Below are 142675 nucleotides of genomic sequence, written 5' to 3'. Positions count from 1 at the left end.
TACTCCTCAACATCTTATTCCGTATCTCTTTTTTTCTGTTCTTTTTTCACTTCTTTTATGTTCCTTTCACATCGCTGAGGATTGTTTAGTTGGAAGCGTGAAATAATTTTTTTACTGGTCGACACTTTAATGAGGAACGAATGCTGCAACTGACATCCTGCTGACTGACAGATATTATACAGTTCCGCCGCGTATACGCGTACTAATGAAAAAAAAGCATTCCTCGGACTGCGTCATGCTTCTGAACGCCAGCCGGTCGCCGGTGCGCGCGTTTAGGTTTCTTCTAATTTCCAACGTTCGCGCAGCTTCATTTCCGCGCGGTGCCGTCTGCGGACGATTGCGTACTGCCGCAGGGGTTTCGCTCGTCGACGGCGACTTAATTGGAAATACTTGAATGGCATCCCTCGATCGGCCCTCGGGATGCCTCTAGGCGATCGCGCGTAAATTTAGCGCGCGAGCGACGATTTCGGCTCGTCCAGGGTTTGTTGTCGTCGTATGCCGAGTTCTTTTCGTGCTCTTTTCGAGCTCCGCTTCCTCGCTCGGCTTCCTCGATCTCAGACGCAAATATAGAAATGCCATTGCAGGGTTCAGTCGAATATGTGAACATTGCTATGCGTTTGCATTCGCATATGTTACTTTTTTTATCGCAGTATTGGTCAAAAATTGATATTTAACTGTCATAGGCCGAGTTTACACCGTGCTTCGTTTGCCACCTGACCTGTACTCTGACCTAAAGTAAGCTTCCAAGTAAACGTTTACATCGTTTAGACCTATAATATTTTATAAGTGAAAAAGAAACCTCACCCAACCCAGATTAAGTCGCTTCCCAATTTTAGGTCAAATATAGGGTATTGATAGCGGCCTAAAATGCACGGTGTAAATGAGGCCATAATCTTTCCTTTTTAATCCATCGATAATTTTTCTCATACATGGGTGTACATGGATAATTTGGTGAGGTATTGATGAGAGGTATCGTGTTCCACGGGATGTGGTTAAAAGCACACAACAGGATCTAATGCAAAACAGGACAAAACGGAATACGATATATCGCGTTTAATTTCAATTTCAACGAAGCTATAAAACGTCGTATTTATCTCCGACTTCCGCGGCTCGTTCGTTTTACGGAAAGCCACGAGTACGTTGAACAGTCTGGATTACTTCCTCATGTTTCATGATCTCACTTTTATTTCTTCCTTAACGGAACGTTATTGTCCGAGGAAGAATTCGCCGACGATCTTCCGCGTCTACGACTCCGTGAAACTGCTCGACGGTCCAAGACGTTCTCCACGCATTGTTGTATCGTCGGATCTCACTTTAGTCACGTCGTTCATCTGATCCGAATCAAGTTGTCCGTGATCGCCCGTGAGCCCGGGCCCTTGACTCACGAAATCCGCGTTCTTCAGCAGCCGGAACTCGTGGGACGCTTTTGTGCCTCGTCGGGACGATCAAGGACGAGAAAGTGAATTACTGGCTGGCTCATTTGCTCTCTCGGGCACTCTCGATCGGCCCGATGAAAGGGCATGGCGCACACCAGCGGCACTCGCTGTGTGTTCGGCCTGTTTTAAAAACTAGTCATTCAGGCTTTTGCGCACGACTGGCCATTGTCGTACGCGGAGATCGTATCGCGTCCGTAATTGACGCCCGCCGCACTGAAACCGACGTAAGGATCGTTTGAAATCCTTTTACGAAGCTAGCGGACTATGAAACCTCATTGTATCCAGTTATCCGTTTATTTTTGCGAGTGAGAGAACACTCCCAGCAGCAATTGCCAGAAGAGCAGAAAATCAGTTTGAAGAGTACGAAAGTTAGATCGACGAATGTCAGACATTACAAAAAACACGAAAAATCTCTCAAATAACTGCAGAATTAATTAAATTATCGGATTTATCCTTCGGAATAATATTCTTCTTCAATTGAAGAAGTCTCCTCGGATATCGGACGAACCCTAGAAATAAAGGAGTTACTCGCAATCGCTCGGCGGAATGACTCTTTTTGTTAGAATGATCCTTGGACGGCAAGTCTGGCACTATCCACAAGTCCAAGCGGATTAACGTGCAGGTGAGCCTCGTCTTCGACGAAGCCGCCGCGAAAACGTGGAGCAACGCACACGCGCATAGCCGGAACGGGGCTTCGGATCAAAGTCAGCGTCACCGTCATCGAATCTAGTTCTAGTACGACTATGAATAGACGACGAGGCCTCTTGGCCCAAGCGCGCGAGGCCCGTATCCCAATTAAACGGGCGCGCGATCGCCTTACAATTAGCGTCCGCCTGACGTCTCGCACCGCCTCGCAGATTTATGCCGCCCGAAAACAAAAAGATCCACAAGATCTCAGCGAAGGGCGATAAGTGTATAGCCGATAGAACCCGCTGGGATTCCGGAATTGATTCGGTGTCCATGGTAGATCCTCAACGCGATACACGTGTGTGTATCCTACACGCGTTGCATCGACGTATCGGAGCGTCCATTAAAATAACAATTTACGCAGCAGGTTAAATATTTATCACAGAATGGGATTGATCGAGGTGGATCGGATGAATTACGTCGTGGCGCCCTACGACGCAGCAGTGGGTGTTGCGCGTATGTATTCGGTTATCTTATTTTCACACGGCCGCGTCTTTATCTTATCGTTTTGGGTATCTCCTTAGAAGCAGAATAAACGGTGCAGACGCGGATGATTCGAGGCGTTCCCGATCGCCGCGTGGAAATACCTGAAAAGTCGTCGGACGAGGCGTCGTCCGACGCCGATCGGCTCGATGGAATTCCAGCATCGACGCCCGGAGCGATTCCCGTGAATCGCTCTGCTGCGAGTATCGCATAACTCGCACTGACGTCACGCACGCACGCTCAGAGTTGGCACGAATGTAAAAATAATAAAAGAAGAAAAAAAAAAGAAGAAATGGATTTTGTGAACGATGATCCTCCTCGTGAATCTTCCTGCGCGATCGTTATCGCTTCTGGTTTTGGTTCTGGTTTCATTTCCTAATGAATTGCTGAGTCACGGAGTCACGATGAATACATTAAGTAAAAGATAAAAGAAATAAATAAAAGAAAAACAAGCATAAAATTATGTGGAATCGACACTGTTCGATTTGATGACGAATGCACGTGATTTCGTGCATTCGATGAATCGTTGAATCCGATTTTGGATCTGTGAAACAACCATTAAGCTCGCAACGCGCTGTGCGTATTGCAGCTGTATTATGCAGAAGCAAAGTGCCGTTGCAATAAACAGAAGAACGAGGCGAACGTTCGCGTAAATAAATAACTAAGTAAGATCATTAAATTTCCTTTTTGGGGCCACGTTATCGGTGGATATCACGTGAGCGTGATAAAAAGATTCTGACGCCGGCGGTAATGTGCATTGTAATTAATGCGATCTGAGTTATCACCCGAAATAATAGTAAGTGAGATGATAATAACAGAAGCATCTTCTATTATTGGGGAAATGATCATCTGTAATCTCGGTTTTCTGTTCTACTGGCTGCGATGATAATTAATTTCCACGATTATCTTCAGAAATCGATATTCTGGAGATTGGAATATGATAGTTTTCGATATCTGCTTAATTATTTTTTTATTTTAACATTATAATACAATAAAATATATCCATTAGAATTCCGATTCTCGATAATTAGCTGTAATATGTATAGATAGCTGCAGATAGTTTTAATCGTGTATAATAATTATATAATATTTCGAGGCTCGCATGAAAGTTCACACACTCGCAGTGTCGGAATAATAATCAATCATTATACGTTTCATCTATGAATAATAGCTTGGTGCATTTCTGTAGCTCCAGTAAATGGTGATAAGTGTTCACACGCGACGTGGCAAAGAGGTTGCGAGTCAGCGGAAAATGCTTGGGATAATTATAGCATTTAATGTCCTACTCCGCGACGTACGTTTTCGGCAAATGAACGGCTTAACAGATACGACTAGTTGTAGATCTATGTCATCCTTTTATCGCTCCGATAAAACTAATGTGATATTAATTTAATCGGAGTTTTATATTTCGATTATAGCCGAATTAGTTTGTCTAAAAATTCGAGTAGAATCGTAAAAAGAGGAAAAATAATTTTTTATGATGTATAAAAAATGATTTTTCCTCTTTTTACGATTCTACTCGAATTTTTAGACAAACTAATTCGGCTATAATCGAAATCTTCTAATTCAATATCGAAGAAAACGTCTGTTGCTGGATGTTTCAGTTTGCATCGTCGCAATGTCGACTCTCTTCCGGTTTCAGTGATCGCGATTCCTCAACTGAATTTTCGTTTCACATCGCCGCTTATCTCCGCAGACCCACATCGGATCCCTACGACAGGCAGCGCGGCCGCCGCCCGGCATCAAGGGCTAAAAATTTTCTCGGCTTCTATTATTAGGGCGGACGCCCTCAATACCGGCATCTATATTCGGCGCGCGTGCGTGTGCGTGCACGCAGCGTCTTCATACATTCGCCTACGTACGCTAGGGGCACCAACGCACGACGGAGAGCAAACGTCGACCAGATCGACCTGGGTCACTGTAGGGGATGCCCCCCGCAGCGAATGCTTTTTTCCGATGTGGCTGTTGAATTAACGTGGTGTGTCACTTTAAATTATCATTGAAAACAATCGATGCTGAACTCAGATTAGGTTCTGGAAGATCGAGGGATGAAATTGACTCCGCGATGGCGTTCTCCAAGAATGACGCTTGCGCACAACGGAAACTTCGTTTTCAATTCTGTGGTCAGTGCAGCTTCCTCCGCGTGTCTTCCTCTCGTCTCGTTCTTGTCTCGAGTTCATGCGTGCGTTCCCCGTTTCGTTTCTGAGAAAATCGCCGTCGGTTTCCTTTGTTGCCGGCAACGGTGGTCGTTTACGGGCGAAAGTTCCCGGGATGAATAAGAACGAGAATTATACGGGACGACAATAGTCATTTCGACGATTCCATAAAAAACAGAATTTAGTATTTTTACTGTTCTATATTTTTAGAAGCCAGGTGCGTATATCCGCCTTTCCGCTCTCTGGATTATTGCGTCATATCTTTCGTATTTTATTTTTGTATTGGGACGGGGGTGAGCAATAATTTCTCTCAGAAAGGATTCCGACGCGTAGTTTGTTCATAAAATTTTATAAAACATATTGACGTGCATATGCCTTTTCCGTCGCTTTTTTCCTGATTCCGTGTAAAGGAATGATGCTAAGTAGGTCATCTTGCGTCGTTTCTTCACGACGAAGAAGATTCGATACCGACCGGAATTCCGTTTCCAATCCTGCGGTCGACGGGCTTTCCTCCTGTCATGTCTCGACATCCTCTGGATACGTTCGTAATTCGATTGTGCGTACAATTATGCAGCGGCGACTCGTTTCCGGCGGTGTCATCATCGCGATCTTTAGAAACTCGCAGAAGGAAAAAGATACAATATATTCACATATTAAAATAACGAGACATATGAAAAACGTTCGGTGTTTTTCATATTCGAATGTCTCTTCTCTCTCTGCATATTTTTTTCCCGGATTTAAGTTATATATCATAGATTCGCATCAACAATCGATGTGCATCGACATATTTTAATATTCTCCGAAAGCGAGGCTGCAGATAAGCGAGAATATATTGCATTTTCAGGTTTTACGTCAGCAACAGCCACGCCGCGATTGGCATTTTTACGCTCACGCGGGGTACAACCCGTTTCCGCAATTAGCAGAATATGCGAGTTATGATTGCATGCATGAATTGATGAATTGCCTACCGCTAGAATCGCGATCGAGATCTCGCAGATACATATTAATGACAGAATTAATTCGGGAATTTGTATTCTTACTTAAATCGACATTCCATATAATAATCCAAGTCCATCGAGCGGTTTCGAATCAATGCAGAATGCGATCGTTCCTTTGTAGGGTAAAAATAACAAGAAAACAAAATATATTTAGAATAACGCACATTTTATAAAATTTACGGATAAAATGATTATTTTTTCGAACGGAACCAAGATATAAAAATGAAAAAAGAAAGAGTACGTTCATACACGTTTCACAAAATTTTACGAGCGATCTGCCTGTCGAAATGGTTTTCAAAATTCATTTGTTTACAGGTTTATGTAAAGATTGAAAAATGTAGGACAATAACTCTCGCTTGCGTAGATCGCAACAGGTCCTGACCGATACATCGCGCCAACTTTATTGCCGTAATACTCGCGTGCCATTCAGCTACGGCGTCACATCGTCGTTGTACTACCTTCGTTACGGCACTTTCTTCATGTTTACACTAATAACGTGCAATTAACTATATTATCACATTCATTAGTAACCCCGTGCTATTATCTTCATTATCGCGATCGTCTCGATCAATCTCTCTCATCCGCCCGGTCACTTTTACTGCCTCCCTTTATTGCCCAAATTCTCGCATCGGTACTCGCGAAGTGCCTGTCGCACGCCATATCATACTCCGCTTCCGCTCAATGCAACAAAATCGGAAGATTTTTTATTCAACTTTTCCAAATTTCACACAGCAATGACAGTTTTCATCACTAATCATTGGCAACGCAGATGAACATGACCATATATGCCAACATCTCGGCGGCAAAACTTAAAGGGATCCTTTTTCCCTTCCTCCTTCTCTCTCTCTCTCTCTCTCTCTCTCTCTCTCTCTCTCTCACTCTCTCTCTTTCTCTCGGTATCGAGGTGGTCCCGATACCTACAGGTATCCCTAATCGCGCCCAGCGCGGCGTGGATGGAATAGGACCAAATCCGTGCGGCCGGCGATAGCCGGAGCATGGCGCGGCGCGGTAGCGGTCCGGTCGGTCCGGCTTTCTCGAGAAGTGCACCTTGGCACACTTACTGGCACAACCCCACGCCGCGCCACGCCGCGCCGAGCCGCGCCGTACACGGCTGCGGCAAGCCACGCGGTAAGCCGCGCGCGCGCGCGCGGCGATTCACCTACTCGCTCGCTCCTGGAAGCGCGAGTCTCTTTGTCATCCCCTCGCAGGTTGGGCTTCCCGGCTGTCGTTCTCTGCCGTGCTATCCCTTTTGTCTTCCGCGTCTCGGAGCGCGCGATAATCGAGTTCCGTGGCGTTTACCCTTGTGAAATCGAAAGGATTTTCAGAGAGAAAATCATTGACTTGGTTTATAACTAAATGGAAACGTGATTAATTTTTTTGATGACCGTGGATGAAAGAGATTCTTGTTTCTTGATCTTGGATCCTCGGGTGTATGGATTTACGATATTCTCGCGATAATTGACGCGTTGTATCGATTTGCTGGATGGCAATGGGCAGTTTTTTTTTCTTTTTTTGATAATTTAGATATCGGTGAATGGATAGGAAGAATATTGTTGTACGATGCGGCGTTTATTCTCACTGTTTCCTCTTTTTTCTTTCTTTTTGAGATTCGAGTATTAACGATTCTCTCGTGCTTGTAACGAACCGTCTCCGAAATCCTCGGATGCAATCGCGCGCGGAGAAAAATCACGGCGTTATTCCCAATAAATCATCTTTCCTCGTGTTCTTCCTCGATAACGGTGCTGCCGACTTGGTGAATGGTGTAAGGCAATCTTGCCGCTCGTTCCACGCAGTTCCCCGCGCACGCACACTCTCACGCTCGCCAGCTTCTCGTCTCGCACACATATGCATACACAGGCACACGTACACAGCTCGTACGCACACGCGTACGTCGGCCGCTTCACTTTCACGCTCTACGCCCGATCCCAACTCGCTCTCGTGCGCGTGACGCTCCACCAACACGCGTGCTCGCACGCGTGTGCCACATACGTGTGCCTGTACGTGCACGCGATGGGCTCCGCACAAATCGACCTCACTCTCGCGCGTTGCTCGGCTGCTGCTGCTGCTGGCTCCGAGAATCGCTCGGTTACATAACGGCGGAGGCAGAAGTGCACGCTCTTCTCCGCTCGCTCGCTCGCCCGCTTGCTCGCGCGAGCCCTTACTTTTCCCGGCCTCTCCTCGCCTTGTTCGAGCGAGGCTCACAGTGATGCCGGAACCTCTTTACATTTTTAAAAATTTATACGTGCAGTACAAGTATCGTTATACTTCATTTTCGCGATGCTGATCGCGTAGTTTCGAGGTTGACAGAATAACATGTTGAGACGTTTCGCAGACTATTATTTTAGTTTCTCTTCCAACTCGAATCGGGAATCATGCTGCGATATTTGGGAGTTAGTGTTGATAACTTCCCTCCACGCGTCTATACAAGTTTTTCCTTCTAGAAATTTATTTATGCACATAAATTGCGAAATTTATCGCGACGAGAATTACGCGACTCGTGCGACAGTCATGAATATGTAGTCCTGAACGTTTCATAAATTAGTTTCGCCGGAATATCTCCGTGATATCGAGACACGAGAATTCGGATCACTTTTCTGAACGATCTGCTCACGTTGAAAGATTTGACGTCGGGTATTACCACTTGAAAACCATCGGCGAACAAAGGAATATTGTTACGATCGCGCTTGATCCCGCGATCTCGTTAGCGCGAGGAAACAAGTTGCATGAGATTATTCCGGTCGCGCCTACGCACGTCATACGCTTAATCGCGAATCAATCTCGCGCGATTAAGAAGAAGCATTTACCTGTCGTTCCGTTGATTTTGTGCAGTACTCAGAAATGGAGAGCTGCATGCATGATCGTGTTCACACGTGCATTTGCGAATTTCAGATCAAACCTCTCCGACGAGAGTAACAAAAGTGGCAGTCTGAAGGCTGAAGGCCTCAATTACTATCCAACTGTTAAAAACGCATCTTTCAATTTGACAGTTCAAGTTGAAGGTGAATTGAACGTCTCGCTGGCATTGCAAGCTCATTAAATTCACACGCGAACTCATAAATGCCACTTCCGGAAGGTCTAGTGAGGGATGCTGGAAGACGAAACGGAAACTGCATACGTGTATGCAACGAGATAAGAAATGAGTTGTTTATCGGCTCGTAAGAAGGATGAGGAGAGTACATGTACATTCTCCGCGGACACACATGTAGAAAGGAAAGTTTCGTCGTCTGATCGCTAATGACACTTTAAGTGCATCCGTTGCCCATGTTTCACGGAAACCAGAGACGCGTCTATATTCATATGGATAATGGATACATGTATCTGTTGCATTCGCGTTAAAAACGCCGCACGAAAACGAAGATACGAAAGAAAAGGGAAGTTCCCCGTGTCGCATGTCTTAACGACATCTTAATTGCTCGTGTTATTAAGTTTGTCCAGAAAATCGACGGCGTTCGTATCGATGAAGCCACGACAATCCACCGAAGCGTCGCGTCTTCGATCAATTCGCCGATGCAGATAATCTCGATACGTTGCACTACAGGATCCCCCGTGAAGCCCGTTGTCGGTCAACAAAGGCGAATACGGTCTATCTTATCGTCGATATTTCACCGCGATATCGCGAAATTCGTGAGAAAAAAATGATGAAAGCCACGGGAATCCTGATGAGCAAAGCCGATCGGGTTGATTGCACCTGAATGGAGATATTCCACGAGCGTTTATGTATGTAGAGCAGCTCGTGTTCTCTCTATCGGAGAGAGAGACTTATCAATTGGAATTAATAATTGGAATAATGACTAATTCGATTTATTAGGCACGAATTACTAATATGGATACTAATATACTTTCGCGTTTATTTTACGCCTGTTTCTCGTTTAAGGATAAAGAATGAAAAATAGAGTCGACGTGACCTATCCGCGCAAGTTAATTGCAAAATACTACTTTTCACGCTCGACCCGCGAGCGTAACGGTTCCATCTGCCAAATTCAACCCCGGAAATCGATGATTAATTATACCGTATGGCAAAACGTGAGTCGTATGACATCTCTCTCTCTCTCTTTCTCTTTCTTTCTCTCTTTCTCTCTTTCTCGCACGTTATCTCGCCATTCGCGCGGCCAACATGGACCACTGAGTCACCCGCGTAAGAAACGAGTGCGAAAAAGCGTGATACACGCTGATGCAGATCGTCACGGTCCCCCGCGTCGGACGCGGCGCGAGAGGGGTGCACGGGGTCCGCACAGAGAGAAAGAGAGGGAGAGAGGGAGAGAGAGCAAGAGGGAGAATTAATCGGGATCCCGGTGCGGCGAGCTTAATCTAGTGAAAGTACCGGTCAAGTCACGGCTATTTTGTCAATTCGCCTTTTCTTTTCGTTCACCGCGACGTCGCATTGTACGCAACGGCGCGGTCACTCTCCCCTCCTCCCTCCCTAAACTCTCGTTTCGGTCATTTTCAGTCCGGGCTGTTTCCATGATCCTGTCGTCGGTCGGGGCCGGCTAGAGCGGTCGCGGTTTCACCGAGTTTCACTTGGCTTGAACGCGCTCCGGCCGCGGTGCCGGTCGCTTTTGGGCCACGAGCCGCTGCTTATCATTATGCAACGATTGGCCAACGGATAAAGCGAATTGGGTAATCCCCGCGCGGCGAAATCTCTATCAACCGGATTCGGATTTCTATCGCCTAAGCTCTTCGACGTCGCGCCGCTCCGCTCCGCCCCGGCCTCTTCCTCGGCACGATCTGCCTGGTCCCGCGATCGCCGTTGAATCGTATACACGCGAGACGCGATCGCGCGATCTGAAGAACTTACGGTAATGTTAGGGTTTCACGTGACATTTTACGGTATCTGGTGTTATTTTTCATTATTGATTGTTCGAATAATTAATACATATATAATCGTGTTGGATTGACGCATCATTATCCGAATGACGACTAATCATCGTCACGCGTGTGTGTTATCTGTATCCCTGTCCATTGGTTAATATTGGTGAACGTTGTTGGGATCTCGCGGGGGGTAGTCGATATACCGATAAGCGAGATAACGCGAATAGAACGGAATTAATCATACCGTTTTCGCGTAGCTTCCACCGGAGGCTCCGCTTTGTTTTCTCTTAGTCATGCACGCCATCGTCGAGTCGGTCGTGCTGCACGGACGATAAGCACAGCATCGACTATCACGCGAGAATCGCTGATAATTGTCTACCGTTTAAAAATAACGGAGTGATGTATGGCGACATTTGCGCATCGCGTTCATTCATGAGCGATTCCGCTCGCGACACGTGCGCGACGACGCGACTTGTGTCCGATAAGTCAAAGTAATCGTCATATATTTCGAATAGGCGTGCTAGATATGGACAGTGCCTGTAAAATGACAAACTAAGCTCTGTTTCCTCTCGTCGAGGAATTTTCGGAATTTATTAAATGCTGAATTTATTAAATGCTGAATGCCTCTTCTCCCCTCTTCCCCATGGCAACTTTTTGAGAAAAATGAAAGTAAAACATGCTATATTGCGAGAGATGCAGATCGATATAAATATTTTACATGCTTGTAATATTATAATTTATGTGGAACGTGATTTAGAATATATTAAATTTTATTTTCTGATATAGAATATATTAGAATATATTAAATTGATAGAAGATATATCAGGGCCTGCGGATTAAAATTTCTGAAACGCACGAAAGTGAATCATGTCGGTGTCACGTCAGATACGATGAAATCGAGATGATTCGACTTTCATCTAGTATGGTACAAATCTTTCCCAGCTACGTGTTAAATTCTCCAACGCACGATGATGAGGCAAGTGTGTTTATGGAAATACGGGATTTACGTCGAATGTTGGGAAATTTCCCGATCATCCGTTCATTAAAATGTATGGTACGACATACAATAAAGTAAATGTACGGGAAACCGCAAGCTATGTCATCTTGGTAGCTTCGATCTTCGCGCGTTGGTCATACAAGTCGCGTTAATAGCTCGGTATTTCCGTAAACGTCGACAGGATATTCGGCGTATTTCAGCCGTTAAAAATGCCTCGATACAACATCCGTTCGAATTTTTCGAAATGCCACGCTCGCGCGGACTTGATCCAGTCGATATTTACTTTGAAAAATAAGGCGTCAGCAAATCTGCGCGTGCATACAGGCGCGATGTCAGCTTTTTTAAGGGGTCAGACCGGTGTGATCGACCGAAAAAAATAGGTAATATTTAAACGTGAATTGTCGGAGAAATAGAAAAGCTAGAGACTTGCGGTTTGGCACTTTACTTAAGTACATCATAAAGGTATGAAATGTGCAAAATAAAAAAAAATTAGTTGGAATATTGTTTATTAACATATTAAGAAAAGTTGATTTTTTAAACATAGGTAATCGGTGTCGACGATTCCGCCATATTGGATGGTCTGAAATAAAAGAAAAAATAATATTATTAGAATATATTGTATTCTCTAAGCATTGATCGAGATTTTTTCAAAAGTTTTTGAAATGTGACTGAACAAAAATTTTTGAATTTTTGGGTCGTGTTTTTGCACCAAAATTGTTAATTCGTTTGTTGATATTTTGCAAACTAACAATGATATTGCAAAAATCCTCGGTCAATGCTTAGAGAAAACTATAAGGATAATAACAAATCAAAAATCAAGTCAATCCGATAAGTATATCCCGAGAAACCTTCGACACCGTTTTGAAAAACATGGTTTTGAGAAAAACGCATTTAAAGTTTTACAACATAGTCTTTCATTTATACAGTGCAAACTATTTTGTTCTTACCGCTAATCTGCCATGCCAGCTTCATAATAAGTATCTTCCGCATCGTCGCTTCCTGCTTTGCTCTGCCATTTTTAAATACGGCCCTCTTTTGATGCCTCGAACGTCCGTGCTTCAGCGGTCAAAATTCTCTCTTCGTCCAAGGCTTCACAAATGCTTGCCGTAATCGGTCCGATTATTGTATTCATAGTATTCATCATCAAAAGAATACTTGAATAGCCCTGATTAAATATGCTGCTGGCAATATTGACAGCAATTTTAAATGTCGTTTTTGGAGCAAAAGTCCAAATTAAAGCGTTCAAGCTTTCATTAGAATTTTGGATGTAACCACCCAAACAGCGCTCAAATTATCTTTACTGAAAAGTGGGGGCACATAATACCAACATTTTGACCTGCTAGGCCTGTTGTCTAACCTGCCTAACTTGTTAGGGTGCGCTCGGCCTATTCTGTGCGGCCGGCGCGCAGGTACACGAGTCCGCTATAGGCTCTGGAACTCGTAAACTAATTCGAGTTTATACTTAAAACCTTTTGTCCCTTATTCTACAAGCTTCAAACTATTTTTTACAGAAAAAAATTTTTTTTTCGAATTTTTGAAAATTTTACACCGGTCTGACCCCTTAATGCTCTCGACACGCGCGTGTACGCACAGCCGTTTAAAGGACGAAAATGCGGCCGATACTCGCGCAACCGTTCGATGCCGTTTCCTCGGATTTTGCAGGCCGCGGTCGCAGTTTCCGCCATTAGTCACGGGACGATTCTGCGGTTGCGATTCTACGCGAATGCTGCATCGTAATCACGCGTTTCGTCGAAAACTGGCTGCTCGTCTGCGCTCGGTCCCGGCCGCGTCGTAGATCGCGCGAGACCGCGTTTATTAATATCTCACGCGGTAATATCGCGGTGATCGGTGGTCGACTTTTCGTCATCACGCTGCATGCATCGCATCAGTTTTCTTTTTTTTTTCTTTTTTCTTACAATGTGAGGAAGAGATTATGGATTCACCGTCCGTATAACGTTAAAGCATCGAGCGTGGCACGTGCACCTATGCTTATCCATCAATCTTTTTCTTTTCCGTCCGATCGCGCGGAATGAATTTATGGGAATTTGTTATTAGCAATCGAGCGTTCGTAGTTGCATAAATTTCCGCCGAACGCGGGAATCGTTGCAACCTTGTGCAACAGCCATCATCCTTCTGCACGCGCGCGTGTAGATCTTATTAAAATATCGTCAGTTCCGCGTAACGCGCGCGTGGAATTTTCGGAATTATTTCCGCAGACCGCGATATCACAGACTGATCTCCTTCCGGTCCGGAGAAAAGGAAACGAAAAAAGACGTTGCGTCGCGTCTCGTTACATCACGGAAGATCGACGCGGATCTATTTCGGGATCGGCGCGATAACGCGGCTGTTCCGCTTCCCGGCGACAATTTTTCCGGTCACCGTCGCCGTTATCGCTGGCCGAAAGTGCAGTAAACTGTTGCCGTCGTTTTCGCGGAAAAAGGAATGACTCGTGCACACGCTTGTCGTCGCTAATCTGCTGTCGGGACGGCTTTAAAACGTGTTTGTCGAGCTATCGTTGCGCCGCGCGCAACAGGTGAACAACTACCGGCGCGCCGTCGCTCTTGAGGAGTCAGTGTACCCGGCGGGAGGATATATGTACGGGAGATAAGGATAATCGTTCCGTAAAGATAATCGACGCATGCATTTTCCAGCACGCCATTCGAAAGGAAAAACTCGCCTGATATCCTCGAAACCGCCGCTACTCCGCAGCATTCCCGATTGATGTAACGCGACGAAGCAATAAAAGAGAATATTTCTCTTTTTTTTATTTGAATGCGTATATGTATTTGATCGAAAATACGAAGCGCGAACGTTACGTAAGGGTGAATGGAAAAAATGTGTCAGCGATCGACGGTGCAATAAAACGGTAGCCTGGTGCAATAAAACGTCTGTAATTTTTACCCCGTGTAATATTCCATAACACAGCAATCACATTGTAATAATATTTCGTCGTGATACGTCGAGCTTGGCTGTTTATATTAGTGCGACTTTTAATAATTAACGCTCCTCCGATACACTCAGCGTGTATAAATTCCGTAATATGCGTGTGGATAAGGATGCGCGCACATCAATTTCGTGTAGTAATCTTTCGCGCGTTGACACGGGGAGACGTTTCAGAAAACGCTCGTTAAAGCGAAGACGAGAGAAGCGGATAGGATAAAATGCAATTATCGCGCGGCCGACAGAAACAGCCTCTCTCTCGAGTAAAGCACGCGCTTTATCGCGCGACGCGAATCGTAGACGTATTAATACACTCAATTACTGTGAGCCGATAGTCATCGCGGTCAGCCATCGTACTGTCCGAATTACGATTAACGACTCGACGATCGATAATGATGCTAAACCGCAACGGAGCCGATGGTGAATCAACATGTTAATCGTGCGTCGAATGCATATTCTATTGGGTTGGCAAATAAGTTGGTTCGGTTTTTTAAGGTGGAATAAAATACAATTTTTTTTATACACAAAATAAATTTTAATCAATTATATATTGACCATTGTTATTGATGACTTCTTGCCATCTTTCCACCAACTTCATTATGCCGCGTTCGTAAAACATCTGAGGCTTATCGGCGAGAAACCAATCCAGGTGTCTTTTGACGTTCTCTTCATCCTTGAAGAATTTTCCGTTCAAAGAGTTCTGCAACGACCGGAATAAATGATAATCGGAAGGGGCCAGGTCCGGTGAATACGCAGGATGAGGCAAAACATCCCAGCCAAGACTGAGTAATTTGTTCCGAGTTGTCAATGATGTGTGAGGTCTGGCGTTATCGTGGTGGAAGACAACACCTTTTCGATTATCAATTCTGGACGTTTTTTGCGGAGTGCTTGGTCCAATTTTGTTAACTGCGAGCAGTATGTGGTTGAATCAATCGTTTTGCTTGACGGTAACAGCTCGTAGTAAATGACACCTTTGAAATCCCACCATACGGAGAGCATGATCTTCTTCGGATGCAATCCTGCCTTCCAGGTTGTTTGTGGTGGCTCGCTGCTGTGTCCCCATGATCTTTTCCGCGTTACATTCTCATAGACGACCCATTTTTCATCTCCTGTCACTAACCGCTTCAAAAATGGATCGTTTTCTTGACGTTTCCGCAGCAAATCGCAGATGGATATGCGAGTTGCCAAGTTGGCCTCGGTTAATTCATGCGGCACCCATACATTGAGCCGAGAACGTATCCCAGTTGGCGCAAATTGTTTTCTACGCTTGTATGAGATATATTAAGTGCTGTAGCAATCTCTCGCACCGATTGGGATGGATTTTTATCGATGATAGCTTTGACATTACTTGAATCAATCTCGATCGGGCGACCGGAGCGAGGCGCATCATTGACGTCGAAATCTCCAGAACGGAATTTGGCGAACCACTTTTGACATACGCGTTCTGTTAAGGCATCATCTCCATAAACACGGCATATCTTTTTATGAGCCTTTGCAGCTCGTTTGCTCTTCTTGAAATAATAGAGCAAAATATGACGATAATGCACGTTATTTACTTCCATTTTTACAGCTACGCAGCACACACAATATTGATGTTAGTCAAACCAAAATTTACAGAAAGGTTATGTGAAACATGTACTTTCAAATGCACTCTGAAGTTGCGCGATAGTGTCGAGAAAAACAAGAGTGAATTGGAAAGAAGTTGCACCGAAGCAAAAACCGAACGAACTTATTTGCCAACCTAATATATCTTCGATATACCATCGTTTCTTCGATAATCGTAGCACGTTTCTACCTTTTTTTTATTATGCATTTGCGCGTTTTTTCTTTTATTGTACGTGCATACGCGTGTGTATGCAAAGTCGTTTTATATGTTGAATATGAATGGATCTTTTACCGTACCGATGCGTACTGTACTGCAGCGCGTTGTGAGGAACCAGTTCGCGCGACAGTTACGCGCGAGATATATCACGGCGTAATTATGTGTACGCGATGTGTGAATGGGACGTATCGAGAACGATCCGAGGCCTCGATCGAGCGAGCGAGCGAGCGAACGGTTGACGCTGATCGTAAATTATGCTGAGAAAGTAATTGTATGATAATTGTCGCCGGTAATTGCTGCCGGGCAATTGTATATTATCTCAATGCGACATACTATGTCGTGGAAACGTTGTGATAAGGCATCGAAAACTGATATCGCGCCGAACATATCGTGCGTTCAAGTGGTATGGCGGTTTTTGTCCGCGTCATTACGCGATATGCATATTAATCGATGAATTGTTTGCAATGCTTTGGGCTCAGTTTCCAATTGACAGATCCGCATGCTCGATTCCGCGTGAAGCGAAAGTCGGAACGTCAATGATCTCCAAGTTACCAGCGAGCTGCAGAATCATCTTCGCAGGCTAAAGAGTCAAGTCGTGATCAACAACGACCTTATCGTCCGCTTAAATTCAAGTGCGTTTTACTTTTCCAGAATCTGAATTATGCGCTCGATCATGCGAGAGGAGGATGTATCATTATTCATTACTAAAGATTCATCACTGAATGCCTGCTTAGGAATTTTTTTCCGAACAGATGCTCGGCTCGCGACTCGAGATGACGATCAAGGCAGTTAAGTACTCGTCTTCATCCTCGCAGTGACGTCACCGACGGATTCAGAATTTTGCGATGGTGTGAGGGATTACGCTTGTAAAGTAATTATCGTTAGCTACGGTTAAATTACGGACACGTAAGGAGAGGCACGTGGGCCACAGTACGTGGGCACGCGCTTGAATCGTTGCGTCTTCGCCGAGCCGCACGATTAATTCGTCCACGTTGGGCACACTCTCGGACACACGATGTTATCCGCGGAGATTCGACCGTCTTGATAACACGTGGCGTGTTATCAAGAGGCAAAACGCGCGTTGGCGCAGGGCTTCTTATCGCACCTCGACTCGAATCGTAACGCCGATACATTTCTTCTAAATGCGTTTATCACGTGTTTACTTTGATATTCGTTGAAGCGCGTGCACAGCGATTCGTTGCGATTATTTTTTCTGTTTTTTGTATTCGCAAAATTGTGTTGATAAACAGCTAAATTAACGTGCTTTATCGCGTTTGAAAGATTCGCGTGAGGATACTCGTGAAGAGATTAATACCCGTTGAAATCGTTTTCTTTTTTTGTTGGAAAAACATATGATATTCTTAAATTATTATACATATTTTTCAAGAATCTCGATGAAAAGCTTTCCGAATAAAGAAACTCCAGTCGATGGCTCGACAGTTACGCGAAGATTTAATCAATCTTCCACGCGTGCATTCTTGAAACACAGAATTAATATTACATCTAGAAGAATCTACATAAGGTCAAGATGAAAGCTGAGAGTAAATGAAAAAACGAGTAATTTCCTGTGATTTTATTTTAAATTACATTATTATTAAACAAATATTCATCAAGCACTCTCTCGAGTCGATCACAGAATTTTGCTCGCAGTTTGATCGCACTTGTTTTTTTTTCAAGCATGGTTTTTTTTTATTAACCGACACGCATAGGAGAGATCACACGGCCGAGTGTCACGATCGTGAAAGTGTTATCGCTGTCCGGCGAAGCGGACAGGTGATCAACGCCGCTGTCCGGTCATCAACGATTACGTGGGTCAATGAACTCCGCTGCACCTACAGTACAGAGCTCTTAATATTTCGATGAGTCATTTTCGGCACATGCAGTTTCTTTCTTTATCAAGCTGACACCACATATGCGCGGCCCCGAGGACGCGCTATCGATTTTCTGCATCGTGACACCTCGTGCTTCCGCGCACGTTTGCTTACGAGGATTGATTTTAATCCTTCAGCACGATAGCATTCTCCGTGAAAAGCTAAAACGCGCTGCTATTCATTTCCAAACTGTATTCCAGCTAGAAATAACAGAATAATCAAATATTACATTTTAATAATTGAAGGAGGATTAAACATTTAATCATCAACGTTAAATGCCTATTGTTGAAGTATGTTAAAACGAGCAACCTTCGTTCAAATATCTCGTGATAATATTTTCAGCAGGAGAAAAACGATAGAACGAAATATAATAGAACGAAATAGTATAAGAAGTTGCGAAGAGGAGCAGCAGCAGCAGTAGCAGCACCGGAAATGCAACGCGGTGCAAGAAAAATCGATGAGAGGGAGACGAGAGAACGCAGCGGCAAGAACGAGAGAGACGGAGGGAGAGGACTGAGAGTGAAAGGCAGCAGGAGAGAAAGAGAAAGAAAGCGTGCAGGTGTACGAGAGAGACCGATGCGCAATGCGAGCTATGTGCGTACACGTAATGCAGTTTGCGATGCACATTGTGCGACCTTGCGAGCCGCATTGGTGCACGCGCGCGCGCTCGGGTGCGTGCGAATAACGGCCTCTGCGTGCGTGTACGCACCGTGCGTTACATCGCGCTCGCGAGCTCGCCGGGATGCCGCTGGAATCGCACGCAATGCGTAACTTGGCGTAATGTTAATGCAAACTCGACCGCGAGAGACACGCACGAAATAGTGTGCATCGAAAATCGCAGAACGCAAAATATCGGGCACTTTGATACAAAAGCGCGCGTCAAATCATCCAGATAAAGTATCGCAAAAATATCAGCGAGATAAAAGTTAAGAGTCAGCGGACGCCGACCGATCGAGGACGGTTGCGTATCGGTCGAAGAGCGATTAAATGCCCGCGCGATTGATTCACCGGGTCCTCAAGAAAGACGAATGTCCTGGCCACATTCGGCGGATCATTCAACTTGGGCGGATTATCGCAATCTAACTGGCGCGATTGCGGCGAATTGCAAAAATTGCATTTGTTCTTCAGCGGACGATTATCGATCTGGGTTATCGGAGTCTTGTCGCAGCCGATCTCCGTTTTCTCTGAACTCTCTTAATTGTGTGGTAACTGGCGTGTTCCTCATTCGCAATTCCTTCCTCTCCGGCTGAATAGAATTTTATTATCGCGGCGTGGCGATATCTCTCGAATTTACGTCTATAAATCTTTCGATAATAACTTGCGATATGTGTCTTCCTGCGTTCCCGAGTTTTCCTCGTAGAGCACGCTGTAAGAAAAAATTAATTTCTTTCCCGTCTATCTAATTTTTCCTTTTATTTTTCTTTTACAGTGCTCGATGCGTCTTCTTGTATCGTTTTCTTTATCTGTTTCGCTTTTTCTTTTTCGCGCACGATACCGCGATAGTATCCTTTGCGAGTGATATGCTGAATATTTCCAGCCGTGGCGAACTTAATAATTAAGTCTTCGACGATAATGATAATCGATATACGGAGCGCGGGGTTAAACAAGTGATACGACGTGATGCTTTGCTTTTCGACTTTTTATCGAAAACTGTCAGTCCAAGCATCGCCGGAGCATCTCGGAGCAAGTCGCGTTTTATTTGGGATTAAAATCGATATCCGTCTAGAACTTTAGCATCGTCGTATGTATTGCTTTTTGTTCACTTAGAAATTGGATGGTAATGAGCTGATTATGCTTTGCGTCTGACAACATAATTACGAACGTTTCAAATATCAGCACAATTACTTTTATCATTCGCATTTAGTTTCCGCGTGAATATGTATGATTATTGCTATTTTCATCAATATGTATTTTTATGCGCATTTAAAGAAGAGTTAAGTACTTATCATACGTTTACTAAATGTTTCAGCGCATCGAAGTTTATTATTTGCATCGAGAATAAACTGTAGTTAATTAATGCTTACTTGTCAACATATCGTTTACAGGCATCGGTTACAGCAAATTAAGCAAAAGTACTGGATGTCTAATATAACACGTGTGTGCAATGTCTCCCGAACTATCGACTTGCGATTTCAGCCCAAGACAGATCTTACGGAAAACAGAAACTTGAGGCGCGCTTAGTGACGAAGGAATCAGTCGTTCATTTCTGCGATTGTGAATGATCTGATTGCCGAGCGTGTTCGTTTTACATCATTCCGATGATGTAGCCTGGAGCGGCGGCAAGATCATCTCTGACCTTCCGAACTTCAACTTACGCCGCGTAATTCGTAGCAGATAAGTTTACGATCCATACGTACTCACGCGTTTATTGAGATATCGCGATTCTCTCTCTTTCCGAGAACGAGAGGAATTATTGGATCTAAAGAAATAATCTCTTGTTCGTGTATTGTGCATCGAGGCCGGAAAACGCTTTTGGAGTAGCCCCGCTTCGGAGTCTTAATTATTAGCGATAAGCCGGGCACGTTCTTGAGTATCGACGCGGGGCAACGTGGACGCTTTTATCGTCCCCCCTCCGATAATAGTATCTGTCGTACGAGAACGAAGGGAATGTCTCGATTGAATGGAAATAACATCTCGTGGGTCGAACTGCTCGGAATATTTTGGGAATCTTCCGAATACGCAAAGCGCGCGCGAAGAAATCGCGAGCCACGAGCAAACGACGGAAAGTTTGCCACGGGAATCACGCGATGCACCGACGAATCGTGGACAGACCGCTTGATAAATAATTTATTTTGCCTCGATTTGCGTACGATTTTTTTCAATCAAGATGAATGATTGATGATGAATTTTTCATAAACAGGTGAGCGTCAAGAAATAAATAAGCACCACATCTGCTCAGAGAGTTTGTTTTATTTTATTCGGCCGTGACAAGTACAACGCGACGTTCGTATAAATCCTCCAGGCGTTTCTGGGTTACCGTTTTCGATACGTGTGCAAGTTTGCCGAGGTCGTGACAATATCGTGCCGCAAATTGGCAGCAATGCATTAAATAGAAGTGATCGTACGTGCGAGGAAATTGGCTTGGTGGCATAGCTCGGGCTCGCGAACGAAGTGCAAAGTTGCAGCATTGCACTCGATCTGAGAAGTGTACGATTCAAGTGTATCGTTCTCTTTTTTTTCCCTTTTCCTTCTTTTTTTCGTTTTCGTTTTCTTTTGAGAAAACGTGTCATTATAATGACGTCAATGGCTGTCTATATCCATATGTGAGAAATATTTCCCGGCAAAAAGTTCCTGCGTGAGCACGAGATCGAAGTCCCGCGTCGACGACAGAAAAAAACGATCCCGATACGAGACGGATTCAGAATTCTCTTTTACAGAGATAAGATGGTCAATTGGAAATTATATTTGATACGTTACGTAATTGCGCGCGCGTAAATTATAATGAGAGAGAGAAAGAGAGTGGCGCGAAGGTGAAGGACAGGTCGTTTGTTAGTTCACGCACCGACTATCCGTCTGTCGACTCGTTTTCCCTGATAGATAGATAATTTGAACGAAGCACCGACCGAATTATTTGACCGAGATAAAGTTAAATAAGTAGAGTATACAGACCGAAAGCGGTTCGGTGCGCGACGCACCACTTACATGATAAATGCGTGCACGCGAGTGCTCCTTATCGTCTTCGTTCCTCTCTGTCTCTGTTTCTCTTCGTCTCTGTCGGTCAACGTCTCTCTCTCGTACGTTCTTACGGTTCACGAAGCTCGTCATTTCTCTCTGTCTCGCGCGAACGGCTCTAATCCCGGCCGCTGCGCAGTAATTAAAATTCATGCAACGGATTCGTGATAGGAAAAACCGTATGTCAACCCGCGTTTCGCGGAGAACTTCGAGATGTGTCGGGACGCGTCATCAATTTGGCGGAATCCTTGAAAGACCGCGAGAGATCAATCGGAACAATCGATGCTGGGATACGTGACCGTGTGATAAGTTCACTCTCTTGTGCGCAAAATGAAAAATTGATCTAAAAATCATATATCTTGTTCGATCACTCGCGATTATGTGCGACGAGCGTGTAGCGTAAAAAAGTGACTCTCCATTAATTACACGAGAGTCCTAGTTAAGTCGCGTATGATTATTATGGGGAAAAGTGTCAGATTCTTCAATGAAATCGTGTAATTATGAAATTCGGGGAAAATTTCCACCGCGATGATTAATCTCTGTGCAAATATCTCGCGACATTCTCGGTTAATGTGCGGATGAAAGTACCATAGTTGATCTGGCTGCAAATGAAAGTGCGAGGAAGGCCACCGAGCAATTTGCCGGCTCGCGGCGCAAATGGATGCTCCAGCGCGCGGAAATTGCGGCATTGCACGTACAGACACAGGCTGATCGTAGGAAGAAGATACGGGACAAAAGACACGAAAGTGAGACAGTGAACGGTCGGCCAACAGGAAAAGCAATCGGAGAATGCGGCATCGTCGCATATCATCGCGATGATCTCATTCAATCTGTACGTCAAATGCGGTTTTATCCGTTTATTGTCGAAGAAAGTGTCGTCTGACTCGTTAATACTGCGACTCCTGATTAGCACAGAGGGAAAGAGAAGATATCCGTAAATCTTGCTTGATTAAGCAAATCCTGAAACTTCACATTTACGACTTGAACGTCTAGCGATTGGGCAGGATTTTCAGCCTTCGGCTTTATCGCTTCAGCTTCTCTCAGGCGGAAGAAGCACAAAATAAAATCAATTTTAATATCCAAATTCAATCGATTTCAGGAGTCCCGATTCGGGACACTCCAAAATCAATCGTATATCCAAAATAATTCGTATCTTTTTGAATTTCTATTCTCAGCATCATCGGTATCATCATTTTCGAACAATTAGCCGAATACCGACACCGATATCGGCGCAATAACGCTTGCTTCTTGTAAGAATAAGGAGTCTCGATCTCACGTTTCGAGTTCCAAGCACGATTAGGCGGCATGATATCCGGGCCTCACGATGGGCCTCGGTGCGGGATGCGAAGGCCCGTTATCAGGCAGTAGACAAACGGAGAAAGGGAAGAACCATGTCGGGACGGCCGCGAAGGCTGCGCCCGTCCGTCCTGTCAGCCCGCGCGTGCTTGCTCTCCTACGCGCGCCTCATTCCCTCGTATCTAATGCTGACCCACTTCTTGTACCCGCCGCGAGGAGAACCGCGGGGACCCGGGGAAAGGATGAGCCGAAACTATTCTTCGCTCTCTAGCGCGGGCAACCTTCGTTTCTCGTCTCGCGTCGTTTAACGATCGTGGAGTCGTGCGAGTGGCAGACAAAAAGAAAAAGCTCACATCTTTTGCCGGTTTTGTCCGCTTCTACATCCGAGTAGCAGTCCCACTCGCTCTGGAGGAGTCTGCTCAAGACTCAACAAAGGAGTATCTATGGTATCGAGCGTAGAGAGAACGAACCAAGTGAAACTGGGGGTGATTCTTCTTGTTTGAGAAACATGCGAGTTGATTTTAAATTGATTTCCAATTTTGTAGAAAGAAAAGAAGTTTCTCTTTTTTCTGCCTTTTTATTTTCTCTCTTTTGTCTTGCAGGTCAGTTTGAATGATATAGGAGATTCGCTTTCGTCGCGTTTAACGAATTGTTTTAAGAATAATGTAATAACAGCCGCTTCAGCAAATTCCCGAATCGGCGGCGACGGATCAGCAATTAAAGGCGAGATTATTTGCTTTTGGCGACCCCGTTCCTAACGAAGGCTCCGAAAAAGGTGTCCTTCTCCTCGCGTTATACTTTTACGAAGCTTTTCGAGAGCGATGATAGTGCTCTGTTTGCTGAACAAATAAGGCAAATAACCCAAATAAAAGGCGGGCGAAACGGAGCGGTGCTCCAAGGCCGTGGATACGTGTTTTAAAATTATGCTCGTTGCTTTAATGCATCGCTCAACCGTTGATTCCGGTAGTTTCTGATCGTATCCGGAGATTCTAACGCACCTGCTCTCCGTCAGTCAAGTCGAACCATTTTTGCTGAAAAAAATGCTTGAAATATTGTGAACATTTATATCATATTTTACGTACTGTCAGAAAAATAAAAGTATTAAATAATATTAGATACAAACTCTTTGATATTTATATTAATTAAAAATTATTAATATTTAATATCATTACTTTATTAATTTCATTGGAACATCGAGCGTCATTATCCTCGTTCAAAATAATTTTACGTACTTTGTATAATTGCGTGATTCGTCCGGTGAGTTGAATCAACCTATCGAGTCCGCGAGAGATACAAATTGCTTCAACTGTCACAATCAAGCGAGGAAAAAGCCTCCCCGAGACCGGCGCTCGCCGGTGCAATGTGCCGTGACTTCATCTTGCCCGATTTACAAAACATCAGTTACCATCACGTACCTATTACTGTTCATGCGTGATAAAAGCGACAGAACACCTGACATTATTGGCACATGTGCCGGTGTGGCTCCTTCTGCGAGCTTGATGGTTACATTGTGTAATATGCCTTTTCCTTTCCTGCCGACGATACGGAGTGATATTTAGCGTGATGTAATGCAGGCACAATTTTCGTGCGACATCCCCTTTTTTGTGTCTTCAACCTCTCGCAATCCAGTTTTTCATCGCGTGTATATTTGTGTGTGTGTGTGTGTGTGTGTGTGTGTGTGTGTGTGTGTGTGTGTGTGTGTGTGTAATTACAATTATTCTTCTTTATAAATCACATTAAATTCTTTGGTGGTCAAATTGAACAATACATTATTGTTATAAAATCGCATTCGTCATTACAAATCACAATAATCGACGACAAATGACAACAAAGTTTTCCGCACGAAAAGAAAGAAATTTCGTCATCAGCTAGCGATCTTATAATACAATAACACAGTGAATAACGGAAAACTCCTCGAGAGGAAACCTGTTCGCCGGCTATGATTTTTCGTTGAACCAACCGGCGACCGGAAGCACTCATTGGAGAGTCACTGTTGCTACAAGCGACTGCTATACGAAGCGACGTGCATTAGTATTCCCCCGAGACTTCCCCGGCGTAAGAAGGCAGGCAGTGTGTGTATGCGCGCCTGCATGCGTGCGCGTGTACATGTGCGTACACGTTAGATGCAAACGCCTAGGTGCGGAGTACCTACGTCGTACACACGTGGCTCGAGCAGCGAGAACTGAATGTACGTCGTCACTTGAACCTTGATCCCTTGGTACTAGTTTCGCGGCGCATGAATAAAAACTTGTGCGCACACGTGTCCCGAACTGCCGATCTTTTTAAACCTCGACCGAAAGAGGGTCGCTCTCGTCTATCCGAATTCCTTCGATTTTCCCGTAAAATCGCGTGATTCCGCGATTTCCTTGCACGAGCCGCACGCCGATCGGTCGAAGTTTATCAGCGAGGAAGATCCCGAACTGCAGCTTTGAGCTTACTACGATCTCCAATTTCAGAATTAAGTGTCAGAATTAATAATTACAGACGGGTGATAGATAACGCGCTGCTTTATTGCGATTGCGGAAGTGTTATATTATCTGATGACTGATAACTCTCTGGGGAGCTAATTATCAGTATAATATAAATAATATAAATAATATAAATAATTCATCACAAATACATTATTTCATTTGACTGATACATTGGAGAAAACGATATTTATTAATATTCTATATTATACACGAATCTTGTATTCTTAGAAATCCGAATCAGATCCTTCCGATTTTATCCGAGGCTCTTTTTCGTGCATCTCTTATTCCGGTGGCACGCGGTGGCTCTTGTGTTTTATCCGACGCAGTTGAGCTCGTATAGTGCAGATACGATCGCGGTTACTACGCCGTTGAGTGTACAAATCGGTGAAACTGAGAGTAAAAGGTAACGCGAAGCCACGCCGGCTTTTGCACGCTACCGAGAGAGGAAGACAGGATGATCCAGGCCACTGAAAAAGGAAAGTGGCCGGCTACCGCGTCTGCCATCGTGAGTAGGACTCCTCCGGCGTTCATTATGCAATAATTATTATGATCGCGTCGCTATCGCCGCCGTCGTCGTCATCGTCGTCATCGTCGTCGTTGCTCGTCATTATCGCGAGTCAATTGTAGGCCCGGCTGCCGTATCGGTACTATCGCGTAACCCGACCTATCCTTTTGATTATGAATAATTGCGCGTGCGGCTTCGCGATCGCGCGCGATTAACACCACCGACACGGATCTCGGCGAGCGGTAATGACAGACCGGGCCGACCCGGCTTGTCTCTCTTTCTCTTCACTTCCGTGCGGCACGATTATCCACTGCGAATCGCTTATTGGCGCTTAGAGACACCCTCACGTCAGGATTAAGCCACCACTGAACGCCTAATGTGACTCTGGAGTAGCGCGGTCTCTTTAGAATTGAATGTGTGATTATTCATGCTTTAGGATTAATGTTAATGCACCTACACGCTGCGTGATCTGTTGTTGGCAGTATAGTTTATACCTTGATGCATGAAAACCGCGACGAACTTTGCGCAGGGAACTGTGATTTGTGCAATTGATACGATCAACTTTGATCGATAAAATCTCCATTTTCACCATTTTTTAATGGAATTGCAGTGAGGATTTGATATCTGGGAGATTTTATATCGTCTAAAGTTTTCAGTAAATCGTAAGAGAGCAAGATAGAGATCCTAGTATGGACCTTGGGGACCGATTTGAATTTCCAGACGGCAGTCGAAGTGCCAGGATCTGAAGAATCTAACTTCAAGGCCGACGCTTTATAAAGCGCCACCGAGAAAATGTCATTTACTTTGCTTGTTTTTTCTATCGACTTTACAATCTTTTATATTTATTTTTTCTTGCCATTATATGAAGTAGCAGTTAGTGCAAGCCGGTTTTTTTCCATCACACCGATAGAGATTTTCCGATACGAGTGAGGTTTGCCGAACTTGAAACGCTTATCAGTCGTGAGCATTCTTGATACGGTTGCGCGAAATTGTTATCGCATCATCGGCGGCGTCATTCTCGGGATGTATTCCACTAGCGATTAACGTCACCGGAACTCACAGTCGACAAACATGCACGATAAGCAGGGGGATTTACTTTGATATGCGTGTATTACGCGTTAATTTGTATAATAATAAATTTTTCGCGACGTAGCTTGTGAATCAACTAAATATTTTTCTGCAGAGCACAGAGAGAAAACCCTGATTCTTTAAGATGCTAGCACCGCAAACAATCAATATTGTCTACCTACGCGGTTTCGGTAAATTAAAATGCGGGGAGAGGTGCAACTCGATGCAACCTCGGTCGTGCAAATTGACCGTGCATAAACTAATCGTGTAAGATTGAGAAAACGGCACGACCGCTATTTGCTGACAAGCAGCAGGGCTAAGGGAAAAAAGTGGCACGATCGTGTGTTCTGTTGGCTGGCAAAAGTGCTCGTCGAACATAGGAACAAAGGCGACGGGTCTTCGTGCCATCGTCGTGAATTCACGTAAACGGAGGATCTGGAAGCCGCCAAGGATGAGACTCTCTCTCGTCCTCGCACGTGGAATCCAGGAAGCAACGAGCCGACGATGTCACTCGAACGATGCTCATTATCGATTCTATTACGGTATATCTCACCTTCGCGTCGAGTTACCGAACCGATGAAATTAAATGAGAAAATTTGCGCCCACCTGAGCCGTCTCCTTTATGTTTTTTTTTTCTATCGGAGTCGTTAATGTGCTATCTGCATTTTTGTTCAGCTTATTTACGTGTCTCGATAGGCAAACAAGATCTGTCAATATTTTAATTCTTGCTTGTTACATATACGAGTTTATACCTAAATAAAATTACAAAGTGTACCTACTTTTTTTCATATGAAACGGCACGATGGAATATCTTATCTCGACTAAACGACTCAAGTAAGAGAACTCGTTTCTGAACGATGAAGTTTTATGTTTTTCTGCGAGCGGTGACAGGAAAGAGCGACATCGTCGCTCTTTCGTTAATCGACGGTTCGATGAACCGCGAGAGAGCACTCGTGACTGTCGCTCTTGAATAGGAAACGAGCGAGCGAGCGAGCACTCGCATTTCTCGAAACGTGATGCAAAGCTCTCGCGATGCCAGCTTAGGAAAGGTGAAAGGACGAGAAACGCGAGCATCCCGAAACGTGCGGCACGGCGTGCGCTCGCGCTCGCGCTTAATTGAAACAGCGTCAGTGACAGGGAGTCGATTACGCGAGTCGTGACTTTGCGAAAGCGGGAACGCGGCGGGCCGTTGCGGTACAGTTGCTTTAATTCTCTAATTAATTAAAGTGTCCGCGCGCGCGTGTGATGGCCCAGGCATGTACGTATCCGCGTCGCGCGTCGGCATCATCTATCTGGCGTAGCTTCCGTTCGGCTTCCTTTCGGCTGTCGAATCCTCATTTCATCGTGAGCTCTTCGAGGGGGAATCGTGTGTTTAATTAACTCACGAATGCTCGCGATAATTAAGTAATCACCGAGCCATAGTATATATAGCAAGGAATTTTTATCTTAATTAAATAATTATGCTCTTTCGTCAATCCATATGTACGTCACGGTGTGTCGCGTTCCGCAGCATTCGCATTCATTCGTTTTGGCGTGTATTATGGATTCTGCTTTCTCTCCCGGCGCGTATATGCCAGCTAGAGATACAAATTATCGCAAGTGTCGCAACTCCTCTTCTTCAAAATTTTACGAAACCTCCCTTCTCTTTCTGTACATTCCCTGGTTTATTTTAATTGCCAAAATTCATGCGCAACGTGCGCCTCGCTCTCGAAGCTCGCGAACGATTTATGTCGTGCCGTTGCGATTTGCTGAGCAAGATAGCCAGGTGGTAATGAGGTGCAGTCCGTATCTTCTTCTTTTTCTCTTTTTTCTTCTTCTTTTAGCGAAGCGTGTTACGCACCGTGGCTATCGACGCAGATTATCCTCTCGATCGTTTAACGATGCGCATAACTAAACGACATTGAACCGCGACCCGTCTCGGCCCTACTTTTACTGACCCCGTCTCATCGGCGATTTCGCAGTATCCCGTCGCGAAAATACGTCGCGGCGCTTCTCCGTCCATTCACGCGAGCGTCTGCAATAATTTATACCGCGAGCGATTCGAGCGCGCACGTGCGTGTGCGTCTCGCGAGCACGCGAGATACGCGCGAGATAATGACCACTTTTATAACTAACGACGTGTTAGTTCATTAGACAGCCTGGCCAGGTGAAAGTCTTTATTTAAAGGCCAAAAGGTCGCGTTTTCCGATCGACAAAAGAATCCGAATGATCGACGCGCCGATGTGAGTGTACATGTTTGTGCAACATTAATATCCAAAATCCGTAACGCATTTTCATCATACTTCTAGCAAGAAAGTGTGCGTTCTAATTATGAGAATTTATATATATATTTATATTTCTAAGTATTTGTACGATATATTATTGTACGAGCTGGTTTGACATGTATCGAACGTTATAATTAATTAAGCCGCCGCTTCTCTCTTCAGAGAGAGAGAGAGAAAGAGAAAAAGAAAAAAAAGAGAGAGGCAGAACTGGAAATCGTTGGAGCACTTATTTTTTGTAGCTGCTGATTCGAGCATAGGAGGAATAATTATGAAAGCGATACACATTTTAACCGCGCGCGTGTCCAGCCAGACGTAAAACAAAGCCAAACGAGCCCGTTTTCACTTTCCGCTTAAGTCGCCGCGGACGCGGACGCGCGCGTCGTAATACTCGCGCGGCCATCCGCGCGGAATGAGCGCTCCTTTATTTAACGAAAGGATATTCCGCGTGCCCGAGACATCCCGGCTATTTGGATTATTTCGCAATCGCCGAGCGGCTGCTAATTGCAGCGGCGTTACGAGACGCCGTTGTAATTGTCGGGGAGACGTTCGAATGACAAATGGATGCGGACCCGCGGCGGCGCGCTTGCGAAACGCGTGAGAAAAGCGCGAGCGAGCGAGCGCGAAAAGTGACGCCGGGAATACACGTTCGCGCGATCGCGCGCTGCGCGGTGCGGCGCAGCGCGTGAGAGAAAGGTGTCCGAGGAATGCCATTAGCATTTGGGACTACCGTGAGCATGCAGATGCGGTGCACGGTGTATGAATGGCGTCACACGCACGATAATTGAACCATGACCCGCGCGAGCGACCCTTCCGCGCTGCTCCTCCCGCTCGCGCTTCCTACCCGAGTATCAGCTGATCGTGCGAGCCACCCGGCATTAACAGCGAGAAATTTGAAATAATCATTGTTCCGGCTGATTACTGTACACGCTCAATTACCGTATCGCCGATATACCGCGTGATATATCGGATATCTCTCAGAACAGCGAGTGTTCAATAATGAAGCGTAGCGCGGAAAATAATGCCGACTAGATCGGGTTGTCGATCGGAGATAAACGATTGACATAATGGTTGACATAATGGCTAGCATAATGACCGTTGAAATTAGGAACCGGCTCGAGAAGGGGAGCCAGGCGATTAGAGAATTTTCGCGACCTATCTCCGATCTTCGCCGCGATGCAACGCTCGCGCGAGCGCATCCTGTGCGCTTTATCGAAGCGCTGAACCGAAGCGCTCGTTTCGCGCGTTTCGCGGGGAAAATGAAAATCGCGGATAATCGCGAGCCCGTATTTCACGTATTTTGCTGTGATAGCCGATAAAGTTTCCACATACAACGACGATGAAGTGCGGTGTGCTCGCTCGTGTCGGCTCGCGTGTACGTACGCGAAAGCTCTGTCGAAACGGAGCCTTAGTCATCGTCCTTTTCCGGAGGATATAGGTATATATTCGATAATACTAATCCGCGCTCTCTCGCGTAGCCGCGGCTCTTGCTTTCTTGCAGCGCAGTGACCTGATTCTTTGCATGCAACAGTAAGAGCGTTTCCAGAGAGAGGAGGAGGAGGAAGAGGCGGAGAGGAAGGAGGAGGGAGATGGAAAGAGAGAGTGGTGAGGCTTGAGAGGAAGCGAGAGGGAACGAGATAGACTCGAGAGAGCGAGAGAAAGAGAGAGGGAAAGAGTGAGAAGGAGAAACGGATGGAAGAACGAGAGAGAACGCGCGCGAGCGCGAGCGCACGCCTCGTGACACGTAATACCCGTCACGGTAATAGCGGTACGATATTATAGCACCGCTAATGTCATTCATTTGTGATTTAATGAGAGGAGTCGAGAGACCGCGGTTAGGAGGAGGAGAAGCAGGCGGAGGAGGAGAAGCAGAATCGCGCCGACAGAGGCGGAGGAGGTGCACGCGCTCTTTCGGTTCGAGCGGATCGCGCGGGTTCCCCGATCATGGAACGAAGCGATTCGATTCGCGTTGTCGGCGTAACCAGCATGGACAATGTCATTATCTCGATACTCCAATTAGGTGTCCCCGGATTTCGCAGCTTTGAGAAAACTGCAGTCGGCCGGTCAGATCGCTCGCCGCGATCGATGCAGATCGATAAGATAGGATTGGTACGCTGAGATTGTGAGACCGAGATTGCGGATTGTTTTTTTTTGTTCGCGGTACTCTGCGCCGCTGCGAAATAACGCATTAACGAGTACGAATTACTATATGATTGTCATGAATGAAAGGAATTTCGCGGTAACTTGTACAGTCGCTCAGTCTGATCATTTTCGCCACGCATAATTATCGCGTTATCACAATCGATCCAACGTTATGAAGTCAAGGAAAAAGTTATGATCGCATTCTATGGATTATGATTCGAGTACGTGCACGTAGTGATAGTTATATGAGTTACGTAGCTGAAAGTTTCATTTATTTGCTCTTTTTTAAGACTCGCAATCAGTGAAAAAAGATTTCTACCGATCGCATGCAGTAGTCGCAGACGAATCCGGTGATCTCGCCGACTGTCTGATCCGATTAGTCCGCTGTCTCTCTTCCCACTCTCTTCTATGGGTTTATCTCGGTTTTACTCGGTTAGTTACGCCTGGACTTTTAGAATTTAGATTGGCCATATGGTGCACGGAATCGTTGCGTTTTTTTCTCAGTTGGTTATTAATACCGCGCTGTCGCGTTCACCAATTAGATTAATATGTGCTTCCGAAAAGCGAGAGCGCGACGTATTCCTGGCGAATATGATTTGTTTATGCGTTATTAGAAAAATTCTTGCTTAAAATCGCTTAACAGTGGTACTCGAAAATTTTATGTCTTCGATATTCGCGTTGCATCGCGTCGTTTCTTTCTCCTCCTCCTCTCGTAGACAGGGATTTCAATGCAAAACGAGATGAATTCATAATTTATGAGGCTGATTTTAATTATCGCACAGAATCATATGTGAAGTGCGTTTTTGCAGGTTACGAACTTGTTGCATTCCTGCAGCGAGCCGTGCCACGTTTTAACGTTCACTGAGCGTTTTCCCATGCGTGCGAATCGAAGCTTTTGCGACGACATGCCGAACGATCATACCTTCATCGATTCACAGGGAGCCATACAAGTCATGCTAGATTTATGCGACGTTAACTAGGTACCGTGGCGTGGCATAATCCACTCATGAGAACACTCTCGTTAACCTTTTTACGCTGCGAGCGATGTGCATATCTTTTGGAATGTTCCCGTACTGATTATCCGGATTGCATGACAGTATATTATACTATAGAATTGCATTGCCCGCTTAATTAATTAAATTTAATTAAATTTAATTAAGGACCACGTGTGCCGCTGTGCGTATACCCCGCCGATGCACCGGTCTGACGCAGACCCGATAAGTGTGACGTCAAAAGCGACTGCGAAAAAAAGACAGAAAAAAAGTAGAAATAGAAATGTTACAACACCGGTTTGAATACACGCGCCACATAAATCTGCAGATTAGCCGGATTATAAAAACATTATATTCGCGATTATTAAATTCGAATGCGGAAAGCCGCGCGTATAATCTGTGCGCGAGATGACGCGGATGAGCCTCCCAAGCGCGCATAATCAACGCGATGCAGCTTTTTCGACGCCAATATTTTTCTTTTTTTTTTACCGGGCGCCACTCGATCGATTCTTTGATAGCGATTCTTCGGGGCTCCGAGAAGGATCCTCCGATTTCGCGATGTCGAATCTTCCGACGCGGAAGTGACTCTCGCTGGCTTTTGGACGGCATTTCCGCCTTCGTTCTGTCCCGTTGACCCGTAGGGGAATAAACGATCCGTACAAAGGCGCCGGTGTGCACGGCCTCTGGAGTGGCTGCGGTCGAGAGAAAGAGAGAGCGAGCGAGAGATCGAGTGGGTGATGCGTTTGGACGCAGCAGCCGCGACGAAAATAAATCCTTCCTCCGACTTCCTCGCGTAAACGTACACGCGTACTGCCGCGCGGACGCGCGTGCAGCCGGTTCTCGTCGAGCGCACGCGCGTCCGAAATCTCGAATGCGCTCGATCGCTTGGCGCGGCCGCGCTCCGCTCCTCGTTTCGCTGCTCCTTTGGTGTCTTTATATCTTTGCTTCATTGTGTCTATGCACAGAGCATGGACATGCGCCATCCATATATAAAAGTGGTCGTCAAAAATGAGAAGGAGGGGACGTGAAGACGGCCAATCTCTCTCTCTTTCTATTTAATGCTGCGATACTGGTCTAGAAAGAGAGAGAGTTGGCCGTCTTCACACTCTATCTCTTATATTTTTCCTGGCCACACGATTTAGATATGGATGGAGATATGGATGCAGTCCATGCTCTATATCGATGTGTCTGCGATATTTTTGTTTCATTGCGCCCGGAAGTGTGTCCAGGTTGTAGCTAATAAACATTCGACGGGCGAGTAACTGAAAGTGCGAGTTTCAGATATTGCTTTTTCCGGTGGCGAGAATTCATTTTCGCGCTGATGATGATTACGTGTTTAAGGATAGGTCGCGCGTCAAAGGGGATGATGGAAGCATCTCTGTCGCTGCTCAAATTTGAGTTTGATTGGTAGCAGGTGCAGCTGGGAGGAAGAAGGAGGAAGAGAGATAGAGAGATACGTACTTTCAGGCGCGTCCCTGACGCGTCGTACGCGTCTAATATAGCGATGCAGGCGTGGAATATATAGGTCGCACGCTAGAACGCTCTTTTATATACTCGCCACTCCGGCACTCGAGGAGATCCGCGGCGAGGATGTATGCGTGCATGCGTGCAGCCGTCGACGCTCACGCGTAGAGCAGCGCATGCATTGCGCATCGCGAGTTCGACGCGGTGCCTTCCCGTGGCTGGCGAATTAAAAGGATTATCTCGGGCTATCGCGGAGGAACGTCCGTGGGGAAGATCCGATGGATCGAATCCCCGGGTTTGCGCGATCTTTCAAGATCATTTCCTCGATCATTTCTCATCAAACGACGTCGTTTCGCGCTACGCGCGATCGAAATGTACGACGCGTGTGATAATACAACGCGCATCGCCAAAGTCCATCGATTGGAATCGACGATCGATCGCACGGGATACGCGAGACGGTGTTTCATGCCTCTCTCTCTCTCTGTCTCTATCTCCGTCTCTCTTTCTTTGTCTTTTGCTGATTTTCATTCCCGCGGAGTTCCGCACGTACGACTACGAGCCGTTACGGCCGGCATAACAATGCATGACGTAACTCTGGGGTCGAATCCTCCTTACCTCCTCCGTGCAACGATGTTACAGGAAAGTGAAACTCTCGCAAACCAGGTCACACCCACATCGTGCTCGCAGCGCTGTGCCGGCGCGATGCCGATCGACGGCAGATCCCTTTTAACGTCGCGTTAGATGCTTTTCCATCCAGCTCCAGTAGAATCGTGCATGATGGGGCCGAAAAAATTTTACGTGCACTTATATTCCAAATTGAAAACGGCGAACGCGACTGGAGGTGATCCAACATCTTCGATCCTCGATGTTCCATTTTAATTCCGGGTGTTAATATGACGTTGTGACATCATTTCCTGAGCGTCTCTGCTCTTGAGAGCCTTCTTTATAATTGATATTTGACGAATTATTAGCATTTAAATTGTCCTGTTGTGTTTTCTTCTGATAAATTTCTGAAAAACTCTCATATAACTAATAAATTTATATGAGAATTAAAGTTGAAATTTCGAGCTTAATGTAATAAATTCGATATTCTCTAAAGCTGCGATTATATGGCTGGACCAGGTTGCTCGTGAGACATTGATGCGTGAGTGTGCGTGCGATAACGATAAACCAGAGGCGCCAGAAAGATCTATAAACCTGGGCATTTACTATGTCTCGAGATAGAGTTACGATTGTACACGCGTCTGCTAAACAACAAGTCGACCCAAAATTCGGCCCTCCAAAATCCACCGAATTTTACACTTCCTACGTCGCTTTTATAATTTACTTAAAAGCACGTGGATTTTTTATCTCCAATTTCCTTGATCGATCCGGATCAAGTCGATGTGTTCTCTCAGCGACGATTCTTTTTCTATTCTCAAACAAAAAAAATTCACTTTTTCTTCTTTCTGATCTTATAATTTCTTCAACATCAAGCGAAGTATATCTACTGGATCGTCCTAGGTGTATGCGTGCAACATCTCAGCAGCTAATAGCTGATAATAAATGACATTTGTCGCGTCCCGGGGAGACATTAATAGCTGAAGTTAATAGACCTGATACGCAGTGCGACGGATGCCGGCGAAGAGGTTGCACGGTGACGTGACCAATTCGGAGGCATTTTCCCGGACGATCCCGGAACGGCGAGCAGTGACGACGCTCTCGTTTCACGGGCTCAATGTTAGCAGCTGGACCAGCTAGTGGAGAGGTTCTTGGGATGCAACCGGGAGCGGAGATCACTCGTGCAGCTCCCTTTCCGCGCCGCGCGAATGCAAGCTCTCGCCCGCTCGCCCGCCCGTTCTCGTTCGCGCGTGCGAGAGGACGCGGGCGCGCGTGGGTGCGGGGCGGTCTTGGCAGAGCTGGCCCTAACCCATATACCGTCGCAGCCAGAATAGAGATCGGGCGATCACGAGCGAGCGGATAGGAGAGGATAGAAACGCAGGTAACTCTATAAACACGGTCGGGAAAGCCGGAGTATCGAATTGCTGGCGGTGCGCCTTCATCGGGTCCGCTTTTTCCCCCCCGAGGTCTCGCTCGAGCGAAACTGCTGGCGAAACGGCGATTAGCGCGTGTGAAACGCCGATCCATCCCCTGCCGCCGTTTGATTTTGAACGAATCGCAACTTCAAGGTTAGGCTTGATTCACTCGATGTTAATTTCGTGCGAGAAGGTGCTTGGATGTGAACAATTGCTTGGACCGAATGTGCATCCAAGTGCGGTCTCGCAAGACTGTTGGTTTAAATGCGTGGAAAAGTCCCGAGCAATTTTAAGGAATTTTAGATTTTTATTTCAGTATTGCTAGCACATTATCTAATAGGTATTTATTTAATAATTATAAATATTGGTTTCCTTGTATCTCTTGTTTGAACGGAATTTCGCATGCTGTTTTCGAAATATGACGTCCGCGTAAGAGAAGCTGAAATGGACTTGATGCAAGTGGCACTTGATGCTCATGGAGTAGAGTGTATGATAATATAGCGCAAATTAGTAATGTAGCTGCCTTTTATTTCTCTCTCTCTCTCTCTTATAATCCGAATTGGCACCACACTACGTTCGCTGAAAATGGAATAAAGAATCAGTTGATAATAGGAGCATAGTTAAGAAAGCATATGACGTACACAATTGATAACAGAAAAGTCTCAATAACAAGATGACAGGTACAAAGCTGTAAAAGAAGAAAGTATGTAAAATTACCATCAATTAAGGATTGATTTAATGAAATTTAATTTCATAGGTAACTAGGCGAAACGTGGAGTACCGAGTTTAGTCAATATAAGGAATTAAGCGAAACTACTGAAATGCTGATAATGAATACTAGTGGCAGATATTGTATCACATACAGGCTAATCCCGATCTCGTATATTCAGCGTTCGATGAAATAAAAGATCGGCAAACAGGAGGCTCGCCGGTAATATTCGCGATGAAAAATGTGGTCGTTGCATCAGTCAAATTAATTGATCACATAAAGCACACGAGATGATCCGAAATATTATGCGAAACGACGCGTGATAATTGAATCAACATTTCGATTTAATCGATCAGTAATGAGCGACTGCGATAACGTATAAATTGAAATCGAGATTAAGGCGACTGAGTAGGTGTAATTACTTAAGAGGCGGTAATGAGAAAGCGCATGACAGAGACGAAATTTCAATTAAATCGAATTTGACAGGCGGCCACGAAAACACGCGAGAGCGAGACGAGTCGCTCTGGCAAATCGTTCGTGATTCGTGAATCTCGACGTTTCCTGGTCAATAAATTTCGTTGGGAACAACGTTGTGATTCATTGGCTAGCAAGGTCGAAATGCTCGCACCGACTTATCGTCTTGGTTGTACCAGAAGTTGCTGCACGATACGGAGGAATGCACGAAAAATGGTGGTACCACGTACAAGCATTTTGGCACAGCTTGTATCTAAAACTGGAATCGTCGACGGCACGTGCACGCAGACACCTCGGCGTCAAAACTTGGCGCATTATGTCAGAGATTTAACGCGGCGACAAAGCGCCTGCAGAAGAGTCGGACATCGGGAAATATAGAAGATGAGGTAGGTTTGCTTGAGCCTGTTTTCGTACCGTTTCGAGGACAAGAAACAATCTATGCTAGCATAGAATGCAGTACGCCTTGAGACCGAAGAGGTAACATATTTTCTTGGAGAATAAAAGGAAAAAATAAAAATAAAATAAAGAATAATAACAATAAAAAAGATAATCATTAGGGAGTGGAAATAAATAGCAAGATATAGCGACTAAAAATATAAATCAACAATTTCTAATTTGCTTATTAGATTAAGAATCGGGCTAAATTACTAAATTATCGAGCTAAATATGTTAACATTATAATTTTTAATATTGTTTAGTATTAATATCGAAAATTTTCTTTGCATTCTTGAGTAATTTTCAAAGAAGATTTTCGAAAGTTTTAAAAAGAAAGATGTTCCACTTTTCCGATTATACTTGTCTATCGTCTACTGATATGATTCATTGAAGCCAAATTAGATTTCCGTATCTTTCTGATTTTTATCTAATCGATAAGAGTGAGCAGAAATACCTTGCCGTCTCTCATTTCTCTTACTCGTTATTTTATCTTATTTAGCTTTCGTTTATTTATTTGGAATTAAAAGCTCTATCGGACGTATAAAATTTCAAACTTTCAATAAAGTATAAGTGCCAAAAGTAAAAGAAATATACGATATTTTAACCCAGTTTAATTAGACTTGATCTACAACAGCTCGGCGTTTATTGGCGTTCATTTTAACATAAATCAATTAAATGTATTAGATCATTGTTATGTGAAAGCTCACCCAGCTTTCACAAAAGGTATTCAAAATATTTTGATGTGAACTTCGAAAGTTCTTTGAAGGTGTACAGTCACTTGCACATGACTGCTTATCGAAGAGTTAATTGTCTTTCAGAATTAGAATCATTCATGTTGAACAATTACTGTCGAGTAATATAAATAAATTGGTGCTTTATATTCGGTTGTAACATACTCATATATATTCATGTATTCATCCCGTTCTTTGAGTGTTTGTAGGGGAAAAAATAAAAAACTTTTCTTTATTATTTAGAAAAATTATAGACAAGAAAGTCCAGAAGTTTATTAGAAATAAAGATATAAAATTCAGAGAACAGCGGTACAGCGATAAGAGCGAACACAAAAGTCTTCACACGGCGGACGTTCAAGACTTTCTGTCTAGATCTTTTGTCTCTCTGGTTGCTATTTATCGATTTTTCGGTACATTCCTAGGTATTTTGATAATTAGTGTCGGCGAAGAAAGGAGCACTATTCTGGCGCTAATAACATGCATGCAAAGAAAAAAGTAGCTGCCATAGCTAAAAACTGCGTGTGGTAACTAAATTCAGTCGTAATATATGGACAGCTAAATTTTAGCTGTGATACCTATTTTATTAGATAAGGTTCCTCCTAATTCATTAGCTGCAAGAGTAAACATTTTGCTGTAGTTTAGAATTTTATAGCTACGGCAGCAAACAATTTTTAGCAAATCATGATTAGCTACGGTAGCACAAATTTTTCTTTCTGTGTGACCTCTTCCGTTAAGGTTGCTTATCACTATTACATGCTCTATGATGATGTTTGTTAGTTTGTCTGTTAGTTTGTTGGATCATTATTTATTCTACTAAAAAAATTTTAGTTCACAAAAAGCAAAAAAATAGATAACTTTTACATTTATCAAACTTTATAACGTATACCGTACATATAGCCTGAAAATGGCTCAAAACCGGCTTGGCAAGGAACGTGTTAATGATGAGTTGTAATATAGTTATTAAAAACGCTAAAAAAATGGAACAAACATGTGTTATAATCTAATATTATCGAATCAAATTATTATCGTATCATTCTCCCTTTCCAATAATAAGTCGTTTTAAAACGCTGCGCTTGCATCGTTCTAAATAACGTATGCGTCTCGTGCATTCTTCTGCATTCTCCTGCATCATTGTCGACTCCGATTCTTCGGAATATGTCGCGTCCCGACGAATTTCACTTTCATTCCTCGTACGCCTGGATTCTGCGTCGCGACCTGCGTGCATACACGTGCGACGTCGCGCATTGTGTCACGTAAAAACTCGATAAATTGTCCCACGGAAATCTCGTCAAATCGAACCGTGAAATCACGCGAGTTCGCTGTGCACGAGCACAGGATCAAGAATTTTTCAAGGAGTTCTGTTCTTTGGAATAATTTTCGATAGCTGATCGAGCGGCGAAAATCAGACTTGAATCGTTTCAAGTGGATGTATACAGATTTAATTCTCTAACTATAACGTATTTATATAATATAAGTATAGTATATATTGTAATATAAATAATAAGTACATTATACATGTATACATGTTACTTATATTTTATATTATACATATATGCATATTATATATATAAATTATATCATTATATACATCATTTTTTATATACTATTCACGTTTCTCCTCATGATCACAATCAATTCTCGAGCCGCTAACTTAAACGTTTCTGTTTCGTCGCATTTACGGACTTTCCGGTTCTCCATTCCGCAACTTCCGCCGATCTCATCTCATCACTGCTCGAACTCTCGATCAGTCGGATACCGATGCGCTGCAGTCTCTCGCATTGCGCAAAACTCGTTTTGCTAATCATGCCGGCGCGGACGACGCGCGCGATTCGGGACGCGGGCGAGGAGCACGTGCGACCGCGCGTACACGTGGAACGCCGTATCCTGTTCCGCGGGGCGCGTTGCAACTCGCGTCACGCTCGTCACAATGTGCAGCTAATCTATTTAATCTGACTAACAACAAACTTATCTCGTGACTCATTCGCGCCGCACGCGGTACCGCGCCGATCGTTCGCGCGCTACGCGTAAAACTCGTACGTGTGCGTACGTGCGCCGGCAAATTTTTCCGGCGGATAAATGACCGGTCACTCCATTGTCCCTCCTTTGTGTCGCGAGTCCGCAGAAATTTCCCTTTGGCAAAACTCGTTCCCGCCTCGGTCGCGCACGTGACGTCGTTCAGCTCGGTCCAGAACGCGATAACGTACGCGGTTTCTTTATCGCTTGCCGTGACACCTCCGATTGAACCTTTTCGAGCACTTGGATTAATCGCTGATCTTACGATAGCGATATCTCGCATTGTCTGTATAATTATATTTATGCTGAAAATTTTTTTTTAGTATACAGATGATTTTTTTCTCATGAAAAGAGAGGGAGCCGAGTAGCTGCATAACGCAATAGTTTTAGCATTCAATGCGGGATTTAACGGACAATCCTAAATTTTCAGAATTACGGCGAGGAGGCGTTATCTTATTTCTCGGAAGAGTAACTTCATTCATTAAAAGGCATTAAGCGCGTCAAGATTAAATTTAAAATAGGAATGCGAGTGAAAAACGTAGTAGCGATGGGAGGATTTGAGAGGTGAAGAGAGAACGGAAGAAAGAAAGGAGGCAGTTGAGAAATATGTTTCATATCAAAATATATTTGTGCATAGACAACCGTGACAGGGGTAATCTCGTACCCTAACGTCGTACGTCAGACACATACACCAAAAGGCAGGCACGCGTGCAATGTCGCATTTACACCCGCCGCGCGTACCGACACACGCGTATGATAGCGCGTGCCGCTATCACCGCGCAATTCATAAAATCGCACGCATGCGAACGAAAACACACTAATTATACTGCTGCTCGTTGTCGCATTCGGCGTTCTACATATATCGCGATCGCGAAGATGAAATGTTCCAAATTGCAACCGCACGCTTGTACGAAATGTTCAGGTAATCCGGTCCTTTCTCTCGTCAATATCTAATAAAATATGCAATTACAACAATACATCTCTGTTCCTCTCTCACATTTTTATTCTTTCTTGATACATTCGTGCACGCGGTATTGCACACGCATATTACACAGCCTCACATAACGCACGCATACATTTGCTTTTGACCGTTCTCTCGGCCTTTACGGCCGTTTCTCACACTCTTTCTCTCTCACTCACTCACTCACTCACGCATTCATTTATTTTTAAATTCTCTCTCTCTATGCATTTCTTCTAACAAAATATATTAGCATTTTATGTACATACATTTCGAATATAATAATAATAAAATTAATAAGAACTATATAATACAAGGGTATGGATGTGTATGAGTGCTCGGTTCTGTCGCTCGGCCATGCTTCATCGGACACCGCGAGCGCAGGAGCGAAATATGTATTGAGGGAAGCTGGTCGCGTCGGCCTCTCGAGCCACTTTGCAGATCGCCGTGTCTTGATTATGACGATTCTGTTTTCTTCCTTTTTATTTAGGTACTTGGTAATCGGACATAGTCTAAGTTCATTAATTTAAACGTTATCTAAAGAACCGAATATCTAAATACAACGCCGTGTTTGTATGTATATGTGTACGTGTCTCTTTCTCTCTCTTGCGCGTGGAGTGGATGTGTCGTGTATGTGTCCCGTGCATGTGTACATGCGAAACGCAGTATACAACTAAGATGAGAAAATATTCTCTCGCGTGAATCATCGGAGGTGGCGCGATTCGCTCGTCGGAGTGTCGTCGCATCGCCGCGTCGCGATTCCGCGCGTCCGAAAAGAGAGGAGGACACATGTCAGCCTGGAAATCCGGAAATGGACTACCGATCTCGCGTAATCCTCTCTTTCCTAAGTAGACGCCAAGCGAGAACGATAGAAGAAAGAACGAGGCGGATGAACGAGAGAAGAGATGAAGGTTTTCAGACTTTTTTTTCTTCGCACTGTTTGCCGATTTTCCTTCTTTCGGAGGATCCGCAACACAGTGGGCCTATCTACGCGCCACGCGATTAATTCATCGCGGTTTGCTGTTAGAAATATATATTTTTTGCTTCATTTCTTCATCTCCTCGTTCGACATGCCTTTCCATCTTCCTTTCCTGAACGAAGGGCTGTTTGTCCCGCAGGTGGAGACGCTTCTCTTCCTGCACGTGTGATCCGCCGAGTGCGTTCTCCGGCCGACGCAAGCTCGAACATCTCGCTTTTCTCGGTCGCCCGCCTACGCGACTCTCCTCCCTCTCGCTCTCGCGTCTCCCGACGTGAACGAAGGCGAGCGTATGCACGTGCGCCCGATTCGCGCGCGCTCCGAGCAGAGACATACAGAACGACGCAGAAGACGAGAGCAGAAGGCAAGAGCGAGGAGAAGAAGATACAGGAAAACGCGCGAGAGCGAGACGAAAGACGATTTCCTCGGGAGATGCGCGCAGAGAGCGTCGTCGTTCGCGGGGAGGCGCGGGGATGAAGCAGAAGACGCGACTTGGCTTCGGCCTCGCAATCGGGTCAGCCTGATAGGCTAGGGACGCGAGTCCCGGATCTATCAGCAACGTCGCCGGATGGTCGCGCGGCAACGATGCTGCTGTCGCTGCTGCTGTCGCGGTTGCCGCCGCCGCTACCGCAGTCGCTGTCGATGCTACCGCTACATGGGCCCAACAGCGTGTTGCTGGAACTGATCGAGATGCCTGGAGATCTCGCGGTGCAGCTGTTCGGGCACGACGCCGACGCTGCTAAACAGCGACCTGAGCACGTTGAGCTCTTCGGTGAGCAGTTCGATCCGCTTCTTCAGCAGATCGTTGTCTTTCACCAGCATCTTGACCTTCTCCTCGGTTTCGCGCGACCGCACCTTCGCCTTCTCGCGGCTTTTCCTCACAGCTATGTTGTTCCTCTCCCGCCGCCGCCTGTACTCGTCGCTCGCCTTGTCGACGGTCTTGCTTTGTTTCCTGGCGACGTTAGCAGCGGACGCGTGGTGTTGATGGGCCATCACTGGGCCCTTCATCGGCCCGCCCCGTGGTGGCGGCTGATGGACTGGCGCGCCGGGATGTCCACCTGGTATCGTGGACGGCGTAAGGGTAGTGAATGTCGGTCCACCGTTGGCGAACGGGCTGTTCGTCACCGGACTGTAGCCGGTGGGAGGATATTGTGGGCAGTGACGTCGATAATCCGTCGGATCGAGTGGTTCTTCCTTGATGCTGGGCGACTCCGAGCTCGAGCTGTTGCTGTCGCTGCAGCTGTTGCTGCCTTGATGATAGCTCGCCCCGCTGTGCACCGGCTGCGGCATGTAGGCGAGCGTGGTACGCGCGTAACCGCTGTTCCTGACATGTTTGACGCCGTTGTTGGTGTTTAACATGTCAAGGAGACCGTCGTTGAAATGGTTGTCGTCGATCAGATGCTGGAGATCCAACGAGATCTCCGGCGTGTTGAGATCGGTAAGCTCGCCCGCGGCCGCGCAATGTTCCGCGTACTGCTGATGCAGGGTCGCCTTGCTGGCGGACACCTTGCTCACCACCGCGCTGTTCTGCTGCTGCTGGTTGTGGTTGTGGTTGACCTGCAGCGTGGAGTTATTGTTGTTCGCTGCGGCGTTGTTGTTCTGATTGCTAGTGTTGTTGTTGAGCACCTGCGACTTCTTCAGATCGGCCGCACTCTGTGCCTGGGCCTGATGGGCCGCGGAATCGTACATGACCGGTGACTCCATCGCTCATTCGCACATCACAGATTGGAGATCCTTTCGCGACTTCACCACGACCACCTGTACCGTTCTTATGTCCGTCGATGTATCCGTCTGTTTGTCCGCACGTACGTTCCACGACTCACTACCTCTGCTCGTCCGCCTAAGTATCGCACGCTCTAATCTCCCTCTCCTTCGGCTGTCGTAGCGTGTACTACGTCGTCCGAGACGAGCCGACAGGAGGCGAGGAGAGGATACAACTGCTCTCGGTGAGGATCCAACGCCGTCACACCGTCACCGTGGCGGACAACGGACGAGCCTCGTTTCGCCGAAACCGCGCGTCGCTGGCTCTTGACACCGTTCCAAGTTACTTACTTAATGGCACCCGGACTGTATTCCGGGACCTCGAGGACGACGGTACCACGTCGGTTTCCGTCTGTCGACGACGGCGACGACGTCGTTCCCGTTTAACTTTAGTCGCCTGCTCGCGGCTGGTCGCGTGTTCCGCCTCGCGTCGACGCGCCGTTTACTGACGCCTACACGCGCGTACGTATCCGCTTCTGCACGCCCGTCTCTCTCTCTCTCTATTTCTCCTTCTCTCTCGCACTACGAAGGAATATACACACCGTCGCCGGGACCGTGATTGTACGAGGGAATGAGCACGTGAGAGGGGACCCGAAGCAACGACGAACCTCGCATGAGAGTTGGCGCGCGACTGAGCGCCTCGGCGGCATGTCGCAAGCTTTCATGTGGCACGCTCTGCGAGTCGCTCCGCACTCCATTGCGCTTGCGCCCGCTTGCCGAGTTTCCCTCCTCTCGTTCCCGCCCCGCGCGCACGCCACAATCCGACCGCGCGAGTCGGTCCTCTCTCGGAGGGACCGACCGCTGCCGCGGAGGGACCGACCGACCGCCGAAGCGCGTCCACGCCGCGCTCCTCCGCTCGCTACGACCGCTCGCTCCGTCTCTCCGCCCCTCGCCCTCCTCCGAGCCCCGTTTTCTTTCTTGCTTTTTCTCCCCCCCCTCTCTCTCTCCCTCTGTCTCTGTTACCATCTCGCTCTTGCTTTTTCCGTTCGCTATCTGCAAGCGACTATTTCTCTCTTTCTTTCTTTCTCACACACACTCTCCTTTGATTCCATTCTTTTTCTATATTTCCCTCTCAACGTCTCCGGCAGCATTTCGATTGTCTGTCGTTCCGTTTTCCCTTTGCTTCCTGTCCCTTTTTCACTCTGGTTTTATTTTCCTCGCCATCCCTCACCCCGCCGCGCGATCTCGTCACGGCTCCGCGTGACGGGAAAGATTCTCCGCTCTTGATTCTTCCGCTCGCGTACGACGACGACGCGACCAAGACGAAAGGTAGTCTTCCCCTCAATCGAGTGGACGGATTTCCCGCTCGTGCAATTAGCAAACCGCGATTCCTCAGCCACCGCATGGACGATGATTGAATCGTGAAGTAATCGGACTTGAGTCAAACTTGAGTCAAACTTGAGTCTCCGGGCTGCGTACCTATGTCATGTCCAATTACTGTCCAACCTGGTATACCTTTGGCAAAGTCGTATTTCATACCTGACACCACGTGTATCGCGCACATCCAGACTTTATTATTACGTGGCGCCAATCGCGGTACTCGGTATTTATTTTTATGTACTCTATCATAGTCGACAGTAAGTCGAGTCGTCGTTTGCACGATATTGCGCAATCGATGGTAACTGATTGAGCAGGATTTCCTGCGGGACTTTGTATTTATTTCCTCGTCGAAATTTTTGTGAGATTTTGCGATTGAGGCGATCCTCTTCTCGTTGCTTATGCAAATCAGCATCGTCCTGTGTGAACGCTATCATTGAATAAATTAGATAACAGTAATAATAATAAACCGGCTTTGCAAAGAAATTATGATCATGTTCAAACATGAAGTCACAGACTGATCTGTGATCCATAATGACGAATCGCTCTCGTCACGCGGATTCTATACTGGATTACGTCGGTAAACGAGCCGTCAGGACCAGATCTTTCTATCCTTCGGACTTTGCGGCTATTTTTATTAATGCTGACCAGCATTTTGCTTTTTTATTTATACTTAAATTTTGATGCGCTCTTTATTGACAGTCGTCGATTTCCAAAATGTTTATCCTCATTTCCGGAGAATATCCCAAAATGTCTTAATCATTTTAATCGTCCGTGCTCTGCTGACGTTATCGCCGAATCGACATTAACTTAATCTGCGCGGATAATTCTTCGATTTTTGCGGCAGACGCATCTCGCGATCGCACGTGGCGAGCGAATAGACGAATCATTGTGGCGTCATGTTTGATTGTTTATCAATGTGAATTTTTATCTCCATATCAGTGCGCGCGCGTATAGTAGTTACGCGTGCGTTGATCTAAGCGTTGAGCCAACGCACGCTGACGTGTATTAATTGCGCGGGCCGAGAGCGACGGATTTCTGCATATCAGCGAGTCGTCGTCGTCGTCAACGTCGACACTCTTGTCGATTCGCTTTCAAGGCATGAAAGAAAGAGAGAAAGAGAGGGGGGAAAAAAGCAGAAGCGGCTTTGCGCGCCGATTAACACCGAGATTAGATCGCATTAACGTCCTTTCGGCGATCGCTAATTAAGCATCTCGTGCGTTCTAATTCGCGTCTCATGTACGTGCCGCTGTACGGCATGTATTACATAACAGTCACGGATTACAAAACGGGAATAAGTAAAAGGACCCCGAATAACACGCTATCTCTTGTTCGCTCTTTTTTTCGTTCCCCTTAAGTTCGGCTGCCTCCCACTTTTCGGAGTAAAAGCAGTTTCGTTCTACGCGTGAAATCTCTTTTTTTGACGCAAGAAGGTATTAAGTGGATTAATTCCAGCCAACAAGCTAGACTACGGAGATAAAATGGTAACTATGATAGTTTCGTGTTACGTAACTTGTAAATTTGTAAAGTTGTAAATGCTCTTTTCATGTACACGATCGCGACTTATCACTGGCGTTAAAACATTATTAAAATATGTTACAACATTTACGTTGCAGCATTTAAGTCGCATTTAATTTCAACTGAAATCTCGAAGAATGTCGCGTGAAATTTGAGAATGCAATTACTGCACCCACGACGATTACATCGACTCCCTTCGCGGGGCAACCAAGGGCGTCTCTAAGGACGAGTCAAACTTAAGGGCGCGATCGTGTCGGTGGTGTCATCTGACGGGGCGTGCGCCAATCACCGCGCTTTGCTCGGCGCGACAGTCGTACGCGATCGTCCGTCATCGGAAAGACTCGAGTCCAGCCGAATTTCGCCTCGCCGTGACACCAGCAACAACAAAAAATCCGTGGCGATCGCGCTTGAAAAAGTTTTCAGCGCTGCGTATTTCTCTCGATACGTGTGATACCCTGCTCGTCCCACCCTTCAACGTCTCCGTCTCTCCAACGGGGTGCTAAGTCTCATCGGCAACACGTCGCCGTTTCGTCCAGGATTCGGCGGCCCGTCGACGACGCGAAGTAAGGATGCGACGCGTGTCCGCGTTGTGAAGTTGCCCGCAAGACGAATCGCGAGGTTCGGCCCCCGCCTTGACACGCTCTATCGGCGCGGGGCCCTCCCCGCGCGCGTGCCCTTTGACCGAAACAGCCCTTTGACGAGACGGCTCTCCGGCGAGCGGCTCTTTGACGTTCGGGACGCGCGCGTGTCGTTGTTTTGACGAGGCGCGCCACGCCGAAGGCGAAGCCTTCCGCGTGCCCTTCGCGAACTTCGCACCCGAGCCTCGTCAAGAGACGATGCGTTCCGCTTCGCGGCGAAACCTTAGTCGATAGTCGTGTTCTACTCGCCCGTTCCGTTACTTGCTCGCTCGGCTCGACCGAGACATCCTCTGGCTTAACCTATAAAGACCTCCGGGGCGCGCGGGAAATCCACCGTTTGCTCCTCCGCGTTCAGGCGACCCCAGATTCGTCTCCTCCCGATTGACTAACGTTTCTGGATGCGACTGGTTTTCGCAGACTGCCCAGGTACGCAGGAGTTATAGGGCAACCTCGGCGCGCACAATGGCGGGAGAGCAGCAGCAGTTTTTTCTCAAGTGGAACGACTTCCAGTCGAACATGGTGTCGTCGTTCAAGCACCTGCGTGACGAGAAAAGCTTCACGGATGTGACACTGGCTTGCGACGGTCAGACCTGCAAGGCCCACAAGATGGTCCTGTCCGCCTGTAGTCCTTACTTCAAATCCCTGTTAGAGGTACATTGCCACCGTCACGATTCATCGTCGTGGTCTACGGGTACCTGCTCCCGTCCGACCGAACCACTTTGACCTGCTACTGCCACTAATGTGCTGCTCGTTTCGCATGTTACAGGAGAATCCGTCCAAGCATCCGATAATAATTCTAAAGGACGTCGCATACAGCCACCTGCAAGCCATCCTGGAGTTCATGTACGCGGGGGAGGTAAACGTCTCCCAGGATCAGCTGCCGGCGTTCCTCAAAACGGCAGATCGGCTCAAGGTCAAAGGACTGGCCGAAGCGCCCGGTGCCATCAAGAGAGAAGGTTAAAGACACGCACGCGATCACGGTATGCCCCGACGCTTTCATTCGTTTGACAAATCTCGACCGAGAATCTTCATTACACGTAACTTGCCTACCTCCAAATCGTTCGACGATTCTTCATCGCGGATCAGTCCTCCTCTCTCTCCCACGCGTGATCGCGCCGGCGATTTTTCATTCGCGTCGCGCACGACCTACCGCAAAACCGGCAGCGGTATCGCGCCTGGCCGGGTGTCGCAGCATTCGTTGAGTAGCAGCATCGATTGTTCGGGGACGGTTGCACGCACGGTTCTCTTACACTGCTTGCCGCCGCACGAGAGTTCGTTGTTCAAGTCGATCGTCCGATTGTCGATCCCGTGCACCAATCTATTTTTTACTTTCGGCGCCGAAGAAATCGTTCCACGCGCTGCATGCCGCATCGCGTACACGTGAATGAAACGGAAGCCAACGAGAATTCCAATCAGGAAAAAAATCATCGTCGTCGTCTTGTGTGTGTATGTGTCTTGCATGGCATGGCAGTGTAGAGACTTAATCATCGTCGTCGTTCAGCAAGAATGCAAGTTGGGCAAATCTCTGAATTTTCCTTTGCAGGTCTTTGAAAAGCGTGTGGACTGATGAAAAAAAAGAAACAGTGTAATAATGTAAAGTGATTGCGCGAAACACATGTGAGACACAAAATGCGACACATACTACGCACACGCTACACATACACGTACCTATACACACACATACACACACGATATACTAATATAGATATATGTAAAAAGGATGAACAAGACACTGCGTGTGCACGACTCAAGGTCCTCTGGTTCATGACTTGGATCAACACACGGCGTGGCGATGTAATATATATAATGCCTTTCTCCTTAATCTCAGTTGAAACGTTAAAAAACTGTATTGTATCGTATGCGTGCATACAGATAGGAGGCGAGATGTTGATGTTTGTCTTGAACCCATTGCGCCACATTGCGTTGCGGCGGCAACAATAACAACAACAACAACAATAATAACAACTGATTATTTTTTTAAAGCGATGCGCCGCGAAGCACCGAGTGAGTCGCGATAGTTTACGATGCACGCTGATATTGCGGCGGTCTTGATGGATCAGTCGGCAGATACACGAGGATGCACCAAGCCATCCTGTATTGTACAACGCCCGTTTTTTCATGCCGATCTACCTGACTCCATAGCACACGTCCTACCTATCGGTTTCCTCTCTACTCGACAGATCTGTTCACGAAGCATCGTTGTCTCTCGCCGTCTGTTCGTCACGAAATCCTTAAAGAATCGCGGCAGCGTTCTGCCGACAGGAATCTCGTGTCTTCACAGATATTGATGCGTGCTCTTTATCTGTGGAATATCTTGATCGCAAGAAATAGATGGTAGTTGTTATGATTTCATCTTGCGCGAAATCGCGTGCGGATTTCGAAGAGTGAATCGTTGCATCATCGTCCGATCGGTTCTGTTCTGCATTCGTCGTGGATAGATCTGCAAAACACCCTTCTCCCGGCAAATCATCTGAGAAATCTGATCAAATCAGGTTTACTGGAAGTAGTAACGTGCGCGTGTCCACACTGTTAACATGTAACGTTTGCTTTTCCGTCGGTGTCCGCGATGAGAGACGAAAATGTCTCTGGATTCCGGCATGGGATGTAAAAAGGAAAAGAAAAAGAAATGCGAAATGGAATTGTTCGTAACAGCAAGCATGATATCGACCCCCGAGTACGAGTTACCTCTTCTAGTGATCATGATTTCTACTTAACCAAATACTGCCAGTATTTGTACCGGCGTATTCACAATATTACCGATATAGACCAAATTTATTTATGATAATAATATATTAATGGTTGAATGTCTTGAATCTTGAGGGAAGGTTATTGTAATATATGCGAAGTAAATTTTTGTAAAGTCGGAGCGCACAGAGTTCCTTTTCCCCCCTCCGAACAACCAGGACGCGCGGAGAAAAGAGCCCAGGAAGGAAAATCAGGAAGCATTATCGAGTCAAAGAACGATCGATTTGGTTCCGGAGAGGCGGTTCTCCACTTCCGTTGCCTGCGTAGAACTCTATACCTTGATAAGTACCTTGATCGGTTTGGTTGATCGGCAACTTTTGGTGACTCCGCGACGAGCTTTAGTCCCGTTTCAGTAATCGGTTAAACGAGTCCATACTCCACAATCCCTGATCCCGTCGTTTTCCTTGAGCGAGCTTTCCTCATCGTCTCTGCGCGAGTTCGTTCCACCCCTTTCCGGACCTCTGCTTCAATCGTACGCCGAATTAGCACGAGTAAAACTTCTACGTATGTACATCGAACATACCGATTTAGGATCGTACACGTTCACGCATCAGTCATATCCCATCGAATCGCCACGAATCGCATCGTTTCCTATCCGATCTTGCCTCAAATGTCTGCGAAGGCGAGAAGAGTTTGTTTCCACCGCAGGGCACTCACTCTTCGTAACGAACTGTTCGCCTCGAACCGACGCTGCAAAGCCGCGAATCGTGTCAAACTTGACTCCACGTGAAAGTGGACCATCGGTTCTCAAATCTGATGTTTGCGTCGACGGGATCGAGTTCCAACAATCAACGGGACCATTTACGCGCGAGCCACAAGCGTTAAGATAAATTCCACGAGCCCGAGAGAATAGCTTTCTCGTTTCCTTCGGCAGAATTCAATCGCTCGAATCCGTTTCTCGTGTCATAGAGTCTTGTGATCCTTCGCAGTTCCATCCGACAGCAACATGTGCGACATCGAGAGTTCTCAACGTTTTGCAATATTGAAGGGCAGCGTTGCGTCGAAACGCTAGAGAGACAGATGGGTTCAGTTCCTACATACAGCGATACGTTTCGCCGGGCATTCGGTGGCTGCGGGTGTGAATAGCTGTGCCGTGTACATTTTTGCGAATGCTGTAAAAATTTGGAGTACAATTAATATACTGTAGGATAGAGAGAGCCTTCTCGCATAGGAGTTCACGCTAAGTTCACGAGATCACATGTCACATAGCCCTTGTTCCTCTTTAGTTTACATTCCTCGCTCCATCTCCGATCACCGTGTCCCACGTTCTCGAAATTCCGAATTTTTATTCCTGATTGATTGGATCGCGCGATCTATTGAGAATCCCCCAACCTGCGTTTCCCATCTTTCTTTTTCGTGCTGTCCGTTCCTGCCGAAATTCGAAGAATTTTTTTCTCCTTATTACTTATTGTAATAATTGAACGTTACTTTTGCTATTATATGACTCGATGATGATTATGATATGATGATGTTGAGATATAAAATAAATTGTGTAAATATACCATTTTCGTACAATTATCTTTATTGCACCCTTTTGAGTGTCCGTTTGCACTCCTGTTCTTCGATCTTCCCTTAAATTCCTTAAACATTCCAGTGAGCTAATTGTACTTTGTAAATTAATACAACAATAAAACACGTATTCGAAAGTTGTCATACGTTCCGCGTAACGTACGATTTGCAATAGTAGAGAGCATTTCATAATGTATAAAAATATACACGATATCACATTACTGTAAAAAAAACTAAACAGTCGGACATCGTGAGGTAGAAGCGATCAGAGTCCGCACTCTTGGTGAAGAAAAATGCTTGTTTCTTCATTCGATTCAGCAAACGCGTCAAAGTAGCTTGCTCGATGAGATGACATAAGTTTCACTTTGTCTTCATTTATTTTCCGGATCCGGGCGAATCTGTCGAGTAAAATATCGAAAGTGCACGTGAATGCGTCGTGTTAAAATTGATACAAAACGTTTAACGGTGACATTCCATACTTACGTGACGCTGGGAAATTAAAGACCGGATATCTTGGCGCGAATGGCTCGTTGGCGCCGTGCACGTAATTAGACTCGTCGTCATCCTTGATGCTATCCGCTCGTTGCATACATTCCTCGTACGACGGCGGCGCTAGAAATAAAAATCGCTCATGATTGTCTAAATACGAAGAGAAATTATTCACAAAAAATAATTTGTCGAAACGTCGATTTTATAAAGAAAAAGAAAGATCTCTACTCACGTATGTCCCACTGGTTGGTCGAGGTGCTAGGTTGACTCGAAAAGCCATAAGTTCGTGGTGGATAAGGCACATTTGGTGGCAAATACTCTGGAGACTCCGGTGGTGCCATCGGCATTGGCGGTGGTGGATCGTAATCATAGTGCATTATGGGAGCTGTAGGTTGCAATGCCGTCGCTGACGGGATCGTCAAGCGTAGGGGGATGGTCCCGATCAGGATCGGATAGGTTTTGGTGATGCTGCAATGCCTGTCACAGAAAATAAATCGATTTTTTTCAGCGAATCGTCGATCAATGTGAAAATGTTGCGGATTTCGATGTCGATAGTAATTTCTGATAGTTTATTAATTAAAAAACTAACGAGAGGAGCTCGAAGTTCTTGTAACGCGCAATCAGTTTCACTTCATTGTGAAACTGATTGCGCGTTGTAAGATAAAATTGTTATTTTATCTTATATAATTTCGCTTTTTTTCTTCCTAATTATTTTGATGGTCTAAACTGTCTAAAGAACGAATACGTACATTCCTGAGACGTGAATCGTGATGCGCAAGCTGTACTTTTGGTCTATGATGTTGCAGTATTCCAATTGAGACGGCGATATTGGCGGAACTTGCAATCGTGACACGATGTCAACATGTTGGTTGAACGGTCCCATGCTCGCTTCAGATTTCACAGTTGCCTCATCCGTCTTGGTCGTGCTGTACGGTATCTTTGCATGGAATACCAAAGACTGACAAAAAGAAAAAAGTAGGAATTAAGTAAAGAAGATTATAATTAATATAATTCATATAATTAATATAATTAATATAATTCATTAATATAATTAATATAATTAATATAATTCATCGGTAGAAATTATTTCGACGAATCGAATTATATATTAGACGGACGGACTATAAGCGTTTCTATAATCGCAATAATTGCTTTACGACGTCACGATCATCACGGGAAAACCTACCCGTTGCAGCTTAAAGCAGATCTTCGTCACGCCGACACTACTGGTGTTATCAAGGTTGATCATTGTCTCTATCGATTGTCCTGGGACGAAGCCTGTCGTCGGTATTCTGATACGCAGCCTGATCGAGCCCATGTTGAAGCAGAAGCAGCACAAGCTCTCTGTCACTTCGTCGTCTAGGCCAAGCTAAGCGAAAACAGAGTTCGGTTTTCATCGATTCGTTTTCGTTCGTACACTTTTACTTTGGCTTACGATCGACATGTCAAAGTAGATAAAACATACGAGTCTGTCGACGTCACGTCGATTCTACTTACGCATTGCTGGCTGTGAGCGTTCAGATCGTAAGACGTGACCACGGTGAACGCGATTTTGCACTCGTGATTGAATCTCCATGGTCTGTCGATGACGGCCTTCGTCGTGTACCTGATGTAGCCATCCGCGTGCTCAAAGCTGCACGGTATGTTATGGGGAAGCGAGAAACTGAAGGGGTACTTCTGGAACCCCGCTGGCATTCGCACTTCATCGGCTGAAATCGATGTGGCGTTTCGTTTAATAATGTAAAGTCGAGGGACGCTTCGTCGGCGATTAAATTAGATCCGATCGTTAAATTATCGAATTACCTATTCGAAGTATATATTCGTTTACCGTTCGGAACACAGTTTTTCGATAACGCAGAGATGATCCTGCGAATATATGTTATTACCTGTGTCCCCCAGCAGGTAATAAACCAGATTAAAATACTGCTCGTTCGCTCGGTAGTGATCAACGTGGGTGTGACTGTGTCCTTGGGAATCCTTGGTAGTTCTTCTTCTCTCCCAGCTGACGTTGGCTTCCCCCTTGAATGACAATTTCAGCGCTGCAATGAGAAATATCGATGCCTTCCTTTTTATCAGACTCTTATTGGAACGACGCGTCGTGTTCAAAAAATGATACGTCTCGCTATCTCTCAGAGCAAAATTATTGAAGCAAATTCAATCATCAAAGTTCGGTCGTAGCGATCAATTTCAACTGCGTTGTTTTGCATCTAGTAAGATTAAAACAGTTTAGAAAATTAATAAATCTGAAAAATGTGTGATTTCCAAAATTTAATTTTAATTATAAAATGATATAGCGGTTGAGAAACGAATCAATCCAAAATGTTTTCGTTAAGAATATTTAGAAAGGCGATACGAGAGACACTGGGAATTTTTCTCATGACATACATAGGAAAATTTCGCAAATTATACAATGTAACGCACATCACGCGAGGCTTGGTGTCAATCGAGATCGTATCAATGGATTACGTACATAGATGCGCTACATAGAAATGCATTACATAAACTAGTCACGACGAGTATGTAAAACATAATTATAAAAAAAGGAAATGAAAAAAAGTGCGACCTGGTATTAATATAATATATTTGCGCTTGTTCTAGCGGTTTGACGTTATTCGACGAAGGACGATGTTAAACTCTTCTTCTGATAAATTTATCTTTAGACTGTTTACCGTTCTGTGGGTAGATATTGCGAGATGCATACGTTTACCTTCGACGCTCTACGAAATAAAATAATTTCTAATGAACGCGCTAGTGTCTGATTAATTTTGCGAAGATGTGTTCGTTATTACTCCAATTGTGATATCGTGATTTATTCTGAAATATCGTATTCGAAATAGCCGGTATTTTTCAAAATAATAAAAATGTATTACTCAGAATAATCGCAAAATATGATATATTTAACGGTAATTCCCTGACTTCATTATTGCAGTACACGCGGTAACGAGATAATTTCATCAAGTTTTTATTTGCGTGAACTCTTCGATCTCGGTCCAGGCGTCGTTTCTGATAATGCGGTAAATCGATAATGGACTGTTCATCCAATCGACATTTGTTACGGTCGGTTTACGCGATGTGCAATTTTTCTGATTACCCCGGATTTTAAATTTATAAAGTGACGATGCGAAATAAATATTTCATAACTTCATTCGCAGCATTGTTAGGCGAGAAACGTGAGCAGTTCGGTTCGCGTCGCGTCACGTTTCGCACATGTGACCCCAGTTTATGTTGCTAAATGACGTCATACCGACTATGTACCACAGGGCCGTTTTGTGGCTGACAGAGCCCTATTCTTCGATTGACAACGTTCGAGTTGAAGGAGAACATGAAATCAATATCTTATCTCTCCCGTCGTTAGATCAAATGCACATTGATGACACGTATGTCACTGTGCTATAGAGCCGCATAGAAATCTTCTATTTGCATGAACTGCATTTAATCGATTGTGTAATAAACGTGTTAATTCGTCCGATTAACTCGATAAACCGCCGTGTTCCGATACAATGGTAATTAAGTCTGAATTCATCGTACTGAATTAATCAACTTTCTCATTAAATCAGGTTTCTCTTACGTTCTTCATTTTTTATGAAGAACCGTCAAAGTTTCCTTAAACTCCTTCTTTTGACACGCCACTGCTCGTTCCTCTCCATATTTTAAACTAAACTCTTCGATTACTCCGACTCCTCTTTTCCGATTCGGATGTTCGTACACCACGTGCGACAATGCATCCCGATCCCCCGCAACGGCGTCCCTTTGACGGCACTGGCTTTCGCACACTGTCACACGCACGTTTTTACGTACACGCGCGCACTTGGGCGGGCGGCGGGACGCTCTCACTGGCGCCGACGCTCCTGCGTCGCGGCGCCGGCGGTGCGATCGCTCGATACTCGTAGGTCTCGATCGGCGAGAATGCACGTGCTCGTCGCCGCGCGTGGATCGCTCCTGGATTTTTACCTCTGATGGTCTTCTCCCTGGCCAGATCGACGATCACGTTGCCGGTGACGAGCTCACCGGGCGAATAAGTCGCACCCGCTCGGTCGAACTCGATGCGGAAGGTCCTCAGCGACGGCATCTGCTCCGTAAGGCGCGGCGAGATCTCGCCGCCGTGATCGAGCGCGATCGAGGCCGAGCGATCGACACGATCAGGGATGGCAGGTGGGGATCACGTGGAACGCGAATGGGTCGGCAAGACGAGACGTACGATGACGAAGGCGCGAAAGCAACCGTACGCGCCGTTGGTACCGCGTGTTCTGACTGACTCGCTGAGTCGTCGTAGTACGCCGACGTCGACGTCGACGCCGGGCGTCGCGAGCCGTGGGTGGGTTCGTTCGTATCAGCACCCCGCCGTAAGCGTCATCACGCCGCGCGTGCCGGTTGCTGCCCTTGTTGATGATAGAAGCCTCTTTGTCTCCTGATCCTCCTCGTCCAGCTAGGGATACATTGTTAGGGAATTATAGTGCGTAACATGGAATGGGGACAGTAATCGTGATGCGTGATGAGACAGGAGAGTATCAGCTCGCTGGTAGCAGCAGTATATCCTTGAAATAATGTAACGATAGTTATGAAGATTAATTACCGGATAATTATCGGAGGCATTTCTAATGTACCGGAAATTGCATGGTCGCAGAGCACGCTGTTTTCGTTAATCTGACAGAGAGAAACCTTGCTGAAACGATCAGGCTGAGGGAAGGATGAGCGTGTTCTGAACCTGCTTAAAAATTGGAATCTGATTGAATGTTTCGTACGGATGTATGTGCGTATTATTAATTGGCGCAGGCGCGAAGCCAGTTTATAATAATCGTCGTAGACGCTTTGCAGGAACTCATTCAACGATGTGTTCCCAATGAGGGGGCGTACATGAGGCATTCAAGATATTCTTGCAAAGCGTGAGAAACGTGAGTCACTGTCGAGGGTGTAATACACGTCGCACGTGACGTCGTGAATGGATAAAAATATGATTCCGTGAAACCTCGACATTTTACGGGGAACCGATGCTGCAACGCGTAATGCAGAACGACGTCAGATGCGAACAGGTCGTCACTCCGTGTCACGATGCGTCACGGTAACGCGAAGATTATCGATCAACGAGAAAGATCGCAAAGGTCGGGTAATCGGCTATACCACCCGCAAAAATAGACAGGGCAAACATAATCGAGAGATACGATCGGATGTTGCGTTATGCGTATTTGTGAGTGCTCCCAGTGGGAGTGCACTACCGCTGCCAATATTTTTATTCCTCGTCGGAAATGCCGCTGGGGAACGCGATACTTCTGCAAACGACGTATTTTTGTAATTTGTCAGGTCTGCTAATGGTCGATCGATGTCGCGCAGAAGTGCGTCGCGTGCCGTCCGCTTCCGACGGAAATACCGCTGAGCAGCACATTGCGGAATCGCAGCTGTTGCGATTGATCGATTGCCGAATAAAAACAATCGGTGCAACTGGCGCGCGATATATATGTAAATGATATAAAGAGATTCCTTTCGTGCCAAGAGACAAAGTGGCGTCTCGCATCGCGTTTTACGTTATGAGGTGGACTATATATCCACGCGCGGATCAATTAATTGAGAGCTTCTAAGAATGTTATGGTTTTAAATTATTCCTTGAAGCTTCTGAAATTATCAGCAACGCTGAAATAAACCGACGAAATTTCTGCTGGAATGATGATGACTAATGAGTATCCTTCGTATTTTACGTTGTATTTTTTTAACGGGATCTTTTTCTTATTTTTTATTACGTAATGCGAAATATATTGCAAAGCAGATGCTTGCATGGTAATCGCGTAGGAACGAATAATCGTTGAATTCGCATTGTACGAGTTCGCTATCTGGTGGCTTTTGATATTACTAGCTTCTCGTGCACTCCTCCTGTGATATGACGATGATATAAATTGGAGACGATGAAATATTGATTTTCTTATGCCAATAAAGAGTTTAACATTTGTAGGGTTCAGTCGACAAACTGGTGTATTGCGTCTTGTTCACACACACAGTGAAATTTAAGCAAAATTTTTACTTAAATAAATTATATCTATATCTCTCTCACACCTGTAATATAAGAGATGCAGATGCAAAGAAGTGGTAATTAATGATCGCGGTGATACATGCGAAAACAGGGAAACAGGTTCTCGAAAAAAATAAGATTTATTATATATATTATAAGTATAAAAATACTTTCCTCAAACAAGATCTTTTTTGCATGTTTCTTATTTAGTCTTTCTTTATTGAATTATTTGGAGAGTTAACTTGGTATCTTGTGTCTTGCTTGAAAAGTGTCTTGCTCGAGGTATAGTCTCGAGCCAGATTATCTTTCAATTTTTTTGATGAATTTCTTTCATGAATCTGCAAATAAAAGATTGACGCATTGAGTGTACGCAACTAATCCAAATAATACGAATTTAATTAATGTAATCTTACGTGAATATGACGAGGAAAAGTTGAAGACTGGATATCTAGGCGCGAATGGCTGATTCGCACCGTACACGTACTCCGACTCGCCATGTTCTTTAATGTTGTTTACTCTACTTCCGCAACATTCTTCGTATGACGGAGGTGCTAGATACAAAAAGAAATCCAATAAGTTCTCCAATTCACAATCCTGTAAATACACCTTTTAATCACGTTCGCAGAATTTTGGATTGCAGTTTGATAATGTGTAAGAAGATTCGTTTTGTTCTCCGATATAATCAAGATAAAAAGTGGAAATAGTGTCTTCGATCATATCGAAATCACTATTCGAGTGCATTACTTATGATATGAGAATCTAAAATTCATATTATGATAAAATCACATGATAATATCATAACATATTTTTATTATGATTATACAAATTGATTAAAAATAACTATGTGATAAGTGAAATCTGTCAGGCGAGCATACCGTCAAAATAATTATTCGCGGATGATGTTTTTGGAGACGCGCTTGGTCCTGCACCAAATCCCAAAGGATCCGGCTCGTTTGAGGTAGACTGAAAATCGGTTGAGGTCAAAGGTGGCGACGAAATCATAGGTGCAGATGGGTCAGGGCGCAGTGGTAAAGTCCCGATCACGATCGGGTACTCTTTGGAGATGTTCAAGTGTCTGTGACGAAGAGAATTGGAGGAGACATTAGACTCGCTCGTTCCACTTGAAGAATCATCGATCGGATTCGCTCATTAATTAATACGCGCTCATTTCGTCGCTACGTTCCACAGAGGTGTACACATACAAGCCTGAGACTTCAAGTATGATGTATAGAAAATATCGCAGTTGAATTATGCTGCAGAACTCCAGATCAGACGGTGGTATCGGCGGCACATATATTTGTAGGTTGATCACGGCGTTTTGATCAAACGGTCCCATCTTTTGCATTCCCGCCACAATTGACTTGTCCCTCTTCGTGGTTGATGAAATATGAAAGTCTCCCTTTGCGTGAAACTGTAAGAACTATTAAGACGAACGGAAACGAATTATTCATCGCATGAAAACTGAATTCCCCGATCGACTTTATCAATCAGGATTCGGTAATTGCTCGATGTCTTACGTATTATTATGTGTATGCATAAGTTTTAATCTTCCTTCTTAAAACAAATTATTTTAATATGTTCCTGCCCTTTTATAGTTTTGAAATGTTGTATGACTTGATTGTTTTGTATATATTGTAAAAATGTATGATAAAATGACTAAAATTCATGCATATATTTAATATATACCGTTAATCCTTATCTGCGTACTTACCTGTTCTAATTTAGCGCAGACCCTCTGCACTATATTGTTGTTGTTCCTCAAGCCAAGAGTCACCTCGATATATTGTCCCGGGACGAACCCGGTTGTCGGTATTGTGATCTCCACGTTCATCGTGCCGTCAAAGCAGCAGAGGGTATAGAAATTTTTACACACCTCATCGTGCAAGCTTATCTAATAAAAAGTGGATTATTGATCCTCAACGTATGATAGATTTCAAATGTTGCATGAAATTAATTTAAAAAGATTGAAGATATTATTCAACATACGTCAATCCAAGATATTGTTTCTTAAAACTACAATAAAATCATTATTGTAACTTTGTACATTTGTTGGTTTCGAAATTAAATTGAAATATTTACAAATGATGTAACACTATATAAAACTAAATGTGCAAATTTTCAGATGTCGATTTCACTTACACATCGCTCGCGATGAGCATTTAAGTCGTATATGGTGATTACGGTGAACGCAGCTTTGCACTCGTGGTCGAATCTCCATGGCCTGTCAATAATAGCTTTTATCGTATATCTGATGTAACCATATTTGTGTTCGAAGCTGCACGGTATATTTAATGGTATTTGGATATGAAAAGGATATCTGTTTAATCCTGCAGGAATATACGCCATTCCGTCTGAAATTAACGAAGACATGACGTAAAACTCCCTAAAGAAATCTTCTGCTCGTCTTCGTATCGCATACGTAACAAATTGTCTGTTTATTCTGAACTTTACATCAAATGTAAGCACGCTTTAGTGATCAATTTAGCAATCGACGTTAATTGGCAATCCACTGCACTTTTACGTATTCTCGTAAAATCTTCGACTGGCTTAATGTAGAATCGATCTTCGCAGGCGATATACAACCTTTCGATTTTGCCAACACGGGGTAGGTCACATGAAAGTACGTCTCTCTCCCAGCGTAATAAATAGTTCTAAAATGTATTCTCCCATTAGAATCTCTTTCGGGTACTTGTTCGCTCCATCTGACATAAGCTTCTCCTTTAGCCGACAAATTTAACGCTACAACATAAATATTTCCAAGAATAATTTAATATATAGGAAATAATAATAAATCTGCGTTTACCGAAAGCAAGATATGTCTAATAATTAACATGTTTAATTAATTTATAAAAGTAATTTATATTACATTGTGGACACATTATCAAAGTGTATGAGCGTGTGAATGACGTAATTCCGTAAATCTGCTCGTTTCCGACTAGAATGTTGCCACTGATATTACATGAACTGATAATTTCTACAGCCACTAAACTAATGTGTCAGGATACAAAATGCGGTAATTTTGGAATTTTTATATTATTGATACGCTAAATTAATTAATACACTAAAAAATTCACTTAAAGTTAATGAATTTTAGGTGATATTCGTTCATGCTTTAATTTTCCATATAAAAATATCTTTTTATATTTTTAGTATTTCCGTGCATATTGAAAAAAGGGAAGAAGGAGAGCAAACGCAGGCAGCGCAATTAATAAAAGAGAACGATTTCATTAATTGATCGTACTTTCATCATGATTGCGATCGACACGATCTTTCTTGATTTGAGAAGTCAATTGGATTATTTACCCCTGATAGTTTTCTGTTTAACCAAATTGACGACGATGTTGCCGCTGATGATTTCGCCAGGCGCATAAATAGCATTCGGCCGATCGAATTCGACGTAAAATGTTTGGATCGACGGCATTTCTCTTTATCTAGTATTGCACTCGTAACTGCACGCGTAAGTGCACTCGTAATAAGATCTTGCTTGTCGAATGTGATTGAAATCAATGCACGATCGATGACAGGTCACGAACTTGAGCGGCGAGCTCGGACTGAACTTGAAAACGTTAAGATAGTCTCTCTGCCTGGTCAGGATGCACAGTTGGTTGACGTCATTTCTTTGATATCGCGGTAACGTGAAACTTATCGCGGCTCTTTATAGGGAGATAAGCGAGGCAGATATAAAAACGAAGGAAGAGGCGGAGATCCGAAGAGCGATATTGATTCTGAAGAGAAGAGCTCAAGAATTGAATGTCACAGCTGTTTGCTGCAACAGTTGTTGGTTCTCTGCTAATGTGGTATGGGGAATTACCGCTCTCCCTTCGCTGGACAATTCAGTACTTATTGTTAGTGATAAAGGAAACGTGAGTCAACTTGGTAGCTGTACGATTTCCGTGGTGTGTTTCCGTGATAATCGCTTAAAGCCAATCGCTTAAAAGCAGTTGAAATATTTTCCTTGCACGTCGTGTGGTATCTGTCAACAACAAATTTACGTATTAAAAATAGCGCTATCATTATCAAGATAAAAAAAGAGCGATAGTCCAGTTTGTCTTATCGAACTAGACATTGCACATTGCACATGGTTTCATAAATTCAGAAAGTCGAAGACAGACAGGTTCGTTCGGTTCACAGTCTACAATTTACAAATCCTGAAAATGCATTTAAAGTTGCTAAACGCGATTTGTTCTTTCTTCAATCGCGACATGATCAAATTGGTAATATGAGAATAGACAGTATTGAAACGTCACGATAAATATCGAATGACAAATGTTAAACGCAATAATATCGCCACACTGTTACTGCCATTGCAGCGATATAAGTTTCCTGAGGTATCAAGTTACAAAATTAAAATAGCAACTTTTATTTTATACGGATGCTATGGACGTATTATTATTAATCAGTGATTACTGCGACGAACGAAATGTCTCTTTACTTTCGCTCTTTACTTTGTTGTACGTCTGCTGTCTGGCGGTTCCCAATATTATTAAGCTCGTTCATTTGAACGAGATCAGATGGAGCGATATGATATGCAGCCGACAATAATAATTCATCAATTTCAGTTACCATAACTGTACGAATGAATATTATAATAATTCCGCTCTTTAGAAACCTTACAACCCTTTAGAAACCTGGCGGAATACATTTTCGAAGAGAAATTTTCTAATTTCAAACTCATGCGGTTATCGCCGAGTTTTTCTAGCATGCAAATTCAATCAGGCGATTAATGCACCATAAGAAACCGCAGAGACGTCAATCTGTTTTGTCTCCGGGAGATTTGCAGCTCAAAAGTATTTGATGAGCGTGATGTCCACGCGAGCGTGTGCCTCTTCTTCCTCTTCGTACGAATATTTGATGTCCGCTTTAAACTCGATTCGAGACATTTGCCGACCTTCGCATCGCCTGTTACAGACCGAGCTGTGCTGAACGAAACGACGTTAATCACCGATGAGTCAAAGTTACGGACTGTCGAGAGGGCCAAATCAGATTCCGTCGCACTGGACCTCCGCAGAGTGCCTCACTGTAGTAGCCTTACTGATTAAAGGCCGAGCTGCGCCCGGTAAACGGGTTTGGCCCGACATCACAGGCAACTATTAAATTCCGCAACATGTGCCTGCGTACACCAAACCGTCTACCTGTTGGACATTGTTGCATCGGACTCTCCTCTCTCCCCCAGGTGTCTCTAGCTTGTGATGTCTTCGTGGTTTTCCTCGCGGCGGCGTGAGCGCAAACGCAATCTCGCTCGATACATTGTTCCGTCAAGGGGTGGAATCCCTCGCAAACAGAAAGAAGAATTAATTAATACAAAAAATCGACGCGAATTAAATTTTTTTATTTCGACGTAACATCGAAACGGATCACTACGAGCGAGCGAGCGAGCTTTCCATTATCTTCTCGCATTTTCATAATATTCTATACAAGTATCACATAATTACAGCGTTATACGTATTCCTCGTTGCGCTCTCGCTACGCCTTGCCGATGAAAATCAGCGTTATAAATAATGCCGAGCGGATCGCGATTCGAGCACCAGAGGAGCATGTGCGGAGGAAACAACAGAGCCCCAGGACCAGGAGCTAGTGCAGTAGGGGTGGTTTGCGGTGGGCGCAAGGGTGGCTTTTGGATCGCGACCCTCAGTAGCGTGCCGACCATCGCCGTGGTGGTACCTCAAGGCGCTCGACGCTTCGTTTCTCCCTCGATCTCGAAATCCAAAGGCAGATCTTCCTTCCTGTGCTGACGGTCGGATCTTTTCGATCAGCGAGGGATCAGCGAGGGCGCCGTTTCGCTCTGCTGAAGCCGTTTCTGGTCTCGGTGGAACGTCGTCGTTCGGCGTCGCGACGCGGCTGGACAATGTGACGACGTTCCACGGCGACGACGACGATCAACAGGTTAATCCCTGCTAGCTGGCTAGCTGGCGGTATCACACCGGCCAATAATCCTGTATACGCATACACTTCTGTTTACTGGCTGTCGTGCTGCTCGTCGACACGCGCCGTCATCTACGATATACCGTCATCTGCGGTACGGATACAGCGAGGAGGCTGCGTGTAACCGCTGGTTGCTGGTGATATGATAATGATATTCGGGAAATTGTTCTCAATGACTGAAAGATACATTCTTTCTGTTGGAATTTTGTAACGTCGCGTTTGGTGACGACTAGAGGGGCGGCAGGTGAGTATCAAATATCTGATTCAAGTCGAAAACGTGTAAACGTGAAAATTTGTGTTTCTGGCAAATGCTGATTCTTTCTTGGAGCGTTTCGATTTTTTAATGGTGAATTTGTCTTGCGCGAATTATTATGCAGAAGGTGTCCGGATTTGAATGATAGTTATATTATATTATATTCATTTAATAATTAAAATTGTGTCGCGCTTTTTCAATTTATTCAGGTCGATATGTGCGTTTCGCAGCCACTCGATCGTGAACTTGACACAGATGTGTTTTAACCCTGCGGTTATGGGTCATGCATTATATCACAGTAGCATCGTGCCTCATCGTGTCACAATTCAATTAATCGTGGATCGATTGAATGCGAGGGAACAATTTTCAGTTGAATTAATATCATTCTGGTTTATTTTTCACACGAGAAAAATATCTCAGAAAAATGTCAACGGAATTATTAAAATTTAACAAATAAAATTCGGATTTTTCTTCGATTATCCTTGCAAAATAAGCGGAGAAAAACTGTCCTTAGACATATTTCACGCTTTTATGCTTTAATTTCATTCACGTATATAGACAGCTATGGAGTCATAAATACGCAGTACATCACAAAATTTCATGTGCGCGTTAATGCACGGAGACAGTTTTTGTCATGATAATTATACAACTAAATTACGCTTTTCGATCTAAGTGTAACATAAATGTAATTCCGTTTCTTCTGCTCGACAGTCAAAAGGGTCTGCGACTAGAAGAACAACCACTGTGAAATGCAAACTCGTTCCCGCGGTGTCCCTTGAGGATCCTCATCAACGCGAAATTGTGACCAAGATTGAAGATCCATTAAAATGAAAAGGGTGGCCGTCGCGGTCGATCGCAAGACGATTCACGGACGTGATCGCAAGGACGACGAGGACGATGGCATCGACGAGGATCGTTCCTGCGACGTGATGATGGCGCGTGATCACTCTCGATAATCGAACGGTCGATCGTTGCGAGAAGGCGCGTTTCGACACCAGGGGACGAGCAGAAATTCATCAGCTAGAAGAACCCGCATCGGAGATGGCGACCAACAGTCCCGGACAATTGATCCACCTAAAATCTCCGAGGAGCCCGCGGCAGCTGCCGGCTCTGCCTCGCTATCAGCCGCAACCGCAGCCGCCGATCGGCGAACAGCGCAGTCCAACGAGCCACAGCCAGACCAAATCGCCTAGCACTCCCCGCGTGTTCGAGTTCCCGCCTGAATACTATCCGGAGACGCCCAACACGAACTTTGACTTCGACGAGTTCAGGCGCGCCGGCGACCTCGAGCAGCAACATGGCTCCAGGAGTCCCAGTTATTACATGCGGCCTGCTACCGTGAGTCCATTGCGCAGTCCAAAGAGCAGCGACGGCACTTGCGAGATCCTGCACTCGCCCGGTCGCAAATCGCCGATCTTCCAGTTCTGCGATCCACGCAAGTGCCTGAAACAGACAGCAAGCTATCCGGCGACCGGCACGTCGTCCACCATGATCGATCGCAGCCGATCGATGAACTCGTCCTGCGGTTCGTATGGTCGTAGAAGCCCGAAGCTTTTCGACCGGCGGCGTAACTCCTACTTCGGCCTACCGAGTCTGAAGAGTCCGATGTCGCCCACAATAGTGACACCAACGTCGCACGAGGCGACCAGTCCGAATCTTGACCGGAATTCGGAGTTGAACACGCCGAAGAGTCCTGGCAGGGAGATCGGCAGTTGCAGCAATGGTACGAGCAAGTTGCCTTCCTTGGAGGAGCCTATCAGTATACAGAAGAAGACCGCTGCAGGAGGGACCAGCGAGAGCAGAGTATCAAGAAGCATGAGGATGGCCGGGCACTTCAACAAGAGCCAGGGATGTCTGGACGAGGCGGGTCGGAGTCATCGTAAGGGTTCGGATGAGCGCTCGCGACATGGAAGGGGTGACAAAAACATGTCGCGCCGATCCACCAGCGATCTGACGGACATGGGCGACGCTGATACTGAAATCACCCTGCTGTCCAGTCCGAGAAGAAGGGGCTCCATGAAGGGCGGTCTTGGTAAGTTCTTTTTCTTCTTATTTCTCGCTTTTTCACGAACTGTTTTCCTTCTACAAAGCGGTCTTTGGGCAGCTCATGCTTTGTGCTCGTCTCCAACGTCCTTATCCTTTTGGCTGCAGACAATAGCGCGATTGCAGCAATAAACGGCAGCCGACGCTCTCGAGAGGCGCGAAACTTTCTCTCTTGTGATGAGAGTTGGTTGATTGAAAGCGCAGCAGTCTAGAAGTTGAATGAAACATTCAAGATTTATTAGACAATTGGAGAAACTGCATGATTTCACGACGCTTTAATATGTACGTTCCTTGGAATTAAGACTTTGTGTTTTACTGATGATTTACCTTCTCTCTATTTTACGTTGAACATGTTTTCAATTATTACTTGCATAATTAAAGTTCTTTTCGCTGCCAAACAATTTTCACTGTTATAGTATTTCTGTGAGCAGCGCAGTAAGGTAATGTGACGTAATTCCAAGGAAACAATTTGGATATTAATAAACTGCAAATTGCTTCGCGTTCCAACGTCTTTGTGGCGTCGTCCGGTCACAAAGGGTACTTTTCGTGCGACGTGTCGCGGTCGCGGTTAAAGGATCGTCTGGCGAGCGCGAAGGAGGTAAATCCGAAACTGAAATGGGAATTACGTAGATGAATACCGCGCGCGCGGCACGTGAATAACCCGGAACACGCGCACGCGCCCGCGCCACCATAATTGCTCCATTCTGGCGAGATGCAGCGGAATCCGCGCGCGGTCCATTGGCGAAAATCCATCGCGCGTTAATATCGATACGAAGCCATGCGACTTTGTGAGTCGCGCGTGTTAAGCGCACTCGTGCGTAATTTACACGTGTACGCACACGCGTGCGAGTCCAGATAATTGCTTCCCGGACCGAAATAAAGCCGCGGCGTGATTGAATTCTGGCCAAGGCGTGCTAAGGCGACGAGATGAACTTGGTCCATCCTTTTCGGTTCAGCCACTTTCGGTCTCCTCTAAACGAAGAAGTTCTTCCTCACTTCTGAGTTTTTCGTCTGAGTTTTTCTGCCTTTACTTTTCCTTTTTCCGTCTGCTCAAGTTCCTTTTATCGCGTCTCTCTCCGTCTCTCTCCTGTCCTTTCCCTGTCTCTGCCTCCTTACTTTTTTCCGTCTTCCATTCTTGGATCGACAAAGTGAGATGAAGAAGTCAGGGTATACCCTCGAGACTTAATCCTGCGATCCTCTTCAATCATTGGCCATTCGATTTTCATTAGGATGGCGAGAATCATCACGCCGATAAATCGTCAGCGCGACGACGCGTATATGGATTTGCTAGCTGTATCTCTTTCGCGTCGCAGTCGCAGAGATATCATTTACATAACGATCGATTGGGTCTCTATATGGTACTTTGTTCACATTTCGACTGCCGCGCAGGAGAAATTAGATCCGGACTGGATCATCAGATTGATGCTCACTGGAGCTCACTGAGAATTTTTAAATAATACAACTGTGTCTTTAGTGACACCGCGGAGATTATCGCCGAATTGAAACTTGTACGTTAACGCACTGTTCACCGTACAATCTCGAGCTCTTCATTTTACATCGGCTCATAAAGAAGCGCTATTCTCGTATTCATAGTCACCGTAAATTTATTCCCACAAGCGACTCGTAAAAGTTTAAGGCGCATTATTGCGCAACGTCGACGAGCTTTTCCTCAAAACGTCATGCACAATCGACAATGCACAATCGGCGAATGTACCGCGAGTGTGTTGGGGATTGTACGGTGGTGCATCGCGATGCGGTTTACCCTTTGACGTGCCCTTTTGAACAAAGCCTGGCGTCGCGAATTCGCTAGGTCTCTCTGGCTTTCTCGTCAAGCTTCACTCTGCTCTGTTGCATTGCAGCCTATCTGGCCTCGAGACGCGGCTCCCGTGACAGTCAGTGCTCCAACGTGTCCAACGTTACCAACGAGGATGTGGGTCCGTTAAATTTCAGTGCCCATCCGCGCGTTCGCCAACGCAGGACCTCGAATTTTCTCGAATTGCCAGGTGAGTACGCATATTGTAGTCATTCCTGTCTGCTTGCAGATAGGAATAAAATTAGAATAAAATTTTCGAACAAAAATATCCCGAATTTTTCTGATTAATTAAAAAAATTGGAAATACGCTGAATTTTACGAGTGATGTATTATATACAGGGTGAGACACCTAAAACAGGCCACCTGAATATCTCGACTGTTATTGGTGATAGAAAAAAATGTGTCAGACCAAACTTGCATGGTTTCGAGGGACACATAATTTGTTCTAAATAGTTTTTTATTAGGTGGACACGTAGAGGTCATATGAAGGTCAACTTCGTTTTTTTAAATGGTATGATATGTTTTTTCACGTACCATCTAGTAGAGCGTTTGAAGATGCGCACATTGATCTACGGGTCAAAATCATTCAAGGTCAATGAAGGCCAACTGCAAGGGAAAATAATTTACTTTATATTGCCTAGAGTTCTCTGCTATTAAAAATATCGTAAACTCAGAAATTAAAAAGTTCTAGCCCTTAGAAATTTTTTCTTTTTCCGCGAAGTTCTGAGTTGTTGTTATCATTATTTTTTATATTGCCTACAGTTCTCTGCTATTGAAAATACTATAAACTCAGAAATGAAAAAGTTCTAGTCCTTAGAAATTTTTTCTTTTTCCGCGAAGTTCTGAGTTGTTGTTATAATTATTTTTTATATTGCCTAGAGTTCTCTGCTATTGAAAATACCGTAAATTCAGAAATGAAAAAGTTCTAGCCCTTAGATATTTTTTCTTTTCCGAGAAGTTCTGAGTTGTTGATATCTATATTTTTTATATTGCCTAGAATTCTCTGCTATTGAAAATACCGTAAACTTAGAAATGAAAAAGTTCTAGCACTTAGAAATTTTAGCCTTCAGTGAGCTTGAATGATTTTGACCCGTAGATCAATGTGCGCATCTTCAAACGCTCTACTAGATGGTACGTAAAAAAACATATCATACCATTTAAAAAAACAAAGTTGACCTTCATATGACCTCTACGCGTCCTAATAAAAAATTATTTAGAACAAATTATGTGTCCCTCAAAACCATGCAAGTTTGGTCTGACACATTTTTTTCTATCACCAATATTAGCCGAGATATTCAGGTGGCCTGTTTTAGGTGCCTCACCCTGTATATTTCTCTACTAGGAAAGAAAAATTTAATAATCGCGAGTTTTAACTGTGTGTTATTGAACTGCTGAAAGGTTTCGCCGTTTTTATAACTGGGTTCCCTTGTAGGGCTTTTAATTACTTTGATTATCGGTCGGACACAATTGCTCTTTAACGCCGTGGCGTTTCGCGTCGACAAAAATGTGCGCGCTTTGATCTGCAATTTGTAATGCAAGCGTCGCTTTATATTTATATAATGCGACGTCGCAATGTTGATGCAACGTTTTTATATTATAGACACAGCTACGCCGGGATTTCGCTTGTTAATTAGCTTGCATACACGTGATGAAGCGCGTTACGTGGGCTGAAATACAAAAGGCAAACGTTTACGGGGGGAAAAGAAGTTTGCGCTTGTTGTTTTAACTAATTAAGCAGTTACTTACACATTCTTTCTTACGTTCTTAGGAAATCGCGTTCTTCTTTGAGCAGAACGTGAGAGATGTTTCTTCACGCGTGTAGTAGCTTGCAAGGCAAAGAGCTCTCCGAACGTGCTGCTCTTTCGATGTAAGAAACAGAAATCTTTCTGTGTTCTTATTTTGAGACGAACACTTGTTCTATATCGCTCTTCATTTTACATTCTTTTCTCCGTAAAAAGATTATTTAAAACGATGGAGTGTCTGAACGAACAATCACACTCCGACGTGATTTTCCGCAGTTCACAGTGCACGGGTTGGTTTTTGGGAAATGGTTCTCGCCGGCGTATCTTTTCCATAGATTCGCAGGAAGCCTTATTGAACGCGCTGATGTTGGCGGTTGCGTTTGTGGCCTGGTTAAAACTTCGAATACATAGTTCTCTCGTCCAGGCGAGGTCGGCGACAGCGAGATAAACGTTTGCTGTTACATACCGATGGATGGCTGTTTCGAACAAAGTTTGCCTCGTGATGTGAAAGCGAAAAAAAAACGCACCTCGCGCACACATCGACAAAATGGAAAAATCGTGGCGAATACCGATGATATTTCGAGTTGCACTTTCAGCGACAATGGACCTTTATCGTTCGACGTGATCGAAACCGAGCTGACCGTAAAGTTCAACGTTTGATTTTGCTTCTGAGATACATCGTGATACAACGCAGAACACTTTAGAGACCTTCTCGTGTGATAACAGCAGATTTCGAACACGCGATCCTCATATATTCGGTGCAAGCTTGATGCACGAAGCGGTTGGCTCGACCACGACGTGAACCCGACAATGGCTTTCGCTTTTGAAATTCAAATACCCAGAGTAATCCGTAGCGTCAATCATGGAGCGATATTTGTACGGTACACCGTCATCGCTGGTGTGCTGGTGTTTACGAATAATCGCGATGGATAATTGCTCCGCATAGATTCAAAACGTTTGTGGCGTGAGTATGATCAGCATGATCATAGCGACACTTTGAAGGAAGTTGCGGGCCAAGATTGATTCGGCGGATTAATTGATACGCATTACCTTTCGAAATCTCGCAGGCTGTTTTTTATTTTTTTCCTTGCAGTAAAATGGTTCGCTTTAACGATGCACTTTCGTGGAGTCTTCGTTCGTTCATTCGAGCACGTGACAGCCCGATGGCGAGATAACAATAAAATCATTGCAGCATTTGATCGAGAAGCCGCATCAGGCGCGGCTCGCTAGAAATAACGCTTTCATTTGCGCGCAAGTGGCTGAACGTATCGATTGGAGTCCGCTACTTATATTTTCTGCTGACTGCTGATAAATTCACTGTCGATACTCGCGGCGCAAATGCACTATTCGAGATTATTACTTACACTTTGCAAAAATATTGCACAAATTTACTGGCTTCCACACGCCGCGGAAATCTCGCTCGACGTCTACTTTTTTTACGTTCTTCCCGGAGGATCTCGATTTTTATTTCCGCGACTCAACGCGCGCGGTGCTTCTGTCTCGCTGCGAAATTTTCCGCGATGTTTCCCCTTATGTTGGGAGTATAAATTCGGGTGTTACGCGACTTCGAGGGAGGGAACATGGAGGAAAAGAGTATGCCGTCTACCCTTGACACACTAGCCCTATTTTCCCGTATCATTTTAAATCGCGCGGTGGAACGTGATAGTCGTGGCGCAACGTAGACGGGGAATTAATACGGTATTTATTCTCGTTTGCGCGCGACCCGAGACTCGCTTTATTGTTGTCCTCCGCGCTTTCGCATTATGTAAATGCGAGGCAACCTTAATCACCGTTTTCGCAGTAATCTTTCCCGCGCTTAATGAAGACGATAAAACGGCTCTAAGATCGGCTTCCACCCGAATCTCCTGCCGTAAATGTCAGTATGGTGCGCGTCAAATTAATAAACGCACGACGTCGGATTAACGAATGCGGCAGGCTTCCTGGTGCGCGAAACACAAGCATGTTACATAAGCTGACGTGCCTAATATGTAGGTTCGCCGAACTTACGAGCGTAATGAGTCAACGTAAATCGGTTAAGGGTGTCATGAATCAACGTGCACAGTTGGCCCATTTCCGAGTTATCCCGACGAGGAGATCTGTTTGCGTGCATCCAGCGGGCTCTTTCTCGAGAGCGACGAAACCCGCGCATCGTCGTCTCGGGAAATTTGCAGCCTCGGAAACCGCGAGGGAGAGGCACACGTCGCTAAATCCGGAAGTTTCTCGCCTCTCGCCTTTCACGGCAACGCGAGCGTCATCCTGCGCCTGCACTGTCTGCGGCGCTTTAATTAAACAACCGTCGCCAGACCTCGGAGTTCACGATGAATATTATAATATAATATCGAGTCCGATACACGTGCGCGAAGTATAAAATTAATTTTCTCGGTCAAGCTGTCGCAGATGCGCCGCGGATCGCGTATCGCGCGGTTAATTGCTTACTTCGTTAAATAACGATAGATTCGATTTCACGATCGATGCCCAACGACGACGAGTGCCTTCCGAGTCGCGCGTACACTCGGTGGATTAATATAAGCCATTAGGGCTCACCCATCCGAGAACTCCGCGAGTAATTGAAAGTTTTTTAAACTGACGTTGGTTTAATTTAATCCGAGCCGAGTTTTACGGCGAGATTACGCGCAGTTATTCGAGCGCCAGATATGTCATCCGCTCACGGACCTGTGGGATAACTCGGGAACCGCATCAAACTGTCGGATTATCCCGAAGGTATACTCGAAGTGACGAACGCTAAATGCCCTGGAAATTAATTACCCATCCGCCGTCTTTGTTCGGTACATATATGTGTATATTATATATGGATACCTCGCGCGAGCAAACGGAATGAATCTGCTACTGGCTATGCCGTGTGGAAAGTCGAAATGAACGAAGTTAGCGACAGAAATTAATTATTACTTACTTTTTTAGTATTTTTTGGAACCGTTCCATTTATTTGCAGCGGCACGCGACATTCTCGTGTTAGATAATAGTCTCAATACGTTGAGTTCTAAGAAACTTAAGAATTCGATGATTATATATGTACATATATAATACGTATGTAGTCTTCTCAATCTGAGAAAATATGTTGGATTGTAACATGTATCCGTCCCGTTTTTTTTGTGTCTTTAATAGGTTGTCACATATATTCATTTATTAAAACCAAACGGGACGATATACGTTACAACCTAACATTATTCCAAGAGTTCAGATAACAATGTCAAAAGTTAGAAGTTCGCACTTCTAGAATCCGAGGGTGTCACGCGTGGATTCTTTTATTAACGAAAAAAGAAAGAAAGCGAACGAAAAGAAGAGAGAGAGAGAGAGAGAGAGAGAGAGAAGGAAAGAGAAGACAGAGCGTACGGTATAATAAAATAATGAAATACTTGACGGAGATTTGTCGCACCTTCGCAAGAATTTTGGACAGGATCTTTTTCTTCACCCCCAGTCGTTAATCTCTTTGTCACCGCATTGAGGTCCGTTCTCTATTATTCAGCATAAACTCTCCATGAACCCTCTTCCTTTTCAGAATTGGATTTCTGCGAAACGGAATTTCAGTACGAGATGTAGTGCGCAAGTAATCCCGGTTTTCCTAATGGAACAGCGATTTTCTTTTACGGTTGATTTCATTTAAGTTTGACAGAATTAATATCGGCAGCTATCTCGTCAAGAGTCGCGCTACCAAATGGACATTTCACGAGTAAGATTACGAAAGTTTGCCCTAAAATCGATGCTAAGATTCACGCACGTTGACAGGCGAACTCCTTATCGATCCATGTTCAAATATCGCTCGAATGGAACTCGCCGGACACACGAGAGAAAACGTGATAAGTCAGCAAATTACCATTGACCTTTATTTCACGCAGTTATTCGAAACTTTTTTGTAGCATTGTATCAGAATTTATTGTTGCAGAAATTGGGCACAGAAAATTGAAGCACATTTCAGATTTTTCATTTAGATCTTATTCGGTCTTACCGAATCCGAGCGTTATTCTTGAACGTAGTAATGCGTACTTTTCAAGCTGTAATTAATTTTGCTAATTATCTAATTAATATGCAGGGTCGATGTCGCTTCGCCGGAGACGGCGAAAAATCTGTTGTAATTTCGTGCGATCAACTTATAGTAGATGCGGTTCGCGTAATTAGACGAGACTCGATGCTGAAACTTCGCGAGCGTTCCTTCTTGACTTTAACTGCGTTAAAGATTGAAGTGCCTCAGCACGCACAACACCCTGCTATGCGATTTTAAGGGGCACGGAGTTTCCATGGGCGGGGCATGCTGCGAGCATAAGTGCCGCGACTAACGTCGTGATGCAATTACGAGCTCGATATCGCGGGAGAGCGCATTAATACAATGTCAGCCCGGAAAAACGGATGCAATAGCTTGCACGCGCAACGAAAATTTTGTCTATAAATAATTTTCTTAACGGGAACACACGTATACACGTACTCGTGCCTTGACGCGATGCCAACGGCGCGCAATAAATCTGCTCGAATCGAACGAAGCGGTTCACCGTCATAAACGTGTTGCAAATGCGCTGTAAATGCCGATTTAAAGATCGCAGCTTCCAGTCCGCGCTTCCAGCAGATTAACCCGATATAGTACCCTTATTGATATTAATCGCTTTGTGCCCGACGCTGTTGCAAATCGCGCGGAAGGAACTCAAATAATTTGCTGGATAATTCGCGCGGATAACGAGTAAGGATAACGAAAGGGGATTACGAATTCTGTAAAACCAATCCGTTAAAAACCGCTAATGACCGACCGACGTTAGACTGGATCGACTCGTTGGCTGACTCGTCCATGCCGCTCGTAATGTCATTTAATTCGGCGAGCTCGGCGAACCGAGCTCGGAAACGAATGTGCTGTCGAGGTCGTTTTCGGTACGATAAGCACGATGTGGTGGTTTAATTACAACCGCAAAAGCTGGCCCGGTCCTATCGATTCGTTCCTCTCGTGAGTGCATTTATACATTCTAGTTTTCGGTCGATCAGTCGGTCTGCTCGCTGAAACAGTGGGATCACTCGAAAGTGCGATTAGTTTGTCCGATCGAGTGGCTTAAGAACGTCTTCAGAGCGGAATGGAGTTTTCGCGCGGAAGCCCGGATTACCTGGATTACCCCTGGAAAGAATGGAAACGTATATGAGACGCCATCGCGAGAGGGATGTCCAATGGAAATTGCGAAATTTGGAGGATTGTCCCTTTGCACCGCACACGAGCGATTTCCCGGTGGGATTCCGCCGAACGAAACTGTCACTTTATACGAGATTCGTATTCGCGTTGGAGGCTCAAACTGCGCGCGGGGATCTGCGAGTTTCTGGTGCTTTTGTTCGCGATTGAATTTCGCGTCTGACGACGCGCGCGTCCACCACAGCGCTGGGGGGGTTGCGCCGGATACCCTCTCTTCCCGTAACAGGGTGCCATTTAACGCAAAATCACTCGACCCACCCATCTCGAAAAACTCCCGCATGTGTGTCACGCCCAAAAACTACGCTCGATAATCGCGCGCTCGGTTAATTACGCGCGTTGTTTGCGTTTCGCGGGTAGTATCGATCAACGCGGACGACTCGCGAAATTGTTCCTCGAAAATGGGGATGAATCGCTAGGGGGTGGACTCGCGAATAACTTATTCCTCTTCGCGGTGGATATTTGTTATGATAATATTTGCGCGCGCGCGATTTATGATCGAATGCCGCCGTAATAATTCTTCTCGCATGACAAAGAAGCTGCTACCTAATCATCGTGAGCTCCAATTAACGCTTTCGAGTGACAAATTACGGCCGATGTGGGTCACCCACGTTGATCCATCTTGTCTTCGTTATCCAAAGGCGAAACGGTGATATTCTCTCTCTCTCTCTCTTTCTTTCTCTCAAAAAGAGAAATGGAGTTATTTTGTACTCCTTTCGCCCTTGGCCCTTTCTTGCATTCCTTTCTGCCATTTGTACGTGCTTACTCCCGTGCGTTTATTACTCCGTGCCCGATATTTCACATAATGGACTGTTCTTAACGGTAGCACTCTCTAATATCGCAATTAATTATGAGATCTATTATTAGGTACGAACAAGTACAAAAGTAATTTTGAAAGGAGCACTTTCCGTAATTTGTTGCATTGTAGATTAACGATATTGCTCGTAATATTTAACATTAACATAGCTTGTTCTATTTATTACAACAAACATTAATATTTTATTTTATTCGTTTCTCAAATGGACATAAGTTACATCATCAATGTCAAAATAAAATGATTGAAAATTATATTAATTATCGCTTCGTGATAAAATCGATAGCGCAATTGACTCCAAAATATGGCAAAATTATGTTAAGTTAACAACATACATTTCACATTAAAAGAATACATTGAGAGATCATTACATTCCGTTTGGTATTTGTGAAATAATTAGAAAGCGCTTAAACGGATCAGTACAACGCGCAAGATATAATTCATAAGTTTTCGATGAAGATCCAGCCTGCCACGTTTGATCAGCGATTATACGATATCCAGGCGTGCTCGTAGTTGCACGCTGAAATTATTGCCGTGCGGTATACAGACCGACGTTGAATCGATAACGGCCGGTAATGGAATTGAATATTTAACTGGACGGTATTAGTTTAGCCACCATCGATTGTCGTTTATCTGGCAATGTTATTGCAGCGTAACGCCGTCGATCCGAAAGTCGATGCTGTCACGTGCAAAATGTTCGCCGCTGCTTGCGCGAGCAACGTGAATGATCCGCCTGTAAACGCATTGCACGAGCCTGGCATTGCTAGAACGGAAAAGATTCGCGTTTAGCATCATCGCATTTTGCACCAAGTGTCGGATTTTACAACCATCTATGCAGCATGCGCTGCACGCAAAACGCGGATTAGCTGTCAACGTATGGATTTATAGGTCGATTAGCGCTGATTGTAATTCCACCGGAAGCCATAACATTTGTCATGCAAGAACAGCGGTGCGGCTATGCGCTTTCGATTTTCGATTTTCAATGGCGTTAAGGATTGGTGGAGCAATTAGGCTCATCGCGAGATCGCCTATCATTATTTTTCGTATCGAACGTGCGCGTTTATGAAATGCTATTATATTAGATATTATGAATTAAATATGATTATAAAATAAATTATTATAGATCAGATAATTTGGTCGTACTTAACCCTTTCAACTATTCTTCTAAGGAATCTATAATACACGAATAAATAGGTTTCTTGGAAAATTAAAAATCACTAGACACACACATCTTACACATTATATAATTACCAGAAATCTCGTTTATTAATCCCGAGTCTCGTCGTGTTGCATTACAGTACCGGACCACATACGGCCACGTGTGCACAGTCTACCGGAAAATGCGTACAATCCCCGGGCGAGCGATGACTTGTACAGGTTGCGTGCATTCAGCATCACTCCCAAGGGCGTCGTGAACCGGGGTGATTCCATCATCTCCAGACGCAGCAGGAGCAACACCTCCGTCAACAGCAGCAGGCAAGTTGCTAAATCGAGAGAAATCTTTCTCTGCGGTGCTAATGCATGTCCAATCTCGCGCGCTTCAGTCATCATAAACGCTGCGTGATCTGCATCGCATGTTTCACCTAAAACAAGATAATGTAATTAGTTCGACATCGTTATTGGAATCAAATTTGATCTCTATAAAAATTCTTATAAATTTCTTAGATACGAAGCCTGAACATACGTTCAGCCATATTCAGAAATTAACGTCGCTTTCGTAGGCGATTTTTATAATAATAAGCCAGATTGCTCAAAAGCTCTATTTAGATACTAATATTTTAATAATCGAATGGTAGCATAAACAAAAACTGACGACTACGGAATTTCTGCCAACATTTGATTTCACGACGATGGTGCTGCTTCACGATTTCGATCACGTTCTGCATTTTATAAGACCAATACGCGTCATGGTTCGGCAAGACGGACACGCATACTTAACTTTGCTGCGCGAATTTTCTTTCGCGAATATGGAAAGACCAAATATTGATATCAGAAACCGACTATTTCTCCTTTTCTTTCTTTCTCTAGTCCTTGTGTCAATATTCTAAGTTACGATTCTAAGCTTCAAGCGAAACGAAAGCGTTCGGAAGAGTTCCTTCTTGGCGTGAAGGAAGAAAAGGCATCTCGACGGGCAGAGAGTGGTATATTGTGACACAAACGAACTTCGAAGCGCCGACAGCGGATCGACATGGCGTAGACACAGTAATCTCAAATACGATACTGCAGGCCGCCTTCGACCGCCAAAATTTTGTTTCGCAAATATTCTTTTTCCTCCAAGTTACTGCTTTCTTCTTGCTTTTTCTCTCTCTCCCTTTGCTCGGCGCTATCAACTTGGGGAGGCGAAATGAAGGTGAGAGAAAATTCTTTGCGAATTCACATCAGGGGATCTAATCCTGCGAAACCTTGTTAGATTTCTGATTGTTTCCTTTCGCCGTCCAAAAGAAGGCGGCGGGTCAACGAAGCCTTATATATTTTAGCACGAAATGAAGTAACAGCGTGGCGTGCTTCTGCGAGTGCGTGCTTTTATTGTTCAAACTTGATTTCGTTTTCCTAATTACATTGACAGTTATTTTTGGCGTTGGATCACTGGAGATGTCGATCATTGTATGAATCGCCATCGCGAGAGATTCTCGTTGGTATCAGTACTGCTTTTTATTCTCGACGCAATTTCACGAGCAATTACGTAGTAACGAGGTATTAATTTGCACGTTTTCCGTAATCGTTTGCATCATTATAGAATCTCGACGAACTCGAGGGATGGGACAAGGATAAACGGATAAGCCATTTCTGCGATTAATTCCTAATTCTATTTAACTTTAATCGCTCCGCTTCAACCGGCGCTCGCGCGCTCCTATCAATTTACTTCTTATTTTCCGAGTACTCTCAGAGCGACGGTTCTCGCGATAAATCCCTAGCACTCAAATTTTAATGTCTTCCGCACTTAGCAAATTAAACGCGTTGCGCGAGCTCGCGGGCAGACCGCTTTACGAGGTTACGCGGAAAATTACACGTACTTTTCGCCGGTACGCCGTTTTCTCGCTCGTATCATTTTTCTTGAGGAATTGCGTTGGGAAACGGGACAGCTCGCACGAATAAAGTGCGAATAAAATTGGAAAGATCATGAACCCACCAGTGGAAGAAATCCATCCTCGCCCGAAATGGATACGCGCGATAACGCACGCGTGATGAATATGTCATCCGAGAATTTGGAACCGGAGAAACACCGCAGTTTTCTCTCGTAAAACAGATGTTGGATGTACGGATGTTGAAAACACGTGGATCGTGCCACCGAGGAGAAATTTATCCAGAGTTAACTCTCTTAATGTTCGTAAACCAAAAGGTGAGTTCCATACTATCTTCACGAAGTCACGAGTGATTAGTAACAGGAAAATTGATGAACGGACGTAAATTCGCCTGAAATTTTTATAATATATTCATTACATCCATTACATCTACATAATGAGCACGCGGAGCATCGTATCGGTTACATGAAACACGGAGTGCGGGTTGACAAGTAGACTCGGGTATTTGATTGATGGCAAGGCAGAGATGCTGAAAGTTACCACCGAAAACAACGATGTAACTGATTTATGCTTCTACTTCGGCTGAGGAAAGAGAGAAGGATCAAGTTACATATTTCATGTGGCCTTGCGTTCAGAATTGTATCTTTTCGAATTATATTCTTGAAATCTTATGCGCATTACTCTTTAATTCTGAAGCAAGAGTGCTACGAAATTCCGCGTTGCGGTAAAGAGCTTCGAGATTATTATAAATAACCGACCATAAATAGCCGAAAGGAATCTGATTCGCGCGATACGAAGAACAAAGGCATCGTGCACATGGGGCTGTATATCATGCAGGGTATCGTTTCGGCACGCCGATAAAGCCATGAAAGAATCCTGATAAAAGCCCTCCCGATAAAGTGACCTTTAAAAGAGCGAGGCTAGTGGATTCTGCGTGTTCTACCTGCATTCACAATTAGCGAAAATATTTGCTCGCCATTCTTTCCATCTTCTTGAATCGGCAGATCAATTTCGCAGGAAGAAGTTACACCTCCGTAGAATACTTTCCGAGAATTTTTCCTGAGGATTGATCTCATCTTTGTCGAATGCTTTTTCAATCGACGTACCTTGCTTCTACGTACACACTCGTCCATAAACGAGAATCCTGTTCCTATGATGTAGTATGATGGATTGGATGTGCACTCGAGAACGACGGATAGGTAGATACCTTGTTTTAGCAGGCAGCCTTCGTTCAGTTCAGAGTAGAATCATCTCTCGGAATTGAAAGGCTTATCCTATTGCGTACAAAGGACTGTCAAACAAGCGGGAGAGATCTGAAAATCGCGTTAGACGTAGAAAGAAAAATCACGATGTTCGGGAGGAAATCTTTTTTCCAAGCTTTATCTTTAATTCAGGTGTAATCTGGACTTTCTGCATCGGCTATCGGCTATAACGGAGTTGACTAAAATATACCGGGCTTTGCGAAGACCTACCCTTATTACGGTGAGTGAGTGCCATCTACGCGTCCCCGAAAATAGAACCAAAAATGAAATTCCCAGCTCTCCGCAAATATCATCTCGTTTCTGGCGTTCGTACATTCGATCACGTAAAAAATTATCTTCGGCGATATGTATATATATATATATATATATGAAAGAACGAGTCAGTGACGATTCACAATCTATTTCCCTCGCACGGGATCCCTCGAACGAACGTTGAAAGCTTGTCCCGATGATGTATGTGACCTGCTTTCGCGAGAATCCCTTTTAAGTGATCCATCTCGCTTAAATCAGCGTCGCCCCTCGCGATCGAGCGTATTAGAACAGCAGATACGATTCAAGCCAAATATGGAGCATCTTCTTGATACTCGTCTTATTCCTTTTTCTTATAATAATCGCAAATTCGCGATATTCGATTCCCGCGGCAATCTCTCTGTCTCACACGTTGGTGTACGGATCGAATAAATATAATGCAATTCGAAGGAAAATTCTTTGAAAATTTCATCATTGTGTGATCTTCACAGCAAACTTTTGTATCGGGCATAAGCCCACGCACACACACAGTGACGTGCGATCACAGATTCATGAAGCGATCGCTCATCAGATATTAATTGTGTCAACGAATACTGCTTCGTGCGCGATAAATGTTATATGGTCGAGATGGGTCTCGTTTCTATTCCGAGACGAAGAGATGGATCTTTTCCAGGACTCTAAATCAATCTCACGAGATAGAAGTCGACGTGCGACTATCGGGCGTTTTTCGTGGATCGTTCGATCCGGCTCGCGCGAGTCCGCGCGCGGATGCGACCGAAGCACTGTGAGAAATCTCCATATTCTTGCGTGCATTTGCTCCATTTGCCTGAACGATAGGATATCGAAAGCCTCGTTCTGTAACCGGCAAGATCATCGAGCGAACTCACCCGCTGGGTGAGCTCGACGGTTACCTGCCGTGAATTCTCGGGGGCGCGTGACGTTACGCCGCACTTAGCGCGGCTCTAAAACTTTCGCTCGTCACTTATTGCGCGCCAACACTGTTGAAGCCCACTGGAGAAAACAGCCACTTAATCTCCGAGGGTGCCGCCCCTGCCGACTCCTCTTTATCGCTCCGCATCCTTCCACCCTCGATATCCTTCCCTCAAAATCGTATTTCCCTCGGTCGATGCGATTCTTCCTCCCGCTGTCAAGCCATGATAGCACGTGTCAGTTGGATTTAGTATCGTGAAGAGGAGGTAGGGCTGCGACGGACGGAGGGAAAGAGAGATACAGAAAAAGGGAAGAAAGAAAGAAATGGTATCATTTACGAAAGTTGCGATACTTTAGTAGCGTGGGGTCGAAAGCCCTTGCTCTCTCCTCGAATCTTTTCAGTATTAGTGCCGGTTGGCATAAATGGCACTTTGTTGCGCTTATGATAAATCTCACGGATGGAATTGCCACGCCACGTGTCAGCTTGAAGGCCTGAGGACGTATTAGCTTAAGGAGCTGAGCTTAAAGATCCATCCCGCGCTTGTTTCTGAAGCGATATGGCACTCAACAAATTGATGTTGACGATCCTGCTTTCCGCTTCCGACGCGAAACGCTCGGGTTGAAGTCTTGAGGTATCGTTAACTCCTCCGTGTCTAATCCCTGCTCGAACGTACGCGACTCTGGAGAACATTTATTTCGCTTTGCATTAATGAGTGTGATCATTTTCTCACTGCGTACGCGCACATATATAACATTATAAATTATTATTTCGAGAATCTATTTCACGGTTGTTTGCGCTGTGATAATGGCAAGATTTCGGTTTACCTGATGCATGCTTGTATCAACACCCACCGGCCAAACGTTAATTACAATTTGCGCAATTAAAACCAAACAAGGGGATGGAGAGAGAGATAGAGAGAAGAGGGTCAACGAACAAACGCGGCGATGCTGAAGTCCTGAAAGTTTTATTACACAAAGATAAATAGCCAGCGAGGCCACGCACACGTCTTGACACGATACAGGGCGATCCACATGTTCGAGAGGCTGAACGGCGATCGTCGGTCAGGAAAAATTGTCGGGGACAGGGAAGAAAAAAGGCAGGGGCGAGCCGCTATTTGGCGGTGTACCACAGCTCGATTGGAGGCGAGCCAGAGGCTGCCGAGAGAGCGTTCCTTCGCGCGCACGTTTTCAATTTCTTCCACGCCATCCGTCTCCTCTGACTCGTCGTATTTCTTCTGGTCGCATAGCTGCGGCCGCGTGCATGCGGCTGACAGCTCGTTATTTCGGTGTAACCCTGACGAGCGAGATGCTTTGACCAGTGGACCCGAGACCGCTCGATCGTCGACATCCTCGGGGAGGTCGTATCTGACGAGTCGCCGGGATTCCATCGCCCAGCCGGATCTGAGGCTTCTTCTAGGTTCAAACTTTCAGACGATCCGCTGCCATTTCTGGCTTACGAGTGGTTTCCCTCCCGAGCAGGTGGATGATCCAGTCGTCGGGATGCGAGTCGCGATGCGACTTCCTGAGCGAATCCTGGACACACGACACACAAAGAACCCAGTCGAGCTGAATCCCGCCGCGTCCTCAGCCCCTTCCCACGTGGTGTCTTTCTCCTCTTGGAGGTATTTGCGTTGTTCTAATCGCGCTAGTCGCTGTACTCGACCGTCTCCTCGTACTCCGTTGACTGCTGGGATCTAGTGGACGAGGAGGTGACGGATTTAACCGAGGTCGACGACTCTATGACTGACTTTGTCTGTACGCTCTGCACGGCCTTGCTCGTCGAGACGGATTTCGTCGCTGACGTTACGTTCATCGATTGCTCCACGAGGCTGTTATTTGAGTCGTTCACTGAAACAACATCGAGCACAGTATTAATATTATATTAACACGAGTACGCGCGGTTCCTATGATTTTTCTATTGATCGAATTTCCGTGATTCTCGCGAGTGATCCAGCATCGAAGAGAGTGATACGTAATTCCGCGTATTATAACCGGCAGATCGCAATTCACGCGTGATTAGTTAATCCTGATTGAAGCTAATAATTGATATTACCTATATGAAAACGGGAGCGGGATATGTAGCACGCTTACTGTAAATATCAATTAATAATGAGAATTGCAGAAAACAATATGAATGCAGGATTAACGTGCGTACCGGATGGGCGACTAATAAATCTGTGGATAATTGCTGTATTATAAACGACCGTAAATAATCAATGAATAGTTAATGAGTAGTTGCGCGAGCGATGCGATGCGCAATGTTTTAACAAAGTTCGCAACGGGCAACTAATTAGACCGAATAAAATAGATAATATCGCCACGGCGGTACGTATATATTTGGCAGTCAAAGAGAATCACGTCGCTATTCGAGATCCCCTCATCTCCATGCACAAGCTTGAAACTGCGCGTCGCGTTGAATGCCAATCGAACAAAGTGCCCGTGCAATGCGACTTGTCGATCGACACTTGCTGTAATCTCGGTCCATGAAAGTTTCGTTATTCGTAAGCAAATGCGCGAGAGAACTAGCGGATACTTCGAAGCAATTGCGAACCGGTCGAATGATAATCGGAACCGCGCAGCTTCCGCAAGGTGGTCCGGAAAATCGCGGGATTCCAGACGAAAATCCAGCGAGCCACAGCGGCGAGAATCCAGAGAGCTTACCTTTGGCGACTTCCATGACGGTGTTTCCTTCTTTCGATGTAGTTCCTGAGCGGATTTGCGATTTGTGAGAGAAATGTGACGCGAGGCAGCCGGGATCGAACTCACGAATGAAGCGGGAACGTCGGAGCTTCGGGTTATTCTAAACCGCCGGCACGTCGGCGGAGAGGGAAAGGTACGCGATCACGTGGCGGCGGATGAACGCGCGGTGAGAGGAAAATGGATGAAAAACCCCGCGATGTGGAATATTCGTGGAATCCCGGTCGACGGTGCAGTGCGGTGGCTGCATAGCTGAGTCAATGCTCTTCGTTTTGCGTGATGAGAGGGTGGCGGCCGCCGACAAACCCGACAGCAGGTCGGAAATAATACTAAAAGATACGAAGCTCGATGATGCTGTGAAACGCGCGATAATGTGTGATAACAACGTCAGCATCGAAGGAAAACAGGCGCAGCCTGGTCCAATCTCCATCGCATCACTTATTGTTTTATATTGTTGACGCGAAATAATTGCTACTTTATACTGTTTGTATGATTCATACGTTACCGTATATTTTTTAAAATAAATGTTGTCTCTTCAACAATTTCGTTGCGTTGTGTGCCACGCATTTCTGCATCCTCTCTGTTGACATTTTAAATGCATGATGTACACGCAATGTGTGCGTTACCGCGAAGAGAATACGAGACAGCTGTCTGTTGCGGTTATTCGAAGACCTGTGAGATACGCTAATGTGCGCGCAGCTTTACTTGTTCTCCATACTCTTTTACACCAGGCCGTTCACCCTGATCAACGTTCATTCGAGCATATCCCGTGAAATATGCAATCCTACATCTCTTGCCGACGCTGGATTCTCTATTGTAACTTTCACTTTTCATGCTTTACCGTGGCTGGAAAAATGAATAAATAAAGGGCCTTTTCCGGAGAAAAGTTCTAAATACTAGTTTGGTGCAAATAAGTTCCATAAAATGGAAATAACAGGATATTAGGTTATAAACTAAATAATTCAGGTTACGTCTAAAATACAACTCTGTAGCGATGTTCTGAAGAATTTTATTGTTTGTTTTTCAAAGATTGCTTATTTCGCTATAAAATTAATATGTAACAAGCTAGCTACTTAGCAGTTGTGCTGCTATAAGTACGTATTTAGTTTGATTAGCTATCTAGATGCGACCCGGATTATTTAGCTAATGACCTAATAAATAATGATCTAATAAACAAAGTGCACAATAAATTTCAACTCGCGAACAGCGACGAAATATTTTCAAGATTGTCGAGCAAATACATTCGCAAATTTGTCAGAGGAATATTTGAAAACGGTATCGCGGCGACACTTTTACGAGAACGAATAGCGTGTCGTGATAGCGTGGCGCAAGTAACATTTCACGTGTCGCAAGGAAAAGTGGACAGCGATGTATCATTGCAGTAATGTTCAATTTGCGCCGGAGCATCGTTGGGAAGAACGTCGGCGAAGCTTGGTATTCCTAAATTCGGCCATTCAGTCCCGCATTTCGGCGCCAACAAACCTCGGTCTATTTTCGTACGGCCCAGGATTTGCTTGCTCTCCCGTAAAATCGTCGATACAGTAACTCCATCCTGTAGTAGCTGTTAGGAGTCACCATATTGTTGCTGATACATCGTGGAGAAGATATTTGATATCTCGTGTAGCAGCGACGAATAAATGAGGATCATGGAAAGGATACGCGTGTCCCATAATGAAGGAACCCTCACAGGAGAGATTGGCCGGGCTCTTATAAAAAGCTGACATTGAAGGGAATCGAAATTACGGCCAATTTCGACGTGGAATATTACGCAAAAGACCGCGCGTATGTTCTCTCTCCGCGAGACTTACTAGTTGCGTATAAAGCATTACCTCGACGAAATCATGTTTTAAGAGAAGAATTATTTCGCACTCGGTAATCGCGATTCTTTTCTGCCGACGTGATTGACATACTCCGCGTTTATATCATGAATTCAAATCTTATACGCGTTATTTAGCGATGTAGAAAAAGAATTTTCAAGTTACACAGCTCATTAATTTATGCTAAAAACGTGTGGAAGTTGTTTCGAACAAATTTCCATTGAGTTTTCCCTTCCTCGATCTCAGCGGAGAATGCAACGCATTCGTAATAAAGCGCGCGTCGTATTTACTCAAGTATATTTCACATGGGCTTCATTGATCACTTCGAGAATCACTTCGATAAACGAGTGCGCACTTGCAGCGGTGCGTTGTTATACTTCTCGCTGAGAGGAAAGCTCGCTGTTCCATTGAATAATGGTGAAAAGTTACGGCGTCGCCGGTCGCGGTAGAATGGAAGCCAAACCGCGTTAAACGACCATTACTGCGGCAAATCCATGCGAGAATTAAACCGTGCCCGGGGAATCCGTGGATCTAACGGTTTTGCGGCCGCCGGTTGGTACATTCACACGGTGATGATGTCGGGACTCGTTTAAAATTTAATGGCACGCGATTGTGTTGCGTAGCTTTGAACCACGCTAGACAGTTTCCAAGAGATCATATGCCGATGAGACCGCGACAAGTGTATTATGTTTGCTTTTCTAAAAATTACACGGGGAAGATACTCGCATTGCGTATTTCGGCGGACCTGTGAACACCCTGGATATAAAATTGGTTCCAAGTTTTCTCAGCGCTGAACGAGAGTTCATCCGAGAAAGTTCGCCTTTACGAACGGCGCATTATTGCGTCTCGAGGAAAAGCGCCAAGTTTAGAGTTCCTTCGACGGACGGTTTTCCATTTTTTCTCTCTTTTTTTTTCCTAACGCGCAATGAGATTATGATAAATTCGGGTTGTGCGGTGCCGCGTTGAGCTATTTTCCATTTCGAGGTGAATTTGATTTCGAGCGGGCGCAGCGTAATTTTCTATATTATTTCAGGGAGCCGCTTTTCCGCAGGCAATTGAATTCTTCTCGCTCGTCGTTTGCGCGTATTTAGTCTCTTCGACCGAGGAGAGATTCATGTTGCACGTTTGCGGTCTTCTCAATGTGGAAAATCATCAATCGGTAATTCAATAGCCGCATCCGGCGTTTAGTTGCGCGGAAAATTTCCCTGCATAACATTTCCTCCGTTAAAAAAAATTAATAAAATTAATGTTACGCGGCGCTTCTCGTCTCGAATTAATTGTCATGAAAATTTCGACGAGCTCCGAGGCGATTTCCCGGGAAATCTCAGTCATCATCCATTTAAAACTCCAAACATCATCGATTCGACATCTCTTCTTCGCTTCCGTGAAGCGATGAATGACTCAACCGTGACGCGCTACTCGCTAATCTTTTCGGCACGTTTCATGATGGCTTGGCATCGATGACTCAGACTGGTCCCGGGATCTCTGACAGAATCTCGTGTCGTGGATTTCGTCCAAAACGATGCTACGACGCAGACAGTGGATTCCAACGCCGGCTACGTTTTGGCCGGCAACGCCGAGGAATGTAATTACTCAAGGCATTATTTTGATGCGCGTACGTCCAACCGCGAATTCCCGCCCGCGCGGATCCGCTCAGGCTGACATCGTGACGTGATGAACTGCTGGATTTATCCCGGTGCGCTATCTTAGTACCCGAAGGCAGCGAAGGGATATTTATTTGCGGCGCAAAAAATGTAATTAATGCCGAGAACGCGCTGTATAAACAGTTATGCTGTGTAAACTGCCAGTTCATAAATTCTCGGAATTTTTCTTGAAGGCAGAAAAACCGGAAGTATAATTTTTCTCGGGACATCTGCGTGTAAAATTTCATCCGAGTGTAAAATTACACTCGGAACTAAATTACTTTCGAGAATTCTTACATTGATCGTAGAACTTTGTTAATTTCGATGACTTGCATGTTGCATCTTTATTATTGCATTCTACACGAGACCAGCTCGCGGAAATAATTTTACGCGCGACTTCTTCGTTGCACCATGAGAATTACTGTGTAATTGTCACGTACACTTCGTCCGGTATCACCCACAAACCTCTCGGTCCTCCATGCGAGTGTCGAGCTAAGTGGCGAGCCACAGCTTCGCTGGCGCGTTTCTCAAAATAGTCGCGACTTTGTTGGTGCTCGTTGTAAGCTCGGTTTTATTGCACCGGTCGGCTTCTGTCCGTTTTACGAGCGAGATGTAAGCCGAAAGGGAAATATTTTTAAACTCAGAAAGTGTTAAAAGGCGCGCATCCATTGTGATCGCTTCCACGAAAAGATCTTCCGGCGTTCGATCATTTATCACTGATTTCCCTTTCACGCTGGACTCGTCGTCCATCAATCGTCTTTCCCTCACGCGAACGTGACAGCCTATATTTTTTAAACTTTTATTCGTCATACGTAACTTTTCGATTTGTTGCAGAATATATCTCATTCAATATTTCTTAATCCTTCGACGCGGACAGGACTTATTTATTCTTAATCACACAACGACGAAATGTAGAGTTTAAGATTTAATTTGAAAGAAAGAAAAAGAGAGAAACTTGCTGAGAGACGTGGTTGTTCTCGTCTCGCTTAATATACCGCGCAGATTTTCCGTTCTTGTCGATGGACGCCTCTTCAAATAGACAGGATAAATATTTGTGCTTGTTTTCTCCTTTTCCTTCTCTCTTTCTCTCGCTATCTATTTTTCGCTCTTCCTCCACCTCTTCTCGTCGACATGCCCGTGCACACATAGGCACGTGTACGCCGCCACACGTGCCAAGCATAACCGCTGTCACGGCGAATTGTTCCCGGCTGAAATATACGCGGTTACGCCCGGCCAGAAAACTCTTAATGCAAGCCAAAATGCATGGGGTCAGAGTGCACGCGAATGCGCATCGAGGCGAAGGCAAAGTCGTTAATTGGGGCCATAATTAATCTGCCGAGAGGTCTCTGCGACCTCCGCGAGAAGCTGCGCTTACATCTTCCGAGGCTGCGGAAATGGTCACCGATAACAGAGACCGATCTTGCTTTAAGAGCGCATCGAACAGATCCTTTTACGTTATTAATTATATCTCACGTTGATGATGTATAACATTTTCCCTTTCACGGAGGTTTGCCATTGCGCGTCCATCTCGCCGGCTCTCTGGGCGGAAAGGGAACTGATAATGTCGCGCGAAACAACGGTGAGCAGCAATTTTTCCTGGCGCTAGCGAGTATTAACGATAGCGTATCAAAGAACTTAATCCGACACCTGTAGAGAGCGCAATTAATTTGCAATCCGAGCGCAGCGAACACTGTCGCTTTATGATGGGATTCACAAAGGTGCGCATTTTCTTTTTTCTGTTCTCTCCGCCGCGGAAAAGTGGAAGGATCGGCGAATAATGTTGTTCCCGCCGCGTTTCCGGCCTGATCGCCTCCGATCGCCGCTCCGCGGACGTTTTCCGACGATTTTTCGTTAATTCATCATAGCGATGAACTCGCGTGTTTATAGACGCGCGTCGGCCGGAACAGGCCAGATTCGTTCGATGGAACAACAGATGAAAGGTTCCGGCGTTTGATATTTTGCGAGATTTCCCGTTTCCTTTTTTTTTGTATGATCACTATATGCAGAAAAATCCATAGAAAAGGCAGTTTTTATGGTCGAGCAATTTTTTCGGCACAAGTCACTCGCGAAAGTTCAACTCACGCTTGCTTTTTGACGCGGAACGATCCATAACCGTCGCAGACCATGGGTCCTGATATTCCTGATACGAACCGTCGGTGACCCTCTCGGGTCACGGACGCTGGCGATCGTATGACCGATTCTCTCCTAGCCCAGGGGTTTCCCATAGTAATAGCCTTTTTGGGTCATACGGCCGTTACGGATCAGCGAGCTTTGCCGGGAAATGCGATGAAAGTTAGCCATCGCGCATCCCTTTATGTAGTTGCAGCATCGGGTTTTGCCACCAATTACGAATTACCACTTGAACGCTTCGTTTCTCGGGTCTGCATGATACCTGCGATCGCGTGAGCGTATCTCGCATCGAGATTATCTGAACCGACAAGAAGCCGCGCTTTAGGTTTACAATTCGCCTGGGAACTTAATCCTTCATCGTTTAGAGCGAAATTTTAGAGTCTTGAGCCTTCCGTAATGCCTCGTAGTTCGATTACGTCACACTAATATTAGTACATGGAAGTACGCGAGATAAAAGTAGTATTGAATCATTCCAGCCAAAATTGGAATTGGCATGCGTGTGCGTGCGTGTGCCGAGATAATAGCCGACAGCAGCGGTTATTTTGCAAACAAAAAAGTAAAAAAGAATATCACGTCGATCTATTTTATAAACAAAACGAACGCTCACTCAATGGCACGATCGTCCCTTTTAATTGAATTTCAAGGCCGATCGGCAGATTTTGGGGTGAATCATTTTCTGTTTTTCGCGTTGCACGATAGTAAATCCGGCGTTTCCATTTACTGGCTCCGTCCATGAAATAACCGATCCTTTTGTTTGGCTGGTCGCAACCGAAGAGACAATTCGCTATTGTGTAACGGACTAGTCATTTCTCACGGAGAAACGGATTCACCGAAATGAAGCACACGTGGGAAATCACGGGAGATTTTATTTCGCGATTCGTCCTCGCGTGCGTGATGAAATCGCGTTACTTCTGATTGTAGCGGGATTAAGAGTAAACACTCGTGTAATCCAGCCGTATCGATTATGAATGCAACCTTGTTGCCGCGAGTTCGTGTAGCAAAATAGGCATTGTGTGCAAAGCACTGCTTCATTTGGAGCCTCAAGCGAGCACGCTTTCAAGCGTTGTTTCCGAATTTCCGAGGTTTCCACTTCCGCACGTGAAACGTAGCTAATTAAGCACAGCAAATATAAATAAATTATGAAGAACACAATATATGTGCTTTCGATATCACCGCGTGACGTTGACATTTGCAATTTCACAACAGGTTCGTCTTCTTTAATATTTCGCTATTTTTTGTACGTTTCAGTTAATTGTAGCATAGCAAAACGTATCTCCGGACAAATGTTCGATCCTTCTGCCTCATTTCTCGTGTTTGTGGCGAGGGGAGCGCGGGGATATTAATGCACTTGGCGGTCTTAAAATTTAATTGCGGGAGACCGTTGATGTCGCAGCTGTGGCAAACGATCGCGCGTCGACGTGAGGCTTGATCGAGGGTTTCTTCGAGTGCGAACGGTCCCGCACCCTCGTGCTATTAGGAATTCCGGAGAGTTCTTTAGCCAGGGTCGGGCCATGACCTTTCACGTTGATGCCGTGATGGGGATACATCGATGTGAAACCGTCGGGAAGAATCGTTATTTGTGCGAAGTAACGTTGTGAAGCTTCAATCCAGCGTGAATTCGTTTAACGAGCCATTGAAGTTGCATATCGTGCTTCGATGAATTCGCGAGGCGTTTTATTGAACCAAGTGGTGCGTATTCCATTTCTATTCCAAGAAAATGGTGAATTGAAGATCAATATTATCGTCTTGAAATTATAATACAAAGAAATAAATTTCGTTCCTTTTCTTTCTCTTCCCGGGTTTCAGTAGTAATTTCCGGTGAATTTTGTGATTTCTGAGAATAATACACACACGTACACATACTCACACGTACGTAGGTACCTGCTATTAGGTGTACGTCAAAAGGAAGCTGTCGGCTATACCTCCGGACGTTGTCAGGATATTGGGAAAGGCATCGACGTGAATTTGCAAGGAAGAACGTTGTCTTCGTGCTCCACCGAAGCGAAAACGCTCAACTGTTTTTTGTTTAACGTCAATCTTCCCGCTAGCGAAATGGATTATTTCCCGACAAATCCGCGAGTTATCCAGCCTCGAAATGATTTTGCGACGAAAGTTCACGTTATTGCGATTTTGCGTTTCTTAACTTTATACAATTTGTCGTTGCGTTTGTACTACACTTATTATGGCACTATACTCCGTCCGCAGAAGCGTTGTAAATGTAGCGCGTTACTCGATCCCGCGAGCAAATCACTAAAGAGAATCACGACGAGAAAGAAAGAGAGCAAGAGAGAAGATGAAACGAGGGTGAAGTATTATGTTATATCCATTTGCCTGGAGTCGGCGAGACGAGAGAAAAGGGATGTGCCTTGTTAGCTTCCGAGGATGTCGCGGATACCTTCTGATCTGTCTGCGCGTAAATCGCGTAATTGGATATCGTCACGGCTAAAAAGTATGCTGTAAAAGCGGAAAATCTCTCGTCCAATCCGTTCCTTCCAATCCGTCGAAACTTCGCCCGACTCAATTCGCTCGTCTCTCTGTTGTGGCTGGAGAAAATGGAGCGTTCTCCTCTTCATCCTAGGTCCTTAGGTCTTTGGCAGACGTTGTCCTCATTTCGTGTCGATGGAATTCGGAAATCTGGACTTCAATAAGCGCATTGTTTCTCAGGGGAATTAGGATCCGGTTATCGCCGCTCGCGAGCGCGAGTGCGATCGCGGTAATTGAACTGCTGCGTTGCTCACGCCGCATTTTATGTATCACGCAGAAATGCAATAATTCGGAAGGTATGCATCCGATGGGAAGTAGATACAGTGTCGCAGTTACAAGACTCAATTTGGGCGCCGAGCGAGTGGCGGTTAATTAAGTAACTACTTGATATTCGAGTCCTCGGAAACTCGCTTTGCTCAAACACTGTACAACATTTTGGCAAACATTGTGTGTATGTGTATGTGCGTGTGCACGTGTAACGTAATACGTAAAACGATGGATTTTGCGGACGCGCTCCTCTCAGCGAACGGAGAAATCCTTATTCTCACTCTCACCAGAATTCAACAGAAAGAAGCAACAAAGAACATTTTCGGAGAGCTTCAATTGTACGATTTAACGATTCTTGTTAAGGTGCTATCGTCGAGGATTCTTTCTTTTCGATAAGGGATGTCCTTGCTTCTCTATTTCTGTGCTGTCGTTGGAGACGTGCACGCACGCACAATACCGTCGAAAATAATTCCATGTCGAGACCTCCTCGTCAGCCCTGGTTTTATTTCCGCATCTTTGTCCGACGTTGAACGCAATGATAAGCTCGCCCGCACGCAGCGAGATACACGTGCGCGCAGCTTTAACGAGCAAAAGCGACTCGCCGATAAACTGTATCCATGCCGTTCTTTTCATTCTTTCCTATGCAGAGCGAGTACGCTGATCAATAATGACGATCGCGACTCGATAAATCGCGTGCAAATGACAATAATCGATGAGAAATTAAAAACAAGAAATTTATGACATTTTTACCGAAATACCGCATTATTGCATTTAGAAAATTTCCATCTAATTTGCACAAAAAATCGTTACAACTTACTGTATCAGCGTCAAGCAGCAATGATAGCTATATATCGTATCGCCGACTGTTCGCTTGCGGACTGCTCGGTATCACGGGTGACATCAGTAATCCGCAAACTTATCGAAGTTGAGCTGGCTCAGCTTGTCGGCCATTAGGGGAAACGAAATCCGGTGGATTGATATTGTACGCGGCTGGCCAGTTGAAACGCGATAATTATTACAGCACGTCAAAGCCCTCGCCGGCTCGCTCCGAGCTCGAGCGTAGTGTTCGCGCAACGATATTACGCGCGCAATCTACGTGCACAGATGTGCGCGCGGATGAGCGTATTTATTACCACTCGAGCTGACTGTATATCTATCGCGAAAATAAATGGTCGCATTGCGAAAGCAGTGCGTTGGATCGTAATGTTGGAACATTCTTTTCCGAGCGAATGAATATTAATCAAAAGATCTCTTTTATCCGATTGATTTTCATCCCATCGTTCAATTCTCATATTTCTGGCGCTCGCGATTCATTTGCGTCACGTGGCGAAATTCTCAATATTTCCTCCCGCTGTATCTGCAGAAACAGCAACGTGTCGGGCGAGAGATCGCCATTTGACGGTTCCTGCTGCAGCGGGCAGGACGTCAGCAGCCCCGAGAGCGAGGTCGAAGAAAGCATCTCCAAGTACAGAGTCGTCCTGCTGGGCGATTCCGGCGTGGGAAAGACAGCCCTGGTCTCGCAGTTCATGACGAGCGAGTACATAAACACGTACGACGCCAGTCTAGGTAAGTTTGTGCACCCTCGCACGACACGACAATGCCGCGCGCGCGCAGGGGGCTTGGCAATCCCTTCGGCACAAAGTGCACGCCAGCTCGGGATTATTTTCCAGTAAAAGGATTGATTGTCCCGCAACTTCCAGATGCGCGATTCCACATATCCGGTGTGTCCTGAAAGTACGTGCTTCGGAGCAATTCGGTGTGCGGTTATCCCTCGCCTCCAGTGTTTTCTCTTTGTCGAAATCTCTCAACGCGTTCAGCCTCCAGCTTGCAATTTTTGCTTTTAATTTGTTCCCCCGATGCAGATATAGCGGGAAATATTTGGGACATTTCGCGGATTCCATCTACCGAAGATCGGCGTGAGGTTTTTCAGTTTTTCCGGTTATACCTCGCAGAAAGACAGTGTAGATGTCGAGTTTCTCGCTGATTCGCTTTCACGCGCTTTATACGCTTCCACCGTTAATTAACTTTCCCTGAATTAATTAATTAATTAGTTAATTTGAAAACTCCAGCATGCGCTCTTCCTCAAAGACAGATGGACACGCTCGCACGACCGCGATCGCGGGTTTACGCGGCCCTCCGCCCACTTCTCTCCCTCCGAGAGCGCTTCCTGAAAGGAAAGGCGGTTAATAATAAAGCGGAATGGGAAAAAACCCACTTTGTTCGTTTTTCGCAGTTTTTGCAGCCGTAGTAGCGCTTTGAAACGCGGCGAGTACGTACACCCGTGTCTGCCATGAAGAGGCCAATTCCTCTCTCCCCCGAGCAATCCCTGTGCAATAGTGACCGCGGTACGTTGCAAACGTTCTCGAACCGCGGATTTTGCAGGTGCATAACGCCGAGTTGTATATTCGCTCCTTTTTATGCAGCCGCACATGTACGAGGTACACGACGAGGAGTCTGCTTGTCACGTGAGAGAGCCTTCTTTCGCTCCACAAACTGGGGTGCGTTATTCAAGAGCTCCACACGTCATGTAGATCACGCTCGCCTGTGCTCGGATGGATTTATTTATTTATATATTTGTCGCTGCACTCGTATGTCTGTCGCCTCGTATTTCCAATCACTCGGCAAGGAATTCCCTCAAAAGAATTTCGAGAGTTTCTTGAATCTTTAATTTGTGTAGTGACTAAGCTCCACGGATTTACGGTCTTTTTAATACACTACTGTGCCGAGGTTTCTAATTTAATTTTTACACTAATTAGCTTAACGGAATCTTGTAGTTTTACTAGTTTTTAGTAGTCTAGTATTTAATACATGTGTAAGAAATGTTAACTTTGTTCCGACTTGTACTTGTAAGAGAACTCTCGCTGGGAGTTGGATTAAACCTCGTTTCCTTCGCAATTTCTCTCTCTCTCTCTACCGCTCTCTTTCTTTCTCTTACTCTTTCACATTAAATACTTTCACAAATGAAGAGCAAATTGATACGTCCTTGATTTATTTGGGCGCATTAATGTGCTCCCAGAGAAAATCTCCAAAATTTTGTCCATTGCAGTGTCATATTTTCGATTTGCCGTTAACTTTGGAAAAATTCCACGTTTGTACCGCGTTCGCCACTTCATTTGAAGCGAATCCTCTTTGTCAAATGCAGCTTACGTTCATCCCTCGTGGCTACGTTCACTTATCTCGTGTTCTCAGTACACTCCACATATTTTCTGTCATAAATAAATTCTATTCATTGTCGTCGGAACGAAGAAAAAACGCGTGCGCACGAGAGAGCGAGAAAGAAAAACAGGCAGTGATGGATTTTCTTATCCGAGGTAAGGAGAACATTAAAAAGAATGAACAAGATGAACAAGAAGAGAGCGTATCCATCGACGGGAAATTTGTCAGGCGCCCCGATGATGAACATCCCAATGAAACGGTTTTAATGCGCAAACAAATGCGGCATGCAGCGTTATAACGCTATCGCGTGCAGCTTCGTCTCGTTCACGCGCTTTCGTGTATCCAACAAAGTGAAAATCGATGCATCGGGGAATCCACTCTCACGTGAAGCTGCAGTGGCGGATTTTTTGTTTCCCCACGGCGTGGCGCGTTGTGCCGCTATCGCGGCGTCACAGAACACCAGCTTTTGGCATTTATTTATTTCCCTCACTCGTCCCGGTATCGCTCTATGTTATTTTTATCACTTCGCGATAGAAGTTTTTTGATTTATCCGTGGATTAAATTCGTACAAATAAAACAAGAACTTCAAGTCGAGAATTACCTTATAATTCATTCCGTGAATCTGCCACCTTCTTCTTTTTTCGATTTTTTTCAAATTCAATCGCGTAAATTCTGTGTAAAATGTAATTTTAATATATTTTAAACTTATCTCTCTCTCTCCTTCTCTCGTTCTTTCTCTCTGTTTCTCTCGCGCCCGCACACGGGCGCGAATAAAAATCTGTTATTTCACAGCGTATTTATCTTGAAACGTTGGCAATTTTACGCGGCGTTTTATTATTCCGCGAAGAATACATTTTTCCACAGCAAATATTGTACTTATATCGAACGTGCATACGTAAAATGTGCCGCGTCTGATCAACGAATGGCTTTTAAATTATTTATCAACATGGGCATGGCGTAGCCTCGAAAATTTCATGTGCGTCAATGTCATGCGATTAGCACGAGAATCCGGCACGCTGTCCGTATCACGTTATCCATAAAACCAGTTTGTTTGATCCGGATCCACAGCGGTGGAAAGCAATGAATGTGCATTCGTAAATGTAGCTCGTAGTACGGGATAGTTAATGGTGCATAAAGTTGCGCGCGACAAATTGCAGAGTTTGCTTAGTACATTAGCCGTGCCGAGTTAGTTTGGCCTTCCTCCTTGAAATGCGGTCCGCTTGTTTCAACTTATAATAAGTCTCCTCATGTTCCGTCTGCGATGTGTATTCGAACGTCTATGAGAGTAATCGTTTAACGCAGATGAATTTTATATCCAAGTCAAGATCACCTCGTACAATTTTACATATAAATTGGTATGGCTGATCCCTTTTTTAAATCCTTTCCCTAATCTCCTCTTTTAATTTTCTTTTCTTGATTTTAGAAGGAAATCTTGCATAAAGATTGAAGATCGAAGTTTTTATATTCAAATTTATTATTCAAATCTGTTTTCGTTACTTTATCTTCGTTGCTTTAGTTACACCTGCATATATTCATGTCGGAATATATCTCGCAAAAATTCTTGTTTTTTATTGTTATACATAATAAAGTGATCTCGTCATGCATAACGAATTGCGTTCATAAATTCATGACTGTTATGACATTTCTGTTGTATTGTGAACACAACTGCCACTTTTATTTTATTTCCTTCGGATTCGAGCATTAGAAGATCCTTATTGGAATAGTTCGTACTTGTTTCGATGCAATTTATCTCGAAAAACTATTTTTTTTTATATGATTGGCAAAACTCGCCAGCATTATGGGTAAAACGCGAAATAAAGTTCGAGTCTCAATGATTGATCTTAGCCAGGCGCAGCGACGCGACGTGTCTTTCTTCGAACTTGCGGGACATTTTCCGCGCAGAATTGATGCTACCGCGTTAAGACAAATGCATCCATTGTGTCACAGTCAGAAATAAGGGCAGACTTTTCAAAGTTTCATCTATCAGTTTTGCGGCGCGCGCGCGTTTCTGAAAGCGCAATCGCACATTTATTGGCGACTGAATGCGTTGGAACGTATCGTGTGAATCTCGTCTCGGAATCCTGAGCAGTGCTAAAAGCTCTCGATTGTTCGCTAGCGCATTCCCGATTTACCATTAAACAAAAGTGATGTCCGTTAAATGATTTAAAGACGATTAAATAACATCGATCGCACGGAAGCTGGCGTGTGCGGGATCTCGACGTTAATTACTGTTATTGACTCACGCAAAGCGCGTCTAATTGGCACGATGATATCAAATTAGCTTAACATTAACTGTGCATTTGCATCGCAAAACAAGCAGCAAATATACGTGTAACCACGCAATGAATAATAACGCCTCGACATTCGTATGCGATGGAAAATTGCAAACTCGACGTAAATGTAATTTCTTTTTATCCACTTGATATAAAGGATGAGCGAGAGAGAGAGGTGTGTTCATCGTATGAATGCTCACGCGTACGGCAATATTCAACAACATTCAGCAAAGACCTCCGCTTCTATGTTGTAGACGACGAGTTCGGCGAGAAGACCATTTCCATTTTGTTAGACGGCGTGGAATCGGAAATGGTCTTCATCGACCATCCGCATGTGGAAATGAGCGTAAGTATTCAATTACTCTCGGCGTACGAGCTCCAAATGGAAAAATACTACAAGACCAGAATTGTCGTTGTTATTCTTTATGTGAACGTTTTTTTTTTCTTAAATCTAGCTTTATCTTAAATCATCATTTCGCATTATTTTGTGTAAATGTTTGGATGATACGTATACTTTGAACGTTGCAGATCACTCACGATAAGCCCTTGCGCAAAATCAAATATGAGGCTTATGCGGGATCCTGTATTCGTTGATGCATGAATTTACCCAGCCTCGTTGGCAAGGCTTTTATATGATGCCCTATCTTTCGTAATCCACACCTACATATACATACATATACATACGTACACACGTACGTACAGATACACATAGGCAATTTTGGATGAACATTTGGTTGCCACACCGCATATTAAACTATCTGCAACCTTAATGGCTGACGGTGTTCTAAACTTCCTTTGTGCAACACAGAGTATCTCCAGCGAATCGATACGTTGTGCAGCTCGCCCAGTAACACATAAATTCGCTTATGAATACAAATGAACGAAGGGCCTGCGGTGACATTTAACGGTTTTTATCATGCAAATACTGATTGCGTCAAAGACGTCGCTCGATACAATTCTTCTCTCGCCAAAGGTGACCAATTTCGCTACATTTTTCTGCTATTTTGGTGGATTTTTCTTGTTGTATCGTTGTTCCCCAAACTATGATTCCATTATTAATTGCCGTCTTACAAGTGGAGAATGATACCAGAGGAATCAAGATGAGCCTGTCAATTATTCCGCTATTTCCGCCGTCCTTCCTCTTTCCTTTCTCCATTTTCGTTAATCTTCTTCATTTCATCGATTTTGCCAATTTCTGATCTTTTGCTAATCAAATGATGTATTTTATATAAAGCGACCAGTATAAAATTTCGACGTTGCCAAGCGTCTGTCCGCAATTGTATAATTATTAAGTAATCTTCCCTCGTAACTTTCCTCGAAATTCTGTCGTCTTCAGCGTGCTCCATTTGTATTTTTCCATCACGATGTAATTCCGAGATTATCCCTTTAAGCGAGCTCGATTTAGGTTTCGGTAGGCAATACCTTGCCGCGTCAGTAACCGTGCATCCCTCGGTGGGCAAGCGAAGGCTGTCGCGATTACATCGGTCGAAAGCCATCTTCCACCCCGACCGTGGCGGGGCTTCTTAATTATTGTTTGCGCGACAACGTAATTTGCCGGCCGGTAATTGCAACGGGACCAGGTATCACTGAAAGCGGTCACGGAGAAATCAAAGAACGGGATCTGAGGGCAAGGGGCGGCATTAATTTAATATATGCGACAACCGTGAGGGAGAGAGAGTCGGAGTTGCTCGGGGAAACACACGAGCGGGATTGCGAGAAATTTCGGGCGAAGGAAGCGCCCGGTAATTGCTTTGGGAGGGCGACTCCTTTTGGCGTTTGCTCGGCCTGTTGATGTCTTGCATAATTTCGACGCGGAATTAAAGACGAGGCTAATTCACGACATTACATATTTCGCTAGAAAGACGTAAAATGCTTTCTGAAGAATTTCATTTCCATTGCGTTATACGCGAGCTGCGACGGTTTTATGTCGATTGCTGGAAATTTCATAGGAAAAATCGTTGGCTATTTTGCTACTTTTCTTACATTGTATGAACGGGTATATTTCTGGGAGTTATTTATTATATAAGCACTCCGAATTGATGCTTGCTGGCAAATAGGATTAACGTCATCGTGAAGTTCGCGCTTGCGGAATTTTGAAATTCCTTCAAAGTAGTACTCTGACATTCAGGGTACATTAAATCGACTTCCTTGATCTGCATCACTCTCAGGATTTGTTCAGCTACTTGGCCGGGTTCGCTCAGCGTGCGATAATGCGAATTTCGTGTATCAGGCCGTAACAAGTCGACGAGCGTTGTAACTTTAATATCGCCGCTTCAAAGTTTACCGAGTTGCTTGTATTCGCACAATCTGTTGCTTCCTCGAGAAGGAGCACGATGTGGTTGTGGTAGGTAATCGTAATCGTATCGTAAATAGCGATGTCGAGCTTGTAGAAATGATTCTCGTAATTACTTAAAAGTCATAAAACGTTGTAAAAATTTGTAAATCATAATTGCAAACGCGCTTGAGTTTCAAATGAATTACTGCCGCATCTACGAACCGACGACGAACAGAGTTTAACGTAGCCGTAACAATCGCATTGCCATTAAAGTTACGCAAATTCTCAACAAAACATGGCTTCTACTTCGTCTGCTTGTCCACGTGCACTATCGCGGCTCGTCCCACTATATCTCGATTATGGAGTTTTGTTTGATCAGAAAGTTTTAACGCGGCCAGACCTCAGAGCTCGCACGTGCATTTTCCACGACCTTTTATTCCCCGTCCCGACGAAGAATCGTGCAAGATGAATATATTGTCAAAGTTATAATGCTGTTTGCCTCTCCCGCCTGTAATCGCAATCTCCCGGGTTGTTTCACACACATTGTGTCACGGATGATAGAGCTGACTGATAATTTATCGCGATGGACCACAGCCAGTGTTTGACCGCTTTGAACACTTTTCCACAGAGTGACCTAAAAAGAGCAACATCATGAAATATATATATATGTATATTTGATTTAATTGGTATGGTGTTCCTTACAAATATATATACATACATAAGAGGATTATAACATAAAGGTGGATGTGTAAGAGGGAAGCTTTCCTCTTCCGCTCCCACTCGGAACTCCAGGATTAGGACCCTTCTTGCTATATTTAGTGTACAACACCTGCCTAATATAATACCATACTCTCTTTTGTGTATGTGTGCTATATAATTATTTTCTGTGTACTTACTTTTGCAATAAATTCTTCTGGTTATGTGATTATCTCGTTGTGCGAGCGACATTAATGGAAATAAAGAGAATCTTCGGATACTCTCCAGGTTGAAAACTCCTTGTCGACGTACGAACCGCACGCCTGCATCGTGGTATACTCGATCATTTCACGTACCAGCTTTCAAGTGGCCGAGGAGACATTGAACTACCTATGGCAAGAACATTACACTCGAGAGCGGACGGTCATCGTCGTCGGCAACAAGTCCGATCTCGCCAGAAGCCGGACGATTTCCGCAAACGGTAATACACTGCGAATAAGAGACTGGTATACGTGGGTGATTTGTACTTGTGTTCTTTTTGCGCTCTTATCCTCTCGCGTTATTTTCTCGTTGCTGTAACCTCCAGTCTGGAAAATAAAAGAGCAAGAATTTAGTTTGTAGAAAATAACTTATTTGTACATGAAAGATTTCCGCGAAGAATTCACGATTATTATTTCTAATAAAAAATAGTGATACGCAAAGTATCTTGTCATTGTAGTTTAACCACACACACACATATATATATATTCCTCCAATTTATCGATTCAAGTCTCGATTGTATTTAACTATTTTGAAATTCGCGAGACATAATTGAATTTATATCCTCATTAGTAATTTTCGTGTGCGATTTCAATCAATCGCTCTCTGCGATCTGTTAAAGAGGGAAAACAGCTGGCCACGTCACGCGAGTGCAAGTTCATCGAGACGTCAAGCGGACTGAAGCACAAGGTGGATGAGCTTCTGGTCGGCGTCCTGAAGCAGATTCGTCTCAGGGAGAGCCGCGACAAGAAGCTACGCCGTCAGGGCAGCAAGAGCAAGCTGCTGTCGAAATTGCACAGCAGCAAGACTGTGCTGAACCTGAATCTCGCCCGCGAGATCCTCAACAAGATCTGCCTGCATGACAACAAGAGCAAGAGCTGTGAGAACCTGCACGTGCTGTGAGATAGCGCGAAAGCGCGGAAGGCAGGCGGGCGGAGGATCCTCTCGGGAGGATCGCGAAAGGACTCCTCGTGCGATCTCACGAACGAGGAAGTGCGCGAACGGTGATCGAGATCGAATCAGCTGCGTCCCGCTGCGAGAGGCTGCGTCGCGTGACATTTCGCGTTTTTCCGCGTTTCATTCTATTTTCCGTTCTACGTTCCACGCAGACCTTTCCGTAGAAAGTCACGCTGACTCGGCCGAGACCTTTTCCGCCGCCTTCGGATCATCACGAGTTTTACGAGCAATGGCTGATTACGCGTTCTGATGAGTTGTTACCACCCACGTACATACATCCCATGTTCGCCGTCCCGACTTTCGTCCCCGTGCGACGCGCCCTCCTCTCGCAGCGCCAGACATTATCCAACGCGTTATTCTTGTTGGGGTGATTTAAAACACGTACAAGAGAGCTCGGGTGCCTCCTGGTTTCCTTTTAATTTCGCGAATTGGATGTCGAAGCGAGACGACGAGCGAGAAGGAAGCAAGCACAAGCGCGTCCCTTTGTCGTCTCGCGAGGAAGAATGGATCAAAACTTTGAAAGGCTGAAGTAATTTATATAATCACGGAGGCACGTCGATATCTACTAACAGCAAAATTTCCTTTAATTCGCTACGATAATAAAACTTTTACGTTGTAATAAGACAATTATCACGTTATTATCACGTAATTACATTAGTACTTTTATACTTTGCTTTCGTAACAAAGTTACGAGATTCTGATGTAAAATTGTCGATCGTTCTCCGGCGACGCTCGAGCTAATTTTCTTCCCGAAATTGAATAATATTCCTGGCTTATGCGTGAGATCGAAATTTTGGGAGTAAACTGTAAATTAAAGTCTTTAAGCTCCTGCAAAACATGGCCGATCGACGCGTTATCCCCCGTGAAAGCGACGGGAAAAAGACCATACACAGGTAGATACCTCCGATTAAAGGATTAAAGGGACTCTCACGAACGAGTTCAACCCTCCGCGCCTCCGCGTCTACCTTCCTCCCTCATTTTCTCCTCTCGTACACGTTTTTCATACGATCGAAAATCCAAGGGAGAAAGAGAGAGAAGCAGAGAGCGTCAGGTAAGAATAGCGGAACCGTCATTGTGCATAATAACGGCTATACCGTGTGCATGTGCGTACGTCTGTATGCGTGTTTACGTGAAATTAGAATTTAAGATTAACGCTCTCGATCACAGGACCTCATCCGTTTTGGGCGCGAAACGAATGGCGGCGCCATTCAGGTAACCCTGACGCGCGTCGTCTGTCTGCAATGCAACGATTTGATTATTTATTAGAGCCTAATGAGCGCACGTGCGCCCGGTCTCACGCGTTCCTCCACAATTCGGGCCCACGATGCTCGCCAGTGTAAACGGTTCCTCGGTAATTGTGTTTCACGGACAAAGCCGGCTCTCTGAACTGTTCGATCGCTCAGGCATTCCCCAATTTTCCGAAACACACATACCTAGCAAACGAGACCGATGGGAGATTAATAGGATGAAAGATCAATTTTTTCTCAAAAATTCGGGAAACTTATTTTGTAGAAACAGATTAGCGGATTTCTATCCAGAATGTACGAATTGATGTCTAGCTGAACCGTTGATTAGTCTGGATCACTAATTATAAAATTGTCTCGTTTTTATAGACGCGAAATAATTACCGGAGGTTTACGCAATAAATTACGGGCAACAGTATTTTAATTAATAATCGTAAAGGCATAAAGGTTCGCTGGCTCGTGTACAGGCGTTAATATTCTTATCCACGTTTAGTGTATGTTCTAACAACGATCGTGAGCACACTACCATGACAAACTCTTGTGCAATTCTTTCAAGACGTCTGTACGCGCGTTACCATGATGTGTCGAGTGTCGTGGATCGCAAAACTAGCAGCGCGGAATAGAAACGAAAAGAATAAAGGTCCGAGTTTGAATAATGGCAAGCGATATTTCCGTTCGACGATGTTCTCCGTTGGGCAAACGTAAGTGTTTAACTTGAAAATATCGCTTGCCGTTACTCGTACTCACTCGAGCGTCTGGATTATTCGTTCGAATTGGCACTAGCCTGCGACGATACTCGGCTCCAAGTGTACGATCATATTAAATGTCTCTCGTAAAAAAAGAACAAGGCGAACAAATCCGTTAACGCATCGCAAGGTAATTTTTACAGAGATAAAGAAGTACTCGCGCGCTAAGCGTAATAATCCGTCGTAATCGATTACGTAATTAAACCCGGCAGGACGGAAGAATGAAAGAGAGGGTGTACTTCATTTTCCGGTCGGCGGAATTACGCGGTCGCGCGAGATAAATTCCATGTATGTTCGATCCAACCCACACGTATATATTGTACATCATCCACGCTGGACGCAGGATTCGTTCGGTACTCGTGACGCTGGTCGTCTCTTTTCACTTTGTAAAATGTAATCCGCAGTATAATATACGACGTAGTGTCTCTCGTAGTGTGATGCATGATGTATGTGTGTGTGTGCGTCTTGCTGTGTGAGATAACACTCGTCGATGCGATGAGCTTGGTGGAGAACAATGTTAAGAGCCGCGCTTAACACTTTCGCTCGCTGTCTTGTAATTTACCGCGGTCCCTTAAATTTTCATTCGCTGCTGTACACATGTGTTACACAGTTACTGCGACCCAGATACGAACGGCTAAAACAGCTGGGATTAGTTAGCCGAAGTTGTAACATTGTTGGCGCAACGCATCCAAAGTGCCGCTCGTTACCTTGCGATAACGTTGGTTTAATCGTGTTCTTCGATTATCGTAACTTGCGAGATTCTTGCGCAGATATCTCGCAAGATGCAAAAGAGAGAAAATATTTTCACCTCAAATATCTCGTTTTTTACGTTTTTCTAATTTCATGATTTTTTCTCTCAGTCGTCAGTGCAAGGATGAGTTGAATGAAAAAACTAATCTGATCTATCTTTCTTTCTATCTTTCCTCGCGAAGGCTTGATTACTCGAGTAAGCGTATACGTGATTAATTAATTAGTGACAATCTTTATGACGCTTCGCAACAGTGAAAGAGTTGAATGTCGCTCTTCTCGAGTCTCACTGATGTTAATGTGTACAAATGCAATCTAGTCGAATTCTATATATTATATTATACACGTACATTCTTCTCCTTTGTTTCACTTTTATTTTTCGTATCTTTCGATAACTGATAAGAGTTATGTCTATTGCAAAGTGTGTGTAAAACGAAGGGAACAGCAAATTCCTGTCGTTAAAATCGCGAAGAGATTGCTCTCATTTAGATAAACGCACTAGCATTGGACACTTTCTTTCATCACCGACTCGAGTCTGAGGAAGGTGGTCGATATTTCCGTTTTTCTGATACGTTCCAGTTTGATGCAATAATCAAACTATCCAGGCCCATCGATTGATAAAATTCATTTAGCACTGGTTGCACTTTTGAAATTGTTTTCCAAGCGATTCGCAACTGCAAATCTTCTCAATCAAAAATTATAAAATTTACCTGTAGTGTTTCTTTAGGACACGAATCTGCGGATTTGGAATCAGAGCGATATAGTCGCATTTTCCACTTTCCTCTCGATGCGTGATTTCGCTATCGTTTGCCACGCTTGTTGACGGAGAACAATGCATTCAAGTAGACGCGGCCTAAAGTCGTAATAGAAACGTCTTGGAGATCGACGCGTCTCCGACGCGCGAGCACCCATTACCTAAATATACGTATGTATACTTATAATACACACACATGCATATATAATATATATAAAATATACGTACATAGTCGTCGTCGTGCGATTATCATTGCCGGTGCGCAAATGTTATTTCAAGATAAGAGTATAATCCGTAATTGCGACGCGATAATGCGCCATACACGATAACGCGTCGCGCGTTTATAGAATGATGTCACACATATCGCCGCTCCTTTATCCGAGAGAGCCTCCTCAGGTTCGGAACACAGAAAAGTCCGGAAGTGATCCAAGTCCGCGACGTAAGTGTACGTGTTGTGACGAATTGATGGTGTGCAGCTTCCATTCTGGGGCTTTAGGTGTCTGTTCTGCCTGTCGTGTGAAACCCTCCCTTTCGAATGCGAACCTAATGGTCCCAGGACCATGGGGGTGGGTCGATCACGTCTGCAGGGGTATCGACTTTGCGCGTCCTCGTCTTTGAAAATATCGTGGAAACGTAATCTTGCGGTTTTCCCATAACGCAAACACCGCGTAAACAGGGGCGGGATCTCTTGAAAGCGGGAATAAACGACACGTGCGAGTGGCATTTTCTGTGAAATATCAAATACATTTCTCTCTCCTTCTTCTTCGTGCCCGCTTCGAAAATTTCCATTCCGGTGCGCGCCCGGCCCCTTGCCCGTTAATTGACGCTAAATTAATCTCCCGCGCGAGACTCCTTTGATTATTTCGCTGAACAACAAAACGCGCGGCTCGCAGTTTCAATTCCCGTGTTCGCATGTATGTACACGATTTTTGGCAGATCGCGCGGCAGATTTTCGGAAACGAATTAATCTCGCGAATGGAAAACTATCTATTGTAGTATGGTATCCGTCGTAAACCGAATGAGAAAGGCAGAGAAAGAGGGCGAGGGAGCGGGAGGCAGCTCGATTGGAGCGATTTATAAGCCGGTATAAAAGCGTGGCGTCACAGGGGCAGGGGAGTTTTCAATTTCCGATTGAATTTGAAAACACATACAGTGTGCGCGCGTTCTTGCGAAATATGACGACCTCTTTCGAAGAGCCGCGCGGAAGACTGCGGATCGATGTGACTCGATAATGTCGCCGCACGTATCATTCGTCACTCCACGAGAACTATGACTGTAAGCGTACCTCAGCGTCACCTCCGCCAAAGCTGGTCTATTTTTATATATAAATATATATAAGTATATCTATATATAAATATATAATATATATTATACAATATATAGACACATGCTCGTTCTCTCTACCTTCGTCGTAATTCATTAATCACGGCGTTAATTTTTACTTCGTAAGGGCAATTCTGTGAAGAGTACTTTTATTTCGTGCGCGCGAGGGAATTATTATATATAGGAGGTTATTTTATAGTATTAATTAAAAAATCGCAAATATGATTGCTTTTGTCGTTTGATTTCCGGAAACGCGACTGACGCGTACAAATTATGAAATAATTTTAGTATTCGATGAGAGAGTTCCCTACACTCTTTCTCTCTCTCTCTCTCTATTTCTCGCCAAACGTGCAAATTAATTTTTTTAATGAAATTTCAAAATTATAGAGCGCGGTCGCACAGCTTTGTGGGAATCTTGTTATGTATTCACGTTGCGTGTTATTGATGTTAAGCCGCTCGGTATAAAATTTGAGATATACATTGGCTTGTATCGGGAATTTTCTCCGCTAACGAGCCACCTTCGCGTCCATATGACAATCAAATTATTGTTTTATCATTCGTGCTATACTATGTATCTGTAATCGCATCTAAATGTTTATGTCGAAATAAAAGTAATATGTGACATAGCACAATCGTTTCTTTCACGCGCTATCCCTCGCATATAAACGTACATTCCGCTTGCTTCGCTTCATTATCACACTGTAGTTTATAAATAGATCGATGTAGCCGAGCACTCTTTTCTGTAAAATTAAGTATTGGGTCATTAAGTATGAAACTTTACAAATAGAACATAAACTTTTGCATTTTTTGGCACATGGACATGATTTATTTTCAATCGAAGTATGCGCCCATGTTATCTACACACTTCTGCCATTTTAGTGGTAGTTGGTCTATGCCTCTACTATAGAAGCCAGGAGTACGGGAATCGATGAAGTCGCGGAAGGCTGATTCGACTGCCTGTTGAGAATTGAAGAATTTTCCCACCAAGAAGTTGTCCAAATTCTGGAAGAAGTGATAGTCGGTAGGTGATAGATCTGGTGAATATGGTGGATGACGGAGAGTTTCCAATTCCAACTCTTGTAGCTTTGCCACGGTCAGTCGTGCAGTGTGCGGTCGAGCATTATCATGCAACAGGATTGGCATTGACCGATTGACCAATTTCGGTTGTTTAATAGCAAGTTGTTGCATCATTTCGTCCAGTTGCTTGCAATATACTTCAGCCGTTATCGATGTACGAGGTTTCATAAAGTTGTAGTAGATAACACCTGACCTGGACCACCAAACAGTCACCATAAGCTTCTTCTGTGTAATGTTGGGTTTCGCGTGATGTCTCGGTGGTTCATCAGCGTTCAACCACTGATGTGAGCGTTTACGATTGTCGTAGAGTATCCACTTTTCATCGCAGGTTACAATTCGATTCAAAAAAGATTCATTTTTGTGACGGGAAAGCAAAGAAAGGGAAGCCTCTAGACGTTGCGCCTGCTGCGCATCGGTCAATTCGTGCGGGACCCATTTGTCCAACTTCTTCATCTTACCAATTGCAGCTAAATGAACCAATATGGTGGGTATGGAAACATTGAATATCGATGCCAATTCACGTGTACTTTGAGATGGATCGGACTCTACTACGGCTCTCAAGTGATCATTATCCACCTTCGTCTTTAGTCTTCCACGTGGCTCATTAGCGAGGCTGAAATCTCCATCTCTGAAGTTTTTGAACCAATTGCCCACCGTTGCTTTAGTAGTTGAACCTTCACCAAATACAGCGTTGATATTACGAGCTGTCTCCGACACTGTGGTTCCACGGCGGAACTCATATTCATAAATCACGCGAATTTTGGACTTTTCCATAGTTCTATAAAAAAGAATCCACCAATAAAACTAATGAAGATATTTGAACAAACAAATATGACATTTGAAGAGCGAACATACATCTATCACACTAACCTAACCTGATACTGACGTCTGGCGCCAAATTTGTGATAACAAATGTTAAAGATGGCGCTTTTACATTTGTAAAGTTTCATACTTAATGACCCAATAAATTAATTCTGAATAAATAGTAAAATTAATTCTGTAAAATTCTCTAAGATTCCCATTCAAGCAACTGAGAGACATTCAAAATCAATGTCTCTTGAATATCAGCAATTGCAAATCGATTGCAAATATCGAACTTTCTGTTAAGCTGAAAATGAATTATTTCTATCCTGTACATTGCTATTTAAAAATACGTTGGCGTCAGTATTTGAAGAGAAATGATCTTCCACGACGTTATGTGCATTTTAAATTATTCCGATATCATCAGTTTTCGCGAAGTATTTAAGTATTTAAAATAATTTTCCCTCGCTATTGTACATGCAAAGTGTCGCTTCCCGATACTGCCCTCTGCTATATTGATCCACCGTTTGAATACCGCCTGATTGCGGGGGCCGCATCACTGGGGCCGGTAAAACAGGATGGCTGCTGTCAAAATGGCCGAGTACTTGCGTGCGCTTGGTTGCTGATCGGCGACGGAGACCAGCTAGGTGCGCGAATCTAGCACTTGCGACCCGCGAGCGACGCGCGGTCTCCTTTTCCTGAAGGCATGCTGTCGTCCGGTAAACGCAGCCTATCCAGGGAGGACATCAGAGCCGCGGATAAGGATGAAAAGGTGAGTACTCGCGTCGCAATACACAGAGAGAACACGTAAAGCACCGGAAGTGACGCGTCACTTGGCGGGAAGCGTGACGTGTGTTTGAACCGCCTGTTGCTTCGCAGGAATCGCTATTGGAGCATGACAGCGATCTGGACGAGGAGATGCTGTTCACGTAAGATTGGAATTTCAGTTTTTCCGCCTCGTTGCGCCCGGTTGAAGAAATCTCGAGGCAGGAGATGGTGAAAAATCGCCGCAAGTGTCGATTCGTTGGGTGGAACACTCGGTGAAGTGGTCACGCTGCTAGAAACCAATCGTTTTTTAAATTTCGTTTTACATTCTAAATTGCGTAAATTGTGATTTTTATAATTGTTTGTATACTTGCGTTTGCTCGTCGAGATGTTACATCCAGCAAACTGGTGCCTTGCGCATTTTTCTTGGGGGCTGCCTCGATTGATTCGGTTGCGCTGATGTGTGATATGCAATTGCAGTCGTCCGAGCACGTCCAACGCGGACGAAAGAGTCGACAACAAGATGGACAGGTGAGAAACGATGCATTTTTCATACCTTGAATGGTAACGAGACAAATTAGGACAAATTATCTCGATTACAAATTTATTTCCGTGAGCGTCATTGCCCCCGCGAGATTTTAATTTCAGTAACTTTAAACGAGTATTGTTAAATATTAATTCTTACCTTAATTGTCATAACTTATTTATCATAGATCGTGTGCGTTTGTTTAAATAACTGAGATGCAACTTTCTATTTAATCAACTTCGTGCCTCCGCGTGTTGAATTATCGAACGGTGCGTGTGATCCGTAAATGTCTGTGCTTGAAGCGTGAAGCTGCAGATTCAGGAGGTGGCGGACGTGATGAGGGATAATGTGCAGAAGGTGATGGACCGCGGCGAGAAGCTGGAGGATCTACAGGAGGCGAGCGATCGTCTCAACATGGCCGGGAACGAGTTCAGGGAAGCGGCGAGGAGAGCTCAGCGACGAGCCTGGCTGCAAAACGTCAAGTCAAGGATCATCATCATCAGCATCACCGTGACGATCGTGCTCTTCATCGTTGGTAGGGACCAGCGACGCGTTTTCAACGATTCGCTTAGCGAAAACAGGAGCATGCCGAATCTCCCGCATTCGAGTCCTACGTCACACCTTCTTAACGCTCTCTGAACATCATGACTCATCTCGTAACTTGCACGTTTTGTTTTTCTTCATGCTGGCTGTTTTCCATGTTCATGGGCAAGAACAGCAAGTAATTAGGACTCGCGAGTGGAGAACTGACGGTTTTGCGGCTGGGAAAGAGAGGAGTAACAACCTGCGAGCATAGCACAAACATAGCAATAAACAAATTTTTTTAAAGTATAACATAGTTTTAAGAAAACGATCAGCGAACGTTTCTTAGCCGCGAAATTAAATTGATAATCTAGAATCGGCATATAAATTCAATTACATCATCGCCGGATGAAGAAACAACAAATAAGACAATTAAATTTACGTATTCCTTCTGACGCTGCAAAAGCAATTATTCTCTTCCACTCGTTTTCCCAGCCGCGGAAGCACGAGGTTCGTAGTTCCGAAGCTCTTAATTCAGCAGCCCACTGCGTCGAGTGCATCCAGTTAGTTAGATCAGCGCGTGTCGTTTTCAGTTCTGGACATCATGGTGCTTTACCTGGTTCTCAGATAGCGAGCACGATGTGATCGCGAGCCGCCGATCGTGAAGGTACATGATCGGATCGGATGAAGGTACATGACTCTTCGCATTCTCTCCTTGAACCTGCTCGAACTTCAGTAACGTTTTTAGCAGTCGCAGACCACCCGGGAGCCGTTGAAATATTTTATTTACCTCGTCGCACATTCCAACTCAAGCATAATTTGCAATTTACAATTCCGCTAGACACACACTCCGAACCTCGCGCGTCTTTGCCTCTTTTTTGTCACATTATTCACACTTTGCGTCGTGTTCCGATTACACAATCGCCGGATTAATCAAAACAACTTAGAGATGCAGTCTTCAATTTCTTCAATGTCTTCAATGTCTCTTTTTTTCTCTCTTCCAGTATCTATCATCGTGAAGTATACGTGAACCGGCGACGTTCTGACTGAGGGACCGGCGACCTGTCGTCTGCATCTTGTACATTAATATGCACTGAACCAATAATATATACGTATTGCATAGTTATAAGTTTCTGTAAAAAATATATCTTCTATTATTTTTGCATATAAATGCGTCGTTATTTCTATTTCGCCCGGCGTTAATTGTGCCTGTTCGCTTATCACGCTGTAGCAAACGGGATAGATCAGATAATGCGAATTATCTGATCTTGCTTCTTCCCGTATATATTTCAGATATATTTTCTCGGAACAATGTTGAAAATGCAGCGCATGATGCTGTTTTATAGGTGGTTATTGTCAACATTATTGCGAGATTAGATTAAAAAAGCTATTATCAGTGTTGAAACGCTCGTGAAAATTTCGAGATGATTCGCGGGTGAATAATTGTTCCGATGTTTATCGAGGAATAAACATCGAATTGTAACAGATACATGTGTTTAACGTTTTATGTTATTTATATGGCTCACACAAACGTTGACTGGTTGATTTTCGGTCATCTATGGAGTTTTTGTCTGAACGTAAACTTTCTGAGAATAAAAAATATACTTATTATTAAAAATACGTTTATTATATTTGTACGTGAATGTCAATGCGATTAGAATAGATATCAGCAACTTATACGGATTATTTGTATCATTCATATCAATTCACGTAAAAAAGAACATGCGCTATCACGAATTTAATGATAATAATGACCTATATACATATATGTGTTCTTTATTCGCTATATTTTATCAGCTCAGATTAACGGTTCCTCCTCCTCAGATATCTTTAGAGGAATATTTTATGACTAAATATATTTTGACTAATTATTCAACATAAATCATTGTTGAATAATTCTTTTGCATTATTTTCACGTGTGACTCAATATTAAGAATTTTTAAAAAATTGTCTTTATTTCAACGAAGACACCGAGGTTTCCTCGAATTAATTAATATTCTTGTAATGAAAACAAGAGCTGAGAATGCAGCATACGATCTTTAATCATGATTTTATATTCACAAGTAAGTCAGTTCTTCAATTGTTCAACGAAAAAGTCGGATAAAAATATTCGATCAACTAATGACTCACTGCAGCTTATTAAAACTCGCAACACTGGCCGACTGCATCATAAAGTAGTAGTGCTGATACAGGGCAAAGTTTACATCACCTATACATATCTATGTTACATATAAATAGTTGACACACTTGCCGACGTAAATCACGATAAACGGTAAATAAAGAGAGACTACAAATTATGCGAGAAACACTCGATTATCCGGTTATTAATAATTGTGGTCCCGCAATAGAACAGGTCCTTCAGTTAGAAAATTAGTTAGGATGCATCCGGGCGCGCGAGAGGCATCACTCAGAAAGGAGAACAGTTCGAGGGCTTCCGCTTCTGCTCTCTTATCGAAGTACGCGCCAGAAGTTGTTAGCTCAGTGCATTCGCATCGCTCGTTGCAGTGCCGGCGCATGTGTCTCGTGAAGCTGCGCAAGGCCGAGTCGTTGCAGCCGAGTTCTATCAGTTGCTCCCACCGCCTCGTCAGATCGGCGGCAAGTGACTGTCCTGATGACTGTTCGTGTTTTACGCTAGATCATTTGTATGTGCGGTGGCCGCGGGAAGGCAATCTGACTGGTCGATATATGTTGCGATTACTCGACGGTCCTGTTTCAGTCGTAGCGCGACGACCGAATTTACTTGGTTCTCTCTCCGGCTTCTCTGTCGGATTCCTTTATCATCAACGCGACGCGACGCCATTTCTCGCTGGTGCATTATCAATTAAGTCCGCAGTCATAGGTCGAGCGAAAGCACGAGACCGAAAATGATCGCGACAACGGAGCTGCATCAAGTCGTCATCACCGCGCTAGGTCTCTTGCTCGGTGGTATCCTGCTCAGCGGAAGTGGCCGGCACTTCATCTACGTGCTCTTCAAAACACTGCCTAGGGATGTGCTGTGAGTACGAACACGCGCGAAGACGACACGCGGCTGGGATGATATCTGGGGCGAATGTGTCCGTGGATGTTGAATTAGATGCGTGCCTGGGTCGGCCACGAGGATGTCCTTCATGGCAGCCCTCCGAAAGCGAATGAAGAACGTTTTGGAGAACGCTCGGAGGTGTTGCCACGAGAGAGTACGTCCTGGCCATCCATTTCCATCTCGCTGAATTTTCTTTCTTCTTTGAAATTTTATTCCAACTATGATCGTTGCGATTTCTATGGTTCAAATGTTGATCCTTATGCCTGTTTCTGGGAATGTTTCTTATTGAACAAATCTGAAAACGAATGATAATGCTAATATTTTACATGTATATATATATATATATATATATATATATATATATATATATATATATGTTAATATTGTAGGTTTATTTGTTTTTTTGGCGTAGCGATTGCCACTTAATTATAATTTTAAATAGTGGAAACAATCTTCATGTAGAGTGTTGACATGGTTTGAAATAGGTTTTTGTGCTACAAATTATGGCATTATAGATTCGTGTTATGATGTATCGTGTTATGGACTAGTAATTTACGTTGAGTAGCCGGAATGGGATACACTGAATGATTGCCTGTTGCGTCCGCGTTAATGCTCCGTCTTACGCTAGAATGTAGCACGCGTGAAAGGTCGGAAAATTCACGAGAATTAGCCGTACAATTTTGTTCTTATTTTATCTATTAGAATAACTGGTTATAAATAATTTGATTTGAAGAATTAGCAATTACAATGCTACTACTTAAGTTCGATGTTGCTAATAGAGACGAGAATTTTATTCAAAATATAAAAATCTTTTTTACAATATTATATGTTGATCTTTTCTTATAAGCTTTTCATTAATTTTTGTAATAGTTACATTGTTTGGTAGAGTATATTTTTCATTATATAGAAGCTGAATTAAAGGGAAAAATTAATTTTGATATATGAAATGACAAAATGAGTTCTGGCAAAATCGTGGATTTTATTATCAAAAGAATATAAAGAGATACATGTTAAAGACGCATCAAGAAGTAGCTATTTCATTTCTCAGACAGATAAGAGAGTGATATTTGTTAGGTTTAAAGTTCAAGTGATGACGTCTGGTAGATCTAAGCAAAACTTCTTTGCTTCCTTTTTATAACTTGATGCTTAAGAATAATTAATTGCTTTGTTTTGCAACTCACCCGCAATATTATTTGCATAATTCAAAACATTTTTTATGTAAATTATATTTAATTGAGACGCACATGAGACGCACATAAATAGTTATGTGTAACTATTTATGTAACATAAATAGTTACTATGCAAAATCTATGTACAGATATAGTTACCTCGTTTTTTATGATGAAATTAAAAGCTTTTTTCTGTCTTTTTGATATTCTTGACTTTTTTGTGAAATGGCAGAACTAATTGAGCATATTACGTCCGCGTAGCTCGCTGCAGCAATCACTCGCACGCATTTTATCACAGTCGTAAAACCGTCAATTGATTGAAATGTCACACTACTATTATACTACGCACTTTGTGCAAGTTATGCAACTGTGTTGCGAATATGGCGAATCAATAATAATCAATAATTTTATAATATAACAAAATGCTTAACGATTACAAGATTTACATTTGTAAACACAAATTTATAAATGACCATTACATTTGAAAATAAACAATATTCGTAATGATATTCGTAAATAATGATATCCTATAAACTGGAAAAGAGATAAGATTTCCAATTAAATAACAATTTATGACAAAATAACATGTAAATAGAGCAAATAGCTCTGCTAAGTCGCACTCTCTGTTATCTCATCAGTTTCAAACTATTTTTTGAGAGGATGGATGACATTTTTATATCGTTATCGCTCCGTTACATTGTATTGAAGCGAGTATTGAAGCGATCGATCTAAAATTGCCTCAGCTTCAATGATGTATATTATGTGTATTATATTATACGTAGTCGTGTCGCTTGGAATATTACGTGTCAACAGCACAAGAATTGTATTACAAAAGTAATATTTCATCCGTGTCAACGATCAAGATTCGCAAAGCGTCAGCTTGACACCCTCCCGCTGCAGATAAGCATAATTCGTTTCTGCTTTTGAATAAATTTACATTTTTAAACAAAGTGTTAACATGCTGAGTACATGGACGGATCTTTTTTGTGTTTAAACTTCATAGTTAGGTAATTTCCTGGTTAATGGTAATGCTCGATAGACGCCACCAGTCGACGTTAATAATACGAGCTCTTATCGCACTTCGTAATAACATTATTTTTTATATCGTCGATTGCGTGATTTCTGCCTTAATTGCGTTTCTTACAATTATGATAGTGACCTTTGACGATCAGCCTTTGATCGAGCAGCCTTTGATAGCTATAAGTTGAAATATGCGTACACGCTTGGTGGCGAAGCATTCGAAGAGAAAGAGAGAGAGAGAGAGAGAGAGAGAGAGATCGTTTTAAATATTTTATTATTTTCTCAATGGATGCACGTGGAGTACATGACACACTGAAAGATTAATAACGATGAGATTAATAAAGATTAATAGTGTATCATCTAATTCAATGTAATGTAAAAACGAGACTATAAGATGTAAATAAATATAATATTATAGTATTACATACGCATAAAAAATCTGCGATCGATAATTTTGTGATATGCATTATCGTCATATTTCGTGCAACTTGATATAGACATAAAATGTACAATTATATGTATATTGAAATGATTAAATCATTGAATTCGCACACTTGTTGATCTTCTCAGATGATCGTCACTTTCTTCTTACGCAAACGCTTAATTTGATTAGTAGTGTGTTTATGTCCGTCACAAATGCAAATTTCCAATTTTCCATTTATAGAGCAGTTGCTTAATATCTAACTGAGTGAATTCGTAGACCTTTTTATAAAAACCTGAAAGATTACTTTTCGCATGTCATTTGCATGTAATCATAATAAGCAGTGATACTAATTATCGCAAATTAGATAAGAATTGTTTAATATAATTAACATGTGATAGAATATGTGTTGTATCATCTTTAATTTATATAGCGATGAGATTAATAAAATTATGCCGTCTAAACATCTAATGGAATAAATTGTGTCGCGTTAAAATAAAGTGTGATACTAAAAGGAACATCAATAAATAAGATCGTAATTGTTTATCTGTGTATATCTTTGTTTGACATATCTTTTCTTTTATCATTATTAATTTAACAATTCCGCAATATTTGTTTATTTTGTTTTTATCCTGCAAAAATTTTGTCGATATTATTCTTGACGATTCGGACTTTAACAAATTTATTGTAGCATTTTTGCCACCAAATATAGAATAAAGAAGTAAAATATAAAACTAAAATTCAAAAGATAAGAATATAAATCCACGATATAAATGAGAAAAAATGGAAACATGTTATCTGTAAATTATCAATAAATAATTTTCATTTCTTCCAATATAAGTTATTTCTTCTCAAAGACTATCTTGCGCAATATACTTTTATGACTCATAATATACCCAAACGATCCAACCTAAGTTGCAAGTCAAAGTTTTAAAGTTAAGTAATCAAGATATCATGAATTTGTGTATTGCTTGACAATTTCGTTACATAACTGGTATCTCTGTCCACTTTTTCCTTTTTGATATCATATGAATAAGATTGAAATAAATTGTACATAATACATAATTAAATTAATAAAAATTCTTCATAATTAGGTGAAATTAAAAGAAGCAATAGGTCCTGCCTGTCAATGATCGTTCGGAAATCGCGTTCCTCGCGTTTTGCCAGGTGTTAGAGTCGCTGCTAATAGAGCAGCTGCATTCGCGTGACACACATCACGTGCGTGTCGTGTGGCGATATTAACCAATTGCGAGAGAGAAAAAGACGTTACGCGAGGGGAGCCTGAGCGATGCATTGTCAATTGAGAAAACATGTCACGCTATTTCTCGCAATTCGAAATCAATTGCTGCGTTTTCGCCAAATATCAGAAAATCGCGATCCATGTCCCCAAACTCCGAACTCGGGTCGGAGACCGTGTGATCCACGAAAATGCGATCGAAGGACATTAATATTAAATAGTTCCTGTTAAATATTAAGTAGCTTATGAGAAACGTATCGACAATTCAGCTTGATTTCCGGATTTTTTGTTCTGCCTAGGGCTGCTGTCCGGTTTGCACAAGTTAACATGCTTCTCTGGTGGTGGGAGAAGCGCGAATATACCGTCGCAAAGTTGTTCTCGAAGTATGCAGAGGCACACCCGGAAAAAATAGCTTACATTTTCGAGGATAAAGAGTGGAGTTATCAAAAGGTATTGTCTGTCGTTTTACGAATCATTTGCATACGTAAATTTGCGAAACCGCATTGAGCACCTAAATCTTTGCGTCGAAGATTACATCAACACGTAGATTTCATAATAGCGTTACGTAATCTTCGATCAACAGTCACAGTTTCTGACTGTTAACTAAAACAATATACTAAAATAATATTCATAAAATTAGCGAAATCAGTCCTCAATTATCAATCGTCCTGAATAAGAATTCAAATTCTGAATGAGAATATTAAATAATTCGGCAATTTTTTAAAGCTGTTTTTCTTATTAGCGACACATTATAAAAAAATTGAATCAATGAATATAAATAGAAACTCACTTGTTTATATTCATCGATTCAAGTTTTAGAAATTCAATTAGTGGACAAAAAGTTCTTTCAATTTCTTCTTAAACGAAGAAATCATTAAATTTACGATAATATTTCTCGTGATATTACAAGTGCATAATGACTTTCTCTATGTCCGGAACGATGCACAGTTGGAGGAATTCAGCAACTGCATAGGGCGTTACTTCCGCGCGAAGTCATTCTCTCAGTTTGATAGCATAGCACTTTTCATGGAGAATCGTCCCGAGTACATTGGTACCTGGCTGGGCCTCAACAAAGGTGGCTTCGTGGGCGCCTTAGTGAATACGAATCTCCGTCACGAGGTGCTGCTGCACAGTATCAAGACTGCTGAATGCAAGGCTGTTATCTTCGGATCCGATCTTAAAGACGGTAAAACTTTGAAGCTTTTCCGCTACTGATTAATACTATCAGTTTTAGTTTTCAGGTTGAAAATTAACGTTTTTCTTCATTTTGTGATACTCAGTCATCAGTCTTCATCAGGGAGAGAAAAAAAACTTGGAATTGATACAATATCAATGCAGAGATAAGATAACTGAAACAGTATCAAAGAGAGTATCACATTTCTCCTCTTCCTGAAATATTCACGAAATGTCTGAAATAAAATGACATAAGACATAGCTCTGATCTAACCCACTGATATTAAGTATTAAGAAAGATAAGACTGGTTTAATTCCTCTTGCCGATGTTAGCTCGCGACTCGAAAGCCGAGAAAAGAAACTTTTAAATATATATAAATATATATAAATGTAAAGTGTACTATTTCCTATCAACTTACACAGTAGGAAGCATACAATCATTTTTGCTTTACTGTGTAACACAAAATTATTTGACGCGTTGGCAAAATTCGGTTAGTCATCTTATGATGGATTTCATTCAGAAGGAGACACTTAGGAGATGATAATGCATTTTTGATATGAAAGATTGTATTGCATTATATGTTCTACGCGCGACGGCTGGACGGCTGTGATCATAAAACAACGCGAGACGCTTCAATCGTATCACTTCGGACAATGACAATTGTCACGTGACACTTGTCGCACGATATGTTAATCCGGGTCCCACCATTTCCTGGGCGAAGAGTATACACGGAAATAAAGTGATTGCATTTCTCGACGAAATAAAAATTGCCAATCGAGGACTTAGTTGACGCACTTCTTGTAGTTTCTGTAATTATACATTATTCTATAATTGTACAATTATTACAATTAAGATTGATTCCGACATCGTAACGCGATTTTTCCATATTCATTCTATCGTTCATGTCACAATGGAATAAATATCATCTCGACATCTTTTTATATTGTAATCGGTTAAGAATTTTTATCTAACAAGTATAACTAGTTCCAAGAGATGAATGCTAAAAAATTCGAACTCGTTTGCATTATCGCGGCCATTATCCAAGCGTGTATGTATGTGCAGCAATTCGTGATATTAAGGACAAGATACCCGACGTCGGGCTTTACCAATGGTCGGAGGTTGCGGGCACACCTGTTCTAGAAGGAGCGGTCGATCTTAATGCGGAGATGAACAGCATTGATCCTGGACCCCTTGTGGTTCAACTCAGCCTTGGCAGTCCTCGGGATAAATTGATTTACATCTACACCTCCGGCACCACAGGAATGCCGAAGGCCGCCGTTATCAATAATTTGAGGTGAGCTCCCATTGTTCTCGCGCGAGATTTATTAATGAGACAGATGGCGAGGACTGTCGGGATAAAACGGGATGTGCGCTGCAAGAAGATACGATGTTCTCTATTGTCGTGTTGAATACGATGCTCTCTTCGAAGGACAAATGTTTTATCTGATTTTATCTTCTATTTGTCGATTGCGTGTTTCGTGTGTTCATGATGACATCAGAAGAATGCGAGCTGAGGGCGTTTGTAGCATCCTCGGAACTTCGCGGTAAAGTTTTATCTGACACCGGTCAGAGTCCATCACGTTGACTCCGATAAGTGTCCGACTTAGACGCCTACGCTGATAAACTCTACTTAAAACAATCATCAATTATGGATCTTTAAATAAAGAATTTGTAATCGGCTTGTTGATAACTCGTGAACCGGATTGAGAACATTTATTTCCATTCGGTCGTTGCGACAAAAATATTTTATGACGTCAATGCAATATCACTGCAACATAATAAATTATCAGTGAAATAAGTTACGTATATTTGTATGCTTAACTTGTATATTCCACGATACGTTATCCTCGAATGTAGGAACGAAAAAGTAATCCCAGCAGACGCCCACTGTTTTCTCATTTTCAGATTCATGTACATAGCCCGTGGCCTGTGCACAATGCTTAAACTGCGCCCGGATGATCGTATTTATGATTCTCTGCCTCTTTATCACACCGCAGGTGGTATAATTGGAGCAGGTCAAGCGCTCCTGTGTGGCGTTACCGTCGTGCTCCGCAAACGATTCAGCGCGTCCAACTTTTGGCCGGACTGCGTCCGTTACAAGTGCACTGTAATTATTCTGTTCTTCATATAATATTCTAGAAAGCTTTTAAGAAATTATAATCTAACGTAAAAGAAACGTAAAAGAGATCGCGTTTTTATGAGCTGGACGCAGCTCATGTTGAAAAATGAAGGAATTCTTAATAGGTTTGAATCTTTGCGTTTCTCTCTCTCTCTCCCTCTCTTTCTCTGATTTCTTAATGTTCTGCTAATAATACAATTAATCAATGTTATAGTAATTATATGCTCCTTATATAAATATTCAATATGGTTATAAGTCTTCGAGAATTTTGAAAATGGCAATGATGAAATTAAAAGATTAAACTTTCAGATTGCACAATATATCGGAGAAATCTGCCGTTTCCTTATGACGGTTCCGCCAAGCCAGTACGACACGTCACACAAAGTGCGCTTAATGGTCGGGAACGGTTTGAGACCACAAATCTGGGAATCCTTCGTAAAGAGATTCGGCGTGAAACAGATAGGCGAAATCTATGGAGCCACCGAGGGAAACTCGAATCTCGGTAACTCACTTGTCTGAATTTTCAATTAATTTCGGAATTACTGCGATAGTCGTAATCGATTTATGATTGGTACAATTCTGATGCGTTGAGCCTCTTTTAATTAAGCGAGAATATAAATCGTTGGTGATGTACCTGCTACCACAATTATCGAACGTTCGTATGATTTTCAGTCAACTTTGATAATAAAGTTGGTGCTGTCGGCTTTTTACCGAGGTATCTCTTTCATTTGTATCCGGTTGCACTGTTGAAGATCAATGACGAGACGGGGGAATTGATAAGAGGTCCAGATGGATTCTGCATACGCTGTAAACCTGGTATATATTATTAATATATCATATTATAATATTAATAAATCAGAAAACACGTGTCTATTAAATATATCTATTAAAGAGTGTATTTATTGTTGTTATATAATTTCACCTAGGCGAGGCTGGCCTTTTCGTGGGCAAGATTGATCCAAAGAAAGTAATAAGCTCCTTCACCGGCTACCTGGACAAGAAAGCTTCGGGACAAAAGATTTTACGTGACGTTTTCAAGAAGGGCGATCAGGTCTTTAATTCTGGTTAGTAATATGGCACAGTCTATGTGCGCAATACTATATCACAAATTTTTCTGAAATCGAATTTAACTTTTAATGATTAAATTTTTCGAATAGGTGATATCTTAATTATGGATGAGCTTGGATACTTTTACTTCAGAGACAGAACTGGTGACACGTTTAGGTATGTATTCTCAAATAATTAATTTACAAATTAAGAACTCGATAATCATCAATATTACTGAAAGTATGAAAACTACTTAAACAATTAACAAATTTGACTAATACATTATTTTGTCAGGTGGCGAGGTGAAAATGTCGCAACTTCCGAAGTAGAGGCCGTCATTAGTAACATAATAAATCTCAAGGATGCGGTTGTATACGGTGTCCAGGTAAATGACAATTCAATCAATCATAAATTGGTCTATGTTATCTGTCTATGTTATCTATGAATCTATGTTCAAAGGAAAAAAAATTTGATTTACGCCAATAAATGGCTAAAGAATGTTAGAATAAATCTTACGCAATCCTAAAAACGAAGAGTGATGAATATTTCATACATAAACGTAAAAATTATGTGTTTAGATACCTGGCAACGAGGGCAGGGCGGGCATGGTATCTATATATGATCCGGATAAATCCCTGGATCTCAAAGTACTGACGGAAGGATTGAAGAAATGCCTACCGTCTTACGCCAGACCTCGTTTCATTCGCGTTTTAACGGATCTGCCAATAACCGGTAACGTTTTATATTTCTCTGCAAAATTCTAACAAATTCTGAATTAGTGTAAAATTTCGCAATGCATATCGTTACCGTAATTCGTTTCGTTTTATGAAAAGGCACGTACAAGCTGAAGAAGAAGGATCTCCAACAGGAGGCTTTTGATATTAAAAAGGCAAGTACTCTGCAAAATCTATTTTCTTCTTCGAAAAAGTTGAGATGTTCTAATGATAGGAATCTTTGCAGGTGAAGGATACAATCTACTTCCTCAACAAGGATGTCTATGTGAGACTGACTGACGAGCTTTACAATGATATCGTCGAAGGAAAGCTTCGAATATCGTAAAAGTGGTAAAATTAATGGGAGAAACGATACGCATTCTCGCTTGTGTTCACGATGAGAAGAGAGAAGATGCTATGAACGTAACGTTAAATGAACACCGAACGGAACACATACCTTAGAGTGATCGATCGTATAATCCTATAAGTTTCCAATGATGAAATCGCACATCACATCGCAGTAACTTCGTGGAGCATCAAGTCGTCGCGCAAATCATTATTTTTGCATATACGCGCGTGTAAGGGAATACACGTTGTTTTGAAGAGTGAATGGAATAGAGAAGCCTTTTTCTCATCTGATGCTTTGCAGTTCATAGATCACTTACGGCAGCAAAGTCACGACAATATATGCGAATGCATGTGCTGCAAGAAAATTAGCAAGTTCATTAAACTGCTAAAAGAATGACTGAAAGAATGATTCTCTAAGCTGAATGTGTCTTACATAGTTACGTTTTCTCGCGAGTTTATGATACGTTGTTACTTTGTTAAATTCGGGAAGTGAACTTATCGAGCTTCACATCAAACGCGCAAATTTATAAGTACAAGAGTTCGTTATGCTAGACTTTTATATTTGATAAAAAATCATGTAATAACTTTTGTAAATAATTGTATCATAATGTAGAAAATTTGAATTGATTTATATACGTATACATATTTAGACGGCGTCGATTTAATTCTAAATCTTGTAGAATTTTCGAGTTTTGGTTGTTTATTATGGCGCTACTGTGAATAATTGAAAAGCTTCATGATATATGTTCGACAGTCTGTACAAACACAACTGTGCTGATTTCTTTTTCATAGCCTGCAATTTGTATAATAATTAACATACAATGATTGTGATATCAATGGTTAATATGAATTATATTTTATATATTACATATATTTGCAAGCCGATTCATTAAGTAAATTAATGAATTGCAATTGTCAGAGTTTGGAAGTCCACAGACAATTACAAATTGCAGAATGTAATTAATACTGTTATATCTTGAAAAATATCAACAACTAAACTATTTTTCTACATGATTATTGTAGTTATATATACTTGTTTCACAACTGTTTTCACATAAAATCGAATTATTTTTATATGACATTCTATTATTCTTATATGACATATTAATAAGTGACAATATCTTTTAGCCTCTGCGAAAATAAACATATGTATTCGTACAAATGCATGTGTAGTCGGGGCTGTATGCTTATGAAATTTTAGATTTCTATTTTTAGAAATCTACGAGTGTTGTATAAATAAAGAATTTACGATTACGAAAGTAACTCTAAACAATCTTAATTCTTCTTCCCAGAAAACGATATTTTTTATTAGGTTCGGCAATAAAACTCATGTATATTTTTTACGTATGGACTATTTTACTTTTCGGTCACCCGGTATAATAGAGTGTTTCGTTTCTCTGCGCAGTCTCTATATCTGTTCAGCGATTCTCATCACGCGCGTGCTCATGATTTGTAAATGTCAGTTTTTTATTAAAGACAATTTGACATAATACACAATAGAAAATATCATATGATATACTGTCAAGTTTAATTTCTATGTAATAAAATATATTTAAAATAAAATAATAAAACACAAAAAAAATAAATCTATATAATTCTTTCAATTGTAATTACGTAATTCTTTAACGTCACAAAATAGCGGAATGTGACGTTTTACTTGCCAAGTGTAAGTAATATAAAAATTCCGGAAAAATTATTTTAATTTTACTGTTGACCAAGAGTGTCGGTTTCTAACTTTTGGGCTGAGAACCTTCATGGGGACCCTTGAATCTAATAGGGACCCTGAAATTCCTCGCATTCCAGGCACAGTCGCTCCGGTAGTAGATTAGTATTGCTACAGCTGTTGGTTATACACAACGTTGCCTCGTGGTAAAACGAAGATAGTAATGATACATTTGTACATGATGTATTTTCATCGTTACAATATTGCTACGTGATGTGTTGCAGTAAAATTATTCAACGCAGCGAAATTTGTTGTGAAATATTTATCACAATGCGTTGGCCTTAAAAGTGTTAACTTGAGTTATAATAATACTGTAGATGAATTGCAGAATTGCATACGGATTCATACGTTGACGATGAAGTTAATCATTTTCGGGCTAAACACCTGAGACGGTATTTATGGCTTTTAATGCGAAACAAATAAATTGGTGTGCCAAAATTCGATTGGCAAAATTTCGGAAAAGTACTATTTGCCTTATAATCCGTATAAATAGGCGAGCGGCGAAAACAGATACGGACAGTTACAGAGATAGATACGGATATAGACAGGGAGAAACTTATATTTATAAGTATTTATATTTATAAATGCTTATATATTTATAAGAAATATTTACGAGTTCTTGAAATGCTTAACAAGACTTGTTGTTACCTAAGATAACGTTATAAATGCTAAGTGCGAAAACAAAATTGTATCGGGATCATATTGAAGCAATTCTGATACAGAAGAGTATCTATTACGCAATACGTTTGCATGTAGTCTTCCACATATCTTATCAAATAATCAGGACTCTTCCTCTCGTGGGAGTGATATAAATTAGTTTCTTATCAGAAATCGTGCTCGAGTGTACTACTGTACACACCGGTTTTCGTATAACCAAGTGTTACTAGCAGTAAAATGTGCGAACGAATTACGTATCAGTGTTCATTTAAAACTTGATAAAATCAAGCAACTAAGATTTTAGATTACATTACAATAAAATACTCTTCTAAGATGGATTGTGTTTCATCAAACTATACAAGAATAATTTTGATATCGAGAGAGAAACATGAGGATATAATTCGTATAAGTCACAAGAACAAAGTTCACAGAATAACGTGTGAAATTCTTCTTCTCCTCAGTTTGGTCCACATCAGCGAGCAATGGGAGACAACAAATTCCAATTCGCCATAGACCGCGGTGGCACGTTCACTGACATATACGCCAGGTGTCCCGGGGGCAAGATTCGAGTCATGAAACTGCTATCAGAAGATCCTGTGAATTATGAGGACGCTCCAACGGAGGGTATCCGCAGAATACTGGAAGAGGTACGTTACGATCATATATTGCAACTAGCAATTGCAACTGCAAAGATGAACAAGCACGCTGACAAAGTTGCAAGAACGAGTGCACGAAAACTGTGAAAGCAAAATTATGAAAAAGGATTCAGAAAATTATGATATTATTATAAATGGACGGAACACGTTTCATAGTAATTGCATAAATATGTTTCATATTTCACACAGAATTCTTGATGTTAAACCATCTCGTAGTCTTCACGGTTCTGCGATTTCAGGAAACCGGCGTGAAAATGGATGGCGCGGTGGATTCTTCTGAGATTGGCTGGATCAGGATGGGAACGACGGTCGCCACCAATGCGCTGTTGGAGAGAACGGGTGCGAAACTGGCGCTGTTAATAAATGAGGGCTTCGAGGATCTCTTGTACATCGGTAACCAGGCCCGGCCGAACATATTCGATTTGGTTCGTACACTTCAATCATACAAGTCCATTTATTTCGAGATAATTCAGCGAGCTGCAGAGTCTGCGACTTTCACGAGATTTATCTCGATTATGTAATCGTGCGGTTTCCTTCCGTTGATTTCCTGGCTAAATATTTGCAGGAGATAGTGATGCCGGAGGTCTTGTACAAAAATGTGATAGGCGTGAAGTGCAGAGTAATCCCGTCGTTGCCAGGAAGGTGCCAATTGGAGAACCAATCCTGGCGAAGGGTGAAGGGTTCCACCGGCGAGGATCTGTTCGTCACTCAGGAACTCGATGAGGCTCAACTGATGGAAGACTTGAGGAAACTCCGTAATTTGGGAATAGAGAGTCTCGCCGTCGTTCTGGCGCACAGCTATACGTTAGTAGACTGCAGCTGAATCTCTCCGAATTTCTCTGAAATTTATATAATTGTATGTTAATTCTATTTTTATTATATTAATGATTTTGTTGTTTGACACTTCAGTTACGCGGCTCACGAAATCAGAATTGGCGAGTTGGCAAGACAAGCTGGTTTCTCGCAGGTGTCTCTCTCGCACGAGGTGATGCCGATGACCAGAATAGTCCCGCGAGGCTTCACGGCATGCGCAGATGCTTACTTGACGCCGCACATTAAGAATTATCTCCAGGTATAAAATGTTGCTTGACAATTACAAAGTTCAAAGACTTTCCCGAGCAATTAAGGAATCTTCAAATTGCGACGAATACATTTTCAGAGCTTCTCCTCAGGATTCAGGAATAATCTGAAGGACGTGAACGTGCTGTTCATGCAGAGCGACGGTGGATTGACACCTATGCACTCGTAACTATCGGCAAAAGTCATTTTTCAGTTTCCTTTATTATCTCAGAATTAAAAGAGACCGCATTTTGATTTTTGACACGCTCAAGCTTTAACGGATCCCGCGCGATACTCTCTGGACCAGCTGGCGGTGTCGTAGGATACGCAATGACAACTTACGGCAAAGAGACTGATCTACCGGTGATCGGATTCGATATGGGTGGCACATCGACCGACGTAAGCCGATATGGAGGTAGCTACGAGCACGTTTACGAGAGCACTACAGCGGGCATCGCTATACAGGCTCCTCAGGTATAGATCTTTCTTCCAAGATTTTATCTTATTTTTGACGATTTTGGAAACATACGCGGTTACTGCAAGTCAAAGCTGCATTCACCCGTGAAAAGCGAGAGAGTTTTCCGATTCGCTTAAGTAAAAATTGAATTGAAGTTGGACATCAACACAGTCGCGGCGGGCGGTGGATCGATGCTTTTCTTCAGGTCGGGCCTCTTCGTGGTCGGGCCTGAGAGCGCGGGGGCATGTCCTGGACCCGCATGTTACAAGAGGCATGGCCCGCTGACCGTGACGGACGCGAATCTCGCGTTGGGCCGTCTATTGCCCGAGTACTTCCCTCAGATTTTCGGGCCTAAGGAGAACGAGCCGCTCGATAAAGACTGCACGTTGCAGATGTTCAAGGAGCTTGCCAACGAGGTAATTTTGTGATGCACAAAAAGTAAGAAGTGTCGTTTGAAAATCGCAGAAAGATTATTTCTTTTATATACTTTTTCTATTATATATTTTTATATTTCTTTTAAAGTAAGAAAATATTCTTCTTTATATAAGTTACTTTATATTTAAAATATATTCACGTACATTGCAGATAAAGCTATTTCTGCAGGAAGACATATCGATCGATGAGGTGGCTATGGGATTCATCAGGGTGGCGAACGAGACCATGTGCAGACCGATTCGCGCCTTGACTCAGGTTCAATTTATATCGCTTGCATCTTTTAGATATATGCGTTTAGCTTTTGCATTATACGTTAGCATAATGTAAACTAAAATTTACGTTTCTCGATGCATTCTCATCTAAATCATCTTTATTTTCTTTCTTGAAAAAAATTCTTTTTTTTCTAGGCAAAAGGTTACGACACTTCTCGTCACGTTTTGGCATGCTTCGGTGGCGCCGGAGGACAACATGCTTGTGCAATCGCTCGATCGTTGGGCATCAGCACAGTTTTCGTCCACAAGTACGCCGGTATTCTGTCAGCTTACGGTATGGCGTTGGCAGACGTCGTCGAGGAGGCCCAGGAACCAAGTGCCGAAACCTATGATCCCGGTAATCTAAAATAACGTTATTTTCTTCAACTCTTCTTACTTCGTGAAATTTTATCAATATTGTTGCATAATCTTTAATTTGTATGCATGTGCAGCGAGCTTCGATCGTTTGGACGATCGTCTGGACACAATGGAGGCTAAAGTTCGTAACAGACTTCGCGCACAAGGATTCGCCGATTCTCAAATAAAAACGGAATCGTTTTTACACTTGCGTTATGAGGGTACGGATTGCGCTTTGATGTGTACCGCAGATCGAGATTCAAACAAAACCGGCACTAGGCACGGAGACTTCCTCGCTTCTTTCCTAAAAAGGCAAGATTTTATCGACATTAAAGAAAAATTATAAAATACATTTTAATTACTTTTTTATTTTTAATTTTCTTTCAATTTAGATACATGACGGAGTTTGGTTTTACTATGCCGGAGCGCAAGATTCTGGTGAACGACGTGAGAATACGGGGAACTGGTAAAACAGAAATCACCGAGGATCCCATGTTACCTCGTTCGCGAGCCCCACCAAAAGCTGAGAAGGTAAGACTGATAGATCCAAAAAAAACAATCCAAATGGTTATTTTTTATTTTTTAAATTAAGAATTTTTTTATATTTAAATTAAATTCGAGTCTTAAAATTAAAAACAGCTTAAATTAAATTAAAGTAAAAAAACTAAATTGAGTATTATTATAGAAAAATTTAGAAACAAATACTATATATTTTCTAGACCACAATGGTGTACTTCGAAGGCGGTTATCAACAGACCGGTGTGTATCAGTTAAATTCGTTGTCACCTGGAGATACTCTGCGTGGTCCCGTCATCATCATGGACAGTCTGAGCACAATTTTGGTCGAACCGGATTGTGTCGCGGAAATTACCTGTCGCGGAGACGTCAAGATCACGATTGGACAAGGTTTGCAAACGAAAGTCACCACTGATCTCGACACTATCCAGCTCAGCATTTTCTCGCACCGTTTTATGAGTATCGCTGAACAAATGGGTCGGTACGTGCGTCAGTGAATAATTTCAACGACAACTCCCTTTCGTCAAAATGCCGTGGAGTAATACCTGTGTTTCCAAATCTCGTCAGGGTGCTTCAAAGGACCTCGATCTCCACCAACATAAAGGAACGATTGGATTTCTCATGCGCGATTTTCGGCCCCGATGGCGGTCTCGTCTCGAACGCGCCTCACATCCCAGTGCACCTTGGTGCCATGCAGGAAACCGTGCAATACCAGATGAAGGCATTCGACGGCAAATTCTCTCCAGGGGACGTGATCCTCTCGAATCATCCGTCAGCGGGCGGCTCTCACCTTCCTGACTTGACAGTCATTACGCCAGTATTTTACAGGTTTCCTCGTATTTACAGATATCCTCGTATGTTTGAAGAAATTCTCTGGAAAGTACAGATATTACAGATATTAGAGATAATGTTTCAATTATGAAAAATCTCATTAACATTTAAAGATTCATTAATAATTTATTTTTGAGATTTTTTTCTTCACTGTTTCACAGCGGACTCCACGGTTCTTTCTTTCGTGGGAAATTTAATGTCTCATTCACCAGAAAAGACCAACAAACGATTATTCGGGACACGATAGTTATTCTATCCGTGAAATTTCGCGAGTTAACTACTAACGTGGTGACAACTGAAAGGAGTACAGTTACGATCTTCCCAGAGAAGCTCTTTCTTTCATTGATAATCAGTTTTAGATAGATTTTAACTAAGAGTATTCTGATGCGAATTTTGTGTATACAGAGATGTGCCTACACCAGTATTCTTCGTGGCTAGCAGAGGCCATCACGCTGACATTGGTGGCATCACACCAGGCTCGATGCCACCGCATTCAACGAGCCTGCTTCAGGTACGAGCATACGATTATTATTACTAAGCATGTTTTACGAAAATTATACATGTGCATTTACTTTCTTCTTTTTTCTTTTCAGGAAGGCGCAACTTTCAAGAGCTTTCTGCTGGTGCAGAACGGAAAATTTCGAGAAAAGGAACTGACGGATGCTTTGATGGCGCCGGGCAAAGTACCAGGAAGTTCGGGAACCAGGAACCTTACGAACAACATTAGCGACTTGAAAGCTCAGATCGCGGCGAACCAAAAAGTAAGTCTCAATTATTCACATAAAATATCGGGACGAGCATTTTTATAAAATTATTTACACTTGGAATACTGATTCCATTTTAAATCTAATAGCAAAATTTCCTATAATTCCTTTTTAAGGGTTCGCAGCTAGTTAACGAACTGATCGATGCATACACTCTTGAAGTGGTTCAAGCATACATGGGTCATATACAACATAATGCCGAAATTGCTGTGCGGGAAATGCTGAAATGGGTAGGTTCACAGATCGAACAACGAACGATGAAGACGAATGCTAACGCCGTTGATTATCTCGATGATGGCAGTCCCATCAAGTTACATGTGGATTTCGATATAGAAAAGGGCGAAGCGATTTTCGATTTCAGGTATATCTTATAAAATCTTAAAGTTTAAAAAATTCTGAAAATAATGATCGCTTTCTGAGAAAATCTCGTGTCGCCTCACGTAAGAGTCGCAAATCTGCGGAACGATATTTTACAGAGCGATATTTGTGTTCGCAGAGGAACGGGTTACGAGTTATGGGGTAACTGCAACGCGCCACGTGCGATAACTCTGTCGGCGTTAATTTACTGCTTGAGGTGCATCGTCGGCCATGACATACCGTTGAATCAGGTAACGCCTCTCCTCGGGAAACGTTTTCCCCAGGAAACCCAACGATCAATTCCAGCTCTCGTTGCGAAACGTCTCGTTCTCTCCGCAGGGGTGTCTGAAGCCGGTGAAAGTAATTATCCCGGAGGGTTCGTTGCTCGATCCCTCGGAGAACGCGGCGGTAGTGGGCGGCAACGTCCTCACATCGCAGCGTATCGTCGATGTGATCCTGACAGCTCTTGAGATCTGCGCGGCCTCGCAGGGCTGCATGAACAATATCACCTTGGGCACCGAAGAATGGGGCTATTATGAGACGGTCGCTGGTGGTAGCGGAGCAGTAAGATCATTATAAATAATTATAAATCTCCTCAATCAATTGCAAGACGAGTAGTGAGTTACCCTGAATAACTGAAAGACTTTTTCTTTATTTTACAAAAGAAATTATAAAAGATATGAAAATAATAGCTATGAGCAAGAATCCTCGGAAAAATCTGTACAAGATAAAAATACAGGGTGTCCCGGGTTTTAACCGACAAACTGCGGGAGCATATTCTACTAGTGGAAATAAGAAAAAATTCTTATATCGAGTTTGCTTAGAAATGCTTTATTACAAAGTTATAAACCAATATTGAAAAGAAATATCAGATAAGTAACAACGGAACATAGTGTAGAATTTGGAAGGTCGAAGATGTTTATGTTATGTGTATTCACATGTATTCATGTTCACTATGTTGAAACGATTCAGTATGATTGTTACTTTCACAACAGTAGCCGTTAGATTTCAATCGTCGTGTGAACTAGCAATTACTATCAGAATGCCAAAAGTGTTTTCAAATGAGGAATACACTGATATTCATTTCGTGTACGGATTCTGTCACGGAAATGCACGAGCTGCCGTACGAGAGTATCAACGTAGATTTCCTAACAGGAGAGTACCAGATAGATTTAAAGCAACGAATTACTAATTCAGTTACTGAGATGCAACAAAATTTTCAGGAATGTCGTACTGTAACAAATTCTGTTCTACGTCGATGTCTAGCTTGGATCGATGTGCAAGGACAACATTTTGAAATGCGTCACTAAATCATTGCGTAGATAATTTTTATTTTTGTGAAAAAATTCGTTGTTACTTATCTCATATTTCTTTTCAATATTGGTTTATAACTTTGTAATAAAGCATTTCTAAGCAAACTCGATATAAGAATTTTTTCTTATTTCCACTAGTAGAATATGCTCCCGCAGTTTGTCGGTTAAAACCCGGGACACCCTGTATATGATATCTACTCATTTTTCGTGAGATGGAATTTGGGTGGACTTCATTTAGATTAGACGGGCATCATATCTTCTCGGCGAAGCCGTGAAGAGTGCTTCTTTAACAGATAACATCCACATTTCCTCAGGGACCGACATGGAATGGCAGAAGCGGTGTTCACACGCACATGACCAACACGCGGATTACCGATCCGGAAATACTGGAGCTTCGGTATCCGGTTGTGCTCGACAAGTTCTCGCTTCGACCCGGAAGCGGCGGTGATGGGACGTATGTTGGCGGTGACGGCGTTGTGCGTGAAATGACGTTTAGGTAATCGGAATCTCCTTTCGAACCGATAAAAAAAAGCATTTTCGATATTCGTGCAAACCTCCTTTTTTGTGTTACTAAAGAATTAGAATATCAAAAGACTATTAATGTAATATTTTTGGAATTAAGGGTAGTTGTGAGAAAAGCTATTACTTTCATTTACAATAAGATTTTTGCAACGTTTGCTGCAGAGCTCCGATGATTTTATCCGTATTAACCGAACGAAGGGTGCACGCACCACCCGGTTACGGTGATGGTGGTGATGGAGCGCGTGGCCGCAATACTCTGGTGCGCGCAAATGGCAGAAGAATTAACTTAGGTCCGAAAGCCGCCATCTCGGTCTACGCGGGGGTGAGTGATACTTTAACTAACATCCCTTTCGCCTAGACAGTCGATATATTTTGCAAAATTATTTATATTCAAAAGTATATAAGTATATTAAGCTTCAAAAATTAAGATAAGCTTAAAAAAGAATTATTTTGAAATATTCTTTTTCATGTTTGAGAACATTTCAACTCGAGAGACTTACAAGAGTTGCAAAATCAAGCAATATCGTATGAAAATTTAGAATCACTATTTAGAAATTATTATTTATCATTTCCGTCGTGTTTTATTTTATTTGTAACATCTCGTTAAAATTAATTAGCGCCTGATAATTTATATATTACACTTATGATGCTTTCTGCTTTAGATCTCACATATCTTTTATTCACTTATCACAAATTGTAATTGGTACACACCGTGGAATGCACAAACATCTCCGTTTGTGTCGTCGAACGAAATTCTCACAGACTTCGCTTTTATCTTATTTCATTAAAAGAAGTCGAGCTTTGTGCATTCGGCGAGACTCGCGCTTTCCGGTTCTCGTAACGCTCCCGCAGCGAAATAAAAAAACGCGAGGCAAGTAGTGCAGAGGCAAAAGCAGCGATAGAAGTGCACAAGAAGCTGTACGCGTTCGCTGACATCGGGCTTCGCGAAAATTTCTTTTTAAAGTCATCGGACCACGAGGGTCCGTGCGGCCTGCACGTTTCCAAACATTTCGTGTTAGCCATAGAGAGAGAAAAAGAAAAAGAGAAAGAAAGAGAGAGAGGACGGCGATTACCATGCAAGTGTATGCACCGGAATTCCCTGGTATCTCCCTCATCTTTCTCTCTCTCATCCGTTGCTGCATTTTCCCTTCGGTGGCCGGGTTCTTCTTTTAATCTCCGCTCGGCATATCGCGCCGCGCCGAGCGAAACGAATTCACGGCTGGCGAGAAAATCTTTGCCCTCTTTCGCATTTGAAATGGCAAACGAGAAAGACCCTTCGAGCGAGCGAGCGTTCGGGGCCTTTGTCGCCGGCAGGTATTCCGCGCGTTAGTAATTTTGTGAATTTCATTAAGGACGGACATTGACGCATAATTCATCGCGGACGGGATAAAAAGACTTTTCATAAAGAGCTTGTACTTGAGCATCGCGGCACGTGATCGTGCTTATCATCGTATCGCGGAAACATGTTCTCCATTTGTCCGAACACTCTCCGTGCTGTTACTTTAATTAAAACGATTATGTGATACGAGTTTGCATCATTAAACATTTGTAAGAGACTCTTTAATAATTGCGCGCTACCTTTTTACAGTAACAAACTGCTCAATCATACGGCGAGGATGCCCGTAATTGCATTAGCTTTCCTATACATGAGGTAATTTTGCGGGAGCTCTCTATATGAACGTAATTGACGCTCTTTGCTTCCGCATCGCGTGATTTTCCGCCATAAATCTCTCATTAATATGCGACACGATGGATTCGCGTCATGCGCGAACGCAATTTTGCCAAAAATCTCGATGATGTTATTTTGCGATGTCGCGATGTTGCGGTGAACTTGCGATGGAATAGTTTCTAGCGGTTTGATCAAAAGTTGGGATGCACAACGGTACACACGGCGAAAAGCCTCAGCAGCGTGGCGTGACCGCACGTGTGCTCCTCGCATTTGTCGTCTCTCACTGCATTTAATAATTATAAACTTGTAATTTGATCACGATAAGTTTAAACTTTCGGCGACTGTTACGAGTGCTGTAATGCCGTAATGTGCGTGTTTTTATATTCGACAAAATGCGTGTCTAATGCTCGTTACACGATAATAACGTAAATTGCATTTTCTCTTTTTCTACTGTGAATAATTATGGATCTTATGTAATTATACACGTATATTCCACTTTGTATGCAAGAAAATTATAACAAACTTGCGACACTTAAAAACATGAAAAAGAAATATGCTTTTTTACAATATGAATTGCAACGCTTTTAATTCGACAAAATGCAATTGTAGTATCAAGAATGCTTAGCTTATAAGTTTACACTTATTTATTGTATAACTTTTTTATAGGATAAATTCATCTTGGAAACTCCGGGCGGTGGTGGTTTCGGCAAGCCTGATGAGAAGAAAGAAGCAGGGACGATGTCACATGTGAAAATTGATCGTTCGATGAAAGATCCGTCTCCTAGAAGTCCACGCAGTTTTACGGAGCATGGAAGTGTTTTCGAGTATCGTAAGGCCCAGGAATCTGTCTAGGAAAGCTCGTACTTGTCGTTGTAAATGTGACAAATCGTGCCGAATATACATTCCGGAAAAGCCAATGTGGCAGTTGCACCCTTTGTCGATTCCCTTAACAGTAAAGGAATTTCCTGAATGATGTAGCAACGTTGGGGAAATGTGGTCTCCTCGTTGTACCTCGTGAAACGATTGTTGAGAAATGCCGTTTGTAACTACATGATTTGTTGTTATATACTTTAAATGTTTATATATTTTTAAGCGTGTATGTTGATAAATTCATATTAGCAAATTTTATTTCTTCGGCATATTTTTTCTTCCCGTTCCTTCTTCCACATTTCCCGTGGAATCCTGCAGCTTCGCTTCATTGATGGACTTTTCCCCAATACAGTCATTCAGCGCGCTTGTACCGTCACTTCCAAGTCGATTTGCGTCCTCTGAGAAATCGTCAATTCCCATAGGAATTAAATCTGCTGCGGTTAATTTCCTCGATTTGCCGGTCCGTTCGATTTGCGGCAGGTGCAAGATGGCCGTCGTTTCATTTCCGGCACGAGTAATTACTGGTCGAAATGTCATCGTGTTGACCTACATAGCGGCTGGATTATGATTGCATTTCCATGGAACGTTGTTCAAGATTCTCCGATTTGCTGGCAGAAGAAAAATTAGATTGTGAAACGGGTAACATAAGCGCGCTGTAAAAAATATTCATATTACTTCATGTTTAATATTATTCACATTTTCAGTAAATTAATGTAAGTATTAAATATTAAAGCATACACAGAAAAAAAGTGAGTGTCACATAAAAACTTATATACTTGTATATACGCAACAATTTATAATCTTCGTAAAAGAATTTAATAATCTTGAATTTCAACTAAAATGAAATAATGAAATTATATCACGTTAAACGAAGAAAGCAATTTTTAAATAAAGCAATTTTGTATAGTTCAATCAAGAAAAATATATTTTTAAGATTATTAAATTCTTTTACGAAGATTATAAATTGTTGCGTATATACAAGTATATAAGTTTTGATGTGACACTTTTTTTCTGTGTAGATATAAAAAGCTTTGGACCATTTAATTTCCAACTTGTGACTGTACCATTTCATTTCATTATATTTAGCTTCATTTTTCTAGCTTTATTCACATTTTGCGACGTACTTTCTGCAGCTGCGCAGTTATAATATAGTGAAAAACTCAAGAATTAAATTTAGCAGTCAAATCAGTTAAACTTCAAACGCTGCGTACAGTTTTAAAACAAAATACCTTCCTGCAGAAATTTTCTCCGCATTTCTCATCGATTAGGAGGAGCAGAACACCGTCGCGCCAGTTTTACGTTCTCTACCAAGTCCCTTTGCACATTTGGATTTGTAGTCGCGAGTGTTCCAGTCGCCGCGGAATCTTAAACTTTTATTCCTCTCGATGAGGAGGACGTAATCCGGGCGAATGAAACTGAAAGGGCGTGTTCCTCGTGGAGAGTGTCTTTCTCACGATCGTATATATCACGCGGCGCGATTACTCTCGCTGTTGAATAAGGCGAGGAACGCGGAAGATAGTGTCGCTCGTAAAAAGGGCGAGAACCGGAGACAACGAAAAAGTCTCCCTTCGCCGCGGCGATCGATCGATGGTTTACAATGGAATGAAAATCCAAGTGGGTGCTTGGCGCGGATAGATGACACGCGCGGGGAAAGGGTGCGCACGCAGAATGGAAACATCTCCGAACAAGTTTTTTATGGCGCGGCGCACGAAGTTGTTGCGGCTCTTGCGCTACGCCAGAATCGCCGTCTCATCTCGCCCCATCGAGATTCTGCCGTTCGAAAACTTACGGCACCGCGTGCTCTTTATGGATAAGAGAGAGGGAGTACCTCCGCGAGTTTTTCGTTGAATAATGTTTCACACTACCCCCGCAATTTCCGCCCGCTCGTTTGAGAGATCGGCTACTTGAAACGCGGTTCTTTGTAATTTAATCGCTTCGTCGGCGCTCATGACGTGCGAAATTAATTAATGGGATAGCAGCGCTAAGCAGATGAAGACAGACAGTTGATATACCCCGTAATATCTTAAAAATCAATCGTGATTAAATTATACTTTGAAGACGAAGAGTAAATTATAATTTGAATAAATAATAATTGGCGGTAAAATCCCGAGAACATCGGTATTGCATTCGAGAAAGTATCACGCTTATTATAACAACTTGATCTCGCGACGTGTCTAATTACGCAGTAACACGGTCGGGCATATATAAAATATTAGAAAGTTCCGTCACGTAGCGCGACTACGTTGGCGCAGCAACGCGACTCATCAGAGCACATTGAGCATGACACGGAAGTGTTCTGCGCGCTTGAAACGCCCGTGACAGCCGCGTGTCACGTCTTGGACATCCGGTAAATTGCACCACGTGGTCTGGATACGTATGAATTACAATGAACGATGGAAGTATCACGAGGGAGGGACGCGGCAGGAAAACGATACATCTGAGTGCATAAAAGAGAAAAAGCGACTCGCGCGCCGGCAAAACGCGCGAACGCTCGCTGACATTCGCGGTCGCGTTTACGTTAATTGAAATACAATAATTCGTATTTAGCGGGCCACAATTGTTCCGGGATGTCAGTGGATTTTTAATTTGACAAACACCAACTGGTAAATTAAATTGTCCAACTTTGGAGAACGCTGATGGCGTGTCTCCGCTCGTTCCGCTTTAACGAGAATCGTGTAACGATCGAGTGGCTAACGTACGCGGCGACGAAACGCAGGCGAGAAATTGGCGCGGTGGGATTCTGTGGGAAATGGGACAGCGTTGTGGATGTTACTTCCATGCACGTCGGGGATAAATGGAACGGCGATACGAAGACCGACTGGGATAGAAGTGCAGCGCTCGCAAAGGCATTGTTACGCGGGCAACTTCCGCGCCGCCGGCCTTTTCTCTCCGTTTTCCGTTTTTTTCTTCCTCCTATTTGCCGGCTATTCGACAAAGTGTGGTGGCTCCACCGTGGCTTTATTTTCGCGAGATTTTGCAGCTTTCCGATGTGCTTCACTTTCAGCTAACTGTTTTGCAAGTTCGCTCAAAAAGAGAGAAAGAGATAGATAGAGAGAGAGAGAGAGGGGGGGGGGAAAAGAATTCTAAAATGCAGAAAGATGTACATTTTGCACAGTATGATAATACAAAAATATTTGTAAAGAGAATTGTACTTTCGTCATTTATAAATCTGTCTGTTCTGTACCGTTGCTCATACAATTTCGTTACTTACGTGCACATTCTAAAAAATTAAAAAAAGACAGAAAATGTATACTAATCCTTACATTAAGAAAGTTAATTTAAATAAATAATTGCGCTAATAAATTCACGCGTTTTAAATCGGAACAATTGAGGAACGCATTGCACCTTCATTTCCGTCTGTAAGCTTCGATAATCGTTGGAGGGTTAACATCTTAACGCGGATTATAAAAGTTTTCATAATCGCGGCGAGATTTATGAGAACACGTGCTTGCGCGTGCTTCCTGCAGCATGAAACTTCCTTCGACATTGATGAAAAGTCTTAAATTACTGCAACGGAATTTCGCGCAGAGTCGGCACAATTGTGACAGTAAAGAGACATGGCAATATACATTGAGTAGATTGGCGTTTGAATGGTCGGGATTCAACAGATACGGTCTCTACACGCACGACGTTATAGATCACACCCATCCTGCTGTACTGGAAGCTCTGCGTAGATTGCCCGAAGAGATGGTAGACACCAGGAACTTTAGGTAATACATCATGGACTTGACATCGCAACGATCTGTAACGTTAAAAATTATCAACATCCGTGAATGGTTACACAAAATAATATCAAATGAATAATATAAAGCAATACAAAATAATCAAATATGAAAAGTGCGTTTAGCTGCGGATATATATTCCTCTCGTTGGGGGTGAAAGCGCGTACAGAAGCACAGGAACGGTTTCTCTTCTCTCTCCTCTTTAATACTTTAATAAAATTATATATAAAAATGTAACTGCATATATATAATATAATACTTCATAAAATAACTGCGCACCAATACAGCGACCGGGTTGATATCTCACTTTAACGGCTACGACGTATAACAGTGAAGATTACGTCCCGGGCCGGGCCATTCGCCCAACATTCGCTCTTTTAAATGGCCGATATAAAGTTTTGCTGAACCTCGTAGGGCGGCACGTAGACTCCTCAAGAGATACCTTCATTGGATAGCAGAAGCTATGTATACGAGACTGGCCGGATGAGATACGCCGCGCCGGATGCGTCGCGCTCTAAGGAGTCGCCGTGCCTGGTGCTTTTATTAAATGCTAAATTCGCTTAACAAGCTCTAATTTGGAGCTTGCCTTCGCAGCTGGCTGACCGGCATATTCTCGTGTGCGAGTCGAGCTTTCGATAGAACGCTTTTCGACGGCTCGCTCGAGTCGCTCTACTTCCGGTGCTCGCGCTTTTCTAAGGTAGTTGCCGGAGCTTTTTACCGTCTGCAAGAGAAGGAAAGAGAGAGATATATATATATATATATATATATATATATACATCTCGGTGCTTCCGCCTTCACTCTGTTTTACTTTTTATTTCTTTTCCTTTTGATTCTGGGAGAGCGACTATGCAGCTGATTTTTCAGTTAAGCCACTCCGGAGTTTTGCGAGCGTGGCAGTTTCGTGTGCTTTGCAGGCTTATACGTGCTATGCAGTTGAGTTTCCTGAAGGTATACCTACCCAGAGAGAAGTGGATCACGTACGAGCAGGATCAGAAGTATCGATACCTTGACCCGTACATACGCGAGATCAATGCCGAATGGGATGAGATGTATGAGTTCGACGGCTTCAATTACTGGGACAGAGACTGGCCGGCGCACAAGGTGAAATAGCCATTGGTGAAGCAGCCATTGGACAAAACAATTCTGTATGGCGTTGGCAAGTAGAGTAATCGCTGTTGCTAAAATAAAATAAAAATTGATTAAAATCAAATAAAATTTTTTATCTGCTATTTTCGAAAACAATTTAGGATGAGGCTACTACCAATCGAATAATCGTTACAAACTTTGGCGCTTAACGAGTACAGTTTCCACGTTAAAAAAGAGATTTAGATGAAATATATTTTACTAAATATAAAGTACGTGCTTACGTTAATCAGAAATGCGCGGGATTACAATGCCAGATTAAAGTATTTTGCTTCGCAGTTCGACGTTGAGATTTACATGTTCGCGAGCGCGACAAGAAGAATTATGATGTCGAATATCCTTTAATTTGATGGATGCCAAGGACACGTAACGCGTCTGAATGTAATGTATGATTTACGGCTGGACGAATTTATAGCGCATCGCGTAACGCTCTGCTCCTGCGTCCGCATCCGCATGTTACATCCGGAAACGTATAATCCGCGGATTTGCTTACGCGAAGTTTACGATGGATGGCAGGAAAACGTGACTTCGCTTTGCATGGCAAAATAAATCGGCGTGTATCGTCACGTGTGCTTGGCAACTACTGATTTCCGAACTCGAATGTTTTATTTCTCCAACCATGTCGGAAAATCGTTGCTGCGCACGCGAAGCAGCTGACGACACACACTTGTCATTTTAATAAACGGTCTATGATATCTCCACGTTCTGTATGTGATATTGTATAGGTACATATATATTTACATTATATTTGATTACCTTTTATTTATATTTATTTACGTGTATATATCCGTCGCCCATTTTCCTTTTCAATTTTTCAACAACAATTTTTTTAATTGACTTGGAACGATCTATGTGCTTTATCTACTATTAATTGTGAATATATCTGGTTAGAGATGCTAGATTTATCAATCTTTTACTTATTCATGTCGCTGTGAGTTCCTGTTAATAATTCTTTGGGGACTCTGTTCGGAATCTAAATAAATCTACCCTATCTATTCCATTTTTCACGGCAAATATTTTCTCGGGGGATGTCGATCTTCTCCTCGACAAACTTCTCCCATTTCTGGTCGACAGAAGTTTCGCAATTTGGCGTAATTCCTTTTTTTCTCGCGGGTAAAGGAGAGCGAGGGAGACACTCCGATACCCGAGGCTGTTTAATGTCCGATCAGGAGTCGGCGAATTACCGGGTGTTCGGGCGTGAGCGTCGCACAAACGTCGCGACGCCCGCGTGAGAAAGAGTTTTCGAGTTAATCGCACTAACGCACGAGCGACGTTAAACGACGACTTTACGTGTTAAAGCGAGTCGTAAAAAGTTGGATAGGTCGCAAGTAGTTTTTCCGCGCTCTTATCGCGAGTTAGACGATACTTGGTACCTTCGCGATCGGAATTCTTTATGACATCGCGAGCCTTGTCGTTTTCGAAATACCCGACGAATACCGCGGATACGGTGAAAATACCTTGTCACGCACGTCCTCGAAATATCGTATGCACCGCGCGATTTTTCCCGCAAACGTTCCTGCATCGTAAAAGCGTGCAAAAGACTTGTATGGACGCAATGTCACCTGCATGTCGCTTTATGAGTCTCATTTCATATTAAACAAGTAATTAAACGAGCAAAATTGCTAACGCTCAGTTTCGAGGATTTACATGGGATGGTCGTTGCCAAACACGTCCCGGAACACGCTTCGAAACGCACTCAAAGTTAGCTTGACAAACGACAATTATATTCCCGCAGTCGTCCGTTACCGTGACGTCCATTATATCTCCGGAGAGAATTTATCTTGTTTCACTTTCAGGTCGAAACCGACGAGCCGAGGGTTCGCTGTATAACGTAATAAACTGAAAATAAAGTCCGCGCAGCAGCCTTCGAATTAGCCGTCGGATTATTGTTCTAGGTCCGCGAAATAACCCGTGTAGAAAAATTAATAGGGTCTTAAAAAGTCCCGATTAATTTCCTCAATATTAATATGGCCCTAAAATGGCATGTAACAAATATTTTTTCGGGACCTTATAAGGGACAAATATTTTTTCGGAACCTTATAAGGAAATAATAAAAAATATTGTTTTAATCATCTGTCCTATCGGGCCACGATGTGACAATGATAGGGCATCCCTGTTTAGGACATCCCTATTTATTCCTTATAGGGACCTTTACTTTCTTATTAGGCCCTAACAATTTTCTGCACGGGAAAGTGCTGTTTCTCTCCAAATTCTTCAGCCTCTTTCATTTTCTCCTCTCGTCTCATTCGTCTCATCCGAAGGTGGATTGTGCGAATATGAGTGATTTTTCTGAAGTGCCGGACAAGATGAAGGATTCGCGCTTATTCAGCCAGAAACAACGTGGAACGATTTTAATTCCCGATTC

General features: G+C 43.5%; 8 protein-coding genes and 2 long non-coding RNA genes across 18 annotated transcripts; 5 read left to right on the top strand and 5 right to left on the bottom strand.

The window, feature by feature from the left end:
- Positions 1 to 41052: 41052 nt before the first annotated feature.
- LOC105287603 (CCAAT/enhancer-binding protein) lies at positions 41053 to 44789 on the bottom strand. Its single transcript, XM_011353231.3, has one exon. The coding sequence runs from the start codon at positions 44083 to 44085 to the stop codon at positions 43033 to 43035; it is 1053 nt and encodes a 350-aa protein (XP_011351533.1). The 5' UTR covers positions 44086 to 44789; the 3' UTR covers positions 41053 to 43032.
- A 2512-nt stretch (positions 44790 to 47301) lies between these two features.
- On the top strand, positions 47302 to 50481 carry LOC105287605 (longitudinals lacking protein-like). The gene is made up of 4 exons (XM_011353234.3): positions 47302 to 47540; positions 48033 to 48266; positions 48382 to 48595; positions 49159 to 50481. Exons 2-3 carry the CDS (start codon positions 48078 to 48080, stop codon positions 48574 to 48576), a joined length of 384 nt encoding a protein of 127 aa, XP_011351536.1. The 5' UTR covers positions 47302 to 47540; positions 48033 to 48077; the 3' UTR covers positions 48577 to 48595; positions 49159 to 50481.
- A 1383-nt stretch (positions 50482 to 51864) lies between these two features.
- LOC105287604 (arrestin domain-containing protein 2) lies at positions 51865 to 56624 on the bottom strand. The gene is made up of 8 exons (XM_011353233.3): positions 56310 to 56624; positions 54245 to 54397; positions 53856 to 54067; positions 53545 to 53727; positions 53108 to 53316; positions 52591 to 52835; positions 52353 to 52481; positions 51865 to 52267 (listed from the first exon to the last, which is right to left on the bottom strand). Exons 1-8 carry the CDS (start codon positions 56425 to 56427, stop codon positions 52245 to 52247), a joined length of 1272 nt encoding a protein of 423 aa, XP_011351535.1. The 5' UTR covers positions 56428 to 56624; the 3' UTR covers positions 51865 to 52244.
- Positions 56625 to 58477: 1853 nt separating this feature from the next.
- LOC105287606 (arrestin domain-containing protein 2) lies at positions 58478 to 63180 on the bottom strand. Its single transcript, XM_011353235.3, has 8 exons — positions 61660 to 63180; positions 60940 to 61095; positions 60496 to 60707; positions 60068 to 60247; positions 59559 to 59776; positions 59232 to 59431; positions 58770 to 58907; positions 58478 to 58694 (listed from the first exon to the last, which is right to left on the bottom strand). Exons 1-8 carry the CDS (start codon positions 61775 to 61777, stop codon positions 58687 to 58689), a joined length of 1230 nt encoding a protein of 409 aa, XP_011351537.1. The 5' UTR covers positions 61778 to 63180; the 3' UTR covers positions 58478 to 58686.
- Positions 63181 to 63991: 811 nt separating this feature from the next.
- LOC105287608 lies at positions 63992 to 107676 on the top strand. 3 transcript variants are annotated; one of them, XM_011353237.3, is made up of 8 exons: positions 63995 to 64522; positions 65243 to 66563; positions 68434 to 68577; positions 77418 to 77595; positions 93985 to 94187; positions 98305 to 98396; positions 101310 to 101502; positions 101902 to 107676. In XM_011353237.3, the coding sequence occupies exons 2-8, from the start codon at positions 65573 to 65575 to the stop codon at positions 102180 to 102182; spliced, it is 2082 nt and encodes a 693-aa protein (XP_011351539.2). In that variant the 5' UTR covers positions 63995 to 64522; positions 65243 to 65572; the 3' UTR covers positions 102183 to 107676. The 3 variants fall into 3 exon arrangements, with proteins under 3 accessions (XP_026825773.1, XP_011351539.2, XP_011351538.2); XM_011353236.3 differs by having other exon boundaries at positions 98284 to 98396; XM_026969972.1 differs by lacking the exon at positions 101902 to 107676 and having other exon boundaries at positions 63992 to 64522; positions 98284 to 98396; positions 101310 to 101689.
- On the bottom strand, positions 98458 to 101301 carry LOC105287607. The gene is made up of 2 exons (XR_895484.2): positions 101044 to 101301; positions 98458 to 100959 (listed from the first exon to the last, which is right to left on the bottom strand). It is a non-coding gene; the product is annotated as an uncharacterized LOC105287607 (long non-coding RNA).
- A 1761-nt stretch (positions 107677 to 109437) lies between the features above and the next one.
- On the top strand, positions 109438 to 111909 carry LOC105287609 (synaptobrevin homolog 2). Of its 2 annotated transcripts, XR_003406584.1 has the most exons (6): positions 109438 to 109700; positions 109808 to 109857; positions 110174 to 110224; positions 110522 to 110754; positions 111335 to 111431; positions 111746 to 111909. XR_003406584.1 is itself a non-coding variant. In XM_011353242.3 (5 exons), the coding sequence occupies exons 1-5, from the start codon at positions 109635 to 109637 to the stop codon at positions 111769 to 111771; spliced, it is 426 nt and encodes a 141-aa protein (XP_011351544.1). In that variant the 5' UTR covers positions 109444 to 109634; the 3' UTR covers positions 111772 to 111909. The 2 variants fall into 2 exon arrangements, 1 of the variants encoding a protein (XP_011351544.1); XM_011353242.3 differs by lacking the exon at positions 111335 to 111431 and having other exon boundaries at positions 109444 to 109700.
- A 1333-nt stretch (positions 111910 to 113242) lies between these two features.
- Positions 113243 to 124268, top strand: LOC105287610 (long-chain fatty acid transport protein 4). 2 transcript variants are annotated; one of them, XM_011353243.3, is made up of 13 exons: positions 113243 to 113736; positions 117907 to 118057; positions 118556 to 118793; positions 119844 to 120075; positions 120687 to 120888; positions 121210 to 121402; positions 121573 to 121716; positions 121827 to 121964; positions 122058 to 122124; positions 122242 to 122332; positions 122526 to 122679; positions 122781 to 122836; positions 122908 to 124268. In XM_011353243.3, the coding sequence occupies exons 1-13, from the start codon at positions 113606 to 113608 to the stop codon at positions 123004 to 123006; spliced, it is 1896 nt and encodes a 631-aa protein (XP_011351545.2). In that variant the 5' UTR covers positions 113243 to 113605; the 3' UTR covers positions 123007 to 124268. The 2 variants fall into 2 exon arrangements, with proteins under 2 accessions (XP_011351545.2, XP_011351546.2); XM_011353244.2 differs by lacking the exon at positions 113243 to 113736 and adding an exon at positions 113755 to 113914.
- A 146-nt stretch (positions 124269 to 124414) lies between these two features.
- Positions 124415 to 142326, top strand: LOC105287613 (5-oxoprolinase). 5 transcript variants are annotated; one of them, XM_026969971.1, is made up of 24 exons: positions 124415 to 124674; positions 125850 to 126035; positions 126284 to 126469; positions 126610 to 126848; positions 126954 to 127116; positions 127204 to 127289; positions 127376 to 127577; positions 127716 to 127976; positions 128146 to 128250; positions 128403 to 128604; positions 128699 to 128915; positions 128996 to 129134; positions 129323 to 129600; positions 129687 to 129947; positions 130356 to 130461; positions 130544 to 130711; positions 130831 to 131075; positions 131211 to 131322; positions 131411 to 131635; positions 132699 to 132880; positions 133069 to 133228; positions 135242 to 135315; positions 139021 to 139155; positions 140082 to 142326. In XM_026969971.1, exons 2-24 carry the CDS (start codon positions 125871 to 125873, stop codon positions 140275 to 140277), a joined length of 4107 nt encoding a protein of 1368 aa, XP_026825772.1. In that variant the 5' UTR covers positions 124415 to 124674; positions 125850 to 125870; the 3' UTR covers positions 140278 to 142326. The 5 variants fall into 5 exon arrangements, with proteins under 5 accessions (XP_026825772.1, XP_011351552.1, XP_011351550.1 ...); XM_011353250.3 differs by lacking the exons at positions 139021 to 139155; positions 140082 to 142326 and having other exon boundaries at positions 124615 to 124674; positions 135242 to 135701; XM_011353248.3 differs by lacking the exons at positions 124415 to 124674; positions 139021 to 139155; positions 140082 to 142326 and adding an exon at positions 124794 to 124877 and having other exon boundaries at positions 135242 to 135701.
- On the bottom strand, positions 139092 to 139859 carry LOC105287612. Its single transcript, XR_003406585.1, has 3 exons — positions 139447 to 139859; positions 139263 to 139375; positions 139092 to 139187 (listed from the first exon to the last, which is right to left on the bottom strand). It is a non-coding gene; the product is annotated as an uncharacterized LOC105287612 (long non-coding RNA).
- Positions 142327 to 142675: the final 349 nt, after the last annotated feature.

This window comes from Ooceraea biroi, chromosome 5 (assembly GCF_003672135.1).
Source record: "Ooceraea biroi isolate clonal line C1 chromosome 5, Obir_v5.4, whole genome shotgun sequence".
NCBI lineage: Eukaryota > Metazoa > Arthropoda > Insecta > Hymenoptera > Formicidae > Ooceraea > Ooceraea biroi.
The sequence above is the reverse complement of the archived record's forward strand: the minus strand, read 5'-3'. Positions and strand labels throughout refer to the sequence as shown.

What these genes read in the sequence shown, in the direction of transcription:
- LOC105287603 (XM_011353231.3), bottom strand. Translation starts at nt 44,085, where the DNA reads ATGGAGTCACCGGTCATGTACGATTCCGCGGCCCATCAGGCCCAGGCA.
- LOC105287605 (XM_011353234.3), top strand. Translation starts at nt 48,078, where the DNA reads ATGGCGGGAGAGCAGCAGCAGTTTTTTCTCAAGTGGAACGACTTCCAG. An exon ending in ACTTCAAATCCCTGTTAGAG is followed by an intron (nt 48,267 to 48,381) that starts GTACATTGCCAC and finishes CGCATGTTACAG; the next exon opens with GAGAATCCGTCCAAGCATCC.
- LOC105287604 (XM_011353233.3), bottom strand. Translation starts at nt 56,427, where the DNA reads ATGCCGTCGCTGAGGACCTTCCGCATCGAGTTCGACCGAGCGGGTGCG. An exon ending in TTACCTGCTGGGGGACACAG is followed by an intron (nt 54,068 to 54,244) that starts GTAATAACATAT and finishes CATCGATTTCAG; the next exon opens with CCGATGAAGTGCGAATGCCA. An exon ending in CTTTAATTTCCCAGCGTCAC is followed by an intron (nt 52,268 to 52,352) that starts GTAAGTATGGAA and finishes TTTACTCGACAG; the next exon opens with ATTCGCCCGGATCCGGAAAA.
- LOC105287606 (XM_011353235.3), bottom strand. Translation starts at nt 61,777, where the DNA reads ATGCCGTCGATCCAAACATTTTACGTCGAATTCGATCGGCCGAATGCT. An exon ending in CGTGTTGGCAAAATCGAAAG is followed by an intron (nt 60,708 to 60,939) that starts GTTGTATATCGC and finishes CGTTAATTTCAG; the next exon opens with ACGGAATGGCGTATATTCCT. An exon ending in TCTGCGCTAAATTAGAACAG is followed by an intron (nt 59,777 to 60,067) that starts GTAAGTACGCAG and finishes TCGTCTTAATAG; the next exon opens with TTCTTACAGTTTCACGCAAA.
- LOC105287608 (XM_011353236.3), top strand. Translation starts at nt 65,573, where the DNA reads ATGGCGACCAACAGTCCCGGACAATTGATCCACCTAAAATCTCCGAGG. An exon ending in GAATTTTCTCGAATTGCCAG is followed by an intron (nt 68,578 to 77,417) that starts GTGAGTACGCAT and finishes GTTGCATTACAG; the next exon opens with TACCGGACCACATACGGCCA. An exon ending in CCGGACGATTTCCGCAAACG is followed by an intron (nt 101,503 to 101,901) that starts GTAATACACTGC and finishes GATCTGTTAAAG; the next exon opens with AGGGAAAACAGCTGGCCACG.
- LOC105287609 (XM_011353242.3), top strand. Translation starts at nt 109,635, where the DNA reads ATGCTGTCGTCCGGTAAACGCAGCCTATCCAGGGAGGACATCAGAGCC. An exon ending in GACGAGGAGATGCTGTTCAC is followed by an intron (nt 109,858 to 110,173) that starts GTAAGATTGGAA and finishes ATGCAATTGCAG; the next exon opens with TCGTCCGAGCACGTCCAACG. An exon ending in GATCGTGCTCTTCATCGTTG is followed by an intron (nt 110,755 to 111,745) that starts GTAGGGACCAGC and finishes TCTCTCTTCCAG; the next exon opens with TATCTATCATCGTGAAGTAT.
- LOC105287610 (XM_011353243.3), top strand. Translation starts at nt 113,606, where the DNA reads ATGATCGCGACAACGGAGCTGCATCAAGTCGTCATCACCGCGCTAGGT. An exon ending in ACACTGCCTAGGGATGTGCT is followed by an intron (nt 113,737 to 117,906) that starts GTGAGTACGAAC and finishes TGTTCTGCCTAG; the next exon opens with GGCTGCTGTCCGGTTTGCAC. An exon ending in AACGGATCTGCCAATAACCG is followed by an intron (nt 122,680 to 122,780) that starts GTAACGTTTTAT and finishes TTTTATGAAAAG; the next exon opens with GCACGTACAAGCTGAAGAAG.
- LOC105287613 (XM_026969971.1), top strand. Translation starts at nt 125,871, where the DNA reads ATGGGAGACAACAAATTCCAATTCGCCATAGACCGCGGTGGCACGTTC. An exon ending in TGCCGAAACCTATGATCCCG is followed by an intron (nt 128,605 to 128,698) that starts GTAATCTAAAAT and finishes ATGCATGTGCAG; the next exon opens with CGAGCTTCGATCGTTTGGAC. An exon ending in TCGCTGGTGGTAGCGGAGCA is followed by an intron (nt 131,636 to 132,698) that starts GTAAGATCATTA and finishes ACATTTCCTCAG; the next exon opens with GGACCGACATGGAATGGCAG.